The 112,705-nt window shown below is 44.6% G+C and overlaps 6 protein-coding genes across 7 annotated transcripts; 5 read left to right on the forward strand and 1 right to left on the reverse strand.

Moving 5' to 3' along the window:
* Positions 1 to 2,564: 2,564 nt before the first annotated feature.
* kiaa2013 (KIAA2013 ortholog) lies at positions 2,565 to 8,330 on the forward strand. The gene is made up of 3 exons (XM_018736503.2): positions 2,565 to 4,223; positions 4,647 to 5,500; positions 7,079 to 8,330. Exons 1-3 carry the CDS (start codon positions 3,266 to 3,268, stop codon positions 7,094 to 7,096), a joined length of 1,830 nt encoding a protein of 609 aa, XP_018592019.1. The 5' UTR covers positions 2,565 to 3,265; the 3' UTR covers positions 7,097 to 8,330.
* A 43,763-nt stretch (positions 8,331 to 52,093) lies between these two features.
* On the forward strand, positions 52,094 to 53,790 carry nppal (natriuretic peptide A-like). The gene is made up of 3 exons (XM_018736536.2): positions 52,094 to 52,286; positions 52,657 to 52,969; positions 53,592 to 53,790. Exons 1-2 carry the CDS (start codon positions 52,203 to 52,205, stop codon positions 52,960 to 52,962), a joined length of 390 nt encoding a protein of 129 aa, XP_018592052.1. The 5' UTR covers positions 52,094 to 52,202; the 3' UTR covers positions 52,963 to 52,969; positions 53,592 to 53,790.
* Positions 53,791 to 57,829: 4,039 nt separating this feature from the next.
* Positions 57,830 to 58,430, forward strand: nppb (natriuretic peptide B). Its single transcript, XM_018736509.1, has 2 exons — positions 57,830 to 57,943; positions 58,119 to 58,430. Exons 1-2 carry the CDS (start codon positions 57,830 to 57,832, stop codon positions 58,428 to 58,430), a joined length of 426 nt encoding a protein of 141 aa, XP_018592025.1.
* Positions 58,431 to 61,115: 2,685 nt separating this feature from the next.
* On the forward strand, positions 61,116 to 63,558 carry nppa (natriuretic peptide A). The gene is made up of 3 exons (XM_029247034.1): positions 61,116 to 61,226; positions 62,377 to 62,686; positions 63,554 to 63,558. Exons 1-3 carry the CDS (start codon positions 61,116 to 61,118, stop codon positions 63,556 to 63,558), a joined length of 426 nt encoding a protein of 141 aa, XP_029102867.1.
* A 1,647-nt stretch (positions 63,559 to 65,205) lies between these two features.
* clcn6 (chloride channel 6) lies at positions 65,206 to 83,141 on the reverse strand. Of its 2 annotated transcripts, XM_029249413.1 has the most exons (23): positions 83,044 to 83,141; positions 81,126 to 81,185; positions 80,897 to 80,962; positions 80,572 to 80,637; positions 80,318 to 80,384; positions 79,765 to 79,871; positions 79,157 to 79,283; positions 78,850 to 78,917; positions 78,682 to 78,740; positions 78,241 to 78,373; positions 77,133 to 77,246; positions 76,204 to 76,370; positions 75,716 to 75,836; positions 74,705 to 74,834; positions 74,377 to 74,530; positions 72,983 to 73,139; positions 72,083 to 72,189; positions 71,812 to 71,998; positions 71,486 to 71,643; positions 70,914 to 71,070; positions 70,501 to 70,608; positions 70,284 to 70,409; positions 65,206 to 70,017 (listed from the first exon to the last, which is right to left on the reverse strand). In XM_029249413.1, exons 1-23 carry the CDS (start codon positions 83,116 to 83,118, stop codon positions 69,937 to 69,939), a joined length of 2,595 nt encoding a protein of 864 aa, XP_029105246.1. In that variant the 5' UTR covers positions 83,119 to 83,141; the 3' UTR covers positions 65,206 to 69,936. The 2 variants fall into 2 exon arrangements, with proteins under 2 accessions (XP_029105246.1, XP_018592120.2); XM_018736604.2 differs by lacking the exons at positions 80,897 to 80,962; positions 81,126 to 81,185; positions 83,044 to 83,141 and having other exon boundaries at positions 80,318 to 80,476.
* Positions 83,142 to 87,886: 4,745 nt separating this feature from the next.
* Positions 87,887 to 98,707, forward strand: mthfr (methylenetetrahydrofolate reductase (NAD(P)H)). Its single transcript, XM_018736523.1, has 12 exons — positions 87,887 to 88,023; positions 93,782 to 94,032; positions 94,633 to 94,871; positions 95,126 to 95,236; positions 95,858 to 96,051; positions 96,160 to 96,410; positions 96,539 to 96,673; positions 96,761 to 96,941; positions 97,041 to 97,223; positions 97,457 to 97,558; positions 97,657 to 97,776; positions 98,184 to 98,707. The coding sequence occupies exons 2-12, from the start codon at positions 93,785 to 93,787 to the stop codon at positions 98,385 to 98,387; spliced, it is 1,968 nt and encodes a 655-aa protein (XP_018592039.1). The 5' UTR covers positions 87,887 to 88,023; positions 93,782 to 93,784; the 3' UTR covers positions 98,388 to 98,707.
* The last annotated feature ends 13,998 nt before the right edge of the window (positions 98,708 to 112,705 follow it).

The raw sequence follows: 112,705 nt of genomic DNA on the forward strand, positions 1-112,705 counted from the left end.
GGTTCTCATACAGTCACAGCGATGCACTGATTTACACACATCTGTTGACATGAGAAACACAAAACACACCGACACATGCTGCGCGTTCCCGACCTCGGAAAGGCGGAGCCTACGGCGTACGTGCCGCGCCGCACGTGCCCGCGCACCATCTGGTCATCGGGTCCTGCCCGTGAATTGAGCTGTACAGTTATTTTACTGGTTAGTCGGCTGCTGCCAGCCAGATGTGACCAGCTGGTTATAGGCTCCTGTCCCATAGTTATACTACACGACACCACACTATACTGTACTGCACTGTTAATATACTACTACATCAGCTGCTGTTAACCAAATAAAAATATGACTAGCTGGTTATGGGCTCCTGTCCATTACTTATACTGTACTATGCTCCTACCTCAGCTGCTATTAACCAGATGTAACTATCTGCTTATAGGCACACACACACACATTTTCAGAAACGCTTGTCCCATATGGGGTCATGCAGAGCCGGAGCCTACCCGGCAACACAGGGCGTAAGGCCGGAGGGGGAGGGGACACACCCAGGACGGGATGCCAGTCCGTCGCAAGGCACCCCAAGCGGGACTCGAACCCCAGACCCACCGGAGAGCAGGACCCAGTCCAACCCACTGCACCACCGCACCCCCACTTATAGGCACATTTACATTAATTCATTAATTTAGCTGGTGCTTTTCTCCAAAGCAACTTACAATGTTAGGGGGCTTACAATTATCTACCCATTTATAGAGCTGGGTATTTTTTACTGGAGCACACACACACACACACACATTTTCTGAACCGCTTGTCCCATACGGGGTCACGGGGAACCGGAGCCTACCCGGCAACTCAGGGCGTAAGGCCAGAGGGGGAGGGGACACACCCAGGACGGGACGCCAGTCCATCGCAAGGCACCCCAAGCGGGACTCGAACCCCAGACCCACCGGAGAGCAGGACCCAGTCCAACCCACTGCACCACCACACCCCCACTTATAGGCACATTTACATTAATTCATTAATTTAGCTGGTGCTTTTCTCCAAAGCAACTTACAATGTTAGGGGGCTTACAATTATCTACCCATTTATAGAGCTGGGTATTTTTTACTGGAGCAATTCAGGGTAAATACCTTGCTCGCGGGTACTACTACAGGCAGAGATTAGAGCTGTCCCTTGCTCCTGTCTTATAGTACATAAGACCACACTATAATCACACACGGTCTGAAACCGTTTCTCCCATATGGGGTTGGAGGGAGCCAGAGCCTAACCCGGCAACACAGGGCAAAAGGCTGGAGGGGGAGGGGACACACCCAGGACAGGATGCCAGTCCCACCACAAGGCACCCCAAGTGGGACTTGAACCCTAGACCCACCGAAGGGCAAAACCTAGTCCAGCCCACTGCGCCACTATCACACTATACTGTACTGCACTATTAATATGCTACTACATTGGCTGCTGTTAACCAAATATGACACTGGTTATGGGCTTCTGTCCATTAGTTATACACTGTGGTGTAGTGTACTGTACTATATTATGCTTCTACTTCAGCTGCTTTTAACCAGAAGTGGCCAGCTGGTTATGGGCTCCTGTTTGTTATAGTCATACACCACACCACACTACACTACACTACGTTAAACTACTACATCAACTGCTGTTAACTAGGTGTGACCAGCTATGGGGCCCCGAGTGTTAGTTACACTACACAGTTAGTTGGCCCCCAAACAGCTGTAGCCAGTTGGTTACAGGGTCCTAGGTGTTACTTATACTGTACTAGTAGTCAGCTACTGTTAACCAGATCTGACCAGCTGGTTTGCATGACTACCAATGTTTACCGATCACAAACAGAAACAAACATGCATGGTGGCAGAGTGAGTAGCACTACTGTCTCACAGTGCCTGGGTAGTGTGAGAGGATGTGGGTTCGATCCCCACTCAGTCTATGCACATGCCGCACACATGCTGTCTGAAACCACTTGTCTTGAGGAGGGTCATGGTAAACTGGAGCCTAACCTGGCAATGCAGGGTGCAAGGCTGAGAGGGGGAGGGGACACACCCCAGATGGGATGCCAGTCTGCTGCAAGGCACCCCAAGCAGGACTTCAACCTGAGACCTGCCAGAGAGTGGGACCCAGCCAAACCTGCTGCACCACTGTGTCCCCCTCAGTCTATGTAGGGTTTGCATTTTCTCCATGTCTGTGTGGGTTTCCTCCAGGTGCTCTGGTTTCCTCATACAATCCAAAGATATGCTGTTCAGGTAAATTGGTGACTCCAAAGCAACCCCTAGTGTGTGTGTGTGTGTGTGTGTGTGTGTGTGTGTGTGTGTGTGTGTGTGTGTGTGAGAGAGAGAGATGGTGTTTGATCGCTGTTTGGTCAATAAGGTGCGAGCTGATACATAGCGTTCATTGGAAGTTGCTAAATGACGTAATGTAACAACTCATCGTAAAGCACGCAATATTTAAAACCCATAGTTTTAAATACCGCAAAGTGAGTACGAAAGTACAACAAACACAGTCGTAAAATTCAACGTCGCCGTTTTACGTCGGCGCACTTCCGGTTGTCGTTGTACGCTCGGCTTACGGCAGTCACGTGATGCTGGGCGCATGACGCGCTGCGATCAGGGAAATGGAGACTGGACGCAGCCTGAGCAGGAGGAGTGTTGGTTGACCTGAGGAAAAAGTGAACGTTAAACGGAAATATGAAGGACGCGGCGCTTGCTAACATGTGAGATTGGTGGAAAAAGGAGTGTTTTGTTTAGCAGCCTGGCAAGTTAGGGAGGCGGACCGCAAAAGTGAGTTAGCAGTGCTGAGCGATGTAGCATGTAGCTAAGCCAAACCCTCAAGTTGAAGATGGACTAAGTTCGCCGTTATAAGTGTATTCGACTGTGTAGTCTGTTTTTTTTTTTTATTTGGAGGCGTGTAAATAATTTAGCTGTGTTGACGTCTGTGTCTAAACACTGGAGTCTCCGCCTGCCCTTGCTTGGCTCCACTTGGTTAACTAAGTTAGTTAGCCAACTAGCTAAACTTGCAGCCCAACAATAATGTGAATGTGGAAAAACATGCTCGTCATATCCAGTCATTCTTCTCTAAGTTATTTACTGGCTGCCACAGCTACAGCTTTTGTTTTTGCAATGCCTGGATAAAAGCCAAAAAAAAAAAAAAAAAAAAACTTTCCCAAGTTTCTGCGATAAGACCTTGGCTTGGAACTCATTGGAAGAGGATTCAAGGAAAAAGGTTCCGGACTTTGAACACGCGTGTCCGCCAGAATATTTCATTCTTCGCAATGTGGCTCCAGCAAAGACTAAAAGGCCTCCCTGGGTTGCTGTCAAGTAGCTGGGCCAGGAGGCTTCTTGTAGGACTTCTTCTACTCCTTATTTTTTATTGGTATCTTAGTTCGGATGGCATTGTGAAGTTTCTGATGAGCTCAGGGGAACCAGGTGGGGCGACCGGGCTCTGCCTGCACACCGAAATCCAAAGGTGGAAGCCGCTTGTCGACTGGGGCGACGGGGTGGTCATCGGTCCCCAGAATAAAGCGGTGGTACCCGCTGTGGTGGGAAACGGACACTTCTTGGTTGACATTGACACCAACAGGCTTTGGGTGGCGCCCTCCTCCCAGCCCGGGTCGGCTCCGGTCCATCAGACGGAGTACTTGCCTGTCGTTGGCCTGGAGATCCAAGGGAAGCGTAGCGAAGCACGTGCCCAGTTGATTTTTTTCCGGAAGGGCTCTGTGATGTCTGTTCGGTGTGTTTCAGCAGGAAGTTCTCAGTCAGCCCGGGACTGCGTCACCGTGAGGGAGGAGTTTGTGGCTCACCGCAGCCGACCCAATGTGTACCTCCAGAGGATCCACATCACCAACCCCACCGAGCGCACGGTGACCCTGGACGTATCCTCAGTGGTGCCCTCGTACGGGAGCAAGTTCTCATCCAGCCTGGAGAAGACGGAGGAAAGGGAGTTCATCCTTTCCTCAGGCAGGGTGCTGACAGAGAAGAACCACATCGTCCTGGTAGTGGTGGCCACCAAGAAGCTAGCCAGCGTGCTGCATGTCACAGCCAAGTCTGAGTACAGAGAAAACATGATGTCTGTGGTCCTCACATCTGAGCCAATCGACTCCTCTAAGGTAGAGGAGACGTTCACCCAGCTTAAGGACGGAGCCAAGAAGGAGATGGGGGAGTTGTTCCGCGCCAGTGTGGACGATCTGATTCAAGAGCACCAACAAGCCTGGATGGACCTCTTCATATCTGGTGAGCTTTGTTGTTTCAATTATTATTCACCCTTGCTCTTGTGATTGGCACCACAGTGGAGCAGTAGGTAGTGCTGGTGCCTCTCAGCTCCTGGGGCTGGACTTTGTGTCTTCTAACTGCATTTTTGTTGGTTTCCTCCCGCAATACAAGGATGTGTGTCAGGTGAATTGGTGTATCCACCTTCGTCTGTGTATGTGTGTGATGGACTGGTGTCCTGTCCAAGGCGCACTCTGGATAGGCTCAAGACCCTAGCAGGCCTTCACTAGACAACCGGTTATTAATAATGAATGGTGCGATTTTTCTGCTGCAAAATACTGACTACACCCAGAATTGATGGAATGTGAGTAGTAACTCTGTGGACTGGATTTATAATCAAAATCAGCAGACACTTATACTTTGATCCTCTTTTGTCTCCCACTGCAGGAGTGGAGATGCGGAAGATCACGGACTCCCACACGCCGTCCAGTCACACGGTGAACACCACCCTGTACTACGTCCTCTCTGCGTCTGCAGCGCCCCTGCTGGACAGGAAGGTCAGCACGGAGGAGCATGAGAGGCTGGAGTCTAGCCTGAACTACGCAGACCACTGCTTCAGCGGTCATGCCACTATGCACGCAGAGAACCTGTGGCCGGAGCGTGTGAGCAGCGCAGCGCAGGCCCTGCAGCTGGTCACCCTGTGGAACCTGACCCTGCAGAAGCGTGGCTGCAAGGCGCTGGTGGCGGCCGGCGTCCACGGTGTCATGCAGGGCATGGTGCTCAGCTTCGGCGGCCTCCAGTTCACAGAAAACCACCTGCAGTTCCAGGCCGACCCCGACGTGCTCCACAACAGTTACTCGCTGCGCGGCATCCATTACAACAAGGACCTCATCAACCTGGCCGTGCTGCTGGACACTGAGGGCAAGCCCTTCCTCCACGTGTCCGTCAAACCACAGGAGAAACCCGTCAAGCTGTACGCCTGCGAGGCAGGCTGCACCAATGAGCCTGTAGAGCTCACCTCGGAGCCCAAGGGCCACACGTTCCCAGTGATGGTGACCCAGCCCATCACACCCCTGCTGTACATTTCCACCGACCTGACGCACCTGCAGGATCTGCGGCACACCTTGCACGTGAAGGCCATCCTGGCGCACGAGGACCACATGGCCAAGCAGTATCCTGGCCTCCCTTTCCTGTTCTGGTTCAGCGTGGCCTCCCTCATCACGCTCTTCCACCTGTTCTTGTTCAAACTTATCTACAACGAGTACTGCGGACCCGGCGCTAAGCCGCTCTTCAGGAGTAAGGTATAGAACACCCCGGAAGGGTAAAGCCTGCTCTCTTTTTGTAGTGCAAACAAGTTCCCTCTCTTTCACTCCTGACAATGTATTTTTTTTTTTTATTATTATTATTATTTTTAAAAATATTCCTCTTGTTTTTTTCCCTCCTTCGACTGATTCTCTGCCATTTCTGAACTTACTTTGAGATTCTGGTCACAGGATGGTGTTTCAAGTGGATCAGGGGCTTTGTGGAACTTGACTTCTCTTTTCCGTTCAAGCACATGAAAAGCAGCAGGAGTTACCAGATAACGATGAGCTGAGATATTTTAAAATATGTGTTGCACAGGAAACCAGTGTGTGAAATTGTCCGAAATGAAGCATAAAACACAATGTTTAATCAGCTCATAGACTCTCAATATTTATCTATAGCCAGTACAAGGAATTTTTGACTTTGCTTGGAATCCCAATTTCCCTTTATTTGTGAAATTTTAGCCTTGCTGCCCTGAATAAGTAGTGTTTTTCTCAAATGGATTGACCAAAAGACCCATATCCTTCAGCTGGTTAGTCTACATTTGTGTGCAGTAATACTCTGGCATTAAACACATGCAAACTAGACTTTACTGTGATGAAACACACTATGTTGTAGTAGGTTGCAGGTTGGCCCGTAATCAATTAAGCTGATCACTTTTGGAGACATTGCCTTACACAACAATATTTTGAATAGTCTTTCTGATGTTTATATTTGAGTGGAAATTGTTTCTTGAGCTACTTCCACCTATCTGTTCGCGTGCGTCTGCCCTTGTTAACCTTAACTACTCCTGCCTTGGCGTTTAGGGGTTTAAACGGTCTGCAGTGTGGTTTGGTGTTTGCCACGACAGGTGTTTTTACCCGCTAAACTACTTTTACTAAAGGTTTGAACTAATAGTTAAAGTCATCCTCATTTCAGTCTCTTTTAATAATTTTTTACAGTCAGAATCAGATTTATTTTGCACTTTGCCAGGATATGATTTGCCCTAAGCTAAAAGTTTCTTGGGAAAATAATTGTATATGATAAATGACAATGACTTAATTCACGAACACTGTTTAATATTTGTGTTCTGTAATGTGAAAATGTTACAACAGATGGGTGCAGTGATTCCATGAAGAAATGAGCATTTGAAATTGGATTCAAGGATTCATCATATCTGTTTGGAGTGGGTTACTTCAGATGTGTTTAGATATAATCTACTGAACTGAGATCAATCGCTTTGTTATAGATTTTTTTTTTTTTTTTTTTTTTTTTTTGTTTCTGGATTTCTGGTGTTTTTTATTTATGCGTTTGATTAAATTAACAGGAGCACTTACCTGAGCTTCTTGTCTCTTTCCTGAATGCACTCATCTGACAAACTTATACATTGTTCAGTTGTTTTAATGGAAACATTTATCATTAATCATCCATCATCATATGATAAAGTTGCCATGATATGAGGGGGGGGGGGTCACGCAGTCTGAATGAAACAATGCTGAAATTATTATTCATCAGATTAAGGAATGTAGAACTGGCAATAATAATAATGTAAAGGGATACCTCCATAACATTGTTGATGTTTCCACTCATTTTAACAGGTTGATCCCACTATTTGAAACCTAACAGATGCCCACCTGGAAAAGGGATTCCTGGTGGCTGACAAAATTCTGCAGAAGTCTTTGAGGAGGATGAACTATGATCATTCTGTCTTGGATCAGTTTTCTGAAATCCTTTCTCTTTGATTTATACCGCCCCCATCACAATACAAGTATACTACCAAAACAGATTACTTTTAAATGTCCAAGTAAAAACCGCACTGATGACAGCTTTGGCTTACATTCAGTGTATAGCCTCCTGAGACCCAGCAAGAATGATTTTTTTCGATAAATTTCAAGGAAGTAGTCCAAGCTCCACCCCCAAACAAGTAGAATAACTTCAAAGAATAAAATGCCCTCTATTAAATGCAGAAGGATGTAGAATTGTTGCAAATATCCTCTTGGGTGGACAACAAAGAATGGCTGAGTCCAGGAGGATATTAAATGATCCTCTTGTATGTAAACTGATTTGGTACCTGTTATTTATTAAATTCTTTGGCATACTTCTGGGTGGGGCTTTCAGTGTGTGTTTGCTGTGTATTCTCAAGCTATTATTAATGATGCTTCTCCAATGTGGAGACAAACTGCTCTTTTTTTCAGGCCGCAAGCCACGCAGAACACGGCGTTCGCAGTGACTATCACGTTACACACGGCACACTTCTCGGGCCCAACCAATTTCACCCTGACCTGTTTTTTGGAGCTGCGGACAATGCGGCTCCTGTTTAGTACGGTAAACTGGAAACACTGACCTTCTCCAAGCTGGAGCACAAGTAGCTTGCAGAGTTAACTTGAATTGAACGTATCTTCCAGAAAGCTTGTTGAAATGTTTAATAGGTTATTGAAATATGACATAGCTTAGAGCAGACAGATGTAAAGACTTGTTTAGCGGAGAAACTGCACTAGTCCAGATGAACCGAAGAAGCTAAACAATTTAGCAGAATATGTAGGAGGTTGGAAAAGGACATATTGTCTGCTCGTAATGGTTAATTTTGCTAAATAATAAAATATACTTAATAAAACATTGAACTGAATGTATACGTACTTTTCTCAGGGGAAACAAAACTATTATTTTGTCTGGGTAAATGGAGGCACACCCACTACATAAATAAATGTCTTGCACACAAGTATGCTATTATAAAACATCTTGTATGTAATATTGAGACTGTTATTAGCTGGTGACTATACGGTAACCAGTACGGTTTAATTCCCGGCTTTACTCTGCATTTTCACTGTCTTGTTTTCACACGTTTCCCATGCAGACAACGAAACAGTAGATAAGCGTCATACGACAGTTATAATTTTACGTTCTACTTCATAACATGTTGATAAAAATGACTTGTGACAACTTGCTTATAAGCAAGTAAACATGAAGTTGTTGCACTGAAAATTTAATATCCATTCATCTTTACTTTGTGTTAATATATCAACAAACATCCAACTTTGTGTCACTGTTGGGCAAAGATCTAATGCAACTTTTTTTTCTGCAGTTACTTAATTGCTGTTTTTTAAATTGAAGTTTTCCTTGTGGTTTACAAAACAAGTTCCTTATTAATAGACAAGTGTGTGTGTTTATAGTTTGCTGAATTGCTGTATTAAATCTTTTGAGAAGTGTAGCGTGTTTAAGAGCTAGATACCTTGGAGAAATTAAAATGAATTTATATGTTTTTGCAGCGCACCTCTGTAATTTATAAGGAGTATAGTTAATTGAAATTATAATTATAGTTCGTCTGGCAAACAGCTGAATGTTCCTGAAATGTAATGTGAGAGAATAACCTTTGTGAAATCAAAACAAACACTTTTCCTTCTAACAACAGGAGAAACTTGGTCCTCCAGAGGTTAAAACAGTTCTTTTAAAGTGCACTAAAGCAGTTTTGTGTATGAAGGTGTGTCATTTTACAGTGTCTTACATGTAACCCAAACAAACCTTAGACATTTATATTTCAGTGGCAAACATTCCAGTTGTCACATCTTTTGCAAAATATACATATCACATAACTTAGACATCACTTAGACACTCATTTTTTGCTTATTAAACCTAAGTACAGAGTAATGTCATGGTGTTTGTTTACAATAAATGATGTAAAACTGCTGTTGTTTACCCATCCTGTACTTCAGTACTACTTTGAGATGCATGTAGCTGGTCCTCACTTTCAAACTGGGAATTTGGATTAGTCAGTTTAAACACTCTTCATACCACCTCCTCCCACTTTTCCTTAATCAGAGAGACCAGGAGCTCTTGCCTCATTCGCTCTTCTGCTTTGATCACCTTTTTACTTTAATATGGAATCTCTTGCAGCCACTGGTTTGAATCCCCACCCCTGCTCTAATGTCCTGTAAGGTACCTACCCCAAAGTAATAAGAAAATACTACGCTGAATGAATGGATAAATAACTGTTCTGATTATTTAACATGTGCAGATTACCATAGACAAATGAAGGTTAATTTACTTTTTAGGCAAAGGTGGAAACTGGTCTCACTGATGTAATTTGTCATATAGAATGTCATTCTTACTTGAGAGTAATAATAATATAGGACATGGACAATATCGTTAGTTGATTTTTCTGTACGTCAGTGTGATTCACTACATTTTTTACTGGCATATAGACTCTGCTACTTCTCGTCTCCCGTTATTTTTATTCTTTGACCACCATGTACTGCAGTTTGGTGCCGGATTTTGAATTAGGCTTGAAGGAGGGAAAAATATGAAAAGCGGAGAAAAATATGGGAGAAAAACAAAATAAAAGATAGTGAGACAGAAATTAAGTGCAACTGAATCTTTGAAATTGTATCTGAGAAACATAATTATGCAATTTATGGGAATTTCCTAAAAAAAAAAAAAGTTTCTCTTTGTGTTCTCCATCAGTCAAAAGGTTTAGCATTAGAATAGTTTAGAATTGGTTAAAGTGTGTCAGCGTAATTTGTTTCTGCATACTGTATTTCATACTGGAACATTAAATAAACTTACCTTCCAATGAACTTTATGTGGTGTTATCAACCCACACACCTTATTCGCCGCAGTGACTTACACTGCTAGATACACTACTTACACTGGGTCATTCATCCATACATCAGTGGAACACACTCCGTCACAAACACACTGTGGGGGAACCTGAACAGCATGTCTTTGGACTGTGAGAGGAAACCAGAGCACCCAGAGGAAACAGACACATGGAGAACATTCAAACTCCACACAGACTGAGCAAGGATTGAACCCATGTCCTCTCGCACCACCCAGGCACTGAGACAGCAGTGCTACTCGCTGTGCCACCCAAAAAAAGGAAGGAGCACAAGGTGGTGAAGTATGTACAGTTATTCATTCAGTTCATAGTTTTCTCCAAAGTGCCTTATAGTGTTAATGTTACAATTATTTACTCAGTTATACAGCTGGGTAATATTTTATTGGAGCAATTTAGTGTAAGTACCTTGCTCAAGGGTACTACAGCTGGAGATGGAACCTCCAACCTGTAGATCCAAAGGCAGTTGCTCTAACTACTACACTACAAACTGTCTCTCGTGTAGGATTATTCCTTTATATCCTATATTATTTATCTATTTATATTATTTAACCTCCTCCGTGAACCGCCACCTTACCGTGGTGGAGGGGTTTGAGTGCCTGAATGAGTCCAGGAGCTATGTTGTCTGGGGCTACATGCCCCTGGTAGGGTCTCCCATGGCAGACAGGTCCTGGATGACAGACGAGACAAAGCGCGGTTCAAAAACCCCTTATGAAGGAAAAATCAAGGCTTTCGTTTACCCCGCCCGGTATGGGGTCACCGGGGCCCCACCCTGGAGCCAGGCCTGGGGGGGGGGCTCGCATGCGAGCGCCTGGTGGCCAGGTCTATGCCCACGGGGCCTGGCCGGGCTCAGCTCGAAGCCACGACGTGGAGCCGCTCTTCGGTGGGCTCACCACCTGCCGGAGAAACCGTAAGGGGCCGGTGCATTGTGATTTGGGCGGTGGTCGGGGCCGAGTGCCCGGCCGACCCAAACCTCGGGCGCCAACTCTGGTTTTTGGGACTTGGAATGTCACCTCACTGGCGGGGAAGGAGCCTGAGCTGGTGCGGGAAGTCGAGAGATACCGTCTAGATATAGTCGGGCTCACTTCCACTCACAGCTTGGGTTCTGGAACTACTCTCCTCGATCGAGGGTGGACTCTCCACTATTCTGGCGTTGCCCAAGGTGAGAGGTGGCGGGCTGGTGTGGGCTTATTAATAGCCCCCCAGTTCAGCCGCCATGTGTTGGAGTCTACCCCGGTGAATGAGAGGGTCGTCTCCCTACGCCTTCGGGTCAGGGAACGGTCTCTCACTGTCGTTTGTGCTTATGCGCCTAGCGGCAGTGTAGAGTACCCGGCCTTTTTAGAGTCCCTGGGGGGCGTGCTGGAAAGCGCTCCCACTGGGGACTCTGTCGTTCTACTGGGGGACTTTAACGCCCACGTGGGCAGCGACAGTGATACCTGGAGGGACGTGATTGGGAGGAACGGCCTCCCTGATCTGAACCCGAGCGGTGAGTTGTTATTGGATTTCTGTGCTAGTCGCGGTTTATCCGTAACGAACACCATGTTCATGCATAAGGGTGTCCATCAGTGCACTTGGCACCAGGACACCCTAGGTCGGAGGTCAATGATCGACTTTGTAGTCGTTTCTTCTGACCTTCGGCCATATGTCTTGGACACTCGGGTGAAGAGAGGGGCTGAGCTGTCAACTGATCACCACCTGGTGGTGAGTTGGATTCGATGGCGGGGGAAAAAGCTGGACAGACCTGGCAGGCCCAAACGCATAGTGAGGGTCTGTTGGGAACGTTTGGCGGAGGCCCCTGTCAGAGAGGTCTTCAACTCCCACCTCCGACAGAGCTTCAACCAGGTCCCGAGGGAGGTGGGGGACATTGAGTCTGAATGGACTATGTTCCGCGCCTCCATTGTCGGGGCGGCGGTTCGGAGCTGCGGCCATAAGGTCTCCGGCGCCTGTCGCGGCGGCAATCCCCGAACACGGTGGTGGACATCGGAAGTAAGGGATGCCGTCAAGCTGAAGAAGGAGTTCTATCGGGCCTGGCTGGCTCATGGGACTCCTGAAGCAGCTGGCAGGTACCGACGGGCCAAACGGAGCGCGGCTCTGACAGTCGCCGTGGCAAAAACTCGGGCTTGGGAGGAGTTCGGTGAGGCCATGAAGGAAGACTTTCGGTCGGCCTCAAAGAGATTCTGGCAAACCGTCCGGCGACTCAGAGGGGGGAAGCAGTGTTCCACGAACACTGTTTACAGTGGAAGTGGTGCGCTGCTGACCTCAGCTGAGGATGTTCTCGGGCGGTGGAAGGAGTACTTTGAGGATCTCCTCAATCCCTCCGACACGCCTTCCGTAGAGGAAGCTGAGGCTGGGGACTCGGAGGGGGACTCGTCCATTACCCTGGCTGAAGTTGCTGAGGTAGTCAAAAAACTCCTCGGTGGCAAGGCTCCGGGGGTGGATGAGATCCGCCCCGAGTTTCTCAAGTCTCTGGATGTTGTGGGGCTGTCTTGGCTGACACGCCTCTGCAGCATCGCGTGGAGTTCGGGAACGGTGCCTCTGGACTGGCAGACCGGGGTGGTGGTCCCTCTTTTTAAGAAGGGGGACCGGAGATTGTGTTCCAACTACAGGGGGATCACACTCCTTAGCCTCCCTGGGAAAGTCTATGCCGGGCTACTGGAGAGGAGAATCCGACCGATAGTCGAACCTTGGATTCAGGAGGAGCAATGCGGTTTTCGCCCTGGCCGTGGAACACTGGACCAGCTCTATACCCTCACTAGGGTGCTGGAGGGTTCGTGGGAGTTTGCCCAACCATTCCATATGTGTTTTGTGGACCTGGAGAAGGCATTCGACCGTGTCCCTCGTGGCATCCTGTGGGGGGTACTTCGGGATTATGGGGTTCGGGGCTCGTTGCTACGGGCTGTTCGTTCCCTGTATGACCGGAGTAGGAGCTTGGTTCGCATTGCCGGCAGTAAGTCAGACCTGTTCCCGGTGCATGTTGGACTCCTCCAGGGCTGCCCTTTGTCACCGATTCTGTTCATTATCTTTATGGACAGAATTTCTAGGCGCAGTCAGGGAACGGAGGGTGTCTGTTTTGGTGGCCGCGAGATCTCGTCTCTGCTTTTTGCGGACGATGTGGTCCTGTTGGCTTCATCAGTTCAAGTCTTGCTTGGGGTGCCTTGCGATGGACTGGCGTCCTGTCCTGGATGCGTCCCCTCCCCCTCCAGCCTTACGCCCTGTGTTGCTGGGTTAGGCTCCGGCTCCCTGTGACCCCGAATGGGACAAATGGTTCAGGCTCTGTGTGTGTGTGTGATTTGGCTTGGATATTTTAAATGGTACCAGCTTGGCGATCATCCACTATTTCTGTCTTCTCAGCAACGAGTGGTGTCCAACACAACCGTAAAGCTCAGTTTAGGTGAGTGGAGCCCTAATTGCCTCAATTAAGCATCACACACATACTTGGCAGTACAATAGTCAGTACAGGTGAGCTCTCCATACCACATCAAACACACAAATACTCAAATCTGGGAAGGAAGCAAAGACACTGAATTATCAGTCATTTGAGCTCTTTGTTCGTCCTTTACATATATCGACCAGTTTCACAAAATATGCGCCCGCGTTCTCACTAAAGACAGAACTTTTAGTGTTTGTGTCTAAAATTAGTACAGCTCTTGAAGATCTATAGACTATAGCTGCCTGATTTAATTTTTTTTTTTTTAAATTTGAATCACAGTAAAATTTAGAATTTTTTAAATGGTTATAGTGTATATAAATAATCATCTTTTTTCCTAACTGAAAATGAAGTCATTGAACCATGAGCAGCTAATGCTCGGATAAACAGACCTCTAACACACAACAACACACTGGAGGGCTCTCACACACACACACACTAATGACAATAAGAACGTGTGGAGGGGCGGTCTGGGCTCATTTCGATGTAAACTCTGGGCCTGTTAACACACAAGGGTCTCTGGGGGACCTCGCCGAACACAAGCTGCCTTCCTATTAAAAATATATATCTATATATGATATATGAACATTAATGTACATTTTATAGTATTGTAATTAAATGCAGCCCAACTGGCCAAGGTGGCCAACTTTCTTTTCTTTTTATTTTGTTCCTCTTTATTGGTTTTGCCAGTGGTGTCTTGGGACCATAAAGCGAATGTGATGCCAGCTGGACTGGGACAGAAGGACTGCGTGGCCCTTGGAAACGTGTCCTCGGCATCTCTGAAAGGGACCCTGAGCAAAATCCAGAAAAAGAGGGACAAAGAGAGAGAAAGAAGAGAAGGAAGAGAAAGAGGAGACAGAAGGAGGACAGAGGACAGCGAGGAGCAGGACAGCGACTGTGACATCTGCAGGTAGACTTTTCCTCCCTGGATATTATTAAGAAAAATATACATGTAAATGATATTATTAAAAATAATCATAAAATGAAATCTCATAAAATATAATGCAATGTATAGTATTTAATATCATTATAAAATATTATAAAATATAATGATATTAATGAAATATAAATGAAATAAGTGTAGTGTTTTTGGTTTATTGACACTACATGTTCACATGGTGCTCAGCAGAGTGAATAAACGAAAAATACTACATTTGTTTTATTTTCCATCTTTTTTTAAAAGGAATTTGAAATGCGTTTCAGGTCGTCTTTTCCAGATGTATTTATAATATTAAAAACAGTTCAAATGATAAACACAAATGTCTGTTATAATTAAAAATAAGCGCCGAATGAGCTTCCCATGTCGAATTATGTACGTATAAATAAATATTCCTAAAAAAAAATTAAATATTGTGAAATTATGCATTTTTTAATGTATGTTTGTTTTTTCTAAAACAAATGATTATAATAAAAGAAAAAGTAGAAGTTTTCTAAAAAATTATTTCTAAATAAATACACCCGTAATCACGGGCTTCTCTCTGTACGGCTGCTTCTGTTTTTGCGACAACGGATTAAATTAAAAACGTTAGCAATTTTTTTAAACGTTTTTTTTCGATCGATTGTTGAAATTTCACTTCGATCAATTTCACAGCATCGTCTTACTTTATTTCTAACTGTTTCATACAATGACACTATGTAATGTATTCGCGTCCTCTTTCTCCATTGAGAGACTCGAATATTTTTATTATATTTATTACATGATCTATTGTAGAATAATCAACTGTAAATGACACGTAAAATAACTTATTCACTATGAAGAGTGTCGTTCCATTTAAACTATGGTAATTATTTAAATATGTAGTTCAGCGTGAGGATGTCATTAAAGAATGTTATTTATATTCTGAGAAAATTCTAGAATTCCTGTCGACACACATTTATTGTTATTAAAATGTTAACTATGTTAACTGGTTCATGTAAATGTCCCCTTCTGTAAGTTTGTCCTTGTTTTTATCTTTATAAATAGACACATGAACAAATTATTATTATTATTATTATTATTATTATTATTATTATCCTCAGGTGTCCCCCATCCTCAGGTGTCTCCTGGACCAACCCCACAGTTCCCCGCATTCTCACCGCATGCGCCCTCTCTTTCCTGGCGCTGCTTGGTTCTGTGTCTGTGGACATCACCTCGAACCTGGAGCAATGGAGGGTCACTGATGAGGCCTTCCAGGAGATCACATCCTGTAGGACGAGCATCATTCTGGGACTCGTGAGACAGTTCCAGGCCCTGCGAGAGTCCTGCTCCCCAGGCAGGAGGGACAGAGCAGAAGGGTTGCTGTGCATCAGGGATCCTTCAGATGCTTCCCCTGTGGTCACAGATTTTTGCACACATCTGCAGGGGGTTCCATGCAGTGAGGAGCTGGAGATGTTTTGTGAGACGCTGGAACTGGACATTTCTTTGTTCCTCAATGATACTGGGAGAACAGACGACAAGATTGTGAATAATGCGACTGTCTTCTCCTCTTTCATCTCAAGGCTCTTGGAGCTTTGGGGGAATCTGGAAATGGACATGAGGAAGGTCAAGGTGAATGTGGACTGGGCAGATGTGGTGTCGCTTAAACTGCTGGTTATCTTCCAGGAGCTCAACCTGCAGTTAAAGGAGTCCTTTTCGATGGAGGACAAAGAAAGGTTTCAGGACTCCTGGCATCAGACTGTGAGCCGCCTCTCCTTTGCCAAATACATTTCCAAAAACCTTCAGAGATGTTGGCTGGAAAAAATCAACCTGAGACTTAACTTGACCCCACTTCAGGATTCCCCAGTGCTGTTGCCATGGGGGACTTCGCTGGGACTGAGTCCTGTGGGACGAGCAGTTGCCGACCAGCTTGAAGATGTATGGATGTGCTTGGTGGAGAAGGGAAGTCAAGCTCTGAAGGAAAAGTCAAGGGACCTGCTCTCCAGCTTGAGCTTGAAGATCTGCCTGTTGACCATTGCTTGCCTCATCTACCCCATAGTGCTCCTCTCCTTCAAGCAAACGACAGACTGGATCCAGAACTACGCTCGAAGCTTGAAGGAGAGGACGGAGGACCTTAAGCGGGAGAGGCGTCTGGCCGAGGACCTCCTGCACCAGATGCTCCCCAAGTCGGTGGCCAAGCAGCTCCGTCAGCGGAAGCACGTTGAAGCGGAAAGCTACGAGAAGGTGAGCTTGGACTCTTGTGCGATGAGGACCCTGGAGATGACGTAGAGAAGATACCTGCTGACCATACTGATTAGAAGTCTGAAGCTCAAAGATTGACATGCATTTCTAATTTGTCTCATGTTTCCAGCGAGGCGCCTCAATCATTTATTCGCTCTTCAATTTGGTAGAAAATCTGGAAGATGCGGAGTCCTGCTGGCAAGAGGAAAACATGAATAGGCGCCCACATTGCATTTGTTTGTACTTATTGTTGGTGTAATTGCCCATAATTATGGTTTTAAATATTCATCAGGAGATAAAACAAGCCCTGGGGAAAAACACCTTACTGGGGTGGTTTAAGCACCTGGGTCCAAAAGCCCTTCTTTGTTGTTAACAGATATTTTTGTCTTTTCCCAGAGACGAACATCTCTCATTTACGAGACAGAAAGTTGTATTTGTTGGTGCGCTGTTTCAAATGCATCTAATCTAATTTATCCTGATTAATCTTTTTTCATAAAAGTGCAGTGCAGCTAGTCTTTAGAATTTAATTCATTGTGTCGTGGTGTTTTTTAACTAATTTATTTACAATTTATTGGTATCATTGCGGGGGGTGTGGTGTCGCAGCGGGTTTGGCTAGGTCCCACTCTCTAGTGGGTGTGGGGTTTGAGTGTCGCTTGGGGTGCCTTGTGATGGACTGGCGTCCCGTCCTGGGTGTGTCCCCTCCCTCTCCAGCCTTACACCCTGTGTAGCTGGTTTAGGCTCCGGTTCACCGCAACCCTGCTTGGGAAAAGTGGCTTCAGCCTGTGTGCATGTGTGTGCGCGTGTGTGTGTGGTGTTATTGCTGACATTGATTGTTACTATGCACAAGCAATTATTGATATTACTTGTCCTTTTGTATTCCCCGTACAGTATTTACTTTTGATCATTTAGATAAGATAAGATACTTTATTGTCATTGTGTGCAATACAATGAAATTTCGTGTGGCGGCCCTCAGAACAACAGCAGCAGAAGGAACACTTAAGATGAATAAATAAATAAATAAATAAGTGCAGCATATGTTTTATCCAGTGACTTACAAGACTGTCTGCTGAACTGGAACTATTGTGATGCCATGTGTAATAGACATACAGCAGAATGTTATTTCAGGATTCTCCAAATATCACTGCAAAAACGAAATGCTGATTAGAAAAAATGTAGCAACGCTTATTCTCACGATACACTTTGAAATACATATTTGTCTAAACCCGATTTCTAGGTGACGATTTTCTTCTCGGATATAGTCGGCTTTACCACCATCTCGGCCTCCTGCACCCCGCTGCAAGTCGTAGAGATGCTGAACAACCTGTACATGTGCTTCGACACTCGCATCGACTCCTACGATGTCTACAAGGTGAGCACATGCCCTTTAGATTCAACAAATTCAGTGGTTATTCACCACTCCACAGCCTTCTGAGACCTATTAAAAACTGACGTTTTGATATATTTCTAGAACTTCAACAAAGTTCTCCAAGCCTAACCCCCAAATATGTGACATCATTTAAAACCATAGAACGTTCTTTATAAGTTGTATTAGAACTCATTGTTGTAACAGGTACAGTTTTGGAGATACACTTAAAAAACCATGTCCTAAAGAGTGGACAAAATTAAACGGCTAGGTGTCAGGAGATATTGTTCCTAATCTTCAAAGGTCGTGACCATGCTGCTGATTTCATGAGCACGGTTAGTGGTTATTTGTCGTACCATACAGTTAGAGGTTATTCACCATAGAATTTGCCATAGCGGTCAGTGGTAGTCAGTAGCTATATTCCGGAGTTCATCCCAGGGTTACAAAATGTTTTCCCTGTGTTCCCCAGGTGGAAACTATAGGGGATGCCTACATGGTGGTCAGTGGGCTTCCTGAGAGGAACGAGGACAGGCATGCGGACGAAATAGCCAAGATGTCCCTGGACCTGGTGGCTGCCGTGCGACAGGTGCCCATTCCTCACATGCCCGGCAAGCGGCTGCAGCTGCGTGCAGGAATCCACACGGGTGCGTAGCTCGGGGGACCACAGCTATAGTTTTCACGAGAACTGACATCAACGTCAATGTCAACATCAACGTCAACGTCAATGTCAACATCAATGTCAACGTCAACGTAGATTCTGTGTTTGCAGCAAAATATGTTGTCACAATCTAGACCATTGTGGCCATTTGTTATGTGCCAAGTTTATAGGGTGTCAACAATTTCTAAATAGAATGGAAATTAATGTGTCGAAGCTCATATTTTATTGCAGGAAAAAAAAGAGTTATGCAGGAGTTTTCCACATACAATGACCTACAACTCAGAAGAACGTTTTTCCCCTTCAGGTCCCTGTGTTGCCGGCATTGTGGGATACAAGATGCCTCGATATTGCTTGTTTGGGGACACTGTCAACACAGCCTCTCGCATGGAATCCACAAGCCTGCGTGAGTTTACATTTATCCATTTAAACAGCTGGTTAATTTTACTGTATTAGCTCACAGTAAGTACATGCCCAAGGGTACTAGAGCAGGAGGTGGGATTCCAAGCTGAGCTTCTGTTCTGAGCCAACTCCTTTGTCTTCAAGGTTGAAATATATTTTCACTGGATAATTTCATGTATGTTTCTTTATTGGAAAACACTTTGAGATGCTGCTTTTATTATTATTATTATTATTATTATTATTACCAAAAAGGCATTGCCCATATATAATTTCTGTAATCATTTGTAAGGCCAATAACACATCTTGGCTGAGCTATTTATGAAGTATTACATGTGGTAAAGGAATAACAAATCAGGCCAGAGGAACCCATTCATAATGATATTGCCTTTCAAGAGAATTCTATGCGTTTTATCGCTTCAAGTTTTAAACTGATAGTTAAGGTTTCCCTTTGCCCTCCGACCTCATTTTGGGACAATCTTTACAACTTTTTTGGCTAAGACAAAAGTCACAAGATTTCTGAAACGATCGTGAGCAGCACACAGCTACGGGAACTGAGAGGGGGACCCCAGAGAGAAGCCGCACCGCGTGGGAGATGGGTGCTCTGCTCGACTGGTGTAGCTCACAGTGTCACCACGGCTTGTGTTGTGAATTAAAATTTTTGTTCCTATAAGCTGTTTCTTGCTTATTATGCAGATTTTAGAGGGCAAATGACATTTTCTCCTCGGTCTGATTGCTAATAGGAGCTTTCATCATGTCAGGGAAGCCTGAGCTTTGAACATTTATACCCCACCAGTGCAATTTGTGACAACGGTCTCATGTGATGCTGACCTTGTGTGGTACCACAGCCCAGAAGATCCACGCCAGCTCTGCTACCTACCTGGCCCTCATGAAGGACAACGCCTACGAGATGCACCTGAGAGGGGAAATAGAGGTCAAGGTAAGGCCCAATGCATGATGCCTCTCGAAGTTTCCCTGTCAAGGAGGGAAAGCAGTATACAAATACCCCCCTGTCCAGGTTGTAAAAGAAAAACAAGAAACCTCTTCACCCTCCATCTCCAATATCTGTAGATCACTTGAGACAGTTTCATTACTCTAAATGTGATATTTCAGTACGATGGTGAAGGAAATGTTACCGAAGTTTAGCCCCTTTTTGAAATGGGCATCATAATAAAGAGTTTGTGAATTATGTTAAAAATCTGTCAAATGCATAATATTACAGCCCTGAAGAACTGCACACAGTTGATGAATCATGTACAATTAGAAGCTCCGCTGATTCTAGCCAAGTGTGAACAACACTTATCTTTGGCTGTGTTCGTACAGAGGCAATTAACCCAGTTATTATTTTTCCATTTGACTAATGAAGCACAGTACATAACAGCAGTTCAGAATTCTGACGTTAACGTGGTTTTGCTTCGAACACTTTAATAAGAGCTAAGTGACTGGAGTGAAGCTCCTCCACTCTAGAGTTATAACCAGACATTGAAAGCTCTCAGATTTTCTTAGGATTTCATTCTCCATGTCATCCGACTGCAGTACCTGATTGTCCAGGGAGGGTAAAGTCGTCTACCGTTAAAGTGATGTCCGTTCTAGACAGGATATTAGTGAACCGCAAAGCACTCATGTGTACACATGATGGATGGATGGGTGGATGGATGGATGGATGGATGGACGGATGGATGGATGGATGGATGGACCATAGACATAGGACCATGTAAAACCCTAGAGTGGTCAGGATTGACCATGGTCCCATGCCTATGGTCCTCAGGGGTCCACCAGGCCTACTTACACAACTACATCTTGCATGGTACAATCTGCCTACCGAGCCCCAACATCTCATGCTGTCATTCTGCAATGCGCCTCCTTTCAGGGAAAGGGTAAAATGAAGACCTACTGGCTCATCGGTCACAAGAACTACAGTGTTCAGAACGACAGTCTGGTGTGTCACTGGAATCCCGGGCTCTCCAAGAAGAAGACCACCCCGGTGGGCAGCAATGTGTCTATGGGGCAGGTGAGTAGAGCCCCAAGGTGGGTGCCACTTTATGCTCAGTTAAATGTAACCCTTGAAGCTAGAAAGGTAGACCTTTGAAGGTAGCTGGTGGAAGGTCAGCCGAACTCATCATTTGGACCAGTGGTGAGTTCCTTTGTGTCTGTCACAAACTGATGTAATTTTAACACCAAGCCAACGCTGACATAACATTTTTTTACACCAGGCTCAACTCTGCTAGTGCTGACTGCTGCTACCTGCTTTGTCTGTCGCAATTTTGTCTCAGTCTGACAGCAGCATCGCGGTGCAGAGCATCAGCGAGACCAGCACTCCCGTCCCATTGGCTGAAGCCCAGGCCCCCAAGGCCCACAGTCCAGAGAACACACTCTGCGTATCAGCGCAGGTGGAGCAGTGCGCCGCTGGGTCTGGAACCCTAGGCTCCTTGACTGGAGGGCTCCAGGGATGTGAGTTTGAAGAGCCCTGCCCACAAGGGGCGGAGCCTGTCTATGGCCCCGCCCCATCTCCTGCCGGGGACAAGCCAGATCTGCTACCCGGATCAGTCCCGATGACGTAGAGAGCACCAAAGTATACACCCTCGAGGTTCCAAGCACTCTATGACAGATGAGTCTGGGCTCTGTGTGTTGCAGTTTAGCAGCTCGCGGAGAAAATTGTGTACAGATGCGAGAACTTCAAAGACGCAGCAGGTATTAGGTTCGGAATTCAAGCCTCAAAAGAAACTGCGGAGTGTGCGTGTGTGTGTGTGTGTGTGTGTGTGTGTGTGTGTGTTTGCCTGTCGGCGCAAGAACAGCTGGATTGTTAACGATCAGACCATGTTGGGCATTCATATCTCAGTGATTCCTCTAAGGGTGTGTGTGCCGGGTGCTTCACACACTACCGAACAGATTATTATGTGACATTCTTTTGCTCTCTCTTCCACAGTGTGTACTTTCACTTACCGCAGTAAAATCACACTTCACTGGGTCAGCACAGAAAGCAAGGCCTCTCGGGATCTTCTGAACAACCTTTTGCCTACGTGTTATGTTGCCTGTTCCATCCACCGTTGTTTTTTTTAACGGAAGGGAGCATAAAATAAGAAATGAATCCCTATTGTCAAATGACTAAAAATTAACGTAAGTCATTTCCATCCAAGTCTTTGTACCAGTTCACTAACAATACAGTAACTTCATATGTTGCATTTTTACACTGGAATTTTTTTCTGCAGCGGTGAGCGGCAAAAACTGTTTACGGGAACTTTACACCGTAAAGTGGGGGGCAGATCTGGAGAAAATAGAAGGTCACAAGCTGGCACCCACCTGATATTATTCACCCCAGCAATGTTTGCTATTAAAAAAGCTGGAATCAAAGAAGGTGAGACCATAATAAGAGGAGACTGTCATAATAAAAGTAATAACTGAAGCTGTGATGCTAAAGAAAGTAGATGAGGAATGCAGCTGGTAGCCGAGGAGAGGAAAACAAAGAACTCCCGGCTAAGAAGAAAAGGGAACAAGGTACTTACCCTGAACTGACACAGTAAACATTACGCTGCTGCACGTTCATAATATAAATCATTGTACAAATTATAATAACACTGTTATCGACAAATTTTGCATGGAAACCGTTATATGGATAAAAAAATAAGGACCACACACACACATTTTCTTAATCGCTTGTCCCATACGGGGTCGCGGGGAACTGGAGCCTAACCGGCAACTCAGGGTGTAAGGCCGGAGGGCGAGGGGACACACCCAGGACGGGACGCCAGTCCGTCGCAAGGCACCCCAAGCGGGACTCGAACCCCAGACCCACTGGAGAGCAGGACCCGGTCCAACCCACTGCACCACCGCACCCCCAAAATAAGGACCGTTTCTTTTAAAAACCCAAAAAGTTTACTAAAGGAAATATGTTAATTCTGGAATCTTATTTCTCAGGACTCCAGCTCTTGCCCTAAGTCCTTATAAGCACAGCATCACATGTGCTTTGGGGAGAAAATGTATTTGTCAAGTTATTGTTTACTCACCCAGCATACAGTTGCCTTATCCCATTATAAATGCATCAGTTGTACATTTACTTATAATTATTTCATAACTAGGGGGTGTGGTGGCGCAGTGGGTTGGACCGGGTCCTGCTCTGCAGTGGGTCTGGGGTTCAAGTCCTGCTTGGGGTGCCTTGTGACGGATTGGCGTCCTGTCCTGGGTGTGTCCCCTCCCCCTCCAGCCATATGCCCTGTGTTGCCAGGTAGGCTCCGGTTCCCCGTGACCCTGTGTGGGACAAGCGGTTCGGAAAGTGTGTGTGTGTGTGTATTTCATAACTGATGAATTATTACCTTCTACAGTTTATTACCTGAAAACTATTACCTTTCTACAAATTATTACCTGAAGCGCAGCTAGTTGCATAGTGGTTGGAGCTGCTGCCTTTGGACCCAAAGGTCACAGGTTTGAATTCCACCTCCAGCTGTCGTACCCTTGAGTAAGGTATTTATCCTAAATTGCTCCAGTAAAGTTACCCAGCTGTATAAATGGGTAAATAACAGTAAGTTGCTTTGGAGAGAAGCCTCAGCTAAATGAATAGATGTAAATGGGAAGCGGTGAGGTTCAGTACCCACTGAAGGGTACAACAGCCAGCACCAAAAGTAAAGCTACCTTCAGGTCTGGGTTCTGGCCCTCGATGCACTTGATGGCTCTCATGAAAATTCAACCAACAACCCTCTCGCCCCCTTCATTATTAGCATGAGCCATTGTTCTGCTATACTCTTCAAAGATGGAAACCGGTCCACGACACAGCTGTTGGTCCAAAACAGTGGGATGATGGAGGATTACCGCCGTCATTTTATTGGGTCTGTACTCAAACCGTCCCGGCGCAGAGTGGTGAGAGCTGGGGTAAAAGTGTCGGTTCATTAGAGGGCTTCTAAAACGTGTGTGTAACTGGTGTTATACCACTCAGCACCACCTAGGCAATGGGTCCACAGTTGTAACCTGAAGGTTGCTGGTTCCAGCCCCACTCTCTGGTCTAATACCCATCATCAAGGAATTTACCCTAAATAAATCTGGTAAAAATACCCTGCAGTTTTTATAGGGTCAAAAAGATGAAAACACAGGCGGTCCCCGAGTTACGAACGTCCGACTTACATACAACCCGTACTTACGAACCGCCCCTTAACTGACAGGAAGTAGATTTGTTTTGTTACCCTTAAGTAACTTTCAAATGAAAACTTCATAATTAAGCCTATTATATAAAAAATTTGAATTGCTGTATATACAATGGTTCGTAATAATAAACGGGCGCTACTTTTCACTGCACATCAAAACACTGGGTGTGTGCAGCGGTTTGTCGGCTCGTGGGTTGGACTCCCTTCTTTTCCTGTTAAGCATCTCGTGCTACTGTATTTGGCTTTAATTTTTCTTTGTTTTTACCCTCCTAACCATGGCACCAAAGTGTAAATGTGATGCAAGTGATGGTGATGCATCAAAGAAAATGAAAACGACCACGACTGACACTAAAATGGAAATAATAAAGCAGAAGGTGAAACGCCCCCCCCCCCCATGTTCTCAAACCTACCTCCCTCTGCTCTTCAAGTCCTGTCCCACGTCTCTTTGATAACAACCACCCTCCTTGTTCCGACCACGATTTCGGATCCTCACCTCTGCTCAGTTCGCCCATCGATCGACCGACCATTCGCCCGTCCCCGACCACGAGATCACGTCTAGTCCTTTGCTTCCAAAGAAATGATCCTGCACTTGGGTCCAGTCTCCTCTTTCATCATCACAGTAGTAACATGTATTATCTCTTTCTATGTCTCTCTATTAAAAATACTGTGGTAACATTTTTTATTATTATTATTATTATTACTACTCTATTATGTTAAAGGTGTTTTAGTGAATACGGAAGTGTTTCTTTAATGTTTTTTATCTATAGAAAGGTACACGATATACTATATACTAAGACAAACATTTGACAAACTAACCTTAGATAACCCACCGTACCGAACTGTACTGACTTACGTACAAATCCGACTTGAGGACAGACTGAGGACACGGAATTCGTTCGTAATTCGGGGACTGCTAGTACAATTTGTTTCTTAGAATAAGCATCAGCTAAGCAACCAAAACTGATGATCAGCAACAGGAATTTCCTTAAGAACTACACACACATTTTCAGACCCGCTTGTCCATACAGGGTCACGGGGAACCGGAGCCTACCCGGCAACTCAGGGCATAAGGCCAGAGGTAGAGGGGACACACCCGGGACGGGACGCCAGTCCGTCACAAGGCACCCCAAGGGAGACTCGAACCCCAGACCCACAGGACCGTGGTCCAACCCACTGTGCCACCGCACCTCCAGTACTAAGAACTGCAAATTTATGGCATTTTTAAACGTGACTTTAAACGTGATGCGCAGGTTGTAGTTGAACGTAAAAGTAGGTCTAATTCCTCGCTCCGTGGCTTCCTTTTAAAATTTCATGTAATTTCATGTCATTCCTTTTGCAATATCATTGAACATTTCATCAAGATGATTAATACAGTCATATATCTATCTAATACATTTTAATAATGTTTAATTAATATTACTACTGATTGAAATTTGCACAAAGCAGTTTTTTTGTAGATTTTACCAGAGTTAAATAATTCCAGGTGCTCTTCTTAGGTCTCCAGGGTCTCCTGTCCCTCAAGGTTGATTCAAGGCAATGCTATCCTCGGCCACTGGGGGGCGCTACACTCTCATAATTTTTCCCGCCAGTCTCTGAAGGTGGAAAACTACAGCAGAGCTTTCAAAGTGCTCAGGAAGGGCTGTGAAGGAAGCATGTCTTTTGATAAATCATACGCTGTATGTCACCATGTTTTCCTGCCTATGAAACCCTCACTGATGACGTCATCTGTTGCGCTCACAGCTTTTTTTGGATCCCGTCACGTTTCGTACTCAATCAGTTTGTCCCACTCACTGAAAATCAAAGAAAGAAAGACTCTGTAGAATTAAATCCATCAGCTTCGCAACGGAAGTGTTTTACACCAGTTTTTTGGGGTGAATTTACCTTGTATCAGTGATAATAAATGGGCCCTAAGTGGTGCCAATAAGCCGGAGGGACAGGTTGGGGTGAGAACCCACCTGCACATACTCCTTTTTCTTGCTCGAATTTAATCTACATTTATTTATTTAGCTGACACTTTTATCCAAAGTAACTTACTATGTAGGTAAAGTACTTACCGTTATTTACAGAGCTGGGTAATTTTGTTGTAAGCACCTTGCTCAAGGCTACTACAGCTGGAGGTGGGGTCCAAACCTACGACCTTTGGAGCCAGGCAGCAGCTCTAACCACTATACTACCAGCTGTCTGCATAAAAATAAAATACACACATACACTTTCAGAACCGCTCGTCCCATACAGGTTCGTAGGGAACCAGAGCGTACCCGGTAACACAGGGCATAAGGCCGGAGGGGGAGGGGACACACCCAGGACAGGACACCAGTCCATCGCAAGGCACCCCAAGCGGGACTCGAACCCCAGACCCACCAGAGAGCAGGACCCGGTCCAACCCACTGCGCCACCTGCGCCCCCGCATAATAATAATAATAATAATAATAAATGTTACCACAGTATTTTTAATAGAGAGACAGAAAGAGATAATAGATGTTACCACAGGGGGTGCGGTGGCGCGGTGGCACAGTCCTGCTCTCCGGTGGGTCTGGGGTTCAAGTCCAGCTTGGGGTGCCTTGTGACGGACTGGCGTCCCGTTCTCGAACCCCAGACCCACCAGAGAGCAGGACTGTGGTCCAACCCACTGCGCCACTGCACCCCCCTCACTATGCAAATAATGTAAAAAAAAAAACACAAAAATGGACGGACAGATACATACACACACACACACTACAATTCTTCACTGTTGCTGACATTTAGCAATTAAATCCAAATAGCAGAAAGGACGTTAGTGCAAAGTATAATTTTGGGGTAACACATTATTGACAATAGCAATCAACAAATAATAATAAAAATAATGCCTTGGTTACACTGCTGCTCAGAACGCAATAGTGCCACTTGGTACTTCATTAACCTCAGAGGGTTTACAGCATTCTGTGCTTTTAACTGGGCCCTGAACAGTGCCCTTCCGTTGGATCCCGAGTTTCAGAATGATTTGCACTAACAGAGAGGGTTACTCCGCCCCTCCATCTTCCAAATGCACTTCTAATTTTTTATACATATTTGTACGTAATGTTTCTCTTCTTTTCTTTAACGCCTTAGAGCTGTTTTGATTGAGTCTTTGCATCTCTGCTCAGTTCTTCTTTCCTTCTGCCCTTGAGTACCATGTGTTTCCGCATAACAGAGATGTGCGACTCACGGCCACATGCAGGACAGCAGCTAATTACACCTTATTTGTATATTCATAGGCTCGAGTCCAGGCTCTCTCTGAGTTTCCTTGACTGTGATTTGTACTCCAGCAAAAATAAAATAATGAAATATAAATAAATGTAATAAATTCTCATTTCGTTGCATTTGATAAAAACAGCGGAGGCTTTGTGGGCCGTTTATTTTGGGTTGGATCAGGATATTTGTCACGTTCTTACCGAGCGACAGCGTGTTCAGGGTACGAGACCGTCGGCCTTCTCGGGCGAGGCCTGCCTTTGTCGGGGGAAGGGCGGCGGCGGTGGCGATTGGGGGTGGGGTGGTCCTGTCTACAGGACATGTGGCTGTGGGTCATATGAGCCGGGGGGGTTGGGGGGGGCTCATATGACCCACAGCCTCATGTCCTGTAGACACTTGAGCTTTTCACCTGCCTGGGGGTGTGACAGTGAGAGAACCGGGTCCGACCGGAATAGCAGAGTCCTGCGGCGTGGGGCGCACCGCTGCGGTCGATCTGCCACCAAACCAGTCAGATCCAGCCTCCGGAGCGGTTGCCATGTAAATAAAGCGACCCCTCGCGCTACGCAAGCAGTTAAAGAGCAAGGAACCAGAACACAGAAGTGGAAGTGATGATCTTGATGTCAAAGCAGCGGTCCTTTCACTGCCCGCAAAGGGACATCGGCAACCCTGCATTTAGGGTTTACAGATAGCGTTCTCGCAGCTGAAAGACCCGGGTTCAAATCCCCATTCGTGTTATAGTACCCTGATCAGGATATTTACCCTCAATGAGGTACAGTAAATGTTACCCTGCTGTAGTAAATGGGCAAGGCTGCACACTGGGCTGTGGGAAGAAACCAGAGCCAGAATGTACAAACTCCACAGAGGCTGAGCAGGATTCAAACCCACACCCAAAGAGCCCAGGTGTTACGAGGTGGACACACTACCCACCGCACCACCGTACCAGCCTTTTGGGGTCTTCCATGCACTTTTTCCCAGCGCTGCTCAACAAGCGTCTACAGGTGCACTCAGAGTGAGGAAACATTATTTGTTTGTCGCAGGTGACAAAATATTTATTGATTACTTTTCCCAGGAGCGCAGAAGGGAAAGGCAACGGCGTGACGGTTGCCTGCGTGTGAGTGTTCGCTGCTCCGCGGGGTTCGGGTTCTGGCCTCCAGTGCGGAGGAGAAACTTTGCTGCTCCAGTAAGTGGCTTTTGAGTGCTTTTGCGGAACCGGAGAAGGAGGGTCTCGGCGGCGCCGTCTATCGCCCGACCGACGGGAGCGGTTTTTTCCGGAAAGCGTTGTTTATGAGTGCCACTTGCTCTGCTCCGCGCTCAATTGCCTCGAGCCCAGGCTGCGTGACACCAGTTGGTGCCTCCAGCTGCTGCGAGCGGCACCTTCGGGCCTGACCCTTGACCCCCCGCCCGGGGTAATTTGAGCAATACACCGCAGAGAGCGGCGACGAGAGCTTCTGCAGAACACGGGATCGAGGTCACGAGTGTAGCTGGTTTGCTCGGCTAAATCATGTCGACATCTGAGATGTAAATTTCCTGCTCTGGTAACAGATGACGATGAACGATAACGATGAATTGCTGTAAATTAACCCTTTCAGCAGGAGCCGAGACATCACACAAGCAGAATGGCTATGGTTAATGGTTAAGAAAAAGTACTATATATATAAATATATATATTTTATATAGAAATACAATCGTATACATAGTTGTTTATGTATATACAGTATGTATATATATTTTCATCACAATTCCTATATATATGTGTTACTAACCACTATTTATAATATACACTATATCAATACAGAGCTGTTTGAAGGTATGTGAACCCTACAGGGTGGTCATTAATTTTGCACGAAACATTAAAATAAACTTATAAAATCTAAATGTAAAAAAAATTTAACGTATAAAATGAATGAATAACTGTGATTTACTCACCTGATTCTACTCATCTACTTGGTTTAACCAGTTCAAATGGGTTTCACTTATTTTTACAACTGCACTACTTGCGTGTTTCTGCTACACACATAATTTCCTCTAAAGCAACATGTGAAAGTGGTCTTTACACACTTGTTGTGTCACATGAAAAACACCGATTGTCACTGAATAACTGTTTTGTGGTAAAACTAAGAGGCGCAAAGGCTTCACACACTTTCAGGCGGCATTGTCTGCATGCATGTATCTACGATATACATGTGTGTCCATGTGTCACTCGTTTCATATGGAAAATTCCCCAAACCGAAGTCAAAGTGGAGCGCTCGGGTGGCTGGGCCTGGCGATTAGCCCCCGGAGGTCGAGAGGGTGGCCCCCCATCCCCCTGCGGGCATCATATCAGTCACACTCACGTGTCCCAAAGGCGCGGAAGCTGCCAGAATCATTAGTGGAGGAATGCCTCCTCGTGCACTCACGCTGATAATAAAACTGTCCCGGGGAAAGGGCGAGGGGGGTGGGGGTCTGGGGAGGCGTGACGACTGTCTCGCAATCTGTCTCCCGGCTCATGCCCACTTTGCGTCCCCACCGCCCACCCAATCCCCCTCCCGGAATAATAAGGCTGTAATTCACAGGGACCCCTCTCCCACCCCCGAAAGCCCCCCCCACCCTTCCCGCAGCCTGCCCCCAGCCTGCCCCCAGCCTACGTATTGTGATCATCACCATCTCACATGGGAGCCAGTGATCTCATGCTGAAACACTGCTGGTGCCGCAGCTGGAAGGGACATCGGGAACAAATCATATTTTTCACGAAATCTTTCAGACGTAAAGCAGACGCAACAGAGGGTTCACTTTCACAGCAAGTGTTCAGTCACAGCATTTGTTCTTTCTGTCCAAGTTATACACTTTAGATCCCTATTATTGACAAAAAAGCCAATTCTCTTCTTAGTTAACTGTGAAATTATTATTATTATTATTATTATTATTATTATTATAAGAAGAAGAAGAAGAAGCAGGGTACATTCATATGCTGGATACATCAAATAATTTACATATAAACTGTTATATTGTAATATTTCTATTGATACTGGATGTAAGTACATTCATGGTTGGCTATCATCAATATTCACAGAAATCACACACACACTCGGGGTGATTTTGAGTGACCAATCCACCTGAAACATATTTCTTTGGACTATGGGAGGGTATGGCTGGGTAATTTTTACTGTACCAGTTCAGGATAAGTACCTTCATTAGGGATACCGCAGCAGGAGGGGAATTTGAACCAGAGACCATTGGGCCTTAAGGTAATGATCCTAACCACTTTTTGCTATTATGTACTGGGCTTGTGGGTGGCACAGTGGTGCAGCACCTGGTGCTTTCAGCATCTGGCCTGTGTGAATGGATGTGAGTTCGAACCCTGGCTCATTCTGTGCAGAGTTTGCATGATTTCCCCAGATTTGTCTGGATTTGCTCTGGTTTCCTCCCACAATCCGAAGGTATGCGTTTTCCACGTGCACTGTTGTCTCAAAGTTGCCTGGAATATGTATGTATTACATTGCTCTGTTATATAAAAATATAGATTATTGCTGCGTGTCTGTAAGTCACCTTGGGTGAAAGTATTAGCTAAATAAATAATGCATAATAATGATTGTACAAAAAACATCTGCTAAATATAAACTTACAGGTTTTCTTACTTGGTCTGGGATGTGATGGGATCATCTCCTGGACTCATTCCAGTCCCTGACATTTGTTCAGCAAACTTTTCAATTTGCAAACAACTTCACACTATTCATCCTTTGCTCCGGGCACCAGGTGAACGGCGCAATGTGGCTCAAATCCCTCGTTGCCATGGCGACAGCCTCCCGATCCCACAAGGCTGCCTCTCGCTATGCGCTCGTGCGTTCCCTGCTCTACGAGTGAACCGTCCTCACCCTCAGACTCCATCAAACACGTTATCGGCGGAGCTCCGTGTGCCAATTTGGCTCTAATAACCTCTCGGCGCCACGTCAAAGTCATGTTAAAAAACAACTCGCCAACAGTCACTTCTTAATTGTTAGTGTTATTAGGGCTTAATTTGCCTCCCCTGGGGTGAATCAGGGAAAGTTTTCCCGCACCTCTGGGGGCCACGGGGACTCTGTCCTCATTAGTTTTGCCATAAATACCTGGGGGCTGGGCTTGATATTGAGGCACTTACCAGTAGGTCACGCTGATCATTACACTCCATCAAGTCAGCAGCACCAACCTGAACGCCTCATCCTCTGGAACCTCCGCATAGCAACTGAAGCTGAGATCCTGAAAAATAAAAGGCAGAATAAAAGAGTGGTCTGCCTCATGGGATCTGAACTCACGGCATGAAGGAATACTGAACTTAATGTTATGTCGATGGCTCGATCAGCGATATTTTTAGTAAGGCTACGTAGATGTCAAAGGTGGACACCGAAGAAGCAGGACAGGAAAAACATGGACGTGTGGAGCCGAAGGACTTATTAGGATGTCATGGGCAGCTGGGGAAACCATGAGATGTATGTGAGATCAAATGAGGACAGAACTCCCATTGTAAGCGCAGATGGTGAGACTGAAGTCATCGTACTTTGGATACATCATGAGAAGGTTGTGTTCTCTCAAAAAAACTGTAACATCTGAAAAAGCTGTAGCAAAAGGACGAGGAGGACGACGAGCAACCCGATGGATGGACTCAGTTGCAATGAAAATGGACGACCCCTTTCAACGCGAAGGATGCCAGCAGCAGACAGAAAGTTCTGGAAGGTCTCTGTGCATATGGTCGTCAAGAGCCGACGTCGCTTCAATAGCACGTAACAATAAAAACAACATGTGGCTCGGCCACAAATGATGTTTTAGCAGTTGTGTTTTAATTGGTCGAATGAATACCCTGCGGCTTGCTGGGATTTAGTGATAAGGGTAGGATCAACTAACGCGTTCATGTGGAAGAAGGCTGAGCTGAGAATGTTATGCAAATTTCCCTTGTTAAACTCCGCCCTCTCCTGCTTCTTTTGGCAGTTTGTGCCACCGCGTATCACACAGCCACGCATCTTCAGATACATTCCACCCCAGAAAATGCTGCCTCTTTCATTCCTAGGAATGCTGGAGGTGGTAGAGGAGGCAGAAGGTCCCCCACCCTGGGGGGGGGGTCTAGCATAAAGAAGATAATTGCTCCTTATTTTTCTCTTTGTCTCAACTTCTTGTTGGGTCACAAAGAACTGGACTAAAAGGATTTCTGCATCACTGAAAGGAGGTGAAAATGGAGTGGTGTTTATGTATTAACTGCTCATGGTGGTTTCAACATGCACTAAGCCCTTCAGCTCCAAGCTAATTATAAAAGGGCTTAGTGGTACCCGCTCATTATACCTGCTCATTGACCAGGTGACCCAGGCGCTGATGAAAATGTCTTGCTGAGAACCACCGTCATCCGACTTCATGAGGCCTGGAAGGCTCTGGTATGTGGCTTTAGAACAAAGCAAAGGTCCCGCCGCTCTCCCAGCAGCCTTTTAGGTCGCTCCGAAGGATTGAGCTGAAGACAGTGTCGTTTCATGAGGGAACCATGCGGACTGGCTGGGTCTCCGAGGCGTCCCCATTCTTGCCGTTCCCCGTTCATTAGTCACTGTGGGAGAGGACATGCCCCGCAGAAACGCCATCGATATCTGTCAGGGCATAATGGGAAGCAGGGCGGAGGCGCTAAAGAGGTTTTAATGATGCACAGCTCGGCCTTCTCCACGTGAACCCGCCGCTCACCTCCCCAAACGGATGAGCGATGGACGCGCCGTGGACGTCTCCATGGACAGCCGCTTGGCACGTCCTAATGGCTGCTGGACGACGGGAAGTTAAACAGCGGCAGCGCAAATGTGGGCCTGTACTCTGGCCACAGAACTGCTGAGGTTTGATGATGAAATCTGCAGATGAGTTATTAATACGGGGAAAACGCCCACTTTTCAAATTAAACCGAAATGTGTCTTCACAGACCTAATGAGCTGTGCTCGTTTTATTACAGAAATAATTTCGTTTATTTTACTGGCTAAATGAAAGCAAGTTTCCCGTAATTCGAAAGATGTCAGTAGTTTATTGCGCACGTCCTTGAGTTGACAATTATCCAAAAGAATTTTGAGCTCCATGAACTGACTTGTGAGGTGCCAGCAGATGGTTATCAGTGCACTACCCAGTTGTATTAATATATATTATTTACTGAATTCATGATTTTGTCCTACACCTTTGCGCTTAGTTTCGCTAAGCTACTTACTGTGATTTACCTCTTTCTGCGTCTGGTTAATTTTTACTGTGTGACTTCAGGACAAGTATCACGATCAAGGGTACTGCAGCAGATGGTGGGATTTGAACCCAGACCCCCTCAAACGCAAGGTGACAGATATTAGTCACAAGGCCACCTTATGACAATATCTGAATTTTCCAGGTAATTTTTGGGCCTAAAAAGAAGGTTTCGCCAAAAGGAGTACAAGGGTAAGTCCAAAAGTATCCGCAATAATGTTTTGAATATAGGGTATATATTCCTTGAGCTTCTTCTTCTCCTCATCAAAAAGCCATAAAGGCACCCACACGTTGTTATGTGGTTGGGTGGTTATTGTTTCTGTTTTTCTCTTGCGCTCAAAATTTTGCCTGAAGGGAAATTCAAACTCGAGCATTAAAGTTTGACTGAGCCCCATCAGACACCAGTCACATTCTCCGTATGAATCTTACATTCGGCAAGTACAAAAGTTGTAGGGAAGAACTGAAGGCGCCGTGTGAAACTTTAAATCCATGCAGGGGCAGCAGGGGGTGCAGTAGTTAGCACTGTCACCTTCCACTGGAAAGATCCAGGCTTGAATCCCCACTTTTACTGTAGTACCTTTGGTCATGGGATTTACCCTGAACCGAAACGGTGAAGAAATACCTAGCTGTGTAAATGGGTAAATCACTGTAACGGGTTTAATGTGCAAAAATACGTGTTCTTGGTTCTGGCTCCGTTGTGGTGGAACGACCTCCCCCTTTCACTCAGAACTGCTGAATCCCTGCCCACATTTAAAAAGGGTCTTAAAACTCACCTCTTCCAGACTCACTTTGCCCATCATCCCTTAAGTTGTAAATGTTCATGCACCATAACTTTAAGATGATGCCGGATAAACCTTTACACAGCTACTCCTGTAATGTAATATGTATCTTACAAAAAGGAAGCTGATGAGGAATGGTCGATATTTGGATAAAGTTTATGCAGCTACTCATGTGATGAACGTTGGTTTATATGGTGGAAAGAAACAAAGAAACTGTACTTACGAATCACGTCTGCATCTGTGCCTCAATGTAATGAACACATTATATTTTCTATGAGATGTACGTCGCTTGGGTGAAAAGCATCTGCTAAATGAATACGTGTAAATATAAATTTAAGTTTCTTCGAACATAGACACCAGCTCCAAAAAGGTGAACAGTGTGACTGAATGTTAATTTTGGTGTAACAAATATTTTCTGCTAACCCTAACCCTGTCTCTCATATACATCCTAAATAAATAAACGCTAGTTCCAAAGAAACGGTTCCAGTTCATTTACAATTTGTGTAAACTTCCCAAAAATGTTGGAAATTTGGAAAAAAAATTCCAAGCATCGAATGTTGTTCTTTACTGGTAATTTGACGAGCGTCGGTGTGCCACTGGAGGGAAATGAAGACCATTAATGCTCCTGCCCTGTACAAGCAGCACGGAGCTAATAATGGCAATGACTAAGGCTAAATAAATCTGGCGCTGGCTTTGCGTGTTTAAAAAGACTTGTCTGTGCGGAAAGGTGCCGCGAGAGAGGATGCACCGGCCACGGGGTGTGGAGAGCTGCCCTCCCGGCCCCCTCGTTGGCCTCGGACGGTCGAGGCCGCATTCCTTCGGGAGCCACGAGTTATGATGTAACCGCGGGAGAGCGCACCACCCCCCCCCGCCGAGGTGCCCCGACTGAACACGCACTCACACGAGAGGGCGGATGAGAGACGCTGTCTCACGCGTCACACCACTCGAGGTCAGCAGGTCATTGGGGTGTCCGGTAGAGGTCATTCAAGAATGAACGAAAGACGAAATGCGTCGTGGATCGCTGTACGTGAGCCGCGTGAGTAAAGGTGTTCCAGTCAAACGCCGTCACTGTCAAGTCCTACATTTCGTAACTGTGGCCCCGTGTTGTCAGATATGATGCGAGATCTTCTAATTATCAATAATTTCTTCGTAATTAATCGACAGGCTGCTTATCCTGCTGCTTATTGTCCAGCCAGCGGTGCAGTTGATGCAGCTGCTGCCTTCAGACTTGAAGGCTGGAAGTTTGAATCCCCCTCCTGCCGTAGTACCTTTGAGCAATGTACTTACCATAAATATATATGATAAAAAAAGACAGAATTGTGTAAATGGGTCAATATAGCTCAACACTGAAAGTTGCTCCGGAGAACAACATGAGTTGAATGAATAAATGTGTTCGAACATCTTGAAAGTGATCAAGGTTCCATTATTGGGGTCAAGGGTTTCGAAACACCTTTTAATGCAGTCCATCCTATGAAAAGTGCCTTATTTGAATGCATTTATTTATTTAGCAGACACTTTTCTCCAAAGTGATTTCCAATGGACTCTGTGTAATGTTATGAGCCCACACACCTTATTCACCATGGTGACTTACACTGCTAGATACACTACTTACCCTGGGTCACTCATCCATACATCAGTGGAACACACACATTCTTTCTGTCACTCACACACTAGAGGTGAACCTGAACAACATGGCTTTGGAGTGTGGGAGGAAACCAGAGCACCCAGAGGAAACCCAGACAGACGCAGACTGAGCAGGGATCAAACCCACATCCTCTCACCCCACCCAGGGCCCATGACACAGCAGCACTACCCGCTGTGCCACAGTGCCACCCGGTAGGGGGCAGTAGTGAAACAACTTTCCGCCAGGCCACACCTGTAGCTCCTTGCGTCACTTTACCCCTATTTACCAGTATTTTTGGGTATTAGAACCAACTCTTCCATCCTGTTACAAAAACAGCTATAATGTCTATAATTTCATCTCTAGAAGTAACACCAACATTCCTCTCATGCTCAAATCTTCATGTCATCACGTAGCTCCCTCACAAACAGGACCGTCGCTGGGCCTTTCGGTGCCCCTGGGCAAGAATTACCTATCTATAGACGGCAAAAATGATCTTTATTTTAGGAACAAATACATAGAGATCATGAAACATTTTAATTTATAAATAATATATTTTTATAGCTGTTGTGTGGTAACAAGTATGGGAACATCAGGATATTATATATGCACAGAACACAAATCATACTTTAATAACTGAAAATTAACTAAAATATACACATATATACAGTATATACATATACACACGTGTACTATTGACGGCGCCCCCTAATTTTGGGGTCCCTCGATGATAATTATGAAACGAGTCCTGCTCACAGACTGCCCACCTTCTTGCGTCCTTCCGACAGGTGAAGCGCATTCTGGTTTATCACATATGATCCCAGGTTCACGCTAGCAGAAAAAATCTCTTCTAGAAATTGATCTTTTTTTAAAAATCTTACTAATCAAGGTTCCCCAGGTTCTTCAGAATGTGATTATTATTACCCATCGTTTCGTTTCTGACCAACTGCATATCCACTTTTGCTTGAGTTGCATCTTGCTTTAACATTTTCAGAATTTTTAAGTGGACCAGGCCGTCTTCTTAGGAGGAGCATTAGTGTTCGTGGCCTGTGGGAGTTAAGCCCGCAGCTTGCGGCTCCTGGATTATGAGCCGAACGTCGGGAAGAAACGAGCACCAGGGGTGGTCAAGTGAAGTGTATTCAAATGGACCGTGGAAGTGAAGTAAACGCAGTGGACTGTGAAATCATGCCGGGCTGAGTTTTGTTGTTCATCGTGATTTGTGTTGCAGCCAAAATTAAAAAAAAATCACATATATTACTCATACACACATTTTCAGAACCGCTTGTCCCTTACGGGGTCACGGAGCCTACCCGGCAACACAGGGCGTAAGGCCAGAGGGGGAAGGGGAACACACCCAGGACGGGACGCCAGTCCGCCGCAAGGCACCCCAAGCGGGACTTGAACCCCAGACCCACCGGAGAGCAGGACTGTGGTCCAACCCACTGCGCCACCGCACCCCATGGCATATTACTCATATTTACGTTTATTAGTTGTGTTTTGGGGGGCGCGGTGGTGCAGTGGGTCCTGCTCTCTGGTGGGTCTGGGGTTCGAGTCCTGCATGGAGTGCATTGCGATGGACTGGCGTCCTGTCCTGGGTGTGTCCCCTCCCCCTCCAGCCTTACGCCCTATGTTGCCAGGTTTGGCTCTGGCTCCCTGCGACCCCATAGGGGACAAGTGGTTTCAGACGATGTGTGTGTGTGTAGTTGTGTAGTTGTGTTTTTTTGTTGATAAAATGCAGATACAGTATACACAGATAAATAAAATAATAATGTAAAGTAAGTAATGTCATTTTTAATGAGGGTTGTCATATAGCCCTATCTAAGAACATCCAAAAAAAGCTGGTTTGTTCAAGTTATACGACATGTCATGCATTGACTTTTATAGTGAAAGAAAATTTGAGTTGACCACCTAATCATGAAATTACCATCTCCAATGGATCAGAAGGGCACAGATAAAACTTTTTATCGAAGGTCTGTTGAATAATCGACCGTGGCTCCAGTATCCTGCGTTTGTGGATAAGTTCCGCTCCGAAAGTTTTAAAGTTGCTCCCTCGCTCCTCGCCATTCCTTCCACGAAGCCATCCACGTCACAACTCCTTTTATTTAATTCCCGAATCATAAAAAAAGGTAAAAAAAGGTCTCGATATGTAAATGTCATTCCCTTATGAGCCAATACCCCACCACGCCGCCCGCCAGCCTTTCAGGGCATTTTCACACCGAGAACTTCACACTGTTTGCTTAACATTTGGAGCCCCTCAATAATAATAATCTTCAACCGTATTAATAATCATAGAGTGAGTTTTTTTCTTTTTTACTTAATAAGCTTAATAAGCTACCGTCCACATGTTAACATCTTTTTTTTTTCTTTTTTACTTAAATCAATAAATATATTCAGATTATAATTGAATTACAGTGCAAGGTTATAGCAGGACTCAGTTTTAAACACAGTAGGAAGCGCAACGATATACGTATCTATGGTGAAAAAATTAACAGCATAGGCGATTAAGAATAAAGAAGAACTTTAGAGTGAAAAGAAGATGAATATTTTACATTTCACACGTGCCAATTGCTCTAATTTAAATTAGAATTTTTTTTCTGGAATTCTGCCTATTATGAAGAAATACAATGAGAAAATTTTCGCGTGGCCTTTTTGAATTCGGCTCGCACGGCGCGCACAGGAATGCGCGACAAGACATCTTGGTTAACCGCAGTCTCGGCCTCATTTCCCGCTCGCGCTTTGATAAGCCAGGCAATTTCTACCGGCGGAGTGTCATGGCAGTGGTGACAGGCCGGGCTTGCGAGAACAATGTCTGTGACAGACCATCTTCTTGTCCCTAATCATGTGCGAGATTCTTCCTCCGGACTCTGACGAGGCGGACGATTACGAAGCAGGCGTTTTTCGCTCTGCGGAAGCCGCTGGTCTGACGCTACCGTGCCTCCCGCTTCCCCGGACCAACTGGCATCTCCAAAACAGTACAGTTATTATTGCCTCGTTCTCATCGCTTCTCGGCCCGGGTCCCCTCTGCGTGGATTCCGGTTAACTGATACCTTAATAGGTAATATTGTTTTAGATGTAAACCATTAAGCAGCCCTTTCCAGTATGAGTCGTGTACTTCTGAGACACATTTTAAGTTTTGACGGCCTTATCAAGCACCCTTGCCGGATTTAACTCTCGGAGGAGCGGAAACCTACTTAAGGGCTACTGCATCTCATTTTCCGTTCATAAATTTTGTTCCAGTTGCTATGGAAATGCCATGATCCAAATAATGGAAAAAAAAAAACTCTAATTTTTCATATTGATGGGACTTTGACATGGCTTTGCAGTGCAGAATGTGTAAAAAGATAATACTGCCATCATTTATTAATATGGACCAGTTACATCTGACACATTTTTTAATGTTGCTTAAACAAGTCTGTTGTATATTAAGCATGCCACCTGGTTTCCATCTGGAAATACATTTGATGACACACTTGTTCAGCCCACATCAAAATATATAAAACCTGAATGAATTATGTACATTACAGCATCTGAGACCTTGTCATAATCATAATTTTATACTGAAAAATATTAGATGTCCCTACAACGGACTGCAGTCCCATTCAGGGTGCCGCCTTGGGCTTCAGGGATCAACGCGAGACCAACTGTGAGTGAGTAATATCAAAAGTACAGATGCAGAGATACGTTATTACAACCTTATTGTATTTGTGAACTGTTTTTATTCTAATTTTCTTCCAGGTCTGTTAATTTGAATAGGAGAAAACCCTGAAATATACACGATTCCACAAATCAATATGCAGGAACCGTCAGTTTGAACTTTGCAAGTGTGTGTTTGTTGTGCAAATTGTCATGTCCAAATTTATGTGGTTCCACTGCACACTATTGCCATGACTTGCAAAGTAAAGATAAATGAAAGTATAATAGAAAATTATTCAATACACGCATCACTAGAGTACCAACAACACACTTTTTATATATTATGATGTGATAATGATATGCGCTGAAAGGTACCTGAGAAAATTAAGCAGACAAATGTTGAATAATAATGTTGGATAACATCCATGAATCCATTATCCTTTTTTACGTCCTTTTTTGTGATTCTTTAACATCAATTAAAATGCAGAGACCAACATCCAATATTAAGCAATTATACAATATTTTCATAAAATTTTCACTTCCTACCCTTTTTGCTTTGGTGCTACTAGCGTTCTGTGAACTCATCTGCTCGACTCGACTTGACAGAGGCAAATGCCAGAGCTTCACTCTTTTTTTGGGCTATTCGTAACACCTTTCACCAAATGGGCACTGCAGCGTTTTAACTTCACCTGAAAAATCTTGCACATCTGAGGTTGAGAGCTCAATCATTATATTTCACTGTTTGTTAGCACCCGATTTAAATACTTTAGGTGAATCTTAAAATGTAGAGAGTTAACATTTCTATATACATATGTGAGCAGGGAGTCATGTGTCTGTCTTTGAAGGTTCTGCTGCATTAGTTTCTGGGGCATCACGCAATCCAAACAGCATCTGCAGGAAATGATACAGTCCAAATGAGAAGGTAGGACAGCTTCCTTGTTCCTGTGGATTCATCCTCTAGTTACATAAGTCATCCGGGTAAAACAAACATGTTTTTCTAGACAACCAGATTTTAGCTCACTACCGGATATAGGTGACCACACCCGAGGTATTTAATTTCAGCCTTTAAAGAATGCAGTCATGTGAAACTTTACCAGCTTCTATTAAGAATCTATAATGAAAAGCAGTCATCATCAATTTGGTGAACTGGGTTTTTCAGGACTGAGATGGAACAAAAACCTGCTTGGCTTGGGCCATTCAGCAATGGCATTGACCAGCCATGATCTTGGACCTACTTGCTCTTGGTGTTCTCCAGAAACATTTAATCATGGAATCAAAAGAAATGGCTGGTCCTTTACCTGCTCCTTTATCTTTCCCTCCTTTACCTTACCTTCAGCTCATTATTACCCTGGTATTATTGTACAGTTTTGGAGAGATAAAGCCTTAATTTATTTTTCCAGGATGCAAAATCATGTAGATGCCAGTATAGCCAATAAATACAGGGTATCTGGTTCTGGTTCTATTTTCCATCTTATGTGTTCACCTCCAAATCCATCTTTGAAAGAAGGGTTTATGGACATTCATATCTGTAAGCCTTACGCCCAGCACATATAAGCACCTTGACTCTTACAATTCCACCTTTAGTCCTGCAGGAATGACCCATATGGGAGCAGGACAGATGAGTGGGCCGCCCCTGTAAATTGCATCAACGCAGGGAACCATCTGGGTCACCAGAAAACTCTGTGAATGTATTTTAAAAGCTCCTGTCTCTTGCATAGCGCCTACCTGCTTCAGCTCAAGGTCTGAGGTCCCTGAAACCATGTCGTGGGTGGCTGAGCGGCTGGGGGAGCGGATTGGAAGTCTCTGAGTGAGAAATCAATACCTTATTCTGCAGACTTTTCCGGGGAGGATGCCAAGTATATAGTCGTTTGATTCTCAAGCAGGTTGCAGAATCTGTCTCAAAATCATTCCTGAAGTCCATTTTACATTAAAATCCAATTTGTAGGCCCACTGTTAAGCAAGCAAGAATTCTTGGAGATTATCTTGTAATTGTTAATATAATAAATTGTATTATTTTGTTAAACCTAACGCTGTTTTGGAGGAGTGCAGATGTCGGTGACTGCACTGACAATCCAAAAAGCAGCTTCAGCAGATAATATGAGTGGCTCAGTTGAAAAGATAAGACACACACACACACATTTTCTGAACCGCTTGTCCCATACAGGGTCATGGGGAGCCAGAGCCTAACCCAGCAACACAGGGCACAAGGCAGGAGGGGGAGGGGACACACCAAGGATGAGATGCCAGTCCATCGCAAGGCACCCCAAGCAGGACTTGAACCCCAGACCCACCGGAGATCAGGACCCAGTCAAACCCACTGCACCCCCTCAGATAAAAGACAAAATGCATGTATTTGTTCAGAGCTGCTAGTTCTGAAGCAAGTTTATGGCACTGGCAAAGAAATAAATACACCCTGCACTTTCTGAAATGGACACAGTGTGAGAAGATTTGTCTTACATGAACACAATCTAGTGCATCACTCAGATAAACCTGTGCACCCTGGAGGGACATTAAACACCCGACTGCCATGTTATTGTGAGGTATTTTCCACACCCAGTGGTGCATCACAGTGTCCACTGTCTGTGATGTAATTGTGTGTGAAAGCAACATAGCTGTGCCTTCCTGTTATTCTCCAAAACAAGTGTAAATCAAAGGAATAAGGATGTGGGAATAATTTTTTTTTTTTGTAATATAAAGCTGTGTGTTCAAATCTTTCCTAAATATTAACTATACAGTTTAATAGCACTGTAAGAATGAATTTCTTCACACTTTATTTGAGCCAAATAGGAGGAGGTTATATTAATACCAAAAGCAGTTAGTAACCCACCTCCTAACATGTTTTTAATGTCATCAGGAAGGGCAGCAATTATCAGATCTGGAAGAAACACCTACTGCTAGACTTTGTAGAAATACATTCAATGTTAAATTTTTTGTTAGAAATACATAATTTACAATTATTTATCGGACACTTTTCTCCAAAGCGACTTCCGTTGAACTCTGTGTAGTGTTATCAGCCCACACACCTTATTCACCATGGTGACTTACACTGCTGGATACACTACTTACAATGGGTCACTCATCCATAAATCAGTGGAACACACTCTCTCTCACTCGCACACTACGGGTGAACTTGAACAGTATGTTTTTGGAGTGTGGGAGGAAACCAGAGCACCCGGGGGAAACCCACAGAGACATGGGGACAACATGCAAACTCCACACAGACTGAGTGGGGATCGACCCCACGTCCTCTCGCACCAACCAGGTTCTGTGAGACAGCTGTGCCACCGTGCCACCAATAATGTAATACATAAGTATTTTACACAATATAAGTAAAATATAAAAAAAGAAAAAGAAAAAAAACTGGACAAACGGTTTTGAGAGAGGATCGTGAGGAAATAAACAAAAACTACACAAAATACAGTATAAAAAAACACTCAGGACAAAGGTGTCAGATAAGTGAAATAGAGAATAATATTACAGGTTATAACTTTGTGCTTTGTAAAAGAGTGTGAATATAATTAGCATCCATCCCAAGGACAAAACCACTGATTTTCCAGTGAAAACTGCCATAACAGAGGGTTTAGTCTAAAATGACCCGAATTCTGTCATTGCAACAAAAAAGAGCCCCCAGCTCTGTCCCGACACCAGCGTCTCTATTCCCCCCAGGGGCAGAAGTACAACCCTCACACCCCGAAACACAGTGGCACAGCAAGAGGGAGACAAGAGGCAAATGAAGAGTGATTAACTTCCAAGAGTCAAGTCTGCCACACAGCATGAAGGCAGAGTGGGATTAATTGACATTTAACCAGCCCTTGGGCAGATGTAGCTCTCAGCCCAACTCTGAGTTCTCTTCTCCGACCGAACGCAAGCGATCTGCGCTTCCCATTTCAACACTCAACGGTTTATACTCAGCGGCGACGCTCCTTTCCCATCAAACCGTGCGCTTCAGCAAAAGCGCTCCAACCGCCGTATTCGAAGTCGCCGTGGACCCATGTTTCTCCCAATGCGGACATCACCCAGATCTCGACATGCTGATCCGGAAGCTGTGTTGCATCGCACGTTCTGAAAGCTCAGTTCTACACCCGTCATGAATTTTATGCCAAACCTTGATTTCTGAGAAATCCTCATTAATTTTGTCAGTAAATGACAAGGTCATAATCAATACTAATCAATAGCAGCCAAGGCTTAATTATGAGGGACTGAGACACATTTTTACTTTCTTTTCAAACCTGCCTCCGCCAGTCTTTACAAAAGCACTCCCGCTATTTAATGTTATTTTCCTTTCCGTTTTTGCTAAGCCTGATGGATTTAATCAGAAACAAGTCGTCAGCAACCGCGTGTCCTTCAACCTCTGGAAACGTGTGCTTCCTAGAAACGGTGAAGGTACCCTTCTCCTGGTTAATGTTACCGCGCAGACAAAAAAAAAAATCACAGCTCTTATTATCATCAGATCCTTATTATATTTACATTTACATGTGTTCATTTATCAGATGCTTTTCTCCAAATCGATGTACATCTCATAGAAAATACAATGTGCTCATTACATTAGCAGGAAGAGACACTTAGATACAGACGTGTGATTCTTAAGTGCAGTTAGTTACTTTCCACCATATGAACCAATATTCATCACACAAGTAGCTGCATAAAACTGTATCAGAATATCGACGATGCCTGATCACCTTCCTAGTTCTATAGTTTATGTTTATGTTTATGTGTATCTCAATATATATATCTATATATATTTATTGAGATACACATAAACATTTACGTTACGTTACAGGAGTAGCTGTGTAAAAGTTTATCCGGGCATCATCTTAAAGTTATGGTGCATGAACATTCACACCTTACATGAACTTAAGGGATGATGGGCAAAGTGAGTCTGGAAGAGGTGAGTTTTAAGACCCCTTTTTAAATGTGGGCAGGGATTCAGCAGTTCTGAGTGAGAGGGGGAGGTCGTTCCACCGCAATGGAGCCAGAACCGAGAACCTCCGTGTTTTACCTTTCATGCGTGGGACCATCAAGCGGGCAGATGTGGAAGAGCGTAACGCTTGGGGTGTAGCGTATGATCAAGTCTTGTAGATATCTGGGAGCAGTTTTATTTATGCAAAAATTTGTAGGCTATAACCAAGATTTTACATACAGATATATACAGTATATATATATATATAGTCACATCCTTAACAAGTGTGATGTACACATTCTTAAAGACAGTATACACAAATTAAAAGTTGCATGGTGTGGCAGTGTTACATTTATAGCACTCAATGTCATTTGGATGAAAAATGTTCGACCCACATTGCGATCCTCTCATTAACATTTTAATTAGCACAATGCTGTTTAATTATCCAAAGGCTTCTGTGCAGTGAACCATGAACTTTGGGCAGAGTTTGTGTTAAGATGAGATTTGGGTCACGGGAAGTGAGGGGCAAAACATAGGGCAAAGATGCAATTTTCAGGATGGGGGCTCTAAGGACTCAGCATTCATATACACTGTTCCTCCATAGGGCTTCTATAACTTAAAGGAGGTAACCAGAAAATGTGCACCACAGTCTTTTATTTAAGCTTAAGCTGGTTGATATTTTTCATGATCTATTGCATCTCCAGTGGTTCACATTTTTCCTACTGCAGCTGCAATTTTATTGAATTTATTACGGTTTCCATTATTATAAGGAAAGGTCTTTCTGTCTATTACAGAAGATAAATACCATCTTCTGCCTTCTGATTCTATTTCTGAGAACCAAGCAGTGTTACATTCTGGTTAAAATGCCTAGTGGGAACTAAAATTGTCATGTCAAAGTGTCTCCTGCGAAACTGTTGGATGGACAGAGTGACTTTCCTTTCACAGCATGCTTTTAGAGAAGGCAAAATTTGTTTTCCCATTTATTTATTTAGCAGGCACTTTTCTCCAAAGCAACTACCGATGAACTCTATGTAGTGTTATGAAGCCACACACCTTCTTCACTGCTAGATACACTACTTACACCAGGTCACTCATCCATACATCAGTGCAACACACTCTCTCTGTCACTCACACACTATGGGCAAGCCTGAACAGCATTTGGAGTGTGGGAGGAAACCAGAGCACCCAGAGGAAACCCACACAAACACAAGGAGAACATGCAAACTCCTTCACAGACTGAGTGTGGATCGAACCCACATCCTCCCACACGACACAGGTGCTGTGAGGTAGCAGCGCTACTCACTGTGCCACCACGCCACATTTACACGAAGACAATACAATCACTCAGATTAAGGACAGGGGTGAAGATTTAGTGAAGTAGGAATTCAACAAAACTTGGGCAAAAGATGGCAAAAGCAGCTTTGGGGAGCATGAAGAGAAAGCAGATCATCCTTGTCACACCCATTCTCCAGAGTGAAATTCTACTGAGCTTCGAGTGACTTTTTGAAGAAACGCCCATCATCTGTGGCTCATCGGGTCACCAGACTGCTGTCAGACACAGTATTACATGACTTCCTGGAGACATGTCCACGTCATCTGAGGTCCAGCCGACTACCGAAGTGCAACCCTCCGAAACACGGTATGACGTCCAGAGGAAATTCCCATCATCTGTTGCTCTCATCAAGTCACCAAACTGCAATCCTAGAGCGCATCGTATGACATCCTTGAGAAACAACCATCCTCTGTGGTCCACCCGGTCACCGGATGGCAATCTTCCCGAGCTTTGTACGAACTTCTTGAAGAAACACCCATCATCTGTCGCCCAGCCACTCACCAGGTTACAATCCTACAGATGATTGTATGACTTCCTGGAGAAGTGATCATCATTAGAGACCCACCCAGTCCCCAGAGTGCAGTCAAAAAGAGCATTGCGTGATGCGGGGATTTCTACAACAGTTTAAAATCTTCTTCTGAATTAAGCGAGGAAGAGTCCCTATGAAATCTTTATGAATATATATTCCTTAATTTCCACAATGAACAATTATAGTAGGCTTAACAAATTATTATAAATACAATACTGCCTGCACCACAGTAAAATGGATATTGGATTATTGAAAATGGTTGAATGGATTGATAATACTAGCAAATTAAATTTATTTCAACAGATTCTGCCGCGCTGCAGTGCAAAAAGTGATATAGTGTTAATGGAAACTGGTTCTCAATTCTGCTTCTTAATTCTTAGTGATTTCTCCAACTTAAATCCCGGAAGACTAAAAAATCCCGGTGATTATTAAAAGAAAAATGTGAAATTATGGATCGGAGTGAAAAGGTGGGTAACCGAATCAGGGTTTCCTCCGCCGTATTTCAGTGGTTTGCTGCTATTAGACAGACAAACTGCAGCAATATAGTGAAAGTGTCTCACGAAGGATTCACTGGGGTGGGTGATGGTTCAGGAGAGTGGAGGGGGGGCTGGGGGGGCTGGGGGGGCACAGCAATCTCCTCACTCTTCATTTTTGCCTGCCACTCCGGGGCCTTATCTGTGAACTCATAACTCGACACTAGGGCAGGCAGGTTGAGAAATGAAATTCTGAAGGTTAGAGCAGCGCTAAAGAGGACTTGGGGAACGTGTAGGAGTGGGGAAGAGGGGGGACTGGCAGAACTTTTGGAGGAGCGGGGTTGAGATGCGGATCAATTCTCGCTGCCTGATCCGACTGCCATTCTTACCGCGGAAAACTTACCGCGGTTGGCTCAAGATGATGAGAGCAACGGTTACACGGCTCATGGCAAGCGAAGTGTTAAGTGATGGTGGTGTAACGTCTCCATAGATACCAAAAAATGGAACCGAATCCTGAATGGATGTCAGACTTAAAGCCACGTTCAGTCGAACAACAGGGACCGAGTTTAACTCGTCTCTCTTCACGTGTTCACGTGAGCACGTTTTGCGCTGTTCAGTGTTGTTTTTTTTCCTACCGGGGTAACGCAGTGTGGGGGCCACTGATAAAATAAGAACTAAATGGTAACATTTACTGAGATTCAGTACATCAGCCTTTGGATTGGAGAAGTGCTGTAAGGAGCGCAAACTGCAAATGTGTGCAGTCGACTTATGACGGTAAAACAATGTTAATTGTACTTGTAACAGCGGTAAAAATGTACTGTACCTAAGTGTTTTCCCAACTAGTTTTATAATATAGGGTATATGGGATGGGGGGCACGGTGGCGCAGGGGGTTGGACCGGGTCCTGCTCTCTGGTGGGTTTGGGACTCGAGTCCCGCTTGGGGTGCCTTGTGATGGACTGGCGTCCCGTCCTGGGTGTGTCCCCTCCCCCTCCAGCCTTCCGCCCTGTGTTGCCGGGTTAGGCTCCTGCTCCCCACGACCCCGTCTGGGACAAGTGGTTCAGGCAATATGTGTGTGTGTGTGTGTGTATATGGGATCATCTGTGTCCCATATAGCTGTCTATATACCAGCATGTAAATATATATACTATTTTTCTAATGAAATAAATGAATAAAATAAATTTTCTAAGAAAGTAAATTAAAATTATATATATAATTTTAGCCTGGGGGTGCGGTGGCACAGTGGGTTGGCCCACAGTCCTGCTCTCCGGTGGGTCTGGGGTTTGAGTCCCGCTTGGGGTGCCTTGCGATGGACTGGCGTCCCGTCCTGGGTGTGTCCCCTCCCCCTCTGGCCTTACGCCCTGTGTTACCGGGTTGGCTCCAGTTCCCCGTGACCCCATATGGGACAAGTGGTTCTGTGTGTGTGTGTGTGTGTGTGTGTGTGTGTGTGTGTGTGTGTGTAATTTTAATTTATTATATCTATATATAGATGTTTGTATATAGACAGCTATGATTTGTCCACATCAGACCAAGAATGAAATACTGAGCAAACAGTCAAATAAAGATGCAAATGATGCAATTCATCACTTACGAAATACTAATCCAGATGCCCTGTCTTCTCTCAGCTGGAAGCTAGATATTTTTTAACAATCATTTTACAGGATGAATGAATCTATGAATCATCAACATTAAAGCAAGTGATTATTTAACTTAACATAACTGGTTGATTAATGCCAAGTGTTTCCTGTTACTGTCTATGTATATAGACATGTATATATACTCTATATGTATATAGACAGTAACAGGATAACATATAGATACATAACATATATATATAGAGAGAGACATGCTGGTATATAGAGTGTTATATGCTGGTATATAGACTGGTATATAGACAGCTATATGTGACACAGATGGTCCCATCTATGTCCCATCTATCTATGTCCAGCTGTCCATTATAACTGTCTCTATGGGACAGCTGGTAGTGTGGTGGTTAGAGCTGCTACCTCTGGATCTGAAAATCACAGGTTTGGTCTCCAGCTGTGGCACCCTTGAGCAAGGTACTTACCTTAAAATTGCTCCAATAAAGTTAGCAAGCTGTATAGATGAATAATTATAAGTCGCTTTAGAGAAAAATGTCAGCTAAATGAAGAAAGGTCGCAGTAAGGCTCCTATAGTGGGGTACCAGTCTTGTAAAATTTAGTTTATTCTCTTAAGCAGGCTTCAGCATGTTGCTGAGATTCCTTGACATATATTTCCATTTTTTATTCTTTTAAACAATTTTGGGAACACTGTTAGTTAAAGGAATTCCTGATTGTTTTCTGCGTCCCTTTAAAGCACAATGAATGATTAGCCCATTATTTACTGTACTTAATAATTAATGGTCCCTTAACAAACAGTTGCCATTAATCAGTCCGTTAAGTTAAATAGTCATTTGCTTTAATGTTGATGATTCATAGAGTCATTCATTCTGTGAAATGGTTGTTTAAAAATATGTAACTTCCAGCTGAGAGAAGGATCTGGATTAATATTTCGTAAGTGATAAATTGCTTCATTCGCGTCTTTATTTGACTGTTTGCTCACTATTTCATTCCTGGTCTGATGTGGACAAATCATAAAATCGACCACTTTAAGTGAACTTGTTCCAGTCGGTTTTTGTGGAGTTTTTGTACAGTTCATTTACACATTGTGACCCTGGTACTGCGAGACGAGATGCCATTACTTCTTCCAGTGCCTTTGTTTCAGAGTTAACTGGATGAGGGGGTGTGGAACCTGGAACATCAGCTGTCAATCAGAATTATGGCTTTTATTTGCACAGTTCAGTCTTGTATTTTCAGAACCATAAATGGCTTCAGTGCAGGTTTGACGGGGGTTGGATCGGAAAACCACGGCGCATTCCTTTGCATTACAGACAGTCCCCGGGTTACGAACCTCTGACTTACGTACAACCCGTAGTTACGAACCATCCCTGTAAAGCCTATTATATTAAAAATTTGAGTTACATACAATGGTTCGTAATAACAAACGGTGCTACTTTGCAACGTGCATCAAAGCATTGCGTGTCTACGGTGGTTCGTCAGATCGTGGACGGTGGACCCGAGGTAAGATAAAGACTTCCTTCTTTTCAGTCGAACCAAGTTGCTATTAACAGTGTTTTGTGTGTGTTACTGTATTTGGCTTTAATTTTTTTTTTGTTTTTACCCTCATAACCATGGCACCATGGTTCTACAGGAAAAAGGTGAAGCACCAACAAAATTTGGAGAAGTGATTTTCCAATTTTTTCTACTTTATATATTTTATTTTAGGGGGTGCGGTGGTGCAGTGCGTTTGGCTGGGTCCTGCTCTCTAGTGGGTCTGGGGTTCGAGGCCTGCTTGGGGTGCCTTGTGATGGACTGGCATCCCGTCCGGGGTGTGCCCCCTTCCCCTCTGGCCTTGCACCCTTCCGGGTTAAGCTCCGGTCCAAGACCCCACTTGGGACAGGCGGTTTGAGATTCTGTGTGTGTGTGTGTGTGTGTGTGTGTGTGTGTGTATTTTAATATTTATTTTTTTCCACTTTTTTTATACACACATACACACACAGGCAGACACACACACATTCTCTCTCTCTCCTCCTCTCTCTCCTTATGATAAATGCTGTAGTTACAGTTATTATTTCATTATCATCATTATCATTACATTGTATTATTATTATTATTATTATTATTATTATTATTATTATTATTATTATTATTATTATTATTATTATTATTAGGGGGCGCGGTGGCGCAGTGGGTTGGACCGCAGTCCTGCTCTCCGGTGGGTCTGGGGTTCGAATCCCGCTTGGGGTGCCTTGCGACGGACTGGCGTCCCGTCCTGGGTGTGTCCCCTCCCCCTCCGGCCTTACGCCCTGTGTTGCCGGGTTAGGCTCCGGTTCCCCGTGACCCCGTCAGGGACAAGCGGTTCTGAAAATGTGTGTGTGTGTGTGTATTATTATTATTATTGTTATTATATTGTGAAACACATTTTAGTGTATCTGGAAGTGTTTATTTAATGTTTTTAGCACACGTGCACACACACATACACACTCTCTCTCTCTCTCTCTCTCTCTCTCTCTCTCTCTCTCTTTGAATACTGTAGTTACATTTATTATTTTTATTGTTATCATTATTATAATTATTATTATAAGTATTATTATTATTACTGTATTATTATGTTAAAGATGTTTTAGTGTATCTGGAAGTGTTTCTTTATTGTTTTTTTATGCATAAAAAGGTACAGATATACTATATACTAAGACAAACATTTGACAAACTGACGTTAGATATTCGCCATACCTAAATGTTCCGACTTACGTACAAATCCGATTTAAAAACAGACTTAGGAACAGAACTCGTTCGTAATCTGGGGACCGACTGTGCAGACGAAGCCCAAATTTCTTCACAGTTTGTTTTTACTTTTCCAGACTGCTGTTAATTTTTTTTGAAGTTTAAATGTTGTCACTGCGGACCGATATGGATTTATATTGAGCGTTTGAAGTATATCCTGTATTACCAGTGAAAAGTATGAAGTCTTGTGCCTTTCCAGTCAAATGAAGTCATGCTCTGAAGATGGTTGTTGGTTCTAGTGACCATAACTCCGAGACTTTGCGGTACATATTGAATCCACTGCAGTTTGTGCAGGAGCTTTCAGCTGAGGAAACACAAGGCACCTGAACTGTAACTCTAAACCGCACCGTGGATAATAAAAGGCGCGCGCGCGTCGGTTGAAGAGCATCAAAGAAAACCACCAGGAGCGGTTTATGCAAATCTGAGAACGCAAACAATTGACACCATTGACAAATATCGACATTATTTCAATAGTCGAATGGATTGTTTCGAATCTATATAGTTAAAAAGTGCCGAAACCAAAAGCTTCATTCCAGCTGCGCTGGACGATGTAAAATGCGGAGGAAGCGAAGTAATTATGTGTAACAGGGTAAAAGCGGACGAGTGTTTCTCCACTTGAGAAACATTCAACTTGAAGTAGCCCTTACATGGATCAGAGTTCCCGGCGAGTTCCTTAGGGTCGCAAACCCCTCTTAACCCCGACACACTCCAGGGTGTGACGGTGTTGGGTTCGATTCCCCTGATTAGCAGGCAGTTGTCACACATGTCCCTTAATGATCCAAAGTGGACGCGTGTGACGACATGGGGGCGCACATATAAAAGCCCATCTAATACTGTAGCACTGACACTGAGGGGGGAGCACCGCCGACACACATCAGTCTCAGTGTGTCTGACGCACCTTCACGGCGACACTACTATAATAATAATAATAATAATTATTATAGACATTAGAACAGCACCTTCACCATGTCCTCCAACATCGCCACTTATCTCCTGTCTGCTCTGCTGGTTTTACACCTGGTGGAGGGCAAACCGGTGTCCAGCCTGCAGGTAAGAGCATCCCAGCCTCCTCCTGGGGGGGGGGGGTTTCATTATTATAATCATCATTAATGCTATTATTACCTCTTATTTCTGTTTTGGGCTGCCTTACCGCGATTTACCCGTGTACGGGGAGTATAATTTTTACTGTATCAAATTGGGGTGGGTGTGTATGTACCGCCATCAGAGGCACAGCAAGGAAGGGATTCGAACCAACAACCATCCCGTCGGTTAGAAGGCAATAGTCCTCAGTAGGATGCTGAGTGTTATCATAGATGCTTTGATCGTTCTTTTCTCTCAGCGTCTCGCGCTCATGCAGCTGGAAATGTGCCAGTCACGCTGAAGGGGTGGGGGGGTCTCGCCTTTCCCCGCTTCCTCGCAGAGTCTGAAGCAGCTGCTGGAGGAGGAGAGCCGCGCGCCGTACCCGGGCTCCGAGGAGAAGCTCGCGCAGGTGAAGGAGCTCGAGTCGGAGGACGCGGACTTGGGCGCGCGAGGCGCGGCCCCTTGGGAGCCGAGCGCCGGAAACTCGGCTCTTGCGGAGAAGGACAGCGGGCTGCTGGCGCGGCTCCTCGGGGACCTGCTGTCCACGTCCAAGAGGTCCTGGAGCAGGTTCAAGAAGGGCGGTCTGCGGAGCTGCTTCGGAGTGCGACTCGAGAGAATCGGCTCCTTCAGCGGACTCGGCTGCTAGAGCACAGGTGGGTCACGGGCTCAAATCCCACTGCCTATGAACGGGCGGATGATCGCTAACAGCGTCCGCGTAACACGAGAATTGCGGAGTGGTGCTCAAGGCAGTGGCCTTGCCCCCTGAAGCTTCTGGGTTCAAATCCCTTTCCTGGTGTTGTGCTCGGGCGCCTTGCCCGCATTGCTGAGACTCTCATGCAGAAGAGTTGTGATAAATCACTGCGCCTCACTTACACCGAAGGTGTCGGTTGAAATAGATATTGAAGTAATTATAATGCAACAGTGCAAGATCATCACTGTCTCTTTATGCACGTCCTCCTAACAGGGGAGAGCTGGTAGTGTAGTGGTTAGTGTTACTACCTTTAGAGCCAGAGGTCATAGGTTCAAATCCCTTCTCGTGTTGTAACCGAGCAAGGTCCTTAAAGTAGCCTGCTGTATAAATGGGTAATAATTACAAGGAGATGAACATTATGAATCTCCTTGGAGACAAGGTTAGATAAAGGAATAAAAGAAAGTAATAGCCTTGTGTAAATATGAGGGTAAAGAAGAAATTATACATTAACACTTATTGAAAAAGCATGAGGTAGAAGCACCTACCTGATACCTCATCTCTTTATTTCTTTCTTTGTGCTGAAGGTGCGGCAGAACTTGGTGAAAATACCCCGTTTTACATCCCCTCCACTTGAGCCTTCAGACATATAGTGACACGCCTTCAATCCAGAAAGAAAGAGATTTTATTATTGATTTATTAAAGGTTGCCTTTGGTTTTCTCATGTTTATTTAATTGTTAGATGTGCGTGTGTATATATTTATTTTCAAATGGATATTGGGCTAATACCTCTATTTATTCCTGTTTTACCTATTTATTCTACTGTATAAAATCCACGAACATGTCATTGTTACGGTTCTGAGCGAAATAAATATTTTGCTTAATAAGACAACTGTGAAGAGTGTTTCTTTTTTCTCTTTTCTTTTTCTTTCTTTTTTTTTTAACTACATTTCCTTTTTCTCCAAGCTGCACGTCGCTTTGAGGAAAACCTCTGCTAAATGAATACATGTACATATAATGTGTGAAAAAGAAGTGAACTGTCATATCATTTAATCACGAAACCCACATTATTTATGAAATACACTTAGATGTCTATTATTAGTGTCCCTGTGAATTAATTTTTACATGACTGAACTGTTTTTTTTTACTTTGTATTGTACAAAAAGTAGCTTGTTGTACTAATTATAACTAACGATGTTCTACTAATTGTACTAACTCTCATCTAGCCCTCACCAAGTCCTAACAGTGACAAATCAAACTCCATGTGAGAAATAACTGATAAGAGATTTTACTCATCATTTATTCATCCATCATTCATTTATTAAATACTTTTATTCAACCAAAAACAAGTCATCATGCAGAAGCCATGTGCTCCCCCCACGATTCATGATTCAGCTGTGGAACCCCTTTTATCAACAATACCTTGAATTTGGCTTCTTCTGCTTCTGCTTTCACTCCTCCGCTCACTGATACTTGGGAATTCAGACCCATCGCGACATCACATGAACAATGTGAAAAAATAAACAAAAGTAAAAGTATTAAAAATGCCACATACATTATATAACGGGTGTAGCAAGGCACGCCCACCTCTCACAGAGTTCAAGTAAGCCTTAAGTGGCCCCCAAATATTTCAGTATAATGCCACAATTACTACTACTATTACTAATGTAGCAGACTTTAGAAGCATCAGAGCATTATGGGGTCGGACAAGACATTGATCAATGCCTTCAGAATAGACACTGAACAAATACAAGCAAAGCGGTCAGTTCCACGGGTGCAGACTGTGGTCAACGGTTAAGAATGAAGGGGCAAGCAGCTCCTCAGTTGAACCTGGGTTCTTATCAAGAGGCATCAGCATGTTGGGTTCACTGCTATGTCATAATGGGGACCTGTGGTCTGCTCTGCTGGTACATCAATGGCATCTTCATGGGAAGGATCTCCACCCAATACCTTACTGAGAGTGAAAGGGAGCATCACACACAAATTTCGCAGATCCCATTGAAGTGTGATAGGATTTTCACACAGTGTGGTGAAGGTGGCCATAGACTTTGGACACCTCTCAACCACCCAGGTACTGACTCTGGGTGAAGCAAATCCTTGGTTCAGCAGTGCAGTGTTCAAGAGTATTGTGGTGCAACGGTAAGAAGATGCGAAGGAAAGACGTGAATACTGTGCCACGGTTCAGTCTCCACCGCACTTTGCTGCTCTGTCATTATGACATTAGTCCATGATTTGAGCTGGAGTAGAAAACGTGGCAGAAAGAAACGATAAAGCACATGTGGTTAAAAATATGGTAGTCGTGGCAAAATTCATCCATAATAATAACTGACGAAATTCTAAACAGCCTTCTATTGCTGTGCGTCCCGTTGCGGGACAGAGGTAGGACTGAAGCATAGGACAGCAGGGCCTTGCAATAAAACAGGTTTTATTCCAAAACTGCTGCTCTCCCATAGCTCCCACGCTCTTCAGGCCAGCTGCCTTTCTAGTCCTTCTCGTTGGGCCCTTAAACGTCGGCAGCTGGCCATCATTACAGGCAGGCCCCGGGTTACAAACGTCCGACTTACGTACAACCCCTAGTTACGAACCACCCCCCGTAAAGCCTATTATATTAAAAATTTGAGTTACATACAATGTTTTGTCATAACAAACGGCACTACTTTGCGATGTTCATCCTAACATCGCGCGTATTCAGCAGTTTGTCGGCTTGTGGACAGCGGACCCGAGGTAGGATTAAGGCTTCCCTCTTTTCGGTCGAACCACGTTGCTGTTAACCGTCTCTCCTGTGTGTTACTGTATTTGGCTCTAATTCTTTTTTGTTTTCACCCTCATAACCATGACACCAAGGTACAAATAAAGTATAAATGTGATGCAAGTGATGGTGATGCATCAAAGAAAAGGAAAACGATCACGATTGGAACTAAAGCGGAAATAAGAAAGCGATTAGGAAAAAGTGAAATGCAAACGAACATTGGAGAAGTGAACATTTGAAGTTTCTTTAATGTTTTTCACACTCACGCACACACACACACACACACACACACACACACACACACACATTCTCTCTCTCTCCTCCTCCTCTTTCTCTATTATAAATACTGTAGTTACATTTATTATTATTTTATTGTTATCATCAGTATCATTACATTCTATTATTATTATTATTATTATTATTATTATTATTATATTAAAGATGTTTCACTGTATCCGAAAGTGTTTCTTTAATGTTTTTTATGCATAGGATGATACACAAGATACTATATACTAAGACAAACATTTGACAAACTGACCTTAGATAACCCACCGTACCAAACTGTTCTAACTTACATACAAATCCGACTTAAGGACAGACTTAGGGACTGACTGTACTAAATGAACGCAGGAGAGGCTCTCTGAGAGCTGTTCTTCATGATGCTCTCTTCTCCTGCCGTGGGTTGGACTGTCCACCGGCTCACATGGTATTTTCTTTTTCAATCTAATATTTACTTAGAATTTTTTCCACGATTAAGCCAGTGAATTGGACCAGACTGGAACAAACTAGACCCCGATGCGGAAGCACTCGTGCGGAAAAATGTAACTGCTGTATATTTACTGAATGTTGATCGCAAGAAAGTGTTCCATGGCAGCCTGGGATATTGTCCATTTTCCTCTATGTATATCATCCTGTAAAGAACTGCAACGTGTAATGTATGGATATTGACGCTGTTCTTAGAAAGCTACATTTCAATTTCAGTAAAAAGTTTAATAGCTTCCATAACTTTTTGAACTTAAAGCAGCTGTATTATTTTGTGAGCTGCTGAAAAGTAGACATAAATTAAAAAAAAAAAAAGAGAAAACCTCATTAATCTATAAATGTGATTATAAAAGAATAAATACATACATTTATTGCCACTATTTGACTCCTCTAGGGAATAGAAATTATAAAATAAAATATATATTAAATACAGACTAAAAAATTAAAAAAACTGGCTAGATATTGCTTGAAGATAATGTTAGTGCTTAATACATCAGTCAAATATTTTAATCAGGGTTTTTTGGTGAAGGTGCTTAATTTTTATTTAATCCTAAAATTTAACTGTGCCATTTAATCTTATTTCATGTGCTGAAATGTAATTATCTACTAGGTCCATGGCCCATATGTTAGTTTTTTAATTATATAATGGATCATTATATTGATTTTAGTACCGATTTTTATACCACAGTTGACAGCTTCTGTTTCTCTTTGCAAAACTGTAAGACTAAATTGATGACATTTGCGGAGTGCAAAAAGAGTTTAAATTTGTATAGTTTTCCTATGTTTACAGTTCCCACATGTGGACCAGTTATGGAAATACACTATGCTGAGTTTTGCAAGCGGGTTGGAGTGGAAAATGAATCAGTGTTTAATGAAGCTCACATGCGAACATCCTTCATTTCAGCCCTTCCGTGACATGTCCAAATAGAGAGTCGTACTGCAGACGGAAGTGGCGTGAGGGTATCGATCGCTCACGGGAACCGCGGCCCCACCGCATTCCATAGGCGCTCGATGACGGAACCGACGTGAACCGCAAAGGACCGAAGACACCGCGTCCCAAACGAGAGCCGCCTCTGCCGGGGCGAAGCTTTAAAAGGCATAACTTCCGACAGCCTCCTTTATCATAATCAGGTGACAGAATGCAATTACAATTCCTCACATAGCTACTCATGTCGCTGGTCACAGTATAAAAGGACCCATGTTCTGCTCTAGGCCAAAGCAAACAACTAAAGACGAGCAACGAAGAAACTACTCCTGACTGGGCAGGAAGAGCACTTCAACCTTCATCGCTAAAGGAAAGACGCGGTAGAAAACATGATCTTCAGCACTGCTCTTTGTGGCCTTCTCCTTCTTCTTAACGCACACTTCTTCAACGCCTATCCTGTCTCCAGTGACTCACTGACCCGTGATGACTTGGACGTCTTAAAGGTAAGCGAAAGCATGGAGAAGAGACATATTAGCTACTTCTGTAGTGTGGAACAGAGGATCTCAATGGCCTTGACCTTGCAATGAGATTTAGAAGAGGTCTAGAAGAGGGCAATTTGACTGACCATCCATCTGTTTAAATATCTCAGTGTTTAAAGGATGTTTCCATGACTTGCAGACACTTCTTCTACGACTTGAGGCAACCCTTCCGGAACCTAAGGAAACGGCACCGTTCCTGGCCGAGAAGGCTGGGGACGTGGATGCCGAGGACAGCTACGACCAACCGCAAGCAAGACAAAACCAAGCCCAAGTGGAACAGTTCCTGTCAGCTCGGGACTTGAAGGCTGTTCGGAGCGGGTCGACATCAAGATCTTCGGGGTGCTTCGGGAGGAGACTGGATAGGATCGGCTCCATGAGCTCCCTGGGGTGCAACACTGTTGGTAGAAATAGTAAGTCGATATTTTTGGATGGATTCATAGCTGGGGCCTAAGGGCAAGAACTGAAGTAAACTGTGAGATACATTTGCCAAGAAAGTCTAGAAGATTAGACAAATGTTGACCTGTAGTCCACTTCAATATCCATGTTACTTGGTGTTGATTGTAAGTGTTAGTTGTAAAACGATGACGGTAACTCACAGATATAATTTCAGGATTACAAGTAGAGGCCAAGTGTAAATGTTGAATGACGAAAGAATCCAAAGAATGACATCTAATGTAATTTCCCCTGTGTTTTCAGTTCCAAAGGCGAAATGAAGTCTTTGTGGTTGACACTTGGAACTGCGCCAGGACCCGTCAAGCTTCAAGCATAATATTTATTTCTGCATATATTTATTTTTAAACATATTTATTAAATTTTATTTATAACCGGCATACATATTTATTTAAATGTGATTGTTGTCCTGTTTTTTTTTCTTTTTGTTGAAATTAAGTAACTCAATAAATATTTATATTTCATGTTAAATGGCTTGTAGTGAATTTTTCTGTGAAATTCTTCTGCAAAGCTAACAAATATAACAGTTGAAAAATTCATGACAATTTGCCAAAGTGTCTTCTGTTTCGGAAACTTTTTATATTGAAATTTTCAAGGAAGGCAATTGTAAACTAGAAGTTTCCAGCGGACATATCACTCCAAAGAAGCAAATATTTTGAGACATCTATCACATATCATTTATTTTTCACTTTTCAGTGCATTATTTCACTTATTTACACAGCTGGGTAATTTTTACAGCGTTATGTCAGGATAAGTACCTTGATCAAGGGTACAACCATGGGAGGAAGAGTACAAAACTTTATCCAATACCATACCGGTGATGTTTTCTTTCCTATTACCTCTGAAAGTAGCATGGAATTGAGTCTCTTACACATGTGAAGCCAAACACTCCGAACTGCAATTTGAAAAATAAGAAAGTCTGACATGGCAAAGGTTGACGCCAAATTCACATTTCTCCTCTTTACTTTCCTGTGCGCGGTACCTTACGCAGATTTCACTGTTATGCGCGCGCCTCCTTTACGCGCGTTCTCTTTACGCGCTTTTCCACTACGCATTTTTTTACGCGCATTTTCCTTCTCGCATTTTCTTTATGTGTGTTTTCTTCACGCGTTTTCCTTTACGCGCTTTTCCGTTACGCATTTTCTTTACGCACGTTTTCTTTACCCGTGTTTCTTTTACGCGCGTCTCCGCTTTAAAAGCCCCCCCCCTTCAGATTTTTCTTGGGAATAAAATATTTTAAATTAACTCACAGCACGAGCTAATGAGCCCACAGCATTCCTTTCAAAGGCGACTCATGATAACCCGAGACACTATGAGACACCCGCTTAGTATCTCTGTAACAGAAAGTGTAGAAGAGTAAAGAGGGGTAAATTAACCGCTCTTGCGGTATGGTGTACGTCACTGTTTTTACTTGCAATGCAGTTTTCTCAACCAGTGTGAATTACCATATGTACTACTACTGTTTTGGATATTAGAGGGGATTTTACCATGTGGATGAGATGTGGAACCGGTTACACGATTTTTGCCTTTACGCGCAGTGTTACCCCCCACCCCCGGGTAAATCCAAACGTCTTCAGCACCTCGGACAGCGAAAGCTCGCGCTCCACAGTTATTTATCCTCCTCGGTTCTTCTCCACGGTGAACAGTTTTAAGTTATTTTGAGTTTAACTGACCGGGAAAAAAAACCAATATGTGGAACTAATCAGTGTAACTATGAAACCATGACATGTCATTCCAGTAAATAAAAAGCAATAAAGTGCAGAAAGACACTTGGATCTCTGTTGGATGTGGTGCGCTATCTCTTTTGCATTCTGCTCTTCCACAGCTCGCCCAGACTGATGATGCTGTTCACAGTATTTCTCTCATAATTTTAATTGTACCGCAGTCACGGTGCAGAACCTCAGCAAGCCTTTGGATTTATAAAACCGGAACCAGAAAACTCATTTTATCTATTGTAACCATGCTAATTGTGTTTAATATATGTGGTGCCGAAGACAATGGTACTACAGTATTTCCATTATTTTTATTTGTTTTGCTGAAACCTTTGTTAAGTCAGCTTTCGGTGCTAAAAAAGTCATTTTTCAGTTATGCACATTTGCCCAGCAGGTCAACCCTCAGATTACGAGGGGTTGGTTTTAACCACTGCGCCACCTTGTGGCCCAAATAAGTGAACTATTGTTCATTCATAAAGTCTTGCATTTTTTTAATGAAAGCATTAATCGCTGCCTTTCCCTTGAAGAAGATAATTATTTTGAGAATGGTTTGAATAATATGCTTCTGGTAAATGTTTCGTTTAGTACGTAACTCATCCTCCATTCATATTTTTAGACAGCGAAAGTGGAACAAAGTGCAAAATGACCTGGTTTAATTACCGGAACGGAGCACGAGATCCATGTGGGGTATGTACGCGCTCCGGAGCGACACGTCTGAGCTCAGCGCTCGAGACCGCTCCCGGGTTCAAGTGGACCCTCAGTGTGTCCCAGCATCCCAACAGCCACTTTAAAAGGAAATCTTCCAACAGGCCTTATCGCACGGAGGTGTCGGAATGCGCTCCGAGGGACGACATCTGAATGTCTCCACGAGGCCTATAAAAGACGAGAGGAGGCGAGGCTGAGGTGAGGTGCACCCCAGGAAGTAAACCCCCCCGCCCCACTCCACCCCGCTGAGGTACACAAGCCCGGGCACGATGCGGATAGTCGTCTTCTCTGCACTTCTGGTCCTGCTTTGTCAACGGGTGCTGGTGACGGCACACGTTCTGGGCAGGTCCTACTCAGCGAACGACCTGGCCAAGCTGAAGGTAGGAGCACTTTGCCTTGGTGTTGACCAGCTCTAGGTTGGAGAACATTCGTTGACGGGCGCTGCTGAGGCAGCTTCACTTTCTGACTGCGTATCGGATCGGCTGCATGACAAATATAACTATCCAGATGGTCCCTGGTAATCTGGTAATTTCGCAAACACTTTGCTGCCTATTTGTGACCTTCGAGACACTTTAACCCTGCAGATTTATCGCTACGGCCGCAGAGGGACGTACTGCGGCTTGGAATAAACAGACAAAATAAGGGGTTTTATGCAATTGCATGAAATTATTTACAAAGAGCGTCCCGTACGATTATGAAAGGTGCATTAGAAGAAGGGAAGGTGATGCGCTTCTCACTTTTCACCGTCCCACTCTGCCCACCTCCACAGAGCTTCACTTTGCTCGAAGGGTCACGGGGTGTGGATTCGGAGAGCATTTTGCGCATTTTTATATTTCTAGCGTTCCATCAGCCCAAGTACCTTCGACATCTGGCCCAGCACAATTTAAAGTAGCTCAAGGACAAAGCTGACAAGTGTGGCTGCGGGCTTTTCACTCTGATCACTGAATTTCCACGCGAGTCCACATTAAGTGCGTTTTACAGTATTTTACCATGGAAGAAGCAAGGCCGCTTTACGAAGCACATCGCAACCCATCTTAGCATCTTAGAACCCGGACCATCTCTTCTGTATTTAGAAAAAAGCAGATTATGATTATTAATAATAATAATAATAATAATGGACCTTGCTTTGAAAGTAGAACAAAAAAGGAGAAGATGTGTGATGATGTCTCAGGTATCCCAGGAGCGCATTGCCAGTGAGAAGTGATGAAAGGTTCATTGTTTCTCCACTCCTTCGTGTAGTTAAAGGAATGTGGTTGAGGAGGACAGACAGCAGGGGTGAAAATGGGGAGGAGAGACAGAGCGAACGGGATCGATTAGATCGATCGGTTCCAATTAACTTCTTCGTTGCCGCGCTGCGTTTCTGCAACAGTGTTGGAAAACTTTCACTTTGGGTGGGGGTGGAGGTGGGGGGAAAATCGGGGAAGATGCAGAGGGATTTGCTTTTTCAAAGAGCACAGCTGGAGTTAAAATCGGGAATCGGGGGCTCCGGGCGTGGGGAACGCGCTGACGCGAACGCGCATCTGTGCGCAGAGTCTGCTGGAGCAGTTCGAGGAGACGCTGGCGGCCGACGAGCCCTCCGACGGCCTGCTGGACTACGAGGACGGCCGGCAGGAGGCGGACCAGAGCCTGTCCAGCCCGGACTGGGACAGGGAAACCCCGGGCAGGGACCCCCAGGACAGAGATCCCCCGAGCAGGGACCCCCAGGACGGCTACCGAGCCCAGAAGAACCGGCTCCAGGACCTGCTGGTGTCGGCGCGCAGCAAGTCGCTGTCCGGCTGCTTCGGGGCCAGAATCGACCGGATCGGAACCTCCAGCGGCCTGGGCTGTGGGCCCAAGAGAGGTACGGAACGGGACTCCCGACACATGCGATTCCGCGTCGTTCTTCAGGGTACCGGTCGCTGCAGAACATTTCAAATGTCAAAGAGTTTCCAAATGAATGCACACACACTTTATAAAACCATAACTTGGCGGAGGTTCCTGTACCGGTGAGCATTTCACATCACCTGTGGTAAAACCCTTCCTTTTCACATTTACCAGACACTTTTCTCCAAAGCGACTTCCAGTGAGCTCTATGTAGTGTCATCAGCTCACACACATTATTCGGCAAGGTGACTTACACTGCTAGATACACTATTTACACTGGGTCACTCATCCATACATCAGTGGGACACACTCTCTCTCTCTCACTCACACACTATGGGGGAACCCAAACAGCATGTCTTTGGAGTGTGAGAGGAAACCAGAGCACCCAGAGGAAACCCACACAGACACGGGGAGAACATGCAAACTCCACACAGACCGAGTGCGGCTCGAACCCACATCCTCCCACATAACGCAGGTGCTCTGAGGCAGCACCAACACACGCCGTACCACCGTACCGCCCTTTACACTGCCGCAAAGTGTATAAGAACAATTTGTGTTCATGAAACTTTGTACACTCTTAGACACCCTCTATGAGTATGTAAATATAACTATAGCTACCTATAGGGGTACTGAGCAGCGTAGGGGGTCAGGGCTGGTGCCTTGCAGTCAGAAGGCTTTTGGTTCGAATCCTGGACCAAAGACCTTATCCTGGAAATGATACAGTATGAAATCATACTATATAAAGATGGAAATGCGGATAAAAATCATCACTGTTGAAAGTGTCAGGTTAACAACAGCAACCATACAAGTTTTTTACTTTTCTAATTTCTTCCTTTTTTTCCAGGTTAGAAACACCGGAGCGGCAAGACATTTTGATAACATCTGCGCACTTCACATAAGTCAACATATTTTGGAATAAAAATTAGCTCATGATGTTTAGTACACTTGGCTGCTGTTTGGCATCTACCGCCGAACACCAAGCAGCAGCATCGTTCTTAAAGTCCCCCCCCCCTTTTGTATTCTGGAAATTGTATATAAGCCTGAATTTAAAAGTACATTGAGAACGTATGTAACTATACATGTTATTCATTTGAATCCTTTAGCATTAATTACACTTTAAAGTGTTTTTTTTTTTTTTTGTTTAAACAGAGGTGTATTGTAGTCACTCGTTTAGTTTTACCACCTGACATTTGCATAGTGTGCCTTGGTTATGGAGCGACGGTGTGATGTTTGCGCTCCATTGTCTCACCTGCGCTCATCCCGCACCGGAAGCGCCGCGCCGGGAGTCGGCCGAGGGGCCTCATTAACAGGACTGTCATCACCTGCTCGAAACATTAGGAAGCCGCTGACACATTATCCGAAAAGACCCCATTAGATAAGAGCGTCCTTCCCCTCGCTGTCTGTCCACCGGGACGTTGCGTCGTCTATTGAAATTACTTCTATTATTCGGACTCTGTAGATATTCATCATTTGCAAAACCCTTTTTTTCCTCCCCCCCCACTTGGATTAAGTAACATTTACATTAAAAGCCGCTTTATTGTACAGAAGCCTCTGTGTTCAATGGTCGAACCGTCACTCACATCAGCGCCTCGAATTACGCCCGGCGTTCCGCTTTCCATATTGATAAGGCGGTCGATGCGTGACGGCTGGGGTGCGAGCGGCCTCCGCCGCCTCTAATTAGAGAACAGGGAACAATGGCAGGGCTCTTCTTGGAGAGACTGTCAGGTCGCTCGCTCCCGCTCTCACTTCCCGTCGCAGGGAGCCTCTGCTGGGCCTGCCACCCACTCAAACACAAACACACACACAGGCAAGGAAATGCTATAGATGTGTAAGGACACCTACATTCTACATTTCAATATTTTATATTATTATTAGCTGATCCCACTTTCAGATTTTCTGTTTATTTACCAGCTATATATGCATATATGTTATATATAATAAAACGGTATGTTGCACAGTTGAAACGATATGCTTCCCTCAGTTAAGCACATTTCAAATGCCGTGTATAAGGACAAAAATGACAAATGTAAACACCACTTGGTCCCAAAGCCTCCGTTCCAACGTGGTTAGTATATTCCGACCACCGTAGAGATACAGGACTAAAACCCGAGGACAATTCTGAAAAACCATCAACGGGATTAATAAAATTAATTTTTTGAAGCTGTTGTCGGTTTTTCGATTTTTTCCCCATGAACTTAGTCTCTTTGGTTTTTAGAAGAACAATTGAATCCATCAAGAGTTATTAGAACACAAATAAGGATTCGGACACAGGTAGTTAAATGAGGGCAAAGGTGGCTCCAAACTTGTTAATGTTTTCTTCCGTTTTATTTGCACTTTTTAATAGTTAAATGCATTGTAGCAAATTTAGACAAAACAAAACAAAAAAAAAAAAAAATGCTCATATGGGAAACCAAGGTACAAAATGAGTTGTTCTACACAATAACAGCATTTAATACAATTTAAATAAAAGCTCTTACTTTGGGCAGGGGGGTTGGGGGGGGGGGGGGGGGTTTACACTGATAATCCTGGTATCAAGTTACAGAACAAAGTGTAATTTTGCCTTTCAAATTATTGTCAAGTGACTTGAAGACATTGGTTGTGGAAAACTACAGAGCATTTTAATAACCACCTCATTTTAGGACTTTTTTCCAGTTAATTTTCTCCAATATTCACATTAAAGTACAACTTTGTTATTTTGACCTGTTTGAAGTCCTTAATACAGAGATTCCACCCTGTATCATGTTTCTACCCCAATACTGCGAGCACAGTGGTGAAGACAGAGTAGATAAATACGATCTATGGGTTTCTAATCGAGATCAAGGTCAGATAAATTTACCTACTATTCATTATTTCAGCAGTTTTCTTGTGAAGCCTAAGTGAGCATAGCTACATAAAGCAAAGTATTTAAACTTAAACAAAAAAAAACTGTCGATCAAAGGAAGTAAAACACTGGTGTCCCACTTTGGGACATTTTTTGAAGTCTTAAAAATAAGAAATACATAAATGTTGGCAATATTTCATCAACAACACATCAACTTTATGGAATGGAAAGGTCCACACCTGACATGTAAAATCCAACTACACGTGGGGATCATTCGTAATCATAAGAGAGGCAAGTACTCCAATAGACGGTGACATAAAAAAAAAAAACACATTTAAAATAAAAATAAAACAAAAAATTAATTTATCAGCATAAATGTGTGCTACCTTAGAAAACATATTTTTCTAATAATAAGGGAGGAATTTCACTGAAATTCAGTAGAAACTGATTGACTGTATGTCAATTTTAAATCAACTGACTGACTGCTAGTTTCTCCCAATTCTGTAAAACGCAGCTAAATTTATTGTGAGCTGAAGGAAAACGAAGGAGGACGAAGGAGAACCGAAAGTGCAATCCCAAAAAAAAAACACCGTGTTACTGATCACTTAGTAATAAAACAGCGAAAAGCAAATTTTCCATATGAGCTCCCGTGTCGTCGATCACTGCTTGTCTGGAATCCCGCGACAGGGACACACACTCATTCACGCAAATCATCTCCTTTTGTAGACCTGCCACACACCTCCCTGACACTATGGTTACCTAGCAACAATTTTTCGACATACATCGACACTTCCGTTTTTTTCTTATTATTTCTGATCCTGAATAAATTATTTGTATGATCTAAAAATCCCGGGATTCCTGGAACTGGAACTTTTTGGCGTGTTGTCGTCAACCTGCGAACGGACCCAAGCGGGACAGCGTAACGTCACGTGCCATATATTATTAACGATAATTAAAGTCCTAAAATAAAAGGCGTGTAAAAGGCCGCCCTGCTGTACCACACTACCTGCACTTGGCGCTGATGCCATCCGACAGACAGGATTAATTACATGCCACGTCCAGGTGGCGCCCTGTCACTCATCTGTCACACAGTTGTCAACGTAGGTTTCACCGCCATCGCTGACATCGCCGCCTCTCAACGTCATTTTTCACACCCAGGAAGCTCAAATTAATCTGCCTCGACTGGCCTGTTTCACAACAAGGATGAAAAAACACACTTCATCTCGGAAAGTAAAATATGTTCCCTTAGGCCGAGTTGGTTCATTTCAAGTCCTTAAATGATAATTAATAATTAAAATTCAATTTAAGGTTCAACGATCCCTTTAAATCGAGATTTTTCCAAAGCTAAAAACACTTATTAATGACATCATTATATGTGTAAATAGTTAACCGGAATTTATACTTTCAGAAAGATGCAGAAAATTCATCTCAGCGTCAAATAACATATATGTTCCCTTAGGTTTATTCGGTCCATTTTAAATTGTTAAATAATAGTTAATGATTAGTGTTCAACTTAAGCTTCAACAATCGCTTCAGATCAAGATTTTTCCAAAACCGGAAAAACTTCATTAATAACGTCAATCGTGTATAACTGTTTAGCTGGGATTTACTCTTTTAGAAAGATGTGGAAAATTCATCTCAGCAGCAAATAAAGTAAAATATGTTCCCTTAGGTTTATTCGGTCCATTTTAAATTATTAAATAACGCTTAATAATAGGTGTTCAATTCCAGGCTCTACGATCATTTTAGATGAAGATTTTACCGAAGCCAGAAACACTTTGTTATTACTGACGTCGTTAATCGTGTGTAAATGTTTAACTGGGTTTTACTCTTTGAAAAGGGGACAGGTAAACAAAGTGGTCACGTTCATCTTTTATCCTCAGTACAAACAGCCCACTCCGTAGGAGCTCTTCTCATGAATCACGGAGAAACGGCACGGTGTGCTTCGAACCCTGTCGACACCCGACTGGGGCCTCACGAAGAGCTCGTGCGGAGTAAAAAGCAGTGTACAAAAGGGCTTCCAGGACCATGTTCAAAAACCTCAGCGCAAACCCCATTCTCCTCCGGTCAGAGGATGAATAAACAGAACAAAAAAAAAAAAATTAACTATGTGTCAGTCATCTGTATGGCAGATCTCGAGACGGTCCGTATGACTCAGCAAAGCGTGATTCCGGTCTGACGGCGGTTATGAACCCTGGTCGTCAAGGACCGCTGTGTCTGTGAGGTTCAGCGTATCGCGCCACTTAAGAACGGTATTGATGTAACGATGCAAACTGCAATCAACCTCATACAGAGTGGAGTTTGTCTGGGTTTGGTCGGTTAAGTTGGACCGCAGGAGAACTGAGGCACAGCGGCATGGTCCACCAGGGTGGGGGTGGATGGCGCCGTTCATTAGGGACCTGGGGATGGGACACTGGTGACTTGGGAGGACAAGGCCGTTGAGATTAGCACAAAAAAGGAGCGGCAGCGGACAGTAAAACGGTTAAGGAACTGGATAAGGAGAGACCCAAAGGCTGCTGACCGCAGTATCCCCAGGACTATCGCAGAGCATGATAAATTACTCTTTAATAAAAATTGGACACCGCGTTAACTTGGCCTTTCCTACAATCATTGGCAAAGATACCGTTATCAAATGGAGTAAATGGGCTCAGGGCCTGGCTTCCTCTGAGGGGGGTGGGGGGGTCCATGGCATTAAATGTGCTCTGTAACCCTCACAGGGCCGCTGTGGAACAGGTACCATGTTTTTAGCAGACCGGTACAGCAGTACATCACACACATCGTCAGCGAATGAAAGAGGCAAACAGAGGGGCGGAGCTACACCAGTTCCAAAACGCAGACCAGTTCATACAATTCAGAGTCTGGATGCCATTCGGGCTCATGTACATGGGCTGTACTACGGTACTGCAATAAAGGCACAATACGCTGCGTGTTTCAGCGACCGCGTGTTACGGACTGGTGTCTCGTCCAGGGTGTACCCTGCATCACGCCCTGTGCTTCCGGGATAGGCTCCTGACCACCAGGTCCCTGCTCCGACCTATAGGTTATCAAGGGTGAATGGATGGAAGAATGAACAACAACTTGTGTTTCGCAATATTGTTTGGCAAAATGCTCACTTCTCTTCTTTAAACACAGATTTTATATAAATCTGTAAAAAAGGAATTCTGACCATCATTGACCTAATCAGCACCTCTCTCCTAAAAATAAAAAAATAAAAAATGGAATTTGTAATTTGGCTCCAGCTCCTTCACTCACCCACCGTTTTAACTTCAACGACTATTCTTACAAAGGTTAATTTAAAGCACTTCACAGTATATAATAACACAAAGTGAAAGAATAAAATAAAAGTAAAATTACAAATACAATTACATTAAATAATATGTATATGTTAAAACACCACAACTACATGAAGAGGAATGTTTGATCTTTAAACATGTGCCGTCTGTACAGTGCAATTGGTTAGAATGATCTAGAATAATCTCTCCTCCTGCATTACCGCACGCGTCGCCCGTCCACCTCGCGGAGGGGGGTGTCAAGTGAGCGACATCGCCAGCGGCGCTGATCAGAAAACTCATGACGCGCAGAGAAAGCAGAATTATTTCGGCGGAAAAGCAGCGGAACATTGACAGCTGCGTCTGCGCATCTCTTCCCTGAACATTAATTAAACGCTAATATGTTAAAAATTAAATATGACCAATATTCTACATCTTCTAAGGGGTATCTGGGTCTATCTATCCCTGTATGTTGCGCTGCACAAAGGAGTTAGTCAAACAGCTAAATTATTATAAATAATAATAATAATAATAATAAATGACAATAATAATGAGGGCTATAATTCCCTGTAAATGAAAAAACACGCTGGCCATCACTAAGCGTAATGCCCATGTCTTTGTTGCTTCTGACTGCTCTCTCTGTGGTCCTAAAAAGTGTCTAGTAATATTTGCAGGAAAAAAAAGGTCATTAATAAACCGTGGTGAGACAAGTTGCTTGTTAAAATAGCTTGAGTGCAAACATCAATAAGAGGAATAGAGAAAGAAACGGAAGCGCGCGGTAAAAGCGCCCGATGGAAGCACGGTGATGGTGAAGCAGACTGGACGGCGGACACGGGTACGAGGCGGGACGCCGCTCGCGTTTCAGGGCTCCTAGTTGGGGGGCCGAGTCTGGGACACAGTTTAAAACCAGCAAAAGTGAAAGTTACACATAACATCAGTCTGGCTCTCTTGCCGAGGAAATCGCCATGACGACGCGCCGAGTGGTCGGTACCGTCCTGGAGCGTCAGGGGGTTGGACTCGCAGTGGGAATGACCGAGGTTCTGGAAGAAGAAGGAGGTCCGACTCCCCCCCTCCTCCTCGGTCGCGCCCCCCCCCGCTCCGGACGAGGAGCACTCCCATATGTGACGGCGCCCCCCTCTACATGGTGATGTAGTGCTGCCTGAGCTTCGCCACCAGGAACTCGTGGGTCAGATTGTGCCTGGTGATTATCCCCACGATCTGAAAGACACACACACATACACACACCTCTGGTGATTATTACATTTACATCACATTCGTTCATCCAGCGGACGCTTTTCTCCAAAGCGACTTACAATGTTAAGGTTACATTTACACACCCATTTACAAAGCTAAGTAATGTAACCGGAACAATTTAGGGTAAGTACCTTCGTCAAGGGTATTGCAGCCCGAGGTGGGAATGGAACCTGTGACCCCACACACACCCCACAATGTGAAAGACACACAGACTTGACTGTCTCCAGTACCTCTCCGACCGCGTTGACCACCGGGAGGTGTCTGAGCCCCATGGTCCTAAACAGGTTGAACACCTGGGACACGTGTGTATTTGGGGACACGGTGTAGGGAGACGGGTTCATGTAAGGGGTCACGTCCTGCAACACAAGAACTGTGGTCACACCTCTTCGAATGCGCCGTATCCGCACTTCTAAGAGCAGTGCTGCCGTGCGATTGGCCGAGACTTACGACGATCATGCGGGGGCTCAGCAGCGTCAGGTCCAGGTCGTGAATGTCCGGAAAGCGGGGATAGTCCTCAGTCATCTCGGCGTACGACAGCCGCGGCTGAGATGCACTCTGAGAACGGTACATGGAGCGGCGAGGGTCAGCGATCTACCGTTTTTTCTTTTTTTTTTTTTTTTAAATACTGTCGCCCCCTAATGGTCCCACTGCAGAATGACGACAATTCTATTGCTTCGTGTGACCACTGTCAGAAATTCAAGACCTTTTAGCCGATATCTGCTGCTAATTGGCTAAAGAAACTGTATTTTTATCAAGAGAATACAATAAATAAGTACAATAAGAACATGATGTGATTGTAAACAAACACAGAGCAAAGCGATGGCGGTCAGCACTAGCATGCAGCACAGCGAGACACCAACCGACTGGTTCTCGGCATAGCACACGCCACGGATCAGCAGGGTGACCAACTGTGACCTCAGGACCAGGCCGTGGAAGGTCAGAGGTCGGAAGCGCTCCTCCATCGTCCAGTCCTCGCTGGGTGACTCCACTGGGTACAGGCTGGGGTACGGCGTGTGTCTGAAAGCACAGCAGCTCTGTGTACAGCTCCACCCAGAGTTACAGCCCATATGTTCTCACAGCAATCATATACAGACACAGGATTCTCAAAGCACAGCTTTGTCTGTCTGACACCACCACACTGCTGGTTCACATCCCTCAACTAGTCACCTATAAAAGCAACATTTACACAGCAAATAGATGGCGTTGGATGTAATTTTCAGGAGCTTGGGAGGGAAGTAGGTCTGACTGAGATGAATAGAGACCCTCTTTTGAAAGGATTCAGCCACTCTGAGGGACAGAGGGAGTGCATTCCTCTACACTGGAGCAAAGGCTGGGAACCTGTGGTACTAAGCAGGTATTTTCACAGTGTGCTTAAGAAAAACGCTCAACCGGTGCGAAGTGAGGCCTGACTTGTGAACCCTGGACCCGTTACCTTCTCTCCAGCATCTGCTCCAGGATGTCCTGGTTGTCCCCGGCAGGCTGCCCCCCCAACTGCTCGTCACAGACGTTGCGCAGCTCGCTGGACGGATACGACTTCATAGACTGGCAGCGGCGCCGCTGCTCCCCGGCCCGGGTCAACACGCTGCTTTTCTGGAAGGTTCGGGTACGACCCCGTTAATGCAGACCCCTCCCACGCACACGTAGAAACGCCCGCATACGTGAAAAAGTTAGTCTGTTCGCCACGTCTGTGCCAGAATGTAAGTTAAAGGCAGAGAAAACAGCACCGTCGTGCCACCCAGTGGAGGAGTGCGGTACTACCTTGAACCGGATGTTGTTGCTGATGAGGATGTTGCCCTTCATGAACTCCTTCTCATTGTCGCGGTTCTCTGTGACCACCGGGAAGGCGTGGTGCACGGTGGTCCTCAGGATGCTCACCAGCGACTGGATGCGGGTGTGGGGGTACACGTAGGTCAAGTTGGGCTCCATGATATCGCTGGCCGTCAGCCTGGAAGAGACAAAGGACAGAGTCATCCCCCGAAGTCGGGAACGGGAACACAACCCAGGTGAACGCGGTGGGGCGTCTTCTCACTTGTCCATCTCCACCTCCGTCTCCCACTCAAGCAGGGGCACGCCTCGCAGCTTGATGTGAATGTCATAGATGCCCTTGTTGAAGAAGTCCCCGGTCCACTTGGCCACCTAAACACATACACACACACACACACGCAGAAATTCATCACAGCAAGCTACACGGCTCAGTGTCAAGCTCTACTCATCTCAATATGTATGAAAGCACAAGGCGCAGAACTAGATTTTAAAGTTGTGCCGAAACATTTTTTTTTGTGAAAATGACATTTCGCAACAGTAGAAAAACGTAAATCAGAGCGTAACTAAATTTTTGATAAACTTTAGCACCAGTTACACAAAACAATAAAATTTTTCAAAGCTCTTAGTTATGTCGATTTTAGCGTAGATTATAATGAGTTAAAAGTTTACTGAATACAAAAATAGGACAAGTTCTCCTGAAGTGTCAGCTTAAGTGTGGTACTTCACAGCCATTGGAAGATTCTAGAAGGCACCAGAACATTCTAGAAAGCATCAGATCCTAAAATGCACTGGAATATCCGGTGCTTGGAACCCGGTGCCAAAATTAGTTCATTTCAAGAAGGTGGAATATTTTTCAAAAAACAGACATAAAGTACAAACTAATGTGACAAAACTGAACATAAAATGAAATAAAAAAGCTGACAATAAAATTTCAGTTACATGTGTAATTGTGTAATTTTTTTAAAATTGTGCATCTTCTGATTTAAAGTCAAATGGGAATAATGCAACTTTTACCATGTTTTAGACATAATGTCTAATTTATGCTTATAGAAGGGTTAAAACTAGTAAAGTTCCACACTCTGTTGTTAAATTTAATCTCCTAATACAACTCGCTCCCAGCTGTTGACCTACGGTGGATCATACCGAGGTCTGACAGCTCTCTTACCATGAGTGTTACCATGATGGGCAGCCCGTACGTGATTTCATTGGTCGACTCGATGAGGATGACGGTGAGGCTGATGGTCATGCGGACCACACCCCCGAGGAAGGCGGCGGCTCCAATTAGAGCAAACGTCCCTGAGTATATGTCCATCCCGATGTTTCTGGGGCACAGGGACAAAAAGCACGGTGAGAGACGTGCACAGTGGGTCACAACATAGTACACTGTGGTGAATAGGTGTAAGAATAACACTGAGCAATAAGTCTAATTGGCTGGTAAATACAGTAGAGGGTGGAAAAACTGACCTGCAGGTGGTAAACTAGAACCCAGGGCCACTTCTGAACATATGACATTTACATGTTTTCATTTAGCAGATGCTTTTCTCCAAAGTGAAGCACATCTCAGAGTAAACTAAAGTGTGTCATCAAGAGACAAACCGCTTCACACGAGGACACAGGATTATCTACGCGCTGCTTGTGTGTCCGACACCATGTTGCTGGTAAGCAAAATTCAAATAATAAATACAGATAATTATAACAGATGGTGTTTGACTCATTTATGGAGCTGTCAGGAGATGAGGAGAGAAGCGGGTCTGAAAAAGATGGGTTTGATACCCTTACTGAATGCTGGAAATGATTGAGCGGCTCTGAGGGACACGGCATTTCTCATACAAATAAGCTACAGAAAAAAAATCAGTCTCGAAAATTTCATTATTATATGAACTATGAGAATATGAAACAATCATCATGTATGAAGGCTACATTGTCTGAAAGGGCGGTTATACTTTTTCAGTCACATCACACACTGTTCATATTAAAAAAAAACATAAATAGAGAATTATTATAATATCAACACAGCACAGTGCTGTATTATAATATTTTCATGCTGCAATATTATTTGCGCTTTCATTTTGGCATCTATTGTCTTTTGCCTTTTTGTTTCAGAAGCACCAGGAAACTCACCTTTTCAAATATCAGGACTCAAAAAATAATAATTTAGATTATTGTTATTATAGTTATATCACATTTTCTGGTGTGATATATAACCCTCAGGGGATACACTACTTTAATACAGAAAACAATAATAGCAAATAAAATATAATAAACATGCTTAAAAATGAAAAATAATATTGTACATGTAGCGCGGAGGAGTAAAACGGGGGGAAAAAAAGAAAAAATAGTGTACAGACTGGAAAGTAACAGTGATAAAAATTCACGAGAGAACATGGGTGAAGTGAGCAAGCTTCAGCTGTAGAGTAAAAAGTAGGTAAAAGCCACAGGTCATGGCTTTCATGACGTGTGCTGTCCCATCATGCGATGTGCTGTGCAACCAAGGCAGACATCTAACCTAGTAAGTACAGTGTGTGTGTCTGTTTTAACAGCCCGAAACACCAAATTTACATCTTGAGCACGTTGGCGACCAGACGCCCGAAGGCGGCGCCGCACAGGAGCGAAGGTACGAAGAGGCCGCTGGGCACAGACACCCCGTACGTCCAGCAGGCGAGCAGGAAGTAGAGCGTGAAGAAGATGGTCAGAGTCACCGGGCTGAAGGTGCCTGCAAACACAGCACTCGAATTTGTGATTCAAATTTTCAGACACTAAAGCAAACCTAAAATAATTTTAAAAAAATGTGTACAGCAGGTACTTTAAAAAAAAAAAAAAAATGCAATGCTTGTGTGCGTGAGAGAGACGCGTGCACACACACACGCACATGCACACACGCACGCACCGTCCTGGTGGAAGAGCTGGTTTATGGCCACTTCCTGGGGGTTGAAGAAAAGCGTCGCCATGTCGTTGTAGGTCTTGTTAGGACAGAAGAACTGCTTTATAGTGGAGTTCACCATCTCATTGCCAGATACCTATAAATATGTAAACAATATACTGTAAGTTTACTATTTCAGTCCATCAATAAGCTGTATCAAATAAAACATTGAAGGAAATATACTACTATATATTTAGCCACATATATTAATCGCCACCATTTAAAAAAAAAGCCTGGACATTCAGCTTATTGACTGGTCACCAACTTCACACCTATTGATTAATATATAGGGGGCGCGGTGGCGCAGTGGGTTGGACCGGGTCCTGCTCTCGGGTGGGTCTGGGGTTCGAGTCCCGCTTGGGGTGCCTTGCGACGGACTGGCGTCCCGTCCTGGGTGTGTCCCCTCCCCCTCCGGCCTTACGCCCTGTGTTACCGGGTTAGGCTCCGGTTCCCTGCGACCCCGTAAGGGACAAGCGGTTCTGAAAATGTGTGTGTGTGTGTGTGTGTGTGTGTGATTAATATATTTTTACATTATGCTGTACATAAAACAGCGATTAGATGAGAAATAATTATTTAAATTTGAAACAACTTTTGCATCAGACTTGAAAACTTTCGCATTACACTTTCTTATTGAATCAGTCAGTGTAGTGGGGTACAAAATGATATAATGACTATGCCGTGAAAGCAGCAGCTGGGGGGCGTAGTGGTAAGAGTCCCCACCTTGCAATCCAAAAGTCCCTGGTTCAAATCACCCTCCTGCTGCTGGAGCTTTGATCAAGGCACTAAACCACGATTGATACAGTAAAAACAACCCTGCCATATAAATCACTGTGAGAAGCACAAACCCAGCGTGGACAAGAAATAAGGAAATATATAATACAGCATTTATAAAGTTTGTTTTTTTAAGTCTCAATTCCATTTTTCCACTGATCTGAGGTCCACCTGAGACAATTCGGTCGAAAGCGTCGGCGCGGTCACCTGTGTGCTCGTGGTGTTGTTGGAGGTCGGCGAGGACAGGTCGCGGCACTCCCCCAGCGTCATGGAAGCCACGAATATCACCACCGTGGTCACCATGGAAACCAGCAAGCTTTCCAGCACCCTGACACAAGGATCACAAGGGGCAAGAAGCACTGTTTCCCAGCTCATTTCAAACCAGCGGCCAGCAGCTGAGCAAAAAGGAAATGATTTACCATTAACGAGTGGAAAACAAAACGTGAAGCGCGCTGTTAATTTTCAAAGCTTTTACGTAACGATTGCGGGCTGACTATAAATTTTAACCGCATACATTTTTCAATTAAACGCCTTTCCCAAAAAAGCAGAAGAAAACAGCTGCAGTCAAGCGGAAAGTAAATAAAACTCAAGAGTAAAAGTACACGTTTATGACTTCATGCTGGCAAATATTAACCCATGTAAAATGAAACGGGTGAAGAAATCTTTCCGCTGTATTTCGGACTTTCTTCGGCTACCTCATGAACTTGGCCTTGGGGTGCACGTTCCTCATGCGGTACTTGGACAGCCTCTTGTTCAAGCAGTTGAAGAGCGCCCCCAGGAGGCCGCCCACAAAACCCATGGCCACGAAGAAGGCCAGGTCCACTGCTGTCCACAGGTGGCAGTTCTTGTCCCCGTTCGAGCACTGGAGAGTGTTGTAAAAGACTGCGGCTAAGGACCTCGATTTGGGAATTTATAGCTACAGGTTCAAGTCCCATGGGGGGACACGACAGTCAATTAAAACATTCAATTAACATGAAACGTGCAAACCCAGTTAAGATAAAATGTGACAATTCAATTAAAGTGAAAAGTCAATTTGAAACATTAAAAGTAAATTATCGTGAAAAGTCAATTACTGTAGAACGTGAGCAGTCAACACGAAATGTGAAAATTTAGTGGAAAGTGAAAAATTATAACTTGCTGAATGTCGTCTCTTGCAGCCTCAATTATTATACGTGTGTTAGCATGCCAACTTAAATATGGAAATTTACATTTACAGTACAAATTTATTCATTCAGCTTTTGATGCTTTTCTTCATATCTACTCAAAATTAAGCTACTTACAATTATTCACCTATTTATGCAGGTGGGTAACTTTTACTGGAGCAATTCAGGGTAAGTACCTTTCTAAAAGGTACAACAGCAGGAGCTAGTAGTCAAGCCTGGGTCTTTTGAGTCCAGAGGTGCCATAAATAACCACTCCGCCACCTGGTGGCCCATAAGGTCACTTCCTGCTCGTAACCTCTGAATGTTAGTTTTTTTAATGTTGGAAAAGTGGCTGTTTATGGTTCGGTTGATTAACCAATTAGGAGGAGATGTGATGAAAAGGAACCGATGACACAGCTGGCAGGGATCCCTCAGCCCTGCTCCACGGTACAAAACATGGTACGTCACGTAGCGGGCCGCACCTTGAACTCGCCGAAGTTGAGCAGCCCCGGCAGCTGGAAGGACCCCCACTTGTTGAAGTTGATGCCCGAACGGAAGAAGTTCAGGGTGAAGGTGGCCGACATGGAGCAGAAGAGCTGGAGTGGGAGGAGTCAGAGGGAGGAGTCATCAGCTATCAGCATTTTTAAAGTGACATCGTCACATTTCACCAGGCACCACGGAGGAAACAACAGCAGCTCAAAGTCTCATGTCCAGAGACAGAAGAGCACTTAATTATTTATTGATTTGATTACTTATTCATACCCAACTGATGCAAGAGCACATTTAACAACATGCAACCCCGAGTCAACGAGTGCCTTGGGCTCCCTGCTGCGTCCGCGGTCACCCCACTGCCGACATCACACTCCACTGGCTACAGAGACCGTTCCCTCGCCCTCAAGCAAAACAGTGGCTCAACTCCAGTACTAAAAATGTCATTTTTATGTCATATTATTTATCCAAACTGACATGCGATGTACAAAAAAATACTTAGAAATACGAGCAATTTCGTTTGGGATCATTATGGTTTTTAATAATCTCTCTTTGTATGTTTTTATGTATCTAGTTACTTAGGGGCAGCCGACATTGCAGCGGTTAGAGCTGCTGCCTTCAGATCTGAAGGTTGCAAGTTTGAATCCCATCAACTGCTTTAGTGCCCTTGAGCAGCGTACTTTTTACTGGATACTAAATTACACAAGGACCCAGCTGTATAAATGGGTGAATCAGTGTACGTTGTAAGCAGGTCTGGAGAAGAGTGTCATATAAATGAATAAGTGTAAATATTTATGTATCTGTATGTATGTCTTTATGACTGTACCCATCATTTATACAACAAGGTAATTTTTACTCTTTCAGTTCAGGATGATTACCATAACCAACGGTACTACAGCAAGAATGGAGACTCCAATCCAGAATGTACTAATTTGAATGCTCTAACCGCTACGCCACCTGCTGTCCACAGGTAAATCCATTTCCAATTCAGACCAAGCTGGACAACACTGTCTCCGAAACGCTGTTTCTGTTCCTAATGATAAAAATTGTTAAAATTTAAGAAAAAAAAAAAAAAAAAAAAAAAAAAAAGTGCTCACTCACCACTTTCCACGTGAGTGCCTGGTTCCAGAAGGAGGAGCCCTCCTCCAGGCTGAAGAGCGTCCCGCCGATGGGTGCCCCAAACGCCGCCGCCACACCCGCCGCTGCCCCCGCAGACACAAAGTCCCTTTTGTCCCTGAGGCAGACAGAGGGAGACCCCATTCCTGAGGACATCTGATGGCTTTACATACATTATATACAACATATGCTGGGTATTTCACTGAAACAATTCACAGTAAATACTCCACTCTACGGCCTAACAGCAGGTTCCTCTCCAGGAGAGTAGTTTGCAGCCTTTTCATCACATCTCAGTTCTTAACCACTAGTATTTTAAGCAGTGTACTCTCATAAAAAAAAAATTATATATGCAAAAAATGATATTGCTTGTTTATACATATCTGACATTGCCTATAAAGTGTGCAGGAAGGTGGGAAACGCGCTTACCTGTCACTCCGGAAATAAGGGAAGTTAAAATGGATTTTCCGAAAAGTGATGCTCTGAAACTGAAACAAGAAATCAAGAGTTAGGACTAGTAAGAGCGTTAGATTGAGGTGTGCTGTATTTCGGAGAAACATCAACGTCGCAGTGAGAGGGTACAGGGGCGCAGCGTACCTGAGGGAGACCCGCTCCCACAATGGCGCCGCTGTGTATCATCGGTCCCTCCTTCCCCACAAAGAGACCTGGGAACAATAAACGCAATCAGAGCCCCGTTTATACCATAATGCTCTAATTATGACATCGTCCACTTCGCTCCCAGCCGGGGCAGCCGACACCCCTCTATTAAATTCAATAAGCTGTCGGGGGGACGAGTTCAGCGCTCAATACCCAGGGTAGAATGACATCAGGCCCTCTTTATCTGGGCCAAACATCTGCAGTGTGCAACGTGTCTTTACCGTGTTCAATACGGCAGACACCGTACCTCCAGACACAGCGAACAGAACCCCGATGGCTTTGCAGAGAAAGGTACGTAGGCGGACGATGCCGGGAATCTTCACCCCGTTCAGGTAACTCTTGATCTCCGGGATACCCGAGCCTCCGGCCACAGGCTAGAGGAAAAGAGACAAGCGAGCAGATTGCCTTGACCATCAGTTCTCAACAACTGCTTGTCCCCTGTGGCTCAGAGTCTACCCTGGAAGCGCAGGGTACAACCTGGACGGGGCGCCAGTCCATCACAAGGCAGTAACACACTCGATCGCTCACACACGCCCACTATGAGCGGTTCAGAGTCAGTGATTCACCTGAAACACATGTCTTTGGACCGTGCGAGGAAACAAGAGCACCAGGGAAACACGCTAACTCACGAAAAGAAAGCTGAATGCTCTTCCTTGGATTTCCCCGCATACAGAGAGATAGTAAGGTCATGCTAAAGAAGGCTAAGCACAGGAACATGTCCATCAGCATTTTATTTCAGGAGAAGGTGGCCTGGTAAAGAATCAGTGCAGAGCAAGAAAAAGGCCACACGTGCGAAGACCACAGCTGAAAGCGTACCAAAAAAGGACATGCTCAGATGAGAACCATGTTTTTCACCTCAATCAGGACCAACAGGCTGGCGATGAAGACGAAGGTCATGTTGAAGGCCAGCAGCTCCAGCAGGGACAGAGCGAGGCATCCCTTCTCACTGCACTCCTCCACCGCTTCGGGGAACCCGTCAAGGGAATGACGCTTTTCACTCTCCAGCATCACAGGTTCATTTCACCTTCCGGAAAAGTCTAACTGGCCTTTAGTTCACAGGTTCTTAAAGTTCTCTAGGCCTCGCTGCGCCCCCCCACCGTTAAGAAGGTAAGAACACTGAGGACCCTCCTAAAAAAATTGGAAATATGTCCATGCAGGGAAAATACTGCACCGAAACTTGTTTACCTTCACAAAGAATTACATCATGGATGGTAACAGTAACAGTATTACTACTCATTTTTATTTTATTCCCACATTTTTATTTTATTTCCAACTTTTATTTAGGGATTGTTTCGTACAAAGAATGCCTGTACTCCACAGCCGTGGACCCCAGGTTAAGAACCTCTGTTTTACACCGTGAGACCAAAGCAAACATTGTGCAAATAAGTTCGTGATTTCTAAAGGATACATTTTCCAACCACATTAAACTTCAGCTGATTGAAGAGTCGGACGAAAAAGTCCACGAAAAGGCCGACCTGAAAAATTACAACGGTGCGCTGCGTTTTCCTGAATGTCAAAGTGATAACGGTGGAAATGATGATTCTTTGGGAGCCGTCGCCCGCTATCGCTTCCGTAGAATTGTGAAGATAAAGCTTTATAAGGATGCAGTCATCGTGGTCGTCATCATCAACATTAGGCAGAGCATGCGTCACGGTGACTCACCATTCCAGTCGAAACCCCGATGGCGAACACCAGTATCCACTTAATGGCTTCATACTTTTTTGCTTTCTGGTGTTTGGAAGAAATAATATCAGGTTTAAAAAAAAAAAAATAAAATGCTACAGAAAATTTTAAAATAAATACATAAAAAATAACACTTTAATACCCTGCACTGCTTAAAATATTTTCATCACAGACTTGATGCAGATACAACTGCCAAACAGCTGTGTAAAATAAAAAAAAATTAAAAATAAAAACAAATTTGGTGCCCAGCAATAACTCAGTAAACATTTCACAACATTTTGCAGTAATTTAACTGAACTTTTACCTTATTGTCAATTCCCTCCAGAACCTCGATGTGTGGCTCATTGATGCATCTGTCATAATCCAAACTCTGTCAAACAAAGAGCTCAAAGTTACTATGTTAGTACCGGTGTATACTTAAAACGTGACAATACTCTGAATGGTTCAACGACGTGGCGACGACTCATTCGAGATGCACCCTGGATCCAGCTGAATGTACTTGTCGTGCGCCTTTTTCCTACTAGGATTCCCACCTCATAATCTTTCCTTGGAAGGATCTCATCCTCAGGTTCACGTGTTTCTCCAAGAATCGTCTGGAATAACAAGAAAAATAACTTTTTTAAAAAAAAAAAAAAAAAAAAAAAAAGTGCATTTAAAAAGAGACATGATTTACAGAGTTCTGTGCAAAAGTTTTAGGCACATAGACGTTTCACAAAAATATTTGTTTCACACGGTTATTTAATGTCTTCTGCATTAGTGTCAATGGGAAAGAGCATATTTTAGATTTCAAAGCATTGCTTTTGCAAAAAGTTACCATATTACAGTAATGGCTTTGTATGTCATTAAAGAAATCAAGTAAACACACACACACTGTCTGAAACCGCTTATCCCAAGCGGGGTCACGTGAACCGGAGCCAAACCCGGCAACATAGGGCGCAGGGCCGGAAGAGGAGGGGACACACCCAGGACGGGACGCCAGTCCGTCACAAGGCACCCCAAGCAGGATTCGAACCCCCAGACCCGACACAGAGAAGGCCCCGGCCAAACCCACGGCACCACCGCGGCCCCCATCAGTGATTCATCACATTATTATTTATTGATCCTTTACTCATAGTTTGGTGATCATTTCCTAATCTTTTTTTTTTAATAATCCTTTTGTGATCATCCACTGATAAATCACTAATCATTCACTGCTTCTTAATCAATAATGCACTGATAAATCACTCATCGTTCACTGATCTTCTACCAATAATCCACTGATCATTCATAGACTCTTTGTCGATTATTCACTGATACATCACTTATTCACAGATCCTTTCCTGATCATTCACTGATGAATCACTGATCCTTTACCAGTAATTATCCACCGATAAATAACTGATCACTTGTGAGAGAAGTATGTCTATCATGAGAGAATTGGCAAATATCTATTTCTCACAAGTATATTCTATATAATCCGAGTCTAATACTGTAATTGCACAGCTTGCATAATGTAACTGCTGCTGCGAAAAAAAGAAGTTTGACAGGTCAGGATGACCCAGAGAGACAGTTGTGCGCCCTGACAGTGTCCGCAGAAGCTATTTGCGAAGAAACAGGACGAGAAACTGCACGCCTAAGTAATTTGCAGATTGTTTTTGTGTACTGCTTTACACTGGTTGTCACGCTGCGATTACACCCTGTTGAACATGGAGCGAAATGATCCAAATTTTTTTCCCTCCACACACTCACTGATCCTTTACCCATAATTCACTGAGAAATCACTGCCCATTCATTGACCCTTTCCTGACTCGCTAATAAATCACTGATCATTCACAGACTCTTTCTTGATAATTCGCCAGTACATCACTTACTTATTCACAGATCCTTTACTAATAAAGATCCAATAATAAATAATTGATCGCTCGCCATTGATCCTTTCCTGAATGATCGTTCACTGATAAATCACCGAATGATCCTTTTACCAATCATGATCCACTGATAAATAACTGATCATCACTTGCTGTCTGATCATTCACTCCGCCTGCTTCCATGACCCGCCCTGGCAGCCTGGCACTAGTCTGGTGGTGCAGCAGCTATATCTTAAGACTCAGTCAGTGAGTGTATGAGAAAAGCCACCCGTCCGCTTAGTTTCTTCTTGCTCAGCGACCGAGCGGGAGTGCCTCGTTGCACTGACTCACTGCTAAGAAAGAAGCGCCCTGAAAACACTCGGGAGCGACACACTCATGATACCGGCACAGACACAGATACAGACACTGACTGACTGACTCACTGTCGCGCAGCCCCCCCAACAGCCACAAAGGGTGGAGCTTCCCAGCCAATATAGCCATTAGCATAGCTAAGCTAGCGCTCCCACCCTCACACGCCTGTTTTTCTCTCTCTTTTTTTTTTTTTTTAATTTTTTTAGCGCTCAAACCAAGCAGCCGGGAACCCGCGGGGGCTCCGGCGCAGTACCAGCTCCTCCGGCGTGCGGCTCTCGCCGTCCCTGCAGCAGCACGGGCAGCACACGCAGCTCCCGCAGCACGCCATCTTCCCCGCCCCGGCCGCGCGCTCTGTTGACAGCGCCGGACTCGCGGCACGGCGCCGTCGCACGCCGCCTCACGTGACCCGCGTGTTGTCAGCGGCGGAGGTCACGTGACGCGAGGGGGCGCCCGTCGCGCGGCCCACGCCCTCCGGCCTCGCTCCGTTCTGACGCGCGACCCGGAAACGGTGCGTCACGGGTCGCGCGCGTGCAGCGCAACACAGTCGAAAAAGGCAATATTGCCAGAAACTGTTGACCTGTGACCGTGTGCGTATTTGACTGAGGCAATTGTTACATTGATAATGTTGCTTCTATCGACACCCGCGAATCCAAACAGCTCTTATTCATAAAGGGAAGCAAAGTCCTAAGTTACACATTTTATGAAGAATAAACTTGGAGACAACTTTCCATAGCTTTTTAGTGTAATACCAGTGCTAGAAAAGGGGAGGCACTCTCTGGTTGTATTTTACTGTAGTGGAAATTTTGCACAAAGCAACTCCATAAATGACAGCAGAAACTTCTCCCTTGTGGGATCCTTTCCTTCGGCCGAAAGGAGAGTCCCTCGCTCCCCGACAGAGATCAGGGAGTCTCCCGAAATGGTGTTTCCATTTTTATAACCAACACTCTGCCGGGCACGGACAACGCATAATCAGCCCCCCCATCTTTTTTACATTTCAATGGTTACGTACATGGTTTACCTTCACACTATTGGTTTTGCTTAACTACATTTACATTTCATTTAACAGATGCTTTTCTCCAAAGCGATGTACAGCTCAATTTGTACATTACATTAGGAGAAAGAGAGACATAGTTACAGACGTGTGATTCTTAGTAAACCTAGTTTGTTTCTTTCCACTTTATGCAGCAATTTACAGCGCATGAGTAGGTGCATAAAACTCAGAATAGCCAACAGAACTAAGCTCCAGGCATTCCTTTCCCAAGCAGAAGAGGGGGTTCTTTTTCCCCTCTCTTGCCCTGTTTTCCAACATTCCCATTTGTTTTTTGCATGGTTTCAGCAGTTACACTCTACTCCTGCGGTTCTTATACACCGCACAACCTGTTCCACACCCAACAGTTTTTCTCACCTAGCACACAAAAACAACAACACTTCTCTTTGGGCCAGGTCACTTTTCTGCAGTGACTTTGATGAATCCACAAGTAAATCCCTTCAACTTTGAGGTCCTCTTCACTGGGGCTGCTTCCAGTGTGTCCTCCATGTGTCTCGTGGCAGAACCCACTGTAGTCGTTCTCCAGTGATTGTGCACCTGCTGGTGTACCTCCTGGAGAGGTCTTCTCAGGCCTTTGGGGTAGAACAAGAAGCCACCATGGCACATCTCGTGTCCTCCAGTGATGTTGACAAACTCCTTCAAAAAGGTTTCCACGGCTGCTGCTGACATGAAGAGGTCGAAGACGTGGACCGTCACAATCGTTCCTCCAATCGTTCCTCCAAAGTGGTTCCGTGAAGTGGGGACGCAAAGTGGCATGATCGGCATTCTCCCTACACGTCTTCAAAATCTTCCAGCACTCCTCCTCAGTCAGCAGCGTGAGGTCAAAGAACAACGATGGTTCACTGCATCGGATGCAGACCACATCCTCAACGGTGAGGGCCAGGAGTCCTAAGACAACCTCCCGAACGAAAGCAACTCGCTCGGGAAATTTGCCATTGTCCTCCTGGTTCCTCAACTGGAAGCAAAGAGTGTTCTTCCAGATGGTCTGCATCCCTAGGACAGCCCTTCTCATCGTGGAAGTCATCACTTCTTCAAACCCTTGGAACTGTCGATGTTGGCAGGAAAACTGCACTAACTAGTAAAACAACTACATATAAAAACTCTGTATCACTTTGCAGGCGTGGCGGTCAAGCCACCCGAAACCCTGCACATTAGGCTTCACGGACTACTCAAAAATAAAATAAACTCCTACCAGGAAGCAGAGCTTTACCCCAGGAAAGCTGCAGTCATGCCACACACAGGCCTGTAGTAGACTCTGCTCTGTGCCCGCCCCAAAAATGACCAGTACTACACTTTGCTCTCAGCCAATAGGCTAAGAAACAACTTACACCTTAAGTCAGTCTTCTCATCCTGCCTAGCATCCCTCAAGCTTTCTTCCCTTTCCCTCTGGCAAACACAGTCACCCCCTTATATTCCTCGTAAATCCCCACAACGGTTAAACACAATTCCATTTTACCCATAATTCAACTATTTACAATACAAACATTTTCCCGCCCAAACTCACGGTAACTCGGGTCGTTACAATACACAACAGGTTTACTTTTTTGAAGAAAAAACAATGCATATGTTGTCATTGAAGCCATGTGAAGAGTTACTCTAAAACGTTATTTAAAAATCGAAACCCCAACTTAAACTACGCGCACATTTTTTCACTGCCACCTCAACCAACCAATGTCAACAACTGCTTGTCATGTATGTGTGTGTGTGTGTGTGGACCCAATCACGGTATCTTTATTGTCGGTACATAAGGGAGCAGGCAAGATTTGTGGTCGGGGACAGATGTGGGTCAGTCGATGCAGAAACGTAGATCTTGGGGAGAATCCGATGTTGTAGTCGAGGAGGCGATACAAGTATCGGGAGCTGTGGGCGTCAGGAGCAGGAACGAGGAATTGATGAGAACAAGGAACTTGGAAGGACGGATAGGTTTTCATGGGTTCACTCGAGAGCGCTGGAGAGATGAGTTTCTAGAATGAGTTTCGGCAACAAGGGTGTGCAGGTGGGACTTCATTATACTCCGCTGCTCTGATTTCGGGCAAGTGTGGACGTTCGGGGTGAGGTCATGGACGTGACAGTCTGACTGAAAAGAGTAAAGTCTTTGTCCTACCTTGGGTTCATGCGCCCTGCCCATGAGCCAACGAACCGCAACGTTTCAACGCGTGTCGCAAAGTAGTGCTCGTTTCTTATGAGGAATCATTGTATGTAACTCAAATTTTTAATATAGTAGGCTCTACGGGGGGTGATTCGTAACTACAAGTTGTATGTAAATCGGACGTACGCAACCTGGGAACTGCCTGTGTGTGTACATATATATATAAAATGCTCCATTTTAAGTTTTATATATATATACACACACACACAATAACTATGACACAGAACAACCAAACCTACACTGGAGGAAGTATGCAAATTAAATGCCAATAATAAACAACAGAAGCAAACTTCAGGTTGTTCCAACAACTTCATATATTACATAAAAACCTCTGAAATATAGTAATTTACCATCTAAATGGACTTATTAGTGCACTCTTTTGTAGGATTTCTTGTTTACAGTGGGCCATCAGGTGGTACAGCAGTTAGAACAGCTGCCTTTGTGCTTTAAGGAGCTGGGTTCAAATCCCATTTCCTGTTGTTGAACCCTTAAGAAAGGGCCTTACTCTGAATTGCTCCAGTAAAATGACCCAGGTGTACAAATGGGTAAATATCAACAATAATGTAGTCAGACTAAGATTGACTTTGACCACGTTATTGTTGCAAGGATGCGATCGCAATATTTACTTGTCTAGTGTCAGGACTCATTTTTATAACTGGTGAACCTACTTAGATGGTCCCCCTTTGGGGGGGAATTTAGCTACTAAAATGGACAAATAAATTGTAAGTGTCTTTATTATCCTGTCCATGAAGACCACAACATGGACAGCATATCAAGGTGCAGTCGAGGTCAGGAGGGCTTTCTATGTGGGAGTTGGAAGCTGATGTCTCTGCATTTTGCGGATGATGTCCTTTTGGCACCGTCACAAGGTTGCCTCCAGCACGCACTGGAACGGTTTGCAGCCGAGCGTGAAGTGTTGGGATGAGGATCAGCACCTCAAAGTCTGAGTCCATGGCTCTCTCACGGACAAGGATGGCATGCCCCCTCCAGGTAAGGGGAGAGAATTTGCCCCAGGTGAAGGAGTTCAAGTATCTTGGGGTCTTGTTCACGAGTGGGGGGAGAAGGGAGCGTGAGATCGACCGCAGACTGGGAGCAGCAGCAGCAGTAATGCGGTCGCTGTACTGGACTGTAGTGGTGAAGGGGGAGCTGAGCCATAAGGCGAAGCTTTCCATTTACCGGTCAATCTACATCCCTACCCTCACCTGTGGTCATCAACTTTGGGTGATGACCAAAAAAGAATAAGATTGCAGATACGGGCGGCCGAAATTAGTTTGATCTGCATGGTGCTGGGACTCACTCTCCGTGACATCCGGGAGGAACTATGAGTAGAGCCGCTGCTCCTCCACACTGAGGGGAGCCAGTTGAGGTGGTTCGGGCATCTGATAAGGATGCCCCCTGGACGCCTAACTTCGGAGGTATACCGGGCATGGCCAACTGGGACGAGGCCCCGAGGTCGGCCCAGGACCCGCTGGAGGGATTATATCTCACAGTTGGCCTGGGAACGGTTGGGGATGAGCTGAAGGAAGCGGCTGGGCCTCTCCGCTCTCCCTGTTGCCACCATGATCCTTTAGGACAAGCAGGAAAGAAAATGGATGGATGGATGGATATCATCAGAGGTAGACGTGTAACATAACGGGAGTCCACAGTGAGGGACGCTGTCCCTGCTCGCACCCTAAGCCGTCTTTATTTTTTCTTGTTATTAAAGGAACGATTCAAGAACTCACACATAAGAGCAATCCAGAAAAACCAAACCAGATCAACCCCTGTCCCCTTGTGACGGGGAGACGGGGCTCTAACGGCTCAGCTCCGCCTCTCCCGCCTCAAGCGCAAGCGAAGGCTGAGTGCGCGGGCGCGTCGCGTGTCACGTGTCACGTGCCCCCCTCCCCTCGTCCGTGTGCGCGCGAGAGACGGGATACGTTCCATTCGTGGCTCGATGAGAACGCGCACAGAGCCTTCCGCTCGCGCTGTGCAGGACGAGAGCGCGGGGCCGCCGGAGGCTGTGCGGGAACACGGACGTCGTCGGCTGGGTAAACAAGGTAAATAACGGCGGAAACGAAGTATTGCTCTATAATCTCCTGTCCGGCCGCCGTGTTTCGCTTCGGATGAGGATCGCGGTAAATCAGAGTGACATTCAATGAATGAACGGACTCGTGTTCGTGTGGAGCGGAGCGGTCCTTTTAAACTAGACGCCTAGCGGTGCTGCTGGGTAGCTGGCGCGCGCAGCGCTCCCACGTGCTCACGGCGCCGTGCACGCTTCTAGTAGTACTGAGTCACTCGTGCGCGCGCTCGTGTCCCCGAGACCGCGGGCTTCGGTGACGGTGCGCCCGCCGTCTCCTTCGTCCGGTTGTATCATGAGCGAGCGACCGAGCGACGTTCTGGATGATTCCGAGGCGCAGCGGCGATGGAGTCGCGCGTGCGAGTTCTGTGTGACTGACACTGACACTGACAGATGTGGTCTTTGTAAGTTTGTTCTGCCCTGATGCTGCTCAGACAGTTTCTTACTTCGTCATTACAGAGTAGAGTAGCATTTCCCAAGAGGTTAACAGCGTTCGTGTCACAGCTCAGGTTACAGTGTCATTCATGTCACAGCTGGGGTTATAGTGTCATTCTTGTCACAGCTGGGGTTACAGTGTCACAGCTCAGGTTATAGTGTCATTCTTGTCACAGCTCAGGTTACAGTGTCATTCTTGTCACAGCTGGGGTTACAGTGTCATTCATGTCACAGCTCAGGTTACAGTGTCATTCTTGTCACAGCTGGGGTTACAGTGTCACAGCTCAGGTTACAGTGTCATTCTTGTCACAGCTGGGGTTACAGTGTCATTCATGTCACAGCTCAGGTTACAGTGTCATTCATGTCACAGCTGGGGTTACAGTGTCATTCATGTCACAGCAGGGGTTACAGTGTCACAGCTCAGGTTATAGTGTCATTCTTGTCACAGCTCAGGTTACAGTGTCATTCATGTCACAGCTGGGGTTACAGTGTCATTCATGTCACAGCTGGAGTTACAGTGTCACAGCTCAGGTTCCAGTGTCATTCTTGTCACAGCTGGGGTTACAGTGTCACAGCTGGGGTTACAGTGTCACAGCTGGGGTTACAGTGTCATTCATGTCACAGCTCAGGTTACAGTGTCATTCATGTCACAGCTGGGGTTACAGTGTCATTCTTGTCACAGCTGGGGTTACAGTGTCACAGCTCAGGTTATAGTGTCATTCTTGTCACAGCTCAGGTTACAGTGTCATTCATGTCACAGCTGGGGTTACAGTGTCACAGCTGGGGTTACAGTGTCATTCATGTCACAGCTCAGGTTACAGTGTCATTCATGTCACAGCTGGGGTTACAGTGTCATTCATGTCACAGCAGGGGTTACAGTGTCACAGCTCAGGTTACAGTGTCATTCATGTCACAGCAGGGGTTACAGTGTTACAGCTCAGGTTACAGTGTCATTCTTGTCACAGCTCAGGTTACAGTGTCATTCATGTCACAGCTGGGGTTACAGTGTCATTCATGTCACAGCAGGGGTTACAGTGTCACAGCTCAGGTTATAGTGTCATTCTTGTCACAGCTCAGGTTACAGTGTCATTCATGTCACAGCTGGAGTTACAGTGTCACAGCTCAGGTTACAGTGTCATTCATGTCACAGCTGGGGTTACAGTGTCACAGCTGGGGTTACAGTGTCATTCATGTCACAGCTCAGGTTATAGTGTCATTCTTGTCACAGCTCAGGTTACAGTGTCATTCATGTCACAGCTGGGGTTACAGTGTCATTCATGTCACAGCAGGGGTTACAGTGTCACAGCTCAGGTTATAGTGTCATTCTTGTCACAGCTCAGGTTACAGTGTCATTCATGTCACAGCTGGGGTTACAGTGTCATTCATGTCACAGCTGGAGTTACAGTGTCACAGCTCAGGTTACAGTGTCATTCATGTCACAGCAGGGGTTACAGTGTCACAGCTCAGGTTCCAGTGTCATTCTTGTCACAGCTGGGGTTACAGTGTCACAGCTAGGGTTACAGTGTCACAGCTGGGGTTACAGTGTCATTCATGTCACAGCTCAGGTTATAGTGTCATTCTTGTCACAGCTCAGGTTACAGTGTCATTCATGTCACAGCTGGGGTTACAGTGTCATTCATGTCACAGCAGGGGTTACAGTGTCACAGCTCAGGTTATAGTGTCATTCTTGTCACAGCTCAGGTTACAGTGTCATTCATGTCACAGCTGGGGTTACAGTGTCATTCATGTCACAGCTGGAGTTACAGTGTCACAGCTCAGGTTCCAGTGTCATTCTTGTCACAGCTGGGGTTACAGTGTCACAGCTGGGGTTACAGTGTCATTCATGTCACAGCTCAGGTTACAGTGTCATTCATGTCACAGCTGGGGTTACAGTGTCATTCTTGTCACAGCTGGGGTTACAGTGTCACAGCTCAGGTTATAGTGTCATTCTTGTCACAGCTCAGGTTACAGTGTCATTCATGTCACAGCTGGGGTTACAGTGTCACAGCTGGGGTTACAGTGTCATTCATGTCACAGCTCAGGTTATAGTGTCATTCTTGTCACAGCTCAGGTTACAGTGTCATTCATGTCACAGCTGGGGTTACAGTGTCATTCATGTCACAGCAGGGGTTACAGTGTCACAGCTCAGGTTACAGTGTCATTCATGTCACAGCAGGGGTTACAGTGTTACAGCTCAGGTTATAGTGTCATTCTTGTCACAGCTCAGGTTACAGTGTCATTCATGTCACAGCTCAGGTTACAGTGTCATTCTTGTCACAGCTGGGGTTACAGTGTCATTCATGTCACAGCTCAGGTTACAGTGTCATTCATGTCACAGCTGGGGTTACAGTGTCATTCATGTCACAGCAGGGGTTACAGTGTCACAGCTCAGGTTACAGTGTCATTCATGTCACAGCTGGGGTTACAGTGTCACAGCTGGGGTTACAGTGTCATTCATGTCACAGCTCAGGTTATAGTGTCATTCTTGTCACAGCTCAGGTTACAGTGTCATTCTTGTCACAGCTCAGGTTACAGTGTCATTCATGTCACAGCTGGGGTTACAGTGTCATTCATGTCACAGCAGGGGTTACAGTGTCACAGCTCAGGTTACAGTGTCATTCTTGTCACAGCTCAGGTTACAGTGTCACAGCTAGGGTTACAGTGTCATTCATGTCACAGCTGGGGTTACAGTGTCACAGCTGGGGTTACAGTGTCATTCATGTCACAGCTCAGGTTATAGTGTCATTCTTGTCACAGCTGGAGTTACAGTGTCATTCATGTCACAGCTGGGGTTACAGTGTCATTCATGTCACAGCTCAGGTTACAGTGTCACAGCTCAGGTTACAGTGTCATTCATGTCACAGCTCAGGTTACAGTGTCATTCTTGTCACAGCTGGGGTTACAGTGTCATTCATGTCACAGCTGGGGTTACAGTGTTACAGCTCAGGTTCCAGTGTCATTCATGTCACAGCTGGGGTTACAGTGTCACAGCTGGGGTTACAGTGTCATTCTTGTCACAGCTGGGGTTACAGTGTCACAGCTCAGGTTACAGTGTCATTCTTGTCACAGCTGGGGTTACAGTGTCACAGCTCAGGTTACAGTGTCATTCATGTCACAGCTGGGGTTACAGTGTCACAGCTGGGGTTACAGTGTCATTCATGTCACAGCTGGGGTTACAGTGTCATTCATGTCACAGCTGGGGTTACAGTGTCATTCATGTCACAGCAGGGGTTACAGTGTCACAGCTCAGGTTACAGTGTCATTCATGTCACAGCTGGGGTTACAGTGTCACAGCTCAGGTTATAGTGTCATTCTTGTCACAGCTCAGGTTACAGTGTCATTCTTGTCACAGCTCAGGTTACAGTGTCATTCATGTCACAGCTGGGGTTACAGTGTCATTCATGTCACAGCTGGAGTTACAGTGTCACAGCTCAGGTTACAGTGTCATTCATGTCACAGCTGGGGTTACAGTGTCATTCTTGTCACAGCTGGGGTTACAGTGTCACAGCTCAGGTTACAGTGTCATTCATGTCACAGCTCAGGTTATAGTGTCATTCTTGTCACAGCTCAGGTTACAGTGTCATTCATGTCACAGCTGGGGTTACAGTGTCACAGCTCAGGTTACAGTGTCATTCATGTCACAGCTGGGGTTACAGTGTCATTCATGTCACAGCAGGGGTTACAGTGTCACAGCTCAGGTTACAGTGTCATTCATGTCACAGCTGGGGTTACAGTGTCACAGCTGGGGTTACAGTGTCATTCATGTCACAGCTCAGGTTATAGTGTCATTCTTGTCACAGCTCAGGTTACAGTGTCATTCTTGTTACAGCTCAGGTTACAGTGTCATTCATGTCACAGCTGGGGTTACAGTGTCATTCATGTCACAGCTGGGGTTACAGTGTCACAGCTCAGGTTACAGTGTCATTCATGTCACAGCTCAGGTTATAGTGTCATTCTTGTCACAGCTCAGGTTACAGTGTCATTCATGTCACAGCTGGGGTTACAGTGTCACAGCTCAGGTTCCAGTGTCATTCATGTCACAGCTGGGGTTACAGTGTCACAGCTGGGGTTACAGTGTCATTCATGTCACAGCTGGGGTTACAGTGTTACAGCTCAGGTTACAGTGTCATTCATGTCACAGCTGGGGTTACAGTGTCATTCATGTCACAGCAGGGGTTACAGTGTCACAGCTCAGGTTCCAGTGTCATTCTTGTCACAGCTGGGGTTACAGTGTCACAGCTAGGGTTACAGTGTCACAGCTGGGGTTACAGTGTCATTCATGTCACAGCTCAGGTTATAGTGTCATTCTTGTCACAGCTGGGGTTACAGTGTCACCGTTGGTGCTGGGGCTCCAGTGCTGGGGTTGATCAAGGTGACGGCGTTGACATTACAGTGTCACGTTTGTGCTCATGATGTTGCTGTTACAATGTTACAAGCGGGGTTATAGTGTTGATGTTACACTTTCAGAATTAGTGTTTCGCAGTTTAACAGTATTACCCAGTATTATCACTACAGTGTTACTCAGATGCTCAGTAACAGTAAATCAGTGAGACTCATCTGGATTATAAAACAGCGTATAACTCTTTATCGGTGTGATACAGTGTTCCGTTCGCAGTTTCTGAGCTCCTATACCAATTGAGTAAGTTATGAGAAATATTAATGCCAACATGTAATAATCTCAGCTGATATACAGTGTAGCAGCTGTATGTACCTTTGAATCGAATCATTATGTGGATAATAGAGCGGTTATTGGAAATTTTAATAGATTTAAATGTTTAATATTGGATTGCAAATAAACAACGTATTGACAGGTGTTTTGAATTGTGTTCTTTTCTTGTGCTGGTAGGAAAAAAAAAATGGCTGGAAGGTGATCCTTAGCTCTCTTACTGGCGGTGGCATGCAGTCTCCATGTTTCAAAATAAATAAATAAATAAATAATGAAAAAAAATTGAAACCTGTTTCCTGATGTTTTCCTTCGCACGCTCAGACTTTTCGTTTTTGAGCCAGTTGTGTTCACCCTGCTTTGTTTTTCTGGTGTTACTGAGCTCAGTTTGGCATCGTCTCGCTAACTTTGGAACGCGGTTCGTCCGCAGCGTTCCAGAACAGTCCGTTACAGCCGCATACACTCACTCCCTGGGTGCTTGATACGACTTAACATTACGTTCACTTGGACTAGAGTATCTGGGTTACTCGGTGCACATTTTGTTTTGGACGCCTAAAAATAAATTTTTCGGGTTCAGGATGACTGTGTACGTGGTAATATTCCGAGACCTAACCTGACCTTTACTTTGTGCTTTTTGAAGACCATGGTGAACCAAGTGCAGCGAATGGATGGCGGCTCGCAGGCGCCGAAGAGCGATTCGAGTGGAGCGAGCAACAGCGGCGGGGAGAGCTCCAAGGAAAGCTCGCGATGCTCCACGCCCCTGCTGGATGCCGACCGTGCCGATCGCCTTCGGGAAAAGATGAAGCGGCGCATAGAGTCTGGCGATCGCTGGTTCTCCCTGGAGTTCTTCCCCCCACGCACCTCCAGCGGGGCTGTCAATCTCATCTCCAGGTCAGGATTTTACGAGTCGTCTGGTCTCGGCTGCCTTGTCACGTTGCTGGATTTCTCAGTGAGATGAACCCCTGTTTAGTGTCAGTACATGGGTGTTGCCATAGCAATAAAAGAAACACTTGTTTGGAATGACTTATTGAAGACCACCCCATCTCGTCGTGTTTTTTCTTTTTTTTTTTTTTAAACATTTATTTATTGATAGACACTTCTCCAAAATGGTGAGTAACTCATTATAAACAGAAGTGCATTCCGCAACAAAGAGCTTTAGATATAGACACCCAGTGATAAAAACTTAGTATTTAAGGAATTGCATCTGATTGGGAAATATGAACATGATTTTAACATGTAGCTGTCAGGATAGCGGAAGAACAGGTCCAAAAGCACGGGGTTTTTGAGACCCCTTCTGAAATGCAGGGAGGGATTCAGCAGTGCTGAGGGAAAGAGGCAGCTCATTCTGCCACAACTGGGCCGAAATCGAGAAAATGCAGACCTTTGAATTTGGTCACCTTGTGAGTGGGATCACCAAGTAGCTGTTGCTGGAGGAACACGGTGCTTCTGCTGGCTTGTAGGGACTGATGAGATTTTCCGCTGATTTTGTAGATTCGATCGCATGGGCTCAGGAGGACCCCTCTTCATTGACATCACCTGGCACCCCGCTGGCGATCCGGGATCAGACAAAGAAACGTCTTCCATGATGATTGCAAGTACGGCTGTCAACTACTGCGGCCTGGAGAGTGTCCTGCACCTCACCTGCTGCAATCAGACCAAAGACCAGATAACGGCACACCTGGCCAAAGCCAAAAGGCTTGGGCTCAAAAACATCATGGCTCTGAGGGGAGGTAAAGCCACTCCTATGGTTATTAATAATAATTTAGTAGACTCCTTTCACCAAATTGACTTTGAATATTATGTTCATGCACTAAGCTACTTAGCTGTTTATCTTTTTGTTGCATTGGCTATTTTCAACTCTTGTCAGTTCAGGTTAAGCATCTTTATATTTTCACATCAACGTAAGGTAACCCATATGGTATGAGGTTTCAGGAAGAGTAAAACTGGGATTATTCGCTGGAGGAATGAATATGGTTCCTTTCAGATCCCTTGGCAGATGTGTGGGAGGAAGAGGAGTGCGGTTTCAACTATGCCACAGACCTGGTGAAACACATCCGCTGGGAATTTGGTGACTACTTTGACATTTGCGTAGCTGGTAAGATTGCGGCTACATTGGACATGAGCGCGTGAAAGTGCAGTCTTACAAGCATTAGTAATTTGTACCTGGAAATTTGCATAATGAGCTGTCACTCTCCCCTATTTCCATGTGGCATGACTCCACCTCTGCCTCCGTTGTCTGGTAGCCATGTGCCGGATCGCAGGCATCTCTCCGAAATCCTTTGACTTATCATAGCGTAAAACAGTTATCATAATAATGAGCACTTATTCGAAGTTAAATGATGTTGGAAAGGCAAAGGAACGCCTTACCTCTCGGTATAAAACTTGAAGCAATAAAACTCATTCGGGAGGTTCGTGGAGCAATGAGATCTGCCAAGGGCTCCATTTGTCTTCTTATCTATTAAAAAAATGGGTGAATCTTTTGTAGCTCAGGAGTGCATTATTTTTCCTCATTTAAATTAACGGTAATCAGGAGTTCCTATGAACAGATGTTCAGGAGTGAATTATGGTCTTTATGGGAGGAACATCTGTATTAAATTTTTGTTTCTGGATGTTATGGAAGAAGCCTTCCACTCCAATAGTGGAAGAGCAGTTATTTTCCAAGACAAACTCATTTCTCAGTGAACGTGGAGCTGACAGTTGTCCTTTTATGACCAAGGCTACCCCACGGGACATCCAGAGGCAGAGAGCTACGAGGCGGATCTGAAGTACCTGAAAGAGAAGGTGGATGCTGGTGCGGACTTTGTCATCACGCAGCTGTTCTTCCGGGCCGAAACCTTTCTCAAGTTCGTCAAGGATTGCAGAGCTGTTGGGATCACATGTCCCATCCTGCCAGGGATCTTTCCAATCCAGGTATGGGTGTGGAGAAGGTCAGAAGGGAGCAGTCAATTCTGAACTCCAACATATTTGAACATTGCAGGTTTTTTCCGGGTAATAGAAATTGTGGTGTTGTTCTTGAAGGGTTACCAGTCCCTTCGGCAGCTGGTGAAGCTGTCGAAGCTGGAGGTGCCAGAGGCGATGATGCAGGTGATCGAGCCCATCAAGGACAATGATGCCGCCATCCGCAACTACGGGATCCAGCAGGCGGTGGACATGTGCAAGGTGTTGCTGCAGAGCGGCGATGTGCCAGGGCTGCACTTCTACACACTGAACCGGGAGGTGGCCACCATGGAGGTCCTGAAGCAACTGGGCCTGTGGAACGAAGATCCAAGGTTGGAAAAAGGAAGACGGTTCTTTTCCCTCAATCCCCCTCCTATGAACTGTGCTAAAAGGAGCAGAGAAACTTTTTCTACTTCCTTGGTTTGGTTCCATATCTGACAAGTGATTTGTTTCTGTGAAGGCGGCCGCTTCCGTGGGCAGTGAGCGCTCACCCCAAGCGCAAAGTGGAGGACGTTAGACCAATCTTCTGGGCCTCCAGACCCAAGAGTTACATCTACAGAACTCAAGAATGGGATGAATTTCCCAATGGGAGATGGTGAGGAGAAGGTGTTTGTTCTTCTCTTCCTCCAAAAACCTTGCTGTGCTGATGAGTATATTTAATCCAACTTTTCTCTACTCTTAGGGGCAACTCATCTTCTCCAGCCTTTGGAGAGCTCAATGACTACTATCTCTTCTACCTGAAAAGCAAGTCTTCCAAGGAAGCCTTGGTGAAGATGTGGGGAGAGGAGCTCATGAGCGAGGAGAGTGTGTTTGAGGTGTTCACCAACTACATCACAACCCAGCCCAATCGCAACGGACATAAGGTGACTTTTGAAATTTACTGTTGTCCTGTCGGCCCATATTTAGACCATGGCTGTGATTTGCGGATGACATCTTGTGATCTGTCGAATGCCTCTGTTTAGGTGATGTGTTTGCCGTGGAACGATGATCCTTTAGCTCCCGAGACCAACTTGCTAAAAGGCGAACTGGAGAAGGTGAACCGTCGCGGTGTCCTCACTATCAACTCTCAACCCAACATCAACGGGAAGCCTTCCTCAGACCCCATAGTGGGGTGGGGCCCCCCTGGGGGATATGTCTTCCAGAAGGTGAGGCTCTACAGTGTAATTACAACATGATTTTTGGGTTCAGAGTTTATCATTGTTGAGTCCATTAGTGTTAACCATCTGCTCTTCTTGCCACGAGTTAGGTTTTTCTAAGCCCTTGTAAGAAACTTTAATTTGACCTTGGAGATGAGTTGTTTTGCATAACTGAGAAACTGAGCTTTTTCCAAATTCCCGGTGCTTGATATGAACCTCACTTTCATGATCAACGCCAACAGGCATATCTGGAATTTTTCACATCGAGTGAAAATGTGACTGCTCTTCTCAAAGTGTTGAAGAAGTATGAGCCTCGTGTGAACTATCACATCGTCAACGTCCAGGTAAAACCTTTGTCCTTCACTGCGTTTGTCTGTGAAGCACCTTAAAAAGGCTCGTCACACCTGTTTGATGACAATGAATCGCTGCATGTCCTTCACAGGGGAAGAACATCACCAATGCCCCTGAGATGCAGCCAAACGCTGTCACATGGGGCATCTTTCCTGGCAGGGAGATCGTCCAGCCCACCGTAGTGGATCCTGTCAGTTTCATGTACTGGAAGGTAGGTTCCCACTTCTCTCCTGGTTTAGAAAGTAGGACAGCGTTAGGATTCATCTCGAGGACCTTGGGAGTATTTGAGTAAAGATGAATTTAGCTGTATATGCACTTCCTCCTTTTTGTGATCTTGATGAGAAAGAGGTAGCGTGGAGGTTAAGGACCTGGATGTGAAAGCCGTTGGTTCAGTCTCACCCCACTGCCACTTCTGTCAATAATTCCAGTTTTACTCTTCCTATGTCTTCACGTCATATGGATTTGATCAAGGTATTTACTTACCCTCAGCTGCTTCACTGTGAATACCCTGCTATAAGAATGGGTCAAGTACTGTTCGTGTTAGCAAAATGTCAAATTACTTTAAAAAAAAAAAAAAAAACTCTTGAAGATGACTGTGATGTATTTTTTTGTCTCCAGGACGAAGCCTTTGGCCTCTGGATCGAGCAGTGGGCCAAGCTGTATGAGGACGAGTCCCCTTCGCGGATGATCATCCAGTACATTCATGACAACTATTACCTCGTCAATCTGGTGGACAACGACTTCCCCCTGGAGAACTGTCTGTGGCAGGTGATCGATGACATGTTTGATCTGCTGGACGCACCTCCTGTGACTGTGGAATAACAGAAGCCTCCCCATCCCATCCCAGACACGCTTACATATATACGCACACACACACACACACACACACACACACATACTACAGTGCTGCTCAGAGACCAGCAATCTCTCATTACCTAAACATTAATAAAGCATTCAGCCTTCCAATTAAAGTATACAATGTATACTTACTCTGTGATGGACTGGCATCTGGTCCAGCGCGTACCCTGCCTCATATCCTATGCTTCCGGGATAGGCTCCTGACCCCCACGACCCTGCATTGGACAGGCAGTTATTGATAATGGGTGGATGTATTCTTTTTAAACCCCAGTTTTAAGTAACTATTTTTTTTAGTGTTTGAATGTTTAACGGGAGCAATGAGTGATGTGAAGAAAGGGACAAAGACTGTTTGAGAGAGAAGGGGAACCTTGGGATGGTTTACAGAGGAGAGATGTCTGCCCTGGGACTACCACCCTGTCCTGCTTTTCAGCCTTCGGAATGATGAATTCATCAATGTTGTATGGAGGAGAAAAAAAAAAATTGCATATTTTATAATTGAGGGGAGCGCGGTGGCGCAGTGGGTTGGCCCTTGTCCTGCTCTCCGGTGGGTCTGGAGTTTGAGTCTCGCTTGGGATGCCTTGTGACGGCCTGGCATCCCGTTCTGGGTGTGTCCCCTCCCCCTCCGGACTTACGCCCTGTGTTGCCGGATTAGGCTCCGGCTCCCCGCGACCCCGTGTGGGACAGGCGGTTCAGATGCTGATGATGATGATGATGATGATATTTTCTAATTTGCATAATTGTGGTTGCATTTAGCACATACCTCATCACACACAAGTGTCAGGAACTTCAGCTTGCTTTACTTTATATTTATGTTGCTCCAGAATGTTCTAGAACCGTTAGCCATAAATTGGATTGAACGGCCACACCATTATGTCCACTAAGCTTTTCTTACTAATATCCTTCATTGTCCAAGTGCCTCTTTTATTTTTATGGTTTTCAGTTTAGATTTTGTATGAAGCGTTTGTCATTTATATTTTTGCAAGGTTTCTTTTCTACCTGTTCCATGTTTATTTATTTTAATGGGGATGGTATGCAAAGATGAATAAAGCTATGAATTATAGTATGGCATTGCATTCATGTTTTACCCCGTGGTATTTATTTATTTAAAAAAAAAAAAAAAAAAAAAGGGGCGGGGGAGTGTTTGTTTTAACATGCGGATTGTGTTAACTATAAAGGCACTGGTGTAAAGTCCAGGTTGCGCTGAACCCAAAGTGAGAGGGTTAGATATTTCATGTCAGAGCACCGCAGATAAAATCTGTCACATGTGCCATGTAGACGCTCGCTGCCATTGGAGGCATGATTGTCAGCAGATCTTGCGTTGACTCCGAGAAGTTAAAGCGATGCTCTTAATTTACGCTGTCGATAAAACGGAAAATGTTCAGCCTTATCTGCAACCTTGATGGCTGCCTGCCACCTGCACACAACGTTGTGGTCTAACTGCGATGTTTCCCACGTGGAGCCAGTGCCAAGTTGGCCCAACCACCTGCTAGAGTCACGGGGACACACCTTGTTCCAGTGTCTCGACAGATCCAGTTTGCAGAAGTGTCAACTGGGCCCTTCGTCACCACGTGACCGTAGAAGGGCAGGGACATGAGCTGCGTGGGACCTCTGTGCCCATCTGCTGTAAGAGGAGATGCGCCTTATTCATGGCGGTCTTGTGCAGAGCAGCTGTAATGTGAGCAGCGGTGGAGCTGCAACGACCCGGGGCCGAGCGCTTTGACTTTCACCGTTGCTTTGTCCCAGAGTTGCGCAACCTTCTATCTTCCACCATCATGCCTACTTCTCAACCTCAACTCTATTGAATGCCACCATCTATGGACAGTTGACCGTAGGGTTTAACCCGTTGGAAACCCTATATAGGCATTCATCCGTTGTCTACCCTTCAGCTGTTTTTTTTTCTTTTTCTTCTTCTTCCTGAAAAGTGAGAAATTACCATTGAAGTTGTGTGTGGAACATCACTGTGATGTTGCTAATAGACTGGATTCAAGGCTCTCGTGGAGGGTCATGGGAGTGAACCTTGTAACCCAAAACACGTACCAGGGCAGCTGCTCTCAGCAGATCCCTGCTTATAGCATCACAGAGCTATTTTTAAGTGTGGAGAGTAGTAATTTTCTTTTTGGGGAAGAAGCAGATGGCAATGTTGGCAAGGGGTTGATGGTGGTAACCCTGCGTTCTGGACCTTCTAGTCACACAGGTGGATCCACGGTTTGCCTGACAGTATATTGTTTTGTGAAGTTCTAAGGACGCACTGGAGTGTTTGTCATCATCTGGAGAGCCGACGATGGGCAGTGGAAGTGTAGCGATGAAGCGAAAGCTGCGGAGCAGAAGGGTGCAGGAACCCGTGTGGCGCTTGGCTCGAGTCTATCCAGCCTCGACTCGTAACGCTGGCGTTGATCTCCAGAACCTGTGTGCAGCTGTTACAAAATGGGATCTGTTTTCACACGCAGAACCACCCTAAAACAACAGGTTGAAACCGCTTTTGTTCCAGTCTTCCACTCGTACACACTGCCGCATGCTCCGCAACGCGAGCGAAGAAAAAGATAACGCTTTAATGCCCAAGTATGTTTACCCATACAACATAAAACTGATATGGTGGGTGGTTGTTCATACATATGCAAACATGACATCAAAGTAATAAGTCATAAACTGACTGTGCTTGAAGGAAAGTGCGATAAAGAAGTACTACAGAAACAGTTCAGTTGCCCAATATGTAAACAATATGGGCACAGAGGTTGAAATAACAAGGTTTAAACACAAGTTGTAGTTTTTCGGACTTAAAAGTATTACTTTACGATTTATACTATGCCACTGGTGTCGATTACATTCTTACTCCACTCTGTCGATGTCCATTTACGAGTCCGCATGGTTTACAGTGTACCGTTCATAGGCTGATAAGGAACAACAGCTGTTTTTATGCCCTGCTTAAGTTCTTGCCTCCTAGAAGGGAGGAATCAGAAGATGTGATAGCCAAGAAGTACTTTATGTACCTTCAGAAAATATGCACATGAAAACAGCTGAAGTTTTCCTGCATGCATTGCGCAAGAGTTATTTTTTCCCTTTCCCTCCAAAATGCGTCCAACCGCGATCGGCTGCAGTAGGCCATAGCGCCGCTGCTGGAACGGAGGGAGGAGGGGTAGCTGAATGAACTCCATGAACCCAGGGAGGTGGTGCCTCATGCATTTGCTCTCTCCCCGCCTCGAGCATCTGGTAGAGCTGTGCTCCGATGTCGGTCAAAGGGCGCCGTACGCCACACGTGGAAGGAACGGCGCGTCATTCCAGTAGGCAGCTCTTGCATCACTCAAAGCCACAGCGTTCGTCTTCCTCTTCTGCCAGCCCGGGATAGTACAAACAGCCCTCGTGTAACGGTGCCGTACAATGAAAAACAGAAATAAAGGCTTCCGAAAATATATACCCTTTTTCATATTTGTGTTTTTTTCCGCACAAATGCATTTTTTGAGGTCGTCTTACTTCCGCAACAGATTGTGTCAGATATTTTGGAGCAGAGATTTTTCTTTTAACTTTATTGGAATAAAGTTAATATTACACACAATTAAAATTTAAAAAATTTTGAAAGCAATGACATTTCCTTCGCTTGGTCAACAAAACTTACTAAAAAGACCTTTACATGAAATACATTGTCACGACAAAATCACATAAAGTCTTTCTCCAATAACATACATTCAAAACTCAAGAAAAAAATCCCCCTATTGGCTTCAAAAAAATACAACTGACGAACATCTTCCACACACCAACAAGACCATGAAAGGACCATCCCTCATTAGCAGCCTGACCTAAAACATCATATCACATACATGCACCTCCAAAACATATAAAATACTTCTTCTAAAATACAAAGCAAAACACCACCAAACCCCCTAAAATAAAACTAATAATCTCAACACAAAACACATACACCTATAATAAATTACAATCATCAATACCAAAAACCAGTTAAAAGTGCCCAAGGTAGACGGATAAAACAAAGGCTATTTTGGAGCAGCGATACATACACTTGGTGTCGCAAACCCAAAATGTTTTTCTCCCTCAGAGGTGTCAGTCTGGGTGTTTTCTGGAGGACAGTTGGTAACGTAGTGGTTAATGCTACTGCCTTTGGATCTAAAGGTTGCAGGTTTGATTTCCACCTCCTGCTGTAGTACCCTTGAGCAAAGTACTTACCTGTAATTGCCCCAGTAAAATTACCCAGTTGTATAAATGAGTAAATAATTGTAACCTTAATACTCTCAAGCTACTTTGGAGAAAAGTGTCAGTTGAATGAATAAATGTGAAGCAAACTTAGTATATTGATGTCTAGAACCAATGATCAGTAGTATTTGAATGATGGTGTTTGGACTCCTATCTTTCAGTATAGGGACTGCAAAGAAACAGATGCTTTTCAAGCTGTTCATTAACACAGTCACACTTCTTTTGTAATTAAACCAACTGTTTACTTCCTACTGGTACTCTGACGGTATCAACCAATGACAGCCATCGATTCAGGTAAATCTAGTATCACAACGGAAATAGCACATTCAATATTATTAAATCGTTTAGCTCATGCTTTACTCCAAAGTGACTTAGAGTGTTGAGTGACTTACACTGATTTACCGATTTACACAGCAGTGTATTTTTTGCTGTATCAGTTCAGGGTAAGTACCTCGATCAAGGGTAGTAGAGCAGGAGGTGGGATTAAAAGCTGGAAATTTAATTTGCAAGGCGATGGCTCTATCGAAATGTCTATTAGCTCATTTACTGACATAATATAAACTGCTTTTACATTTTGAATATCCTTATACTTGCATTAATAAAGCTTTAATCCCACAATCAAATGAAGATCACCTAGTGCTTTCTTCAGTGTCTCTAACAGCACCGTGTTAATTTGATTTCAGAGTGAAAAATAAAGGCAGCAATCTTGCAAACTTTATTCATGTCATAAATATCCGCAGGACAAATTATTAAGATATCTACTTCGAGGGCCTGTCTAACGCTCTGTGTTTCTGGGATACGCTCCGGACCTCCGCGACTCTGCACTAAACAGTTAGGCGATGAAGAAATCAATGAATCAAGGAAAATATAATATTAAAAAACAAGCTAGAAATAAGTTCTCTCTGAAATATTTTGACTTCTATTTATATGCATGGTATTTTTATTGCCATGTATAAACTACTGTTTATTTTGGTTTTTTGGTTTTTTTTATTTTTTTTTTTTTTGTCCAGCAACCTTTTTTTTTTTAAAAAAAAAAAAAAAAAAAAAACTGATAAATAATAGTAATTTGATCGCCTCACGGTGATTTCTCAGAAATTAATTAATCCTGTTGTATGAGAAATTGATGTACAGACACCCCTTGACTTATGCAAATAGACTGCTCTTCAACCCCTTACGTAAGTCAAAAGTTTTATAAAGGTCAGATTCCCCCTCCTGCCCCACCATTCAACATAATAACATTAATAATTCTTCCATCTCAGTTATTGCACCTTAACGTTTCTTCATTATTATTGTTTTCTTTTCACGTGCTCCTTTATGCGTTCAGTATCCTTCACTATCGTATTTATAGTCGATACGGCTAAATCTGGTTCCCGTCTATAGACCATAATCTTCGTCCACCTTCATACTGCCTTATTATTTTCAATTTCATCTCCAAATCGATTGCTGTATGCGAGATGGTTATAGTTTTCCTTCAAGTGCACCTTTATCACCAGGCACTGTGAATAATGAAAAGGGTAAAAACTATGGGAAAAAGCGCTACACTAACGAAAGGAAATGTGTTCACGGCTCAAAACACGCGGGAACTGGGAAGATGCAGCTTCCTGCCTTGCCTGGCTACGCCAACTTGCACTTAACGTATTTCAGATGTTTTGCGTAAAATAAAAGCACTATCCGTAAATAATGTGTATGCCGGGAATTTTTTTACGTAAATCTGATTTACGTAAATTGAATTTATATTAGTAGGGGGTGTCTGTACTGCATTTAACTTACAGGGCAGGGAAAAGTGGACACTTTGAATCGAAGTTAAGATGCACTTATCCACTATGAGGTGCATTGAAAATCTGCCCTTGTCTAAAAACAATCACAGAATCAATAACGGCTCCTGAAGGATGCCACGTTATCTGCAGTGGTAAAACAGTAACTGGAAATAAGGCCATCGATAACGGTTTACTGGTGCTTCTAAGAAGCGTACATCTCAGAAGGCTTTTAATGGCACTTTTCCAAAGCACCTTGTACACCTCGCAGTTTCACCATTATTATCGACTAAACTGATGTCGCAATTTATCGCAGAAGAACTTATTCTTGTTTGCAGCTGACTAAAGGTTACAACGGCTTCCTTCATTGGGTTTTTGTCTACAAGATTTTGGTGACAGTCGATTCCTTATCATAGGCTGATATATGGATGAGTGACCTGTTGTAAATAGTGTATCTAGCAGTGTAAGTCACCACGGTGAATAAGGTGTGTGTACATAGAATTCATTGGAAGTCACTTTGGAGAAAAGCGTCTGATAAATAAGTGAATGTAAGTGTAAATAATTTGTGCCTACTGCCGCCCCATGAGCCAAAAATCACCTGCAGCTCAAATCTCGAAATAAGTTCCTAAAATGATATACTGCAAAATCTGAATCATGTTACTCTAAAATCGACCACTCATTTAAATGACACATTTGGTTACTTACCAGGCGACCCGGTTGAACATATGAGGAATTTCTTTGTCTAATGATTTAAGATAAATGCCTAGGCAAGTCCTGGAACCTTAACTACATTGCTTTTTGTGGGGCTATGAAGGTTGCAGACATAATTGCCACCCTCACTAAACCCAATACATTTGCTTAGTCAGCTGACACTTCACTCCAAAATTATTTACTTGCAGTGATTTTTCCCATTTACATAGCTGGGTAATGTTTACTGTGTCAGTTTAGGGTTAGTACCTTCATCAAGGGTACTGCAGAAGAAAGTGGGATCTGAACGTGGGTCATTTAGTTTGCGGGGGACACCTCCAATCCTGATGTTTCTGTCCCACCATGCTCGACCCGCCGTCTTTCCAAGTCACCCAGTTCGCGTGCTGAAACTGTTCATGAGCGCTGCCTGCATAAACACGGGGATGTGGATGTGAATCGAGAGCGCCCCACCTGTCTGTTAGCTGGGAGTGGCTCTGCTGGGAAATCTGGGCACAAAGGTAGGAGGACATCTTCACCCGCAGGGAGAGGGTGGTGGTTGGCATCTTGGGCATGACCCAAAGACTCAAAGCCCTGTCTTCTGCTCAGCACTACACACACATTCTGGAAGCATTAACCCTAACCCTTACCCTAACCCTAACATTAATCCCAACCCTAACCTTATCCCTAACCCAGCTCTACATGTTTTCTGAGTCGACTGACTGGACTGGACTGGATTGTTAACAACAACAATAATGGAATCAGTCCTTGGGTTACAAACGAGTTCCGTTCCTAAATCTGTCTTAAAGTCGAATTTGTACGTAAGTTGGAACAGTTAGGTACGTTTCGTATCAAACGTCAGTTAGTCAAATGTTTGTCATAGTATATAATATATCGTGCACCTTTGTATGCATAAAAAACATTGAAGAAACATTTCTGGATACACTAAAACATCTTTAATATAACAATACAGTAACAATAATACAATGTAATGATGTAATGATAATAATGATAACAATAATAAATGTTACTACAGTATTTATAACAGAGAGCGAGAGGTAGAGAGGAGGAGAGTGTGTGTGTGGGTATAAAAAAAAACATTAAAGAAACTTTAATGTTCACTTTTCCAATGTTTGCTGGCATTTCACCTTTTTCCGATCGCTTTATTATTTCCACTTTAGTTTCGATCGTGATCGTTGTCCTTTTCTTTGATGCATCACCATCACTTGCATCACATTTACGCTTTGGTGCCATGGTTAAAAAGAAAAAAATTAAAGCCATATACAGCAACACACAAGACACTGTTAACAGCAACGTGGTCTGATTGAAAAGAAGGAAGTCTTCGTCCTTCCTCGGGCTCACGTGCTGACGAGCTGCTGTAGACGTGCAATGTTTTGATGCGTGTCGCAAAGTAGCGGTCGTTTGTTATTACGAATCTTTGTATGTAACTTGAATTTTTAATATAGTAGGCTTTACGGGGGGTGGTTCATAACTACGGGCTGTATGTAAGTCAGGTGTTCGTAACCCGGGGACATGATGTAATGGTTAAGGCACAGCGCTTCTATGAAAAATCTGTGCAGCTTTACAGATTGGAATAGTAGAGCAGGAATTATAAATAGTTAAAATTAGAAAATGTTTATATATGTACATGGAGTGAATCTGTTCAAATGAGGGCAATGGAAAAATCGTGATTCAATCCAATAACGCAACCAAAGACTGTCCCAAAATGCCCCCTGTGACCCAGCAGACCCAGACTGGCAGCAAGGCCCAGTCGCTGTGTCTCTCTAGCTCCTGAAAAACCTGCAACGAACTACAGCACAACGCATTATCAGGTATTTACCCCGGTAAACAAACAACCTCAGGGAGTGATTTTTGTATTTTCACAGCAGTGAGATGTTTTTGTGCCAATAGATGGAAAGACCATTTCTGTTCTTCAAAATGACAACCATCTGCTGTATAATCTTGCACTTTTATCGTCACATTTAGAAATTCAGAGGCCTGATCAAAAATACCCCTGTAGCTCTTCCTTCTTGGGTTTTCTTTGCAGGCTGTTCCCTCTAGTGGCTGATCCCCCCCTTGACCCTCAGAAACATCCTGCTGTTAGAGTGCCGGTGCTTGTCGTCCATATGGACCGTACGGTTATTGGCCGTGATTCACAGCCGCACATCAAACAACCGAACATATCAGTATTCTGAGTCTTCTTAAGGTCTAAATGTTTCAAAGTTTGCTATATCCGAAACAAAGAAAAAAAGCAGCTGAGAAACCTCACCGGACAAAAACAAAATATAAAAGAAAAGAGATGTGTGAACAATATTAGACTCCACAGACTCCCAGATGATAGCTTTCATAACTAGTCACTCATTCAATGATTTGACAATTTATTGTTACTTCCAAACTCCCTTAGAAAATATATATCTTAGTTTTTAAAATTTTCTACTAAATCTGTATTCCCTGTACTGTATTTTTATTTTCTGATTTTTTCTAATAGCTCTACAGCAGGATGTAGAATTCAAACATGTCTCCACTGAACACAGAGAGTGTAGCTCTAACCAGTACACCACCTGTTCGAAGGTACAACGGCCGGGTTGGTAACCTGGTAAAGTTTACCTGCCAGGTAGTATCAGTAATGCTCCTTCTGTCGGAACCTTTAAATCCAAGCTTAAGACTTTTTTTTTTTTGCCTGTCTGCTGTAAAGTTACTTTTGATCTACTCACTGTGCACTCTTGTTTATTGGTTACAAGGCACATTATTAAGATTAATTACTTTGTTTCTCGATATGCACAACATTTTATTAAGAACATCTGTAAACGTCTATAAATATTATTTGCCACAATTGCGAAATAAGCGTAAAAGCAGATTTCAGATTTAAACTTTCCAGCATTATGATGAGTCCTCTGGAGAGGAGTATGGCCTCAGGATCAGTGGGCTGAGTTCTGGCAACAGCTTCTGGGGTGTGTTTTGATGCAGTATGTGTGCCTGAGTAAAGAACTGATGAGACGCCTCTGGTCACCGGTTCAGTTCCCCGCGTCTCTTTTCACCGAAGTGGTACTTATGAGAGTTGCTGTACCCCAAAAGCCCAAGGGGACCACGAAAGACCTGTCCTCCCCGGTGCAGCGCTCGTGGTTAATAATTAATCCAGTCCAGTAATAGACGACCTGGAGACTAAAAGCAGAGAGCACCTTTAATCTCCAGCATCTTTTGTCATGGGTATTGCTTTGATCGCGATGACAAGCAACTCCTTCATCATTCTTCTCAGGTCCTTGTGGGAACCTGTGCACAGCACTGGGAGAAGGCATAACACCTGAAAATGTGGACTGGAGACACAAAGACCGCGGGTTCAAGTCCCTGAAAAAGACCTGCTGTTGATCCTTTCTATATGTATATTTCATAGCACACATACACTTATTTGCATGTATTACATTAATTTTTTTTTTTTTTCAAGTTTAATGTCCATCTGGAGTTTTTGCTCTCCTTTCCACTGCTGCTGACAGGCCACTTCAACAACACTTAATCATCTCTGTCAGCAAAAAGTACATCCGTTCTGACATTTTAACTGACGTGTGTATTCTTTTTAACGCTTACAGATTTCTGTTATATGAGTAAAGTACATTTATTAATTTAGCTGATGCTTTTCTCCAAAGCAACTTGCAGTGATTTATCCTTTTGTACAGCTGGATGCTTTTTACTGGAACAATTCAGGGTATGGGAACCTTGCTCAGGGGGGACTACTCTACTGCTGTATTTATTTATCAGATGTTCTTCAAAGAAACTTACACTATTTTTACAGTACTTACAATAATGTACCATTTACACAACTGGGTAACTTTTATTGTATAAATTCAGGGTAAATATCTCAAACAAGGGAACTACAGAAGGTGTTGGTATTTGACACTGTTTGGATTACATGAGGGGGTGCGGTGGCACAGTGGGTTGGACTGGGTCCTGCTCTCCGTTGGGTCTGGGGTTTGAATCCCGCTTCGGGTGCCTTGCGACGGACTGGCGGGATGTCCTGGGTGTGTCCCCTCCCCCTCCAGCCTTGCGCCCTGTGTTGCTGGGTTAGGCTCTGGTTCCCCGCAACCCCGTGTGGGATAAGTGGTTCAGACAACGTGTGTGTGTGTGTGTGTGTGTGTGTGTGTGTGTGTGTGTGTGTGTGTGTGTGTGTGTGGATTACATGGGGATGACTCTAACCACTATGCCACCTGCTGCCCACGCACATTTAGAAGTGTCAGTTAAATATTCTGCAATATCGAAAGTAATTGCTACAAAATCAGTGCAGCATCAATAAATGTTACCCTAAATCAACTGGATATAGTGTAAAGTTGTGTGATTTTACCTTATTTATTCCTCACATAGGGGGTGCGGTGGTGCAGTGGGTTGGACCGCAGTCCTGCTGTCCGGTGGGTCTGGGGTTCGAGTCCCGCTTGGGGTGCCTTGCGGCGGACTGGCGTCCCGTCCTGGGTGTGTCCCCTCCCCCTCTGGCCTTACGCCCTGTGTTGCCGGGTAGGCTCCGGTCCCCCGTGACCCCGTATGGGACAAGCGGTTCTGAAAATGTGTGTGTGTGTGTATTCCTCACATATGCCTATGTGTGTAATTCAGAATTTCAAAGACGTGGTCCTGCCAGTGCAGTGTGATGCAAACACCAGCAGGGGGAGGCCTGGTTCTGTCCATCATCCGGCTTTTGGCTCCCAGGCTCCGGGTCCGCTGGGTGCCGTCTCTTCCTACGGAGCTGACATCCCGTCACACCGGAGCCATTACTGAGCTCCTGTTAGTGTGGAGCGCTATCAGCAGGGGTGCACAAACCGTCTCGAAAGACAGCAGAAGGGGCATAAAATTACTCTGGAATTGGAAACCCCCCCCGTACCACGCAGCTGCACCGGGGTATAACGGCAGAGCGGGGAGCTGAGTGCAAGACATGAGCCCATGCTGTAAATGCTGCATGAAAAAAGCAGAGATGAAGTATGGTAAAAGGTGGTACCACTCTGGAGAGCTGGCCATGCCTGTGGACAGGTAAGTGGAAAGTGTTGCTGTAGAAGAGAGAGAAAGTAGATGTGACCAGTTGGGTGGGGTGAGTCTGGACCTCCTGTCCTGCTGGGGGGGGGGCACTGTGCTGCCTTCAGCTCCTCTTGCTCTCAATCACACCAAACTCCTTTTGAAGCAGAAGGTCCAAGGGACGGATCCTTGGACTCCTACTCCAGTGGTCTCCATCTCTGTCTCAGGGTCCCTGTCCTGAGGTCCCTGTCCTGGGGTCCTGATCCTAGAGTCCCTGTCCTGAGAATCCCATGCTCAGCTCTCTATCACTGGATCAGTGTCTTGGGGTCTTTGTCCTGAAGTCTCTGTCTCTGGGTCCCTGGCCTGGGGCACCTTATCCTGATGTCCCTGTCGCGAGGTTCCTGTGCTGAAGTCTCTATCTGGAAGCTTCCAGAACCTTCCAAAAACACACAACCAAGGAAAACAGTGTTTCAAGCACACTGTTTTGAAACCACACACTCACCCAAGGATGGACAGATTGAGAAGAGCACACTCAATGTGCTCAACATCATACACACCCCACACACAAACACACATGTACAGTACAGTATGTAATCATATACTACAATTACATATACATTTAATACAGTAATGTATATAATGCAGCACTGTATTTAGTTTAATCAATTTAAAATCTAGGACCTGATGGAGATCGAAAGGATACGTATTTTTACAAGGTGTGATTTTTCATTGTACCGGAGTCCGGTACAGGAGGATGGGTGTGCATACATCACACAACAAACGAGTCACTTCCCGTATGATTTACCCCACTGCCGCTTTGAGTCCATTGCTGCAAATATGAGGTTAGATTAATGTGGTATCATTACTGCCGACAGAGCAGCTGTGGAGATGTCCTGCGATAATCTAATTAAGAGATGATATTAATTAGCGAAGCAGGTGTTCAGACAAATTGAGGTGCGACGCAGAGTGACACGCAGTAACAAGGCGTCTGACGCGCGTGTGTCACAGGGAGTGATTGGGTACTTCGCTAACAGGATAAAGAGCCGCCTGGGAGCCGTGGCTGAGCAGTGATGGGTGATCCCACTTCTGCCTCTGATTTGGCTCAGCGCCAAATTACTGGAATAGAGTCTTTATCCACCGTATAGAAGGGATACTATTAGAAGTCATTGACAAGATGCTTCTAGAATCCTCAGCTCTGAGCGAAGGGGGGCTGGGATGGTGAAGGGGAGCCAACCGGGATGTCTCCACTGGCAGCGCTCTGTTTCATCCCTCGGCCTCTAGTCCGGCTCCAGCTTCTCGTGCCTGGAGCTACCCGGAGGCTGTCACCACTGCCACCTCATGGCATCTCCCCGCGGTGCCTCCGAGATGCTGGGGGCATCTGTCATATCCATTGGTTTAATAGAGCTGGCCGGAACGTGGCGCTGCCAGGCCCACGGCACCTGTTTCCTGTATGGAGCTCGACTGCCCCCAACTCCCCCTTCACAACAGTTCTAGAACATCAGCCTGAGCAGACAGCAGTGGAGACCACAGGGAAAACTTCTCAGGATGCGTTTCCAGGTCGGACATTCCCATAATCCTTTGCAAGAAACCTTACAAACCTCCGACTAATACGAACAGGCGGTTAAGTGCTTGAACATCATTTTAGCCCGTTTCCTTGTTGAGTGAAAATCCTCTTAACTATGCACTGTTTCAAGACATTGCCATATAACATTACAAAATTTAATATTTAATCTTATTCAAGGAGTCTAAAATACCCTCCATGTTTATTTAATCCATTTATGGTGGTTTGTACTGTGTTTTTTTAATCCTTTTATAAAGCTAAGCTCCCTTCCCAGGCCCATAGTCTCAAACCCCGCTACACCACCTAAAGCACCAACACCTACCGCTTTGGCACCAGATGTCGGTCCATCTGCTCATCTTTGATTTCGGCAATAACATCCGCAGTGTAATTAAGGAACCTCTCACCTTACAGGCTCTAGTGCACCGGATGGGTTTGACTGCTCTGCATCCTCGTAATTTCGGTGTTGCTGAGGCTGACAGAAACCCCACAGCAATATTAAATATTTTATGTATGTAAACACTCAGTGGCTCACAGATTTGGTCAATTGAACAAACTGTGGAATGAGTAGTTCATGATGGTCTACCAGCAAGGAAGGGGGTGCTAGTGCGTAGATCACCTGGTGGTACACAGATGCTGCATAAGTAATCCAGAGTTACTCAGTTCTGGTCCAGAAGCAAAGGAAAGAGTGTGATGGTCAGCTGTAGATTATTATTATTATTATTATTATTATTATTATTATTATTATTATTATTTCATAGCTTAGCCAGCAAGTTTATGCTACTCAAAATTTAATTAAACAGATTAATATTTTACTGCTGTAATTAAGTGCAAGCACTTTACTCAAGGGTACAATAGCAGGACTACCTTTACATTAGTTAATTTAGCTGATGCATTTCTCAGAAGTGACTTACAGTGATTTACCCAGTTATACAGTTAGTAAGTTTTACCGGAGCAGTTTGAAGGACTAGAACTGGCAGTGGTCTGTAAGCAATGTTGGGTAACAGTGGCTGCCAAGCAACTAAATGGAGCACCATGTGTTTTGAGGGAACGTAATCTTACTCAATAACAAATAATGTTGGTGTAAATGAGCT

Source organism: Scleropages formosus, chromosome 2 (genome assembly GCF_900964775.1).
Source record: "Scleropages formosus chromosome 2, fSclFor1.1, whole genome shotgun sequence".
In the NCBI taxonomy this organism is placed as follows: Eukaryota; Metazoa; Chordata; class Actinopteri; order Osteoglossiformes; family Osteoglossidae; genus Scleropages; species Scleropages formosus.

Coding starts and splice junctions, on each gene's coding strand:
- nppal (XM_018736536.2), top strand. CDS start 52,203: ATGTCCTCCAACATCGCCACTTATCTCCTGTCTGCTCTGCTGGTTTTA. Junction 52,287..52,656: donor AACCGGTGTCCAGCCTGCAG/GTAAGAGCATCC, acceptor GCTTCCTCGCAG/AGTCTGAAGCAGCTGCTGGA.
- mthfr (XM_018736523.1), top strand. CDS start 93,785: ATGGTGAACCAAGTGCAGCGAATGGATGGCGGCTCGCAGGCGCCGAAG. Junction 96,052..96,159: donor CAGGGATCTTTCCAATCCAG/GTATGGGTGTGG, acceptor TTGTTCTTGAAG/GGTTACCAGTCCCTTCGGCA. Junction 96,411..96,538: donor CTGTGGAACGAAGATCCAAG/GTTGGAAAAAGG, acceptor GTTTCTGTGAAG/GCGGCCGCTTCCGTGGGCAG.
- kiaa2013 (XM_018736503.2), top strand. CDS start 3,266: ATGTGGCTCCAGCAAAGACTAAAAGGCCTCCCTGGGTTGCTGTCAAGT. Junction 4,224..4,646: donor GATGGACCTCTTCATATCTG/GTGAGCTTTGTT, acceptor CTCCCACTGCAG/GAGTGGAGATGCGGAAGATC.
- nppa (XM_029247034.1), top strand. CDS start 61,116: ATGCGGATAGTCGTCTTCTCTGCACTTCTGGTCCTGCTTTGTCAACGG. Junction 61,227..62,376: donor ACGACCTGGCCAAGCTGAAG/GTAGGAGCACTT, acceptor ATCTGTGCGCAG/AGTCTGCTGGAGCAGTTCGA.
- nppb (XM_018736509.1), top strand. CDS start 57,830: ATGATCTTCAGCACTGCTCTTTGTGGCCTTCTCCTTCTTCTTAACGCA. Junction 57,944..58,118: donor ATGACTTGGACGTCTTAAAG/GTAAGCGAAAGC, acceptor CATGACTTGCAG/ACACTTCTTCTACGACTTGA.
- clcn6 (XM_029249413.1), bottom strand. CDS start 83,118: ATGGCGTGCTGCGGGAGCTGCGTGTGCTGCCCGTGCTGCTGCAGGGAC. Junction 76,371..77,132: donor TCAACTTCGGCGAGTTCAAG/GTGCGGCCCGCT, acceptor AACACTCTCCAG/TGCTCGAACGGGGACAAGAA. Junction 70,018..70,283: donor TGGTCAACGCGGTCGGAGAG/GTACTGGAGACA, acceptor TGTGTCTTTCAG/ATCGTGGGGATAATCACCAG.